A 144179-nucleotide genomic window follows, 5' to 3' on the forward strand; every position below is an offset into this window, starting at 1 on the left:
AATTTTCCATCGAAGAACAATTTGATCCATTATTTCCTAGGACACACCCGATGTGTCTCTGATCACAATGCGTATGCACATGAATCCTTGAAAGACAATTCATTTCCTAAGTGATGGCATCCCCTTCTCTACTTCACTAGTCCCTCAAGTGATCCATTTCTTCTCTCACGTGAGTACTCATCATCCAAGTTTAGGCATCCCCTTCTTTGTGTTGTTAGTACCTGCGCTGATCCATCCATTTACAAGGCTTTCTCACACAGGAAGGGTCTTCACAGCTAAGTAATCCCTCTAGATTTATTTAGTAACACAACATATTAGTCATGGCATACCTCATGGTGATAAGTACATATCAGACAATGGCTTATGGTTCTTGAAGTCTTCAACTCTATCATGCTACTATGCACTCTAATATCATTAAGTTTTTTTTTGTTCCTTACATATAACCTCATATACTTGTGCTACACAATTCATTGGTTCTATATCATAAACATATAAGTTTTATGAGATTCAGTATAAGAATTTTAAATCAATTCAAAACCTATTAATTCTCATCAGCATATTTATTTATGAGGCTAAAGACATAATTTTAAATAAATTCAAATCATTACTTTAATAAAGAAATTCTTGAATTGGTAATTAATACTTATCTTTAGTTACTCTTTTCTTCCTTGACTTTGCAATCACTAATTGTTGTATACACTCCATATTTCCACACATGATTTAGCTCTCTCTTTATCAAATGAGCTCCACACAATCCACTACTAAGCCTTACAAGAATCCAGAGCATGTCTCCACCTAATGTGCACTACTAGGATCTAGAGCACATCTCCACCTGTTGTGCACTAATGAGTCAAATTCTCCATGCAATATCTAGCCAACTTCATATTTAATTCCCACTCATAGGAATCCAGATCATGTCTCCACCTATTAATCACAACATGAATCCAGAGCATGTCTCTACATGTGGATATACTACATGCAGTATTTTCATACTACTCCCAACTCCCTCACACTCACATCTTAGTGAGCATGGGCATATTTCTTCTCCCAGACTCCCACCAGTTACTCACCTATCCAGGCCCAGGTAAGCCCTCATGTTGGGTAGTATACATATCCCAAGGCTTTCCTATATGGGCCAAAATTAGTTACTCACCTATTATTTCCTAGGTAACCACCAATACAGGAAGTCTACCTTTCCCAAGGCTTTCTTGCATGGTGTAGTCATTATATACATATAACCTAGTAGTCATCTAACATGCTCTAATGAATCATGTATGGAGTCTTATGGTGAAGTACCCAAGTGGAGTGCCCAAGTGCACTTCTAATGGAGTCTTATAGTCAAATAGAAGGTTATGAATTTCTCCCATGAGATAAACAAAGTGCCACAGGGCGTAATGCCTTCATGGAAATCTTGTTCATGAGCTCCCAACTCCATCATGCCATTTTTGTCATAAAATTTAATTTATTTCATGAGATGTACTCAAAATTTCAAACCAAAAATTTTAGTTTCCCAATCCTTACTTCCTCCAAAATCATGATCTCACAAATATGATACTTTTAGTCATGTTTTTTGTCTCCTTTGCATGTGTTGTTGATTTTTCATCGTAGCTTTGATCTCACACCATTCCAACACTTTTCCTGCAACCTGATATTGCAGTCATCAAACACTTTTCAGTTTATATATATATATATATATATATATATATATATATATATATATATATATATATATATATATATATATATATATATATATATATATATATATATCTGCAATCTCTTTTTTGCAAAAAATCACAACAACTTGAAGTGACTTCATAATTTTTGTACTCATAATAATTCTATCACTTCAACTAAATTCAAATACATTGAAATAACGTTGTTATTGCATTGCACATGTGCATCAAATTTATCCTAAGCATTTCATAATTGCATTAAACATTTACGCCAACAAAACAAGTCATAAATGAAAAATGAATTTCTATAAGTTCATTAACATTTTAATTCTTCAGTTCAATCAACCAACATTTGCAAAAATTATTGCAATACTTCATACTGAAGACTCCCAACCTTCACCATACCACTTCCTTGGCTATTATTAGCAGCAATTTCAGTTGAAGCCCTTTTATGCATCCATCTAGCTGATCACATTCTAGTTGTTGCATTGCTCACCAGATCCTGAAATGGTATTGGCATAAAAAATTAGTAATAATGTTGAGAAGTGTAGTAAGAAAGGCTCAATTTGACTTAGACTTGGTCAAATTGAGAAAATTCAAAATTTCCACATCAGTAGAGAACTTGGAGGTAGTTAACTAAGGTGACATGGCTCTTGTCACTCAATTAGCTCAGTAAATTCTAGTTAGATATCTTGGAGTTTATTTATGCATGTTTGATTGCTAATTTATAGCAATCTAGTTCAGTTATTTCCACTTGTACTCAGTTAAACTAGTTCTAATAGTTAACAAAACTAGTTGGAGGTCAGTTGTGCAATGGGATCGCAATCTAACTCATAGATCATCCAATTAACTGATCAATCAACCAAAAATAGCTCACACATGCAAGGAATTCAAATTTCTCAATTGTGGTGGAGATTCCAAGGCAGTGTAACATTAGTTGTAGACTAGTCTTGAGTGTACAGGTGTTGCATGTAATCAACGATCAATCCTTAGGAATTTCAAATTCATTTTGGAGGAAATTCCTAAAGAATAGGGGCCAATTTCATAAGGATTTGCGCAAGGAAATAGGAGCTTAGGTGGGGGTAGAAATTGACTAAGTTTGGGTCAGAGCTTCTCATTGAGCAAAGAGAACTCTTTTACAGGTTAAGCTCAGAGTCGGAGCTAGCAATTATAATAGATTCTCTATACATCTATGTACTTGTGTATGTGATTGATTCATGTTTGTAATTGTTGTTCTAAAATTGTGAATTAATTTCCACAGAGCAATAGAGTAGAATTGTGTCTCTTGATTTAGATTAAATTTATTGAGAAATTACAATTCTATCACCATATTTATACATGATATCATAGCAATATTCACATTATAACAATAATTTCAATGTTGTTCCTCAGGAGGTCTTAATTTGCAGCTTTAGTGTAGGAGGATTTCCTTAGAGTTGCGAGGATGGCCTTTAATGGACTGAGATTAGAGTATGCCTTGGAAGGGAAACCAAATTTCATTGCCTGGAAGGATCACACGGAGGAAGTTCTTGATGACAGTGGATTGCTAGAATGTATCAAGACATACAGTCCAAAACTAGGATCAGTTGATGCCCAAATGCTAGCCTAATGGAAGAAAGATGTAGCCAATGCGAGGAGAATAATCTTGGAGGGAGTGAGAGATGACATTGTCTCAAATCTCCATGGCAAGGAAACTCCTTTTGTAATGTGGAAGGAACTAACTGAGCTATTCTAAAACATCAGTGACCATAGAAAAATGGCCCTCGAAGACAAACTTTGAAACATTAAGATGTAGAAGAATTTTATTATTTCACAGTATCTCACTAGATTTACACAAGTTTGGGATGAGCTTGGAGGGATTGGTGTGAAGGTTACAGAAGATGACCTAGTGAGCCTAGTTCTTCTAGGCCTTCCAAAATCCTATCATAGCTATAAGGACTCTGTGAACAAAAGGGAAAAAATACCGAATTGGGAACACTTATGGTACGATTTGGTACAAGACGAAATCAGGCAAGAAATTCATCTAAGGGAGAGGATGAATTTTTTTTGTGTTGGTTGGAAAGGGAAAGAAGGGAAAAGGGAAGAAATATCAAACCAAATTAGAATCTAGCCAAGGGGGAAAGAAGAAATACTTTTTCAAAGTAAAATGCTTCAATTGTCGTGAATTCGGGCACTATGCTACAAAGTGTCCACACAAAAAGTATAGCAATAAGAATATAGGAGGAGCAGTGGGTGAAGCATTGGCTTCATAGTTTTAGTTAGACTTCATCCTGATTGCATGCATGGCTAGCACTATGATGGGGAGTGTGTGATATTTGGAATCAAGTGCCTCATTCGACATCATAGGGTGTATAGAGTCTTTCAATGACTTGGAGGAGAAATATCTCCAGATGCATATTGAGCTTGGGGACAACAAAAGGTAATATGCTATTGGGATTGGTATAGTAACCTTTAAGAGGGAGTTGGGATCCCCTCTTTCCCTCAAAGATGTCATGTTAGGACCAATCTTGAAGAAGAACCTAATCTTTGTAGAAATTTTGGAAGATCATGGCTATGATTTTATTTTCATTAAAGGGAAAGCCTTTCTAAGACACATAGCTACTTAGAAGGTGAAGCAAACCAAGGTTCGTGTGAAGAACCTATAACAACTTGACGTGGAAGATTTTGCTGCATTAAATAGTAAGGCAAAGAAAGTGTAGAGTTGATATGTTAGTGAATTATGGCACATAATACTTGGTCATTTGCACCATGGCACCCTCAAAATTATGCAAAAAATAACCACTATCCTCCCTAAAGGATCACTTGGGAAGCAGGATGTCTGCAAGGGTTGTACCTTGGGGAAGTGTGTAAAATCCACATTCCATGATCAAGACAATAAAGCAAATGTAGTCTTGGAGAGAGTCCACTATGATGTTTTTGGACCCTTCTCGATAGCCTCGACTTCCAAACATAAATAATATGTTATTTTTATTGATAATTTCTCAATAAAGTGTTGGACATTCTTCATGCAGAAGAAGGATGAGACATTCTCAAAATTTGTAAGATTTAAGGCATTAGTTGAGAAATAGACCGACAAGAAGGTGAAGGATCTCAGGAGAAATAATGGAGGTGAGTATGTTTCGAATGACTTCAAGGAATTTTATGCCAAACAAGGAATTCAAAGAGAAATTATAGCTCCCCACAACCCACAACAGATTGGGGTAGCTGAGAGAAATAAATAGATCATTGCGGGAGTTGTGAGAGCTATGCTACATGACCAAGGCCTACCACTACATTTGTGGACAGAGGCATGTAACACAATAGTCTAGTTGCAGAACTAGATTCCTCATCAGAATATAGGTGTGATTACACCAGAGGAGGTTTTTTTTGGGAGAAAGCCAAATGTGTCGCATTTCAAAAATTTTGGAGCCTCTGTTTACTGCCATGTCTCCAAAGATTTGAGGAAGAAACTTGAGCTGACAACAGAGTTGGGAGTTTTTGTGGGTTACACTGAAACTCCACATAATTACCAGGTGTACTTACCTTCCCTCATAATGACAGTTGTGCGAAGGGATGTAAAGTTTGATGAGGAGAAAGAAATGAGATGCTCTCTTGAGAGGGAGCTACAAATCCCACCAAAAGAGGAGCTTTTAGCTCCAAAGGAGGAGCCTTAGGAAGTTGTGGAGCAGCCAAAAATGGAGGAGCAGAGAGGAGGTAGACTGGAGATATCCACTCAAGTGGAACCATCCAGAGAAGGTAGAAAAATAACCAAGGAAGTTGAACGACTGGTATAGGATGCAAGGGAGAATGTGGGAGCTCCTTTGAATTTGCACAGGAAAAGGAGGTCAGCTAAGTGGTACACTGGTTACATGGCTCTAATGACCAAGCTTGTAGATACTAAGCCATCCTATTTTTAGGAAGAAGTTGAGAAACCTACTTGGGTTGACGCAATGGTGGAATAATATGAATCCATCATGAAGAACAATGTTTGGGAAGTGGTCCCAAGATCAGAAGATAAATCAATTATGGGTTCAAGATGGATCTTCAAGGTTAAGCATGCAGCAGACAAAAACACAAAGAAGTATAAGGAAAAATTTGTGGCCAAAGGATTCTCTCAAGTTGAGGTAATCGACTATGAGGAAACCTCTACTCCCATAGTAAGGTATTCATCCATTAAATCAATTCTTGTATTGGTTGCGTAGATGGGGTGGAAGATCCACCAGATGGGTGTAAAAACAACATTTCTCAGTGGTGTTATTAAGGATGAAGTGTACATAGAGAAACCATAAGGTTTTGAGACATTTGATCAGGATTCTCATGTGTGTAAAATCAGGGAGATACCAGAAGGTTTTGAGACAGTTGATCTGGATTCTCATGTGTGCAGACTTAGGCGAGCATTGTATGGTCTCAAACAGACACCTTGAGCTTGGTACACTCAGATTGATAGTTATCTCACTGGATTGGGCTTCACCAAAAGTGAAGCGTATGCAAACCTATATCATATTTTGGTAGAAGGTAAATCTCTTATCATTGTTTTATATGTTGATGATTTAATATTGATAGGTGATGAGAAGTTGATCAACCCTTACAAGGGAGTTTGAGATGAAATACATGGGTCTCATGCACTACTTCATCGGGCTGGAAGTATGGAAAGATGATGGGGAATTGTTTGTGTCTCAAGGAAAGTATGCCATCGAGATACTGTAGAGACTTCGCATGGAGAGTTGTAGGCCCGTGGAGACACCTCTAGCGACCAACTGGAGGAAGGAGAATGCCACCTTAGGTGAAGAGGCTAATGCTATCATTTTCCGACAGCAAGTGGGTTCACTGATGTATCTTGTGAACACACGAGTAGATATGTGCTATGCAGTCAACCAGATAATCCAAGCTAGGTTTAGGCCGACCAAATTGTATTGGAAGATAGCTAAGCATGTTTTGCGATACCTTAGAGGAACTACCCAGTATCAATTATGGTACAAACATACATAGGGAGTGAATTTGTGTGGCTTCAAAAATGCATATTGGGCAAGGAGTCCATATGACTGAAAGAGTACATCAAATGGAATTTTCAGTGTTGGGGTCGCACCAATTTTTTGGTACAATAGGAAGTAAAGGTTTGTGGTACTCAGCTCAGTAGAAGCTGAATACATGGCTACAATTCAAGCATCATTTGAGGTGATCTAGATGAGAAAGATACTTGTGGGATATTTTGTTAGGAGATGTATCCAACTGTGATCTATTGTGATAATCAAAGTTGCATTAAGCTTTCTATGAATCTGATATTTCATAATCAGTCTAAGAATATAGATATATGGTATCATTGTTTACATGACTATGTGCATGATATGGATTGGATAATTATATTTTTTTCATCCATCTCGATGAATTTATAGTGGAAAAAATGGAGGAGTCAACTCACAGGACTGTTTTTACCAGCGGGACCCAGTTTGGCAAAATGAGGTCTGAAACCTTCCAGGATCGTTTTGAGGCACCAAATGATATTTGCGAGTAAGACTTTTTTCATTAGAGAAACACCATTTCATGCTATTCTACATACAATTATATTTCCAATGGCTCAAGAAGTGCGTTAATCAAATTTTGTATGCAAAACTTATGCCACTCAAAAGTTGACGTTCATGTTTTCACACCTATAGTTCGGGAGGATGCCGCACCAACCCCCATTATTCATGGAAAATGGGCTAGCCACATGATTATGATGTAGAATTCTCTAGAAGACTCTATATTGTAACTCTAGTTAAGAGTTGATGTAGTCAAACTTAACCACTAGTAGGTTACAGGTTGTCTTATAACCAGGCCACTATGATAAAGAGGCATCCCATTCTTTCGAGAGAATTTTGTTCCATAGCTAAGAAAATGTAGCCAGGAGATATAGGAGGTAGAGAAAATAGAGAGGATCTATGAATTGGAGCAACCCACATGCCACGAGCATTACTTATTTGTACCTGCATCCATATTTCCAGGTAGAGAAAGAGATTGAAGCGACCTCACCTTCCAGCTGGGTTTTTTCTCGAAAGGGCTTCCTAGAGAGAATATATTGTTTCTTATGTATGTGTATGAGATTATTTTTCCATTCTCTACTTTTCTACATAATTTCCATTCACATGCATGCACTAATTATAGTTAAATCTATAGATCTTAAAGTTTAATAAAACTATAATAGTGTAGAAGCTTAGATTTTTAATATAATATTATCAGATTTGTTGCAATGAACTATCCAGTGGAATATCCATGGAAGTTTACAGATAATTTGGCTTCATAGTAGGTTTCTTTGGGCATTTTGTGGAGATTGCAGGGATCTAGATTGGCGGGGTTGGAAATCATAAAACCCTAATCATGGTCAGTGAATCTGTAAATGAACCTCGTCATCCTATAGAGGTCAGGTTTACACGATTGGAATAACAATTCGTAGATATCAACCACAATGTAATCCTCTTCATGGAACCCTTTAATAGAAATTTGGGGATATTTGGAGAAGATGTGGGTTTGAATGCAAAGGAAAAATTAGAATAGGGATCAGAAGGTTGGGAAGAAACAGAGAACCAGTCGAAGAAAGGACCCTAAAAAGATCAACCCAGTTCCAGTGTTGTGAACCAATCACAACCCCTATTTAAAATGGAAGAAAAATTTGATATCAAGTCATACCACAGAGTGATCAACGCTCTAAAGATGAATCACTCATTGCAGCAACTAGAATTTTATTTCAGTGTCCATTAGATCGAGGAAGGTAAAAATGTCTCATTTGCGTGACTGAAATTAGAGGGCCATGCACTGACTTGGTGGGAGAGCCACACAGAAACCCTGAGCTTGGAGGGAAAACCTCTAGTGACTAAGTGGGAGGATTTCAAAACCCTCTTTAAGTCACATTTTTATCCCATTAGGTACATGGAGGACCAGTGGATTTGGTGGCATTACTACAAGGAAAAGTTGGTCCAAAGCATGCAGGGGTACACCATGGAATTTAGAAAGATGGCTATAATGTTTGGTATCTCTCCAAAGAACCCAAATGTACTCCTCAAGTATTTACGGTGTCTACACTTCCATCATCACAAGCAAGTGATGTTGTTTAAGCCCAAATCGGTGGGCGAGGCTTGTGTACAAGCGCAATACTTGGAAAACATAGGCCTGAAAAGAGCGCAATCAAGTGGATTGAAGCAGAAGGAGCAACTGTAAGCTTCTAAGGAGAGGAAGAATAAGAAAAAAGGGGGAAAAGATAAAAATATGATAGCCACATCACACTAGTGTAAAAATTCTAGCAACCACCGCAACCACAACAATTGATGGCCATACAGAGAAGAAGTGTTGGAAGTTGCATCCAGAGCTAAACCCAAAGAACAAGAAGAAAGATAACAAGAAGAAGAATCTCATGGCCACGGATTAGAGAAACCAAGTTGAAAGAAGCTCAAACATGGATGAGAAGATCGTCTGTACATTAGTGCATAAGGAGGTGAATATGAGTAGCCTTCAGCAATAGGAAGAGAAAGAAATTACCAAACTCTTCCATATAAAGATACAGGTCAAGAAGACAAATATTGATGCTCTAGTTGACTTAGGATCACAAGAGAATCTCATTGCAGTGGAGTTGGTGAAGAAGTTGGGGCTAGAATTTTGTGATCATCCAAACCCATATCCATTGGGATGGGTAAATAAGGATGCGAAGTTAAAGGTAACAAAACAGTGTAAAATTGGATTTGCTACGATTGTTGATTTTATTGTTGAAGTAGACCTAGATGTGGTTCCCCTTGATGTATGTGTAGTTGTGTTTGGGAGTCCATACATGTACATGCGTGATGCAATATTCATGAGGAGAACTAACAAGTATCGACTCGTCAAGGATAGAAAATAATTCATCATCAATGCACACAAAGGCAAGTCAAAATTATTGCTCGTAATTGCTAACCAATCCAAGAAATTGATCAATTCCAACAAGAAGTATGTTTTGTTGTTTTTAAGAGAAAGTCAATGTCTAGAGGAGTCAATAAGAGGTAAGGAATCCCTAGAGGGTTGTACTAAGAAACATAAACAACAATTGGAGGAGTTTTTATAGGCATACAAGGATGTGTTCCGAGAGCCTAAAGGGTTACCACCTAAGAGAGAAGTGGAGCATGAGATCCAGCTTTTGCTAGTCTCCCCATTGCCAAATATTGGGTTGTATAGGAAGTCTGATATAGAAGCAAGTTTGGTGAAGAAACAAATGCAACAACTACTAGAACAAGATGCCATTCGACCGAGTATATCACCATGTGGGTCACCCATCATCATTGTGCTGAAGAAAGATGAGACTTGGCTGATGTGTCTAGATTGTAGGTCATTGAAAAAAATCACGCTCAATAACAGATGCCCCCTGCCCAAGATAATGATCTACTAGATCAGTTGTAGCAAGAAAAGTACTTCAAAAATTTGGACTTGAAGTATGGATATCACCAAGTTCAATTCAAAGAAGAAGATACATGGAAGACCACCTTCAAAACCAGGCAAGGTTTATATGAGTGGTTAGTCATGCCATTTGGCTTATGTAATGTACCAGCTACATTTATGAGATCAATGAATGATGTATTATGCCCTTTTATAGATTCATTTGTTATTGTCTATTTGGATGATATTGTTGAACCTCAGAATTACCCTCTCCTTGACATCTTTTCTCACCTTTTCCCCTTGATTTTCCATAGGATTACAGATCCCAATCAATGATAAATGATAAGTTTTGTCTTAAGGAAGGCATTAAATGATTGACATGTTATACTTTTATGTTTTTGCTATTTGAATAAATTTTTGCGAATTAGCTATAGAACACAACCTATTCTGCAGCTAACTGTGTATTTCGTAGCTACTTCCATGGTCTGGTAGGTTCTAGGTGTCAAATGAAGAATCCAGCCACATGGGCATCTCTAGAATCGTCTCCACATGGATTCTATTCTATTCACTCAGCCCAGATTGACAAGAAAGCAAGCTCAAGATCGTATTCAAAGGTGGAGTCAAACATATGATACCCAGAATCAATAGGAATCTTCATCTGCTCTTTCATGGTTAATCAATAAATCTAATAGTTCTGTTGCAAGCATTAACTCAGATTAGCCACCTATGTTAACAGTTCTCTTGCAAACATCTCGCTTGAATTTAAGCCACCTGTAGCTGATCAGACATTTACACAGTTCTGTTGTAATACGTATGAGCCACCTGTAGCTAGTTTTCTTCAAGATGGTTATGATTATTTCTTTTTAAATACTGGTTGTATAGAACCGAGTTGGGTTCGAAGAGTTTTATGTATTAAGTTCAAACTTTCAGCTCTGTATTTTGGACTTCATTCTTTTCTATAATATAAGTCGTGTGTTGACCAATGATCTTTTAAGAGAGAATTTTCAATTAGCTAGTAGCTCAACCAAGTCAGTTGCAGAGGGCCCCTGCACTGAAGGAGGTTTTATTTCCATTCGTTTTCTGTTTAGTTTTAATTTCATTACTTTGCTTTTAGCAGTTTTTCTAACTTAGGTTGATTTATTTTAGCTTTGATCAATCCCATAATGTTAAAACTCAATTGTGCAATCTTGTTCTTCCAACACATTTCATGAAAGGAAATGGTTTTGTTTCTAAACAGAGTAAGCTTAAAGTAATAAGAATGCACTGTTGTCTAGCTTACTCACTTTTTTATTATTTATTTCCTAAGACAAATTTGTCAATCCTCTGTGTTAATGAATGTTTTTGAACACCATTTCAAGTTGATACTCATCCTAAAATAAATGGTTAAACATTCACTTCACACAATGGTTGAAATCAATCAGTTACCTTCTGCATCTTTCATTGAGTTCTCTAGATCATAAAGTACAGAAAGTTGCTTGTATCCCATCTCAATAATGTTATCTTTCAAAATTGAAGGCTACAGTAACTAGAATTACTTTAGTTGATTTCATTCTCTGTATTTATTTCAACATGCATTACAACTTCACCCTTAATTTTAAGAAATAGATTCATGACTTAGGATTAATGATGAGATAGGATAGATGCTCTACTTTTCCTTTCTTTAAATTAGATTTTGACTAGCTTTAGCTCTTGGTTCACCTTTAGGAAGTTAGATTAACTTAGGAACATTTTTCCCTTAAAAAAATCCATTAGATTCACTTAAGTTTCTCATAGTTTAGATTGTACATCATTAGGAATCAAAGAATAGAAACCCCCAAAACAATATAAAATACAAAACAACGAAGTAAGAAAGGTTAACTAAGCACATATAGTGCACTACACTTCATCGGATTACAAACCTCAGTTGATAATTTATGCAAGCAATTTAGGACACTAAATTGAATAAACATTTTGGCGCCGTTGTCGAGGAAGTGTAAATTAGGTAACCACATCTCTTACATAAAAAAAAAAATGATATGCGTAGAGAAAGAGACTCTAGGGGTAGGTTTATAGCTAGAGGCAGGAATTCAATTCCTACAACACCACCTACTCCACCAAGACTAAGAAGAGATACACCTCCATCTCAATCTTGTACTCCTAACATAGACCTCCTGAAGTTTTAAGGTCAGAAATTCAATCAAGAGGATCTCCTACGTCATCTACTGAGGCAGTCTTAGAGGAGAAAAATCTTGGATCTCCAACAAAAGGACTAGCCTTTTTCACCTCCACAGGGGAACATATTTTAGTTGAAGAATTAAGAATACCTAGTGAGGAAGAAAAAGTAGAACCTCTCTCCCACATACCATTAATAGAAGAATCAGAGGAAGAACAATTAAAATTGCAGGTTGAATCTTATATTGACTCTGAAGAAACTATAATGGAAGAAGGAGAGGATGAAGAATTCACATTGTTTGGAGGAGGAGGTAGAGGAAATAATGGAGAAGGCAGAGGAAATAATGGAGGAGGTAGAGGAAATAGGGAAATTGATAATGCTTTTGGATTCCCTATAGTTGATGAAGGAACAAATGCCACAATGAAAAATATCTCACCTTCTGTCCTCCCAAATTTCAATGGCTTAAAAAGTGAAGATCCTAAAACATTTTTATTTGAATTTGAAGTCTTGTGTAGAGCTTATGATTATTTAGAAGACTCTCAAAAACTTAAGTTGTTCCCTTCAATGTTGAAAGGAGCTGCTTTAAAGTGGTTCGTGGGGTTGGTCACTCAGTCCATTAGAACATGGAATGACATGAAGAAAGTGTTTTTGGACATGTATTTGGATTATTGCATGCCCATCAATCACAAGGATGAAGTGCTCAAAATGATGCAAAGAGAGGATGAAAATTTAGAGGATTTAATTGAGAGATTCAACTATAACTTGAAAAGAGAAAAAATGGATAACTTAGATGAAGATACCTTAAAAATTTTTCTATTAAAAGCCATTAGAGATGAATGGATAGATATCATTAACATGATGGGGAAGGGAGATATCTCTCAAATCCCATTAAGTGATACAGGAGAATTATGTGCATCTCTCAAGAGGAAAATCCAAAACTGGGAAAGGTCCATGAGATCCTTCTCTTGTTAGAGTGAATAAATATGCAACTGGATCAATGAATAGGACAGAAATTGGGAATATTCTTGATGAATTCAAAACAGATATTCTAGGGAGCCTTAGTGAACAAATAGACACCCTTAAGTTACAAAACAAGTAGAAAATCGAGGCTGATGCTTTAGCTATTTTTTGTCCCGAATGCAGAAAAAACACGCTTTACGAGAATGCCCTTTGGATGCAAAAATAATAGAGACTTGTGTGATTTGTTCAGAAAACCATGAGACCAAGGGTTTTCCTTCAATTCCAGGTCTTAAGGTTGTTTTTCAAGAAGAAACAATTCCAAATCCAGCAAAATCTCTTTGCTTTGTCTGTAGAAGACCTTGGCATGGGCCACAAAATTAGGGATTTAACAATCAAATGTATATTTAGCCCCAACCAAATTGGAATTCTTGGCAGCAACCTTGGCCTCAACCTCAATCTCAATCTCAACCTTGGGCTCAAGGAATACAAAATCCTTATGGAAGATTCTCTCAATACTATCAATATCCTCCATCATCTCAGAATTATCCCCCCCCCACAAATTCTACAACAAAATCAGCAGCCACAACTTAAAAATTAGAATCCTCAACTTTCACTACCATTTCCATAACAAATTCCACAACAAAACTAGCAACCTCAACTAGAAAACCAAAATCCTCAACTCTTACTACCATTTCAGCAGAGACAAAATCAGCTACCTGCCCAACCATTACCAAACCCCAACAATAAAAATCCTTAGGATACTTACATGGTGGAAGGAAAACAATTTCCAACTTATATGATCACTCCTCTAGATCTCAATGATGTTCAACTAAGATCTGGTAGGATATTAGAAAAGGAAAAGCCTTCTATAGTTATTTAGGAACAAGACAATTCTGAGGAAGATTCTCTACAACCCAATAAAAGTTTTGAAAGAACAACTCTCCAAAACCAAAATACTAAAAATGAAAAACAGAAAGACCCAATGAACTCAACTCCTATCATTGAGCAACCAGTATCTACTTCTGCACCTCCTTTTCTTGAAATATTACAAGTTGATAGAGGGGTAGAAAAGCATACTATGTTGCCTAATTATGATTTTCTAGATGAATTGAAAAATGTTTGTATCAAAATCCCTTTGTTACAAGCCATTAAGGAGATTCCAATTCTAGCTAAAACAATAAAGGAGTTAAGCATAAAGAAACCAGGAAGAAAAACAAAAGAAACAAAAAGAATTCACCTGGTAGGAAACATAGCAGACATAATGATGGGAAAAATTTCCATATTGTAGATCCAGGAAGTCCAATTGTAAAAACACATATCAATGGAGTTGAAATTTTGAATACATTGATTGATTTAGGAGCAGTAATAAACATCATGAGCAAAGAAACCATGGAACAACTCAAGCTTCCTAATCTTCTTTACACACCTACATTACTGCAATTAGCAGATAGATTTGTAATCAAACCAGATGGTGTGTTAGAAGATATTTCAGTGTCCTTAGATTCTTGGGAATACCCTGTTGATTTTATGATCTTAACCCCCAAGAACAATCTAGGAGGACATCCACTTATATTAGGAAGACCTTGGCTGGCCACAACTGATGCTTTCATTAGCTGTAGATCTGGTGACATGTATATTTCTAATGGTAATTCAACTAAGAAATTCAATCTATATCCTCCAGAAAGAACAATCACAGAAATAGATGACAAAGAATGGATTGATGATGAAAATGGCATTCAGCCTCTCTTTACTATTTCAGATTTTAGTGAATATAGTCAAATCTTGAATACAATGGAAAATTTTGAATCATCTCCAATATGAACATGATCAATTTCAAGAAAAATCCAATATTGAATATTTTTCATCTAGGTAGATGTCTCTTTATTCTATGGAAGAATTTGGTAGCTCTACAATTGAAATCTTTCCAGGGAGAAATTTTAACATAAACGATAACTTGGATAAATTACAATGGGAAAATCTAATCAAAACATTACAACAACATTCTGTTGCATATGCATGGGAATATACTGACATGAAAGGAATTAGTCCTAAGACTTGTATACATCATATCTACATTGAGGAAAATTGTAAACCTATCAGACAATCTCAAAGAAAGATGAATCCAAATCTTAGGGAAATTGTGAAAAAAGAGCTGCAAAAACTTTTGAATGTAAACTTCATTTACCTAATTTCAGACAGCCATTGGGTTTCCCCTCTAGTGATTGTGCCTAAAAAGAATGGTAAATGGAGGGTATGCATTGATTGTCGAGAATTGAATAAAGCTACCCTTAAAGATCATTTTCCTTTGCCCTTTATAGATCAAGTGTTAGATACGTTAGCAGGTAAGATGTATTTCTCATTCTTGGATGGTTTTAGTGGTTATAATCAAATTCAAGTGGCACTTGAAAATCAAGATAAAACCACATTTACTTGTACATGAGGAACCTATGCCTACCGAGTACTTCCTTTTGGATTGTGTAATGCACCCGCAACATTCCAAAGAGCAGTACTAGGAATTTTTTCTGATCTAATACATGATTGCGTAGAGGTATATATGGATGACTTTACAGTCTAAGGGAATACATTTGAAGAAGCTTTATAAGATTTGGAAAATGTTCTTAAAAGATGTAAGGAAGAAAACCTTTCACTATGCCATGAAAAATGTTTTATGATGTTTATAGAAGGGATTGTTTTAGGACATCACATTTTAGGAGATGGAATTAGAGTTGACAAATCTAAAGTTGAAGTCATCTCTAAATTATCAATTCGAAATTGTCAAAAGGATGTTAGAATTTTTCTAGGATTTACAGGATACTATAAAATATTTATAAAAAATTTCACTAAAATAGCATCCCCTCTCTTCAAATTACTCGCCAAGGATTGTGAATTCAATTGGAATCCTGATTACCAGTTAGCATTTGAGACTTTAAAAGCAAAAATTTCTGAATCACCCATCTTGAGAGGTCCAAATTGGAAACTACCTTTTCACATTTCAATAGGTTAGAGCCTAGATTTGCCTCAGGCTGAAAAGGCAAGGTTCTAGGTCCACATCAAACCACGCTCAGCCTCGTAGCTAGCCCTACGAGGACAGGAGAGGGCTCTCTCCGGGTCAATCTCAGCGAAAAGTGTTTCAATGGGGCTTGAGATGACTTAAAATGGGAACTGATTTTAGGCTAGTAAATAAATATGAAAGAGGTAATTTATTGAATGACTAAATTTTCTGGGCTGTATGGGACAAAGGACAACATGAGCTGGGAAATTAAATCAAAGACATAGAGTATTTCATGAGGCAAGATAGGCAGGAGGTTTAGCAATCAAATTTAAATAATATGGAGTGGAAAGACTGTTGAGAGGTTGAAAAGGGCATAATAAATGAATCCTTTTCAAACAGAAGAAGAGACACAAAGCATGAATGCCTTCCCAAGGCAAAGTAGTAAACTGGATTCTACCTTTCTTACTTAAAAGCATTCAACTGGAAATGATTATGAATGAACTGTAAAACATAACAAGATACATATGAAATAGAAAGAAGAAACATATGCTAAACTCATACCACATGAATCTCATGAATCAGAGCTGCATCATTTCATTAATTTCCTTGCCAAACTGTACAGTGAAGCACTGAGTTTTTCTTCCACACCTTTCCCAGAACTCAGACCCTTACAAATGATTTTCAATACAATAAATAAACTCAACTATGGGAAAATAGATCGACCAAAAATAGGGGATTGTTTAATCATTACGAACAAAAGATGAAAAGCCAACCATCTGTAAAAGGAGCAGCATTACATTTTCTACTCAAATCTATTGATGACCAATGAAGAGGTGAAATCTGTAGGTGTAAATCCCTTTGAATCGCAACTGAAGACAAAAATAGGCCTTCAATCCTATTTCTCTGCTATGGTTGATATCTTCATTTTAAATTTAGGCTTTTGTCTTTGATTTTTATCCTTTTACATTTGTTGTTTGAATAAAAACTAGCTTTTAATAAAAATGGCGTTTAAATAAGATTTTGCCTTTAATGAAGGGAAAAAAAATGTATTGTCAATGAACGGGCCCAACTGCAATTTTGCTAATCTCACCAAAATCTCCTTCAATACCAGTGAACACATACCCATTTACTTAACAAGATCCACAATACTTTCCTTATCCTGGATGTCCAAGGTTGCAAAACTAACCAAGGAAAAGTCTTCATTCACCTCACACAATGCATTGGTGAGTTTTCTGTAAGAGGATCCTGATCTAGATATTGTTGTAAATATGACAGATCTTACACGAGCTCTCCATAACTATCAATAAGATCCATCTCAGACAATACGTTAATGTGTAGCAGCTTTAGATGCATCATGGTTGTCAAAGACAGCAACAAAACATTAGTATATTTCCCAGGTTCACTACAAAGATGAGAATCAAATAAGTGGACTGTTGCGAGTCTATAGTCCATCCTCTTCTCCAGTAGCAAGCTTAAATCCATCAGCACTAAATGCAACACACTTTTGATGTCCTATCTCTTGCATAGGAGACAAAACCATATCCAATATGTTCAATTTTGAATTTCCATCCAATTCGAAAAACCTGCTTGGAGCAGAAGAAATGAAATTGCTTTGATTTTTATTGAAGCTGTGATGAATTTTCGCCTTGGAGGCTCTGTGCGCCGCGTGCACACCCTGTGCGCTACGTCAGCTCTGTGCGTTGCACCAGAGCAAATTAACTCAGTCAGAATTAGCCCAATGCGCTGCATCTTGTGGATGCGCCGTGCCTTCCTCCAATGCGCCGCACACACTCTAAACGCAGTCTTGGCTTGAAAATTTACAAGTTTTTCCCTTCCACATCTTGAGTCAGCTTTCACATGAGCTCTTGAATGCAAATGACATTGATACGCATAGAAATATCTTCATAAAGACATGGCTTTGATTTTTGTTTCTCAAAAACCCATCTTTGTAATGTTTAGCATCGACACTTTTCACTTTTAATACAAACTCTGTTTTTGTTGTTTCCTTTGATTTTTTACTGAAATGATGGCTTTTCTTGATTGATTTTTGTAGGGATGGTGGCATGTCTTGACAAAGGAAGACCAGGGCTACGCCTGGAGAATTCAACAATGGAAAAACTTTTGAAAATTACATGGCAATTTATTACAAAACGAAATGACGAATTTTCTTCAAAACAGAGTTTTGAAGAAAAGTCATAGTCCAGCAATATGACGATGAAAATATTTGAAATGAAAAATTATTAAGAACCTCCCTCATGGGTCTGCTGGCATTGTTGGACATTGTTGAAGACCAAATCAACTAACCCTAAATCTAGTGACTGAAATGACTCTTTCTGATCAGGAGACTAAAATAGGACTGTAAGTGACTTTAAAACTTGATTTTGATGAACAGACCTGAGCCAGCAGGGCAAGGCATGAGGGGTAATGAATGACAAGACCCTTTTGTCAAATTATGGCATGCCCCTAGCGGAATGCAAATGAAAGAGCTGAATGAGACACCTAAAAATGAAATGCAATGAGAGAAATGATCTCTGATGGAGGGATGACCAGACCAACTCTAACATTGGCTCCAATGGGGATGGTAGCTCCTGGGAGGTGCCAAGAACTGAAAATCTTTGGGAGAGCAGATAATTCCTTCATCCATTGGGCAATAGAGTCCATTATTTTGACAAATTAACATAAGACTCTTGACTTATTTATTGACTGAAACTTGACTAAAACCAACTCAATTTTGAAACTAAAATGACTAAAAAAACCGACTCAATGCAAAAATAAATAACTCATGACTGACTTAACTAAAACAAGAACTAACAAAGCTTGTTTAATGGCAGCAGTCCATCAAGATTTCAAATCATGATGACAACCACCTGCATACTAATGAAATATGTACAATCATGTGTAGTGTGCCTTCCAATGTAACCAATCAAGCAGATGCCTCCTTGATTGATTCTCCTGATCAGATCTTCTGGTCAACAATAGATACTGGTAACTGGGCATCCAAAAACATAATTGACCATGATCTCCTTCATCACTGAATACTGCAATAATCACCTTCACTGCTGACTGCAACAGATTTTCCAGAGGATCTTGAAAAACATGAAGATTTACCTCCTGCTGAAGAAACAAGGTGTATTTTTCTTTTGATTCTAATCTTCCTTCATAATGTACTTTAGTAAAAGTATGTTCTTGGTCCTCAAATAATTCTGAACAAGTAGATGAGCAGATCTCCTCTTGGAAAAACATTTCAAAACATGAGACATATGAAGAAGAATCTGAAAGGCAGTCCTGAATGTTCTGATCTTTTGTAGTCTGAATATTATTTTAATCATCTTCATATGATATAACAGCCAGATTGTCATTTTTCTCATTACATTCATCAATCATAAGAAAAGAAACTTCAGATGATTCTTGATACTCAAATATGACATTTCTATCATCTACCAATGATTCATCCAAGGAAACTTTTCACTTACTTGAGCGAAGATCTCATCTTTTTTTTGATAGAGGGAACGAACTACCTCCTCGTGAAGATCTAGTTCCAGTGGGATGAGAGCATTTAGGTCTGTAACTCTGTTTTCTTCATTTGAGGCAGCCTCAACAATGCAACTCTCTTTTATGAGATCCAGAACAACATGTTTTTCCTCATCAAAATCTGTCTCTCGATCTGATTTATCATCATCATTATCTGAGATTGGAACATCATTTTCCTGCGTATCATCTTTTATTTCAACCAGATCGGAAATAAAACTTCTTCTCTCATCATTTTTAGCAATATGGAAATCTTCAACCTGCTGATCTTGATAAGTATCCTCTAAGATTTCTGTGTGCTACTGAAACAAAATTTCATACAATGCTTCCATGATTTCTCCGTCCATCAATTCATTATCTCCGTAAAAATTTCAAGATCTTCAATGAAACTACTAACGTGTTCACAACAATTCTGCACTAATATTAAGGATGGACAAGATTCTTTATACCTTTCAAAGAATATTGTATGAAAATCCTTTAGACAATAAATAGAAGCAGGTGGCAAACTTTCATACCAAGATCAGGCTTCATCTTCCAGAGTAGCCATAAACATTTTCATCAAACAATCTTAAGGAAAATTGATCTTTAATTTATGCACATGAATGTGAAATTTCACCAGATGAAGAGCAGTGTCATTACCTTCCACATTTCTGAACATAGGAAAATTCTGAAGCCAATCCACCTTGGGCATTTTATTCGGAAAACCTGGGATGTGATCTCGGCTCATAGGGGTGTATCTTCTTGCAACCTGTTCCATCTTGAAAATCTTAAAGCTACTAATCTTCCTGCAGTGGAGTCACCATGAAGCATTGATCTCTGGATTTTTCAGTGAATGAAGTCGCCAGGTGAATGATTTCAGCCTATCGAATTCTAGACTCATCACCCAAAGTCTAGAACGATCTGATGTACTGGGGGTAATTCACAAGTCAAGTGTCACGTTCACAAGCTAGACCGGAGATTGATTGAAGCAGCGTTTATCTACTTGCGCTAATGCAAAGCAAGAGCATTTCGAAGGCTACCTGGCATAACTTCAGGCTCCGTCTGTAGCTTATAAAACAAATAACACTAACAAGCAAACCATTTTTCGTCCCCAGTATGGTCGCCACTATGTTAGAGCCTAGATTTGCCTCAGGCTAAAAAGGCAAGGTTCTAGGTCCACATCAAACCATGCTCAGCCTCGTAGCTAGCCCTACGAGGATAGGAGAGGGCTCTCTCTGGGTCAATCTCAGCGAAAAGTGTTTCAATGGGGCTTGAGATGACTTAAAATGGGAACTGATTTTAGGCTAGTAAATAAATATGAAAGAGGTAATTTATTGAATGACTGAATTTTCTAGGCTGTATGGGACAAAGGACAGCATGAGCTGGGAAATTAAATCAAAGACACAGAGTATTTCATGAGGCAAGACAGGCATGAGGTTTTAGCAATCAAATTTAACTAATATGGAGTGGAAATACTATTGAGATGTTGAAAAGGGCATAATAAATGAATCCTTTTCAAACAGAAGAAGAGACACAAAGCATGAATTCCTTCCCAAGGCAAAGCAGTAAACTGGATTCTACCTTTCTTACTTAAAATCATTCAACTGGAAATGATTATGAATGAACTGTAAAACATAACAAGATACATATGAAATAGAAAGAAGAAACATATCCTAAACTCATACCACATGAATCTCATGAATCAGAGCTGCATCATTTCATTAATTTCCTTTCCAAACTGTACAGTGAAGCGCTGAGTTTTTCTTCCACACCTTTCCCAGAACTCAGACCCTTACAAATGATTTTCAATACAATAAATAAACTCAACTATGAGAAAATAGATCGACCAAAAATAGGGGATTGTTTAATCATTACTAACAAAAGATGAAAAGCCAACCATCTGTAAAAGGAGCAGCGTTACATTTTCTACTCGAATCTGTTGATGACCAATGAAGAGGTGAAATATGTAGGTGTAAATCCCTTTGAATCGCAACTGAAGACAAAAATAGGCCTCCAATCCTATTTCTCTGCTATGGTTGATATCTTCATTTTAAATTTAGGCTTCGGTCTTTGATTTTTATCCTTTTACATTTGCCGTTTGAATAAAAACTAGCTTTTAATAAAAATGGCATTTAAATAAGATTTCGCCTTTAATGAAGGGAAAAAAAATGTATTGTCAATGAACGGGCCCAACTACAATTTTGCTAATCTCACCAAAATCTCCTTCAATACCAGCGAACACATATCCATTTACTTAACAAGATCCGCAATACTTTCCTTATCCTGGATGTCCAGGTTGCAAAACTAACCAAGGAAAAGTCTTCATTCACCTCACACAATGCATTGGTGAGTTTTCTGTACGAGGATCCTGATCTAGATATTGTTGTAAATATGACAGATCTTGCACGAGCTCTCCATAACTCTCAAGAAGATCAATCTCAGAAAATATGTTAATGTGTAGCAGCTTTAGATGCGTCATGGTTGTCAAAGACAACAACAAAACATTAGTATATTTCGCAGGTTCACTACAAAGATGAGAATCAAATAAGTGGATTGCTGCGAGTCTATAGTCCATCCTCTTCTCCAGTAGCAAGATTAAATCCATCAGCACTAAATGCAAGGCACTTTTGAGGTCCTATCTCTTGCATAGGAGACAAAACCATATCCAATATGTTTAGTTTTGAATTTCCATCCAATTCGAAAAACCTGCTTGGAGAAGAAGAAATGAAATTGCTTTGATTTTTATTAAAGCTGTGATGAATTTTTGCCTTGGAGGCTCTGTGCGCCGCGCGCACACCCAGTGCACCGCGCTAGAGCAAATTAACTCAGTTAGAATCGGCCCAATGCGCCGCGTCTTGTGGATGCGCCGCGCCTTCCTCCAATGCGCCGCGCGCACTCTAAATGCAGTCTTGGCTTGAAAATTTACAAGTTTTTCCCTTCCACAGCTTGAGTCAGATTTCACATGAGCTCTTGAATGCAAATGACATTGATACGCATAGAAATATCTTCATAAAGACATGGCTTTGATTTTTGTTTCTCAAAAACCCATCTTTGTAATGTTTAGCATCGACACTTTTCACTTTTAATACAAACTCTGTTTTTGTTGTTTCCTTTGATTTTTGACTGAAATGATGGCTTTTCTCGGTTGATTTTTGTAGGGATGGTGGCATGTCTTGACAAAGGAAGTCCAGAGCTGTGCCTGGAGAATTCAACAACTGAAAAACTTTTGAAAATTACATGGCAATTTATTACAAAACGAAATGACGATTTTTCTTCAAAACAGAGTTTTGAAGAAAAGTCATAGTCCAGCAATATGAAGATGAAAATATTTGAAATGAAAACTTATTAAGAACCTCCCTCATGGGTCTACTGGAATTGTTGGACATTGTTGAAGACCAAATCAACTAACCCTAAACCTAGTGACTGAAATGACTCTTGTTGATCAGGAGACTAAAACAGGAATGTAAGTGACTTTAAAACTTGATTTTGATGAACAGACCTGAGCCAGCAGGGAAAGGCATGAGGGGTAATGAATGACAAGACCCTTCCGTTAGACTATGGCATGCCCCTAGCGGAATGCAAATGAAAGAGCTGAATGAGACACCTAAAAATGAAATGCAATGAGAGAAATGATCTCTGTCAGAGGGATGACTAGACCGACTCTAACACAAAAGATGCTTCAGATACAACTCTGGGAGTTGTATTAGGACAGAAAGATTTGATTCCCTATGCCATCTACTATACAGGTAAGAATTTGACTCCCATCGAGTTAAATTATATTGTAACTGAAAAGGAATTTTTAGTTGTTGTTCATGCTATCAATAAGTTCAGACATTATATAATAGGCTATGAAACCTTTTTTCATACAGACCACTCTGCAATTAGATAATTAATGAATAAACCTATTACTAATGGCAGGGTTACAAGATGGCTATTTCTCTTGCAAGAATTCAACATTACTGTGCTATATAGACTTGGAAAACAAAACACAGTCGCTGATTTCTTGTCCAGAATTCAAAATATCGGAGATGACACTCTGGTTGAAGATAAGTTTCCTGATGAATATCTTTTTGTAGTGACTACTCAGACCCCTTGGTTTGCAGATATTGCCAATTACTTAGTCACAGGGAAATTTCCTTCACATTTGTTTCCTAGAGAGAAAAGAAAAATCATTCAAATAAGTGCAAGATACTCATGGATCACTAATGAATTGTATAAAACAGGTCCAAATCTCATGATCAGAAGATGTGTTAGGGAAGATGAAATGCCTGAGATTCTTAAGGCATGTCATGATGAACCATGTGGTGGACACTTTTCTGACAAGAGGACAGCCTATAAAATCCTTTCTTTAGTATATTATTGGCCATCCATCTTCAGAGATGCCAAAGAATATGTGAAGAGGTGTGGCAGCTGCCAAAGGGTAGGAAAACCTGCTTCTTCAAATGAAATGCCACTACAAATTCAGGTACTCATTGAACCTTTTGAAAAATGGGCCTTGGATTTTTTTGGACCAATTAATCCCCCATCTAAGCAAAAGAAGTATATATTGGTATGCACTGATTATGTCACTAAATGGGTAGAGGCTAAAGCATTACCTTTTTCTAATGAAAAATCTATAGTTAATTTTCTTTCTGAGGACATCTTCACTCGTTTTGGTGTTCCAAGAGAAATTGTGACAGATCAGGGATCTCAATTTACATCTAAAATTGTGAAAAATCTTGTGGAAGATTACAAGATCAAACATAGGAAATCTACCCCCTATCATCCATAAGAAAATGGTCAAGTTGAATCTACCAATAAGGTGATTGAAGGAATTCTCACTAAGACTGTGTATCTACATAGAAGAGATTGGGTAGAAAGGCTTCCTGAAGCCTTATGGACCTATATACTACATGGAGGAACACGACGGGACATACACCCTATGAACTTGTCTATGGGAAACAAGTCATGTTCCCTATAGAGTTTCAAATCAAAACCTTCAAGATGGCAGTCCAATTGGGACTGGAGTTATCAAAGGCATAGAAACATAGATTGGAGCAATTCATTGAGCTTAATGAAATCAAGCAAGATGCAATTCAAAGAACCAGTATAGTCCAACAACAAAGGGCTAAATGGCATGATAAATACATCAAGGAGAAGAAGTTTCACGCAGGAGATTGGGCACTTTTGTTCGATTCAAAATTCAAAGATTTTCAAGGGAAGTTCCAGACTCATTGGCTTGGACCATATGATATTGAAGAAGTCTTTAATAATGGAGCAGTAAGGATAAGGAAAATAAATGAAAGAAAAATACCTCTTCTTGTGAATGGTCATCAATTGAAGATATATCAGAAGCCAAGTTCAAGAGAGGAGTTTATTAATATTTTCTAGAATAACTCTGAAATGAAGCTAGTGAAGAAGAATTCTTCTTCTTCACTAACTTGGCCTTTATTTTTCCTGAAAAATAATCATAAAAAATAATAATAATAAAAAAATATATAATAAATTATATAAGTTTGAAAACCAATAATTGATTGACATACTTATACAGAAAATACACGGCGAAAAACAAAGATTTCTGACATCCTATATTTTCCATTTCCTTTCTGTAATAAGTAGTGACAAAAAGCTACATTCATTTGTAGTTCAAAGTCTGCAAATTCATTGTCTCATTCCATGTCATTCTGTTTTCATTTTATTTTATAGTTCTATTTCATCTCACTACCATATTTCATTTACATTTTATTTTTACAGTTTTTCTCCATCTCACCCTATTTTCCATTTTTATTTTACATTTCATTCCATTTCACTATCATAACCCATTTCCATTTAATTTTTACACTCATATTCCATAGACATACTTCACTTTTCCTTCTTTTCATATTCTGCAACTGATTCCATTCCGCAACTAATTTGATTCTGCAGCTACAACTTATTTATCAGCTCTGGCACAATTGTACAACTCACAAATAAATCACGAATGCAGGAAATTGAAGAATCTAGTTTTGGAAACCAAACATACTAAAAGGTACCTATGGATCAACAATAAACAAAAAGGTAAAGTTCTAAAGCTAAAATGCAAAATTTATTTCAAACATCAAGTTAAAAACATAAGGCATGTATAATATGGATAATCGTATGTCTCCTTAACAAGTCATCATTTGATTTGACTGCCACTTCATCATACCACATCTCCGCCACATCCTCCATACTCTGTACCAAACAGTCCATAATAACTTCATCATACCACATCTCCACCACACTCTCCATACTCTGTACCTAAACGGTCCCTAATAACTCCATTTGTTAATGGCCATGGCTACGATGTGACCAACTTGTCCACATCTCTCTAAACCCTCACCATCTATTTATTCCACGTAAACCCATAGTTCTTTTTCACCATACTCGTAGTCAATCCATTTCATATACCAGGGAGTAATTCTGAAGGTTAAGAAATTTTGCGAAACAGAAGACGTCGAACTCATTGTCAGGACATAGCCAGTAGGAGCAAAATATATGGAAGGATACCCACAACTCAAGGAAATGCTGCAGAAGGATGGATGGCTCAACTTCATTGAAAACTTTGATGGTTTTCATAAAGATATCACAAAATCTTTTGCTAGATATTTTGATGGTACAAAAGTAGAAATTGGAGACATTAAGTTTGCAGTAACAAAATCCTTCATAACAAAGGCTATAAAAATCCCAAGACATGGTGAAAGATGGTTCAAAAACAAGGAATTCCACAGTGAATCATGGAAAGTAATCCTCAGGAACCCAGGTATGGATGTCTCTATGTTTAGAAAAGGAATTCCTATTTCAGCTCTTAAAAGTAAATGGAGAAGCATGCTTTTGATATTACATAAATTTATCACCTGCAAGGGGAGATTCAGGTGCATGTATGTCTACCATATACGTTTATTGATGAATTTTATAGAAAATGGAGAAATCAATCTTCCTTTCTTCCCGCTAAATAGTTTAAGAAGGATGGCTTCAAATGTGCAAAAGAAAATAGAATTCATAGACACAACCATGTACCATCATGGGTTGGTAAAGATACTGATTAAGTTTCATTTAAAAGCCATAGGAGATACCTGGGAGGATTTCCTCATTAGAAATCATTTTCAAGAAGCACCAGAGTTAGCCAAAGGAGATAATGTTAGGAAAAGAAGAAGGAAGAAGATTGGTATAGTCATTGAAGACAAACTTGAGTCTTCATCACAGAAATATGATGAAAAATTAATATTTGAAGAACTTACAGAAATCAAAAAACAAATCAGTGCAAGAGGAAAGGCAAGAAAAGAGAAAAAGATCACAGAGAAAGAGAATGTAAGTCATCCACTACCTAGAAGAAGCTCTAGACTCTGAGGGATGGTAAAGAAAATACTGTCAAAAGGGATAGAATTCATAAACTTAGAAGAGGAAACCCCAGAAATTTCTCCTGTTAACATCTCTTCTACACACAGTCCTCAAAACTCTCCTGACCATCATTTGAAGGTAGTCCAAGTAGAGGATCTCCAGGCAAAGACCTAGTACAACAACAAATATATGATTATATAGAATCAATGGAGAAGAAAAGTGCTTCAATGAATCCAGAATCCTCTGTCAATCCAGAACCCTCTGTCAATCCACAAGAACCTCTAATTGACTCTCTCAAATAGGAAATCTATGAATTAGAGATATTGAATAGACACATCAAGAAGGAAAATGAAACCTTGAGGGAACAAAGTAAATTTGACAAGGCTAATCGTGATAATACCATTCTGCATCTAGGACTATGGTATAAGAAGAATAGGAAGTTGAAGAGGAAGAATAGAAGCTTGAGCAGAATAGTCATCAACCTTAAATATAGGCTTCTTATGAAGAAACCCAGAATAGTAGTCACTTCAAAGAAGAGCAAAAGAAGAAAATTGGATGTACTAGCAGAAGTGTCTGAGCAAATGCAATAGGAAAGAAGAATTCACATTTTTGGCAAATTGCATGAGGACATGCAATGATTTTACAGTGGGGGTATTTTAAACCTCAGAATTACCCTCTCCTTGACAGCTTTTCTCACCTTTTTCCCTTGCTTTTCCATAGGGTTACAGATCCAAATCAATGGTAAATGATAAGTTTTGTCTTAAGGAATGGATTAAATGATTGACATGTTATATTTTTATGTTTTTTCTATTTGAATCATTTTTTGAAAATTATCTACATAACGTAGCCTATTCTGTAGCTAACTGTGTATTCCGTAGCTACTTCCATGGTTTGGCAGGTTCCAGGTGTCAAATGAAGAATCTGGTCACATGGGCATCTCTAGAATCATCTCCACATGGATCCTATCCTATTCACTCAGCCCAGATCGACAAGAAAGCAAGCTCAAGATCGTAGTCAAAGGTGGAGTCAAACATATGATACCCGAAAACAATAGGACTCTTCATTTGCTCTTTCGTGGTTAATCAATAAATCTAATAGTTCTGTTGCAAGCATTAAATCGGATCAGCCACCTGTATTAACGGTTCTGTTGCAAACATCTCGCTCGAATTTAAGCCACCTGTAGCTGATCAGACGTTTACATAGTTCTGTTATAATACATATGAGCCACCTGTAGCTAGTTTTCTTCAAAGATGGTTATGATTATTTCCTTTTAAATACTGGTTGTATAGAACCGAGTTGGGTTCGGAGAATTTTATGTATTAATTTTAGACTTTCAGCTCTGTATTTTGGACTTCGTTATTTTCTATAATATAAGTCATGTGTTGACCAATGATCATTTAAGAGAGCATTTTTAATTAGTTAGCAGCTCAAGCAAGTTAGTTCCAGAGGGCCCCTTGTTTCTGGGAAAACTAGTGTCTTTTTGATCGACTAGCCCTCTAGGTTTGGCAGCTACCCTAAAAACAACAGTTTAAAGCAATTCACGATTTCTTCTATGTATAATAGATAAGAGAAAGACAAAGGAACCAACATGGATCTTCCGCTTAACTCCTTGATATCTCTCCCCCTTGACAGAGCTTGCAACTCCTCTCCGTACTTATCCCGCTTGGAGAGTACCTGTAGAAACACAGTAACAAAGAACCGTCAAAGCATCTTGATCTATTATATCATACACATTACAGAATCAGAAATATAATGAACATACAATGGCATAATTCACAAATGATAACATTCACAATTGCACAGTTATATGGAAGAAAACTCGAAGAGCTTTATTATATGGAAGGGAGAATTACAACCCAGTTGTCTAATCCAGCATCATCCTCCCAGCATGAAGCCCTCTTCACCTCATGAAATATCAAGATCACACCAACAATACAATGCTCTTTCTCAAATACAAACTATCAACACTTCCTTGCAAATTACAATATTCCAGGCTTCTGATCTCTCAAATGAGGGATCCATTTATAGATGTGTGCAAGGGTGTGAGTCATCTCTAGGTTTTTGATTAGTGTCATTCCACTTGTTGTATTTGGTTCCAGTTGGAGATTTCTTGGATCTCTTACTCATCCCTGCACGAATTTAGAGAGGCAAGTGTCATAGGAGAAGTTTCTAGAAGATTCCCCAAGCATCCACTTAGCAAACTGTCTTGGACATTTGTCCATCCTCGCTCATCGGACCCTACAAAAGGCCTCATTAGTATGCATTGCACCTGGCTAGTGTAGAAGTCAGTATGCATCGCACCCAAATAGTGGAGCAGTAAGTATGGTCCAGTTTAGGCCAATTCTGGATGGTTTTTCAGGTGGAACTTTTGGGGAATGATGTAATTAGTTGACCATGTTCTTTTAGGGTATGAAACAACACTTTTAGGGGTTGAAGAGCCCTAGTTTATCGACATATAAGATTGGGGTTGAAGTGCCCAAATATGTCTATAACAATTTCCCCCTAAAGCATGAAGTCGTAAATCTTGATGTCGGGTGAAATGCTTTATCATGAGGATCCAAGGTTTCGAACTGGAAGGTGACCTATATAAGATACAATACAATACATCATCATAATATAATTTTCATGATCTAGCTGAGGCGGGCATTCCCATGCTCAACTTTATAAATTCATTTCATGTACATAGAACAGATAATCATCTGCAGTTGCAGACTGGTGATTCTTCATATGTAGAGTCATCATCCCTAGCTTGGATGACCATCTGTGCAGCTTCTGTGTACATTTTATGTCTTTATATCCCTGAATATATCGCAGCCCGGATGGATGAAACTAGATCCGGGGTCTTCAAACTCGTTCAATCTTCGCCCGATGTACAAGTCGATCCATGTGAAGAGATTTTCTGAAGTTGAACATGGAAAGACATCACCTGATTACCAGCCAATAATGTGAGCTGTTAACAGACACAAGAGGAATCACCAATAATGATAATGACCCTCAAGGTACTACAGTACAATTCACATGGTGTGAATATATGATCCGATGTCGAACACCACGCAAAATCTTTCAGTCGAAGGCCATTAATGTCAACCTATCGCCGGAAGTGAGAAACTTGCCATTGAGGCATGCAAGCTTCAAAGTACTGAAAGGGTTGTTTCGAAGTCAAATTCTTGGATAATGAGCTGATGTCGACAAGAAGTGCCCTGTCGTAAGATGGCCTTAATGTATCCCACATCTACGACACAAAACGAAGCAAATGATTTTCTGGAAGTGAAAAGGATCTGACGACACAAGGTTCAGGAATGGCAGTCATGAAAAATGGAGGGTGAGGGTATTGCAGTGGATGAGGCATTAATTGGATTGTGGTTTCTCAACTGAATGACTTCTCTTGAACATATCGACGACATTGAGATGGATTAGTAGCGTTAACCCCAACAGATGGATGGTGTGGAAGACCAATGGTGAAATGACTGGTGAATGGAATAACCCAACCCGACTCAATCATGGTGATGGAGTGAAAGTGTCATGTTCAAGAGCGACCTGCTACCATAAAATTCTTCAAGTTTTCTTCTCTTTTTCCCCAGTCATTGCTGACCAGTACCTCTTTATTTTTGTCAAGCTTGAGGAGGATAACATATGCTTGTTCTATAATTTTCCCTTCGGGAAAACCTGTCGCTATGTTTTAACAAGTCTAGCGACAATGAAACTCGTTCTTGTCTAGGTGGAAAAGCTTGTCACTATTGTTTTAACGAGTTTTATGACAAAGATAACTCGGTCTTTTTCATGTTTAGAGAGTTTGAAAAAGTACGAAAATAAACTCTGTCTCGTCTAGGACGAGTTTGTCGCTATTGTTTTAACGAGTTTAATGACAAGGATAACTCGGTCCTTTTCATGTTTAGAGATTTTGAAAAGGGACGAAAAGGAAACTTCAGAAGTTATTTTTCGTAGCATAATCCCTTAATTTCGAAAAAGGATAAAATAATACAAAAGGGATGACTTTTAGATCACTTTAATGAGCCGAAAAGACAAGCACTCGAACTTTTTCGTGAGATAATCCCTCAGGTTAGAAAAAGATTAAAATATACAGGAGGGATGGCACTTCCAATCACTTTAACGAGCTGGAAAGGCCAATTTCTCAATGATATTTTCATATTTAACGAGTCTGAAAAGAGTTTAAAGGAGACTCGTTTTTTAGGAACGAGTGGTGTTTAGGGTAGAAACTGGTTCCGGGTAAGCTTGGAACTTCTCAAAACATGGTGATGTGAAGAGGTTGGCTAACAAGACCACTCGTCGTAGCTGTTCCTCAAAAAAGGGTAAACAATCAAGTGGAAGCGTATGATCAGCCAAAAGAATGGAGGTGATGGGAGGAACAGAACCAAGGCTCAAAAGGCTGATAGCATGGCAATCACAAAGGTTATTTACCGAAGGTGGGTTCATTTTTTAACGAGCTTGAACCATGCAGGAACATATGCTCGGTGGTGGGTTAATTTTTTAATGAGCTTGAACCATGGGGGAAGATATGCTCGATTTTAGTTTTTCTCTTTTTTATGCAAGCTCGAAACGACAAAACTAAAATGCTAGAAAAACAAAACTAAAAAGCTAGAAAGCTAAAAAGCTAAAAAACTAGAAAATGAAAAAGGTTTGCATGCCCCCAGCATGATGAAAAGGAGAGTCTTCTGTAACCATATGGGAATTACTGTGGTTATGTAGGATGGTTTCATCCGCAGAATAGACAAAACACTTCCTTGGCTTCGTCCGCAGAATAGAAAAAGGTGAATGGTGTGTCAGACCAATCACATAACCAATAGGGAAACTCATATGGTAGGATGGTTTCGTCCGCAAAATAGACAAAACACTTCCTTGGCTTCGTTCGTAGAATAGACAAAGGTGAATGGTGTCTCAGACCAATCACATAACCTACAAGGAAACCTATCTTTTCAGCTGGGTTCATCTATTGAATAGACAAGGGTGCATGCCCCCTAATCTTCGTTACATTCACTGGACTACTCATGGTAATTAGGTGGATGGAATGAAGGTTGAAGAGATACCGCTGATGTACAAGGACCATTTTGGGATGATGATCGACTTGGAGCTATGCTTGAACCGGGAAATGAAAGCTGGTCAATAGTGACAATTTTGCCTTCATGCGGGAAACACATCACTCAAAAGAGTGTTGAAACATAGTCACGTCCAAGGAGTAGATTGTAATCTAACGGTCCTGGGACTATCATCACGTTCAGGTGAACGGTTTTCCATCCCAAATTTATTGGTAACTTAGGAAGGATCCCTAATAGTCGATTGGTTCCTTTGTTAAAGCCTGACAAATTCTGTGTAACAGGCATAAGCGATGGCGAACCAAGCACTTTCCAGGCAGTTGAGGAAAGGATACTCACTGATGCACCCTCATCTATGATAGTGCTTGACATGATCATTTGTAAACTTGTACTATGATCCAGAAAGGTACATAAGAAGGAAGGTGAGATCTTGCTAGTCAATTCCAATCAAAGAAAGTGACTAGACTACTTGGAGGGGGTACCAAATAAACGGGAGAAATAACCCTTTGAGTAGCGGGAACTAGGGGATTCTCTTCCTGTTGTGAAGGAACGGGTGGATTGCCCCCAAGTTCATCGAACTTTGAAGTAACAAAAAGAATTTGAACGGTATCGTTCTCATTCTCTTCAGGAAGGGTATGGTCTTCTGAAGGTAAAACTGGGTCAACTGTCACCTCGACCTATTGACATTTGTCGGGTATAGACTCAAAAGGTTCACTTTCAGTGATAGGTGTTTCGACCGACGGTTGAGTTAAGTCAGTTTTTCAACTAGTAAAGCACTTGGGGAGAGTTTCCTGTATCTAGATGGAAGTCGCTATGGTGAAGCAGGATAATTATCCAAGACTCCTTTGGCTTCATCCAAAAAAGGACAACGGTGAAGGGTATGGTTCCCTTCACATAATCTACATGGAACTTTGACCTTTCCTTTCTATCCATGAACTTCACTATTACTAGTTGATGGTGTGCTGTCAACATGATCACTAGAGGTTGATGACACCTGTCGGTGCGAATGGGGAGACCATTCTTTCAAGATCCGAGGAAGGCAGGGACAATCTCGATGAAAATGGTCTCCTCTACAAATTATGCAAGGATATTTGGGTTTAGGAGATTTAATGTGCGGATTTTCACTATATGATTCATGGTTTCCCCCTTGCTGAATCAGCTTCTTCTTCTTCTTCTCCTTCATTTTCTTCTTCTTCTCAGCCACCTGGTTACTAGCATCACTATTTTCACTAAGCGAAGAGGAAGAAGGGGAGGGAGAAACAAACGAAGAAGAAGGTGAAGGGTCAACATCTATATCAACTGGATGCTGATTCGATTGCGGAGGAATCACGGTATTTTGAACCTCAGAGGTTGAGAAAAGCCATACTGGCAGGCCAATTGTAATTCCCAGAAGGGACAATGTGGCCATATACGAAGCACCAATATTTCCCCAATAGGAAAAAGGACTAGGATTCCCCTCAAAAGGGATTCCTTGATTGGTGGATTCCATATTTGTCTCCATATATCTCAACCTAAGGTCAACTAAGGAACAAGGATGTTATTCCGAATTTAATAAATTTTAAAGACACTTTGACACAACTTTGCTTTTTCAATTTTTAAGAGTCGAGAAAAAGCTAAAGATGACTCTAGTCCTCTTTGATTTTTAATGAGCCTGAAGTGACAAATGCTCAGATGGACCTTTTCTTTTAAAGAGTCGAAAAGGAATGAAAGTGACTACTCTGGAAATCTAGATAGAGGGATTACCAAACCAATCACAAAACTGCAATATACACCTTGGTGATAAATAAAAGAGAAATTACCAAGGATTTATGTACGACAGTCAATCTTCCCGAATGTTGTGTTTAGTGCATTGCGATCGATAGGGCAATAGACACAGCTTCCTATGGATAAAGGATATAAGCCTATTGTGGTCTCCCAATATATACACGACGGTACGGGGAGCACAAGTCCGTGCTAGCACTTGTCGTATCAAAGAGGAGGAATCACCCAACCTTTGATGAAAACGATAGCTACTAGTTTTTACGACGCTGGAACACGTCTCTAGCCTAGACCTCTAGATGTGTTGCGTTAGGTTCCAAAGCATTGTTAGGTTCATTGAGATTTATTTTAGAGTTGATCTTGTTTAAAAGTTTTCCTTTTAATGGTTCACTGCGTGATGTTGATTTGAAACTCCTAAAAATGCAATCTACAATGATAAACAATCGTTGTTTATTTTGATCAATGAAAATCCTAGCTACTAGGGAAAGAAAAATTACAATTCTTTCAAACAAAAAGCAAAGAGCACACACTAGTGCATTTTCCTAAATCATTTTTCACACACAAACTAAATGCAAATGCAAATGCATGTATTTGTTTTTCCTTCCCCTTAATGTGAAAAATAGCAGAAAGGAAAACGAAGTATAGCAAAGATCTAAAATATTTTACTCAAAGCGACATTTCGACAATTTCTTTTTCAAAATAGAAAGGAAGACTGAACGACACTTTTAAATTTCGAATAGAAAATTATTTTGAAACTTCAAATAACAAAAAATCAAATCAAATACATGACAAAAAGTTCAATCGACTATTCAGGGAAGGAAGACTCCACGACACTTCTCTTTTTGACACAAAACGATAGTTACGATACTTTTTGTACCAAAACGACAGATCGATTTAAGCAACTTTTAGACAAAGGATTGTAAATGATGGAAAAATACATAAAAACATTTACTAATCCTAATCAATGTAGGTTGATCTATGTGATGCAAGAAGGCTTCAGTAATAAGACACTGTTCATAAGCAGCAAATCAACTAAACAGAACTGAAAACAAGGACAAAAACCCCAAATTTCAAGAATGGAAATAGGTTCAGTCAATCATCACACCTGGGCTTCACAGAAACAGGGATGCATCACACCTACTACACTCGGGAAGTGCAATGCATACTGGTTTACAGTGACAGACAGTGCAATGGGCCAGGGAGCACAACTGTAATGGGTTTTGGCTCAAATATGCAGCTGATTTCAGTGAGTTAAGCTAAGCTATGATGGACAGTAAAGAACAAAGTACAAAGGAATGATCTTGAGAGGTTATTGAGGTACCAAAAGGGTATTTAGAATGCTTGTAAGTCAAATGTTTAATTCATAAACTAAATTAGAGATTGACTAAAGCAGCATTCATCTACTATGCAATTGCAGAGCAAGAGCAGTTCGAAGGCTACCTAGCTAACTTTAGGCTCCGTCTATGGTTTATAAAACAGACAAACATCTATTCACTCCCCAGTGGAGTCGCCATTTTGTTTCTGGGAAAACTAGTGTCTTTTTGATCGACTAGCCCTCTAGGTTTGGCAACTACCCTAGAAACAATAGTTTAAAGCAATTCACGATTTCTTCGATGTATAATAGATAAGAGAAAGACAATGGAACCAACTTGGATCTTCCGCTTAACTCCTTGCTTGATCTCTCCCCCCCTTGACAGAGCTTGCAACTCCTCTCCGTACTTATCCCGCTTGGAGAGTACCTGTAGAAACACGGTAACAAAGAACCGTCAAAGCATCTTGATCTATTATATCATACACATTACAGAATCAGAAATATAATGAACATACAATGGCATTAACAAATGATAACATTCACAATTGCAAAGTTATATGGAAGAAAACTTGAAGAACTTTATTGTATAGAAGGGAGAATTACAACCCAGTTGTCTGATCCAGCATCATCCTCCCAGCATGAAGCCCTCTTCACCTCATGAAATAGCAAGATCACACCAACAATACAATGCTCTTTCTCAAATACAAACTATCAACACTTCCTTTAAAATTACAATATTCTAGCCTTCTAATCTCTCAGATGAGGGATCCATTTATAGATGTGTGCAAGGGTGTGAGTCATCTCTAGGTTTTTGATTAGTGTCATTCCACTTGTTGCATTTGGTTTCACTTGGAGATTTCTTGGATCTCTTACTCATCCTTGGGCGAATTCAGAGAGGCAAGTGTCATAGGAGAAGTTTCTAGAAGATTCCCTGAGCATCCACTTAGCAATCTGTCTCGGAAATTTGTCCATCCTCGCTCATCGCACCCTACAGAAGGCCTCATCAGTATGCATCACACCTGGCTAGTGTAGAAGTTATTATGAATCGCACCTTGACAGTGGAGCAGTCAGTATGGTCCAGTTTAGGCCAATTTTGGATGGTTTTTTAGGTGGAACTTTTGGGGAATGATGTAATCAGTTGACCATGTTCTTTTAGGGTATGAGAAAACATTTTTAGGGATTGAAGAGCCCTAGTTTATTGACATATACGATTGGGGTTGAAGTGCCCAAATATGTCTATAACACCCCTGCACTGAAGGAGGTTTTCTTTCCATTCGTTTTCTGTTTAGTTTTAATTTCATTACTTTTCTTTTAGCAATGTTTCTAACTTAGGTTGATTTATTTTAGTTTTGATAAATCGCATAATGTTAAAACTCAATTTTGCAGTCTTGTTCTTCCAACACATTTCATGAAAGGAAACAATTTTGTTTCTAAATAGAGTAAGGTTGAAGTAATGAGAATGCACTATTGTCTAGCTTACTTGTTGTTTTGTTATTTATTTCCCATGACAAATTTGTCAATCCTCTGTGTTAATGAATGTTTTTGAACACCATTTCAAGTTGATACGCATCCTAAACTAAATGGTTAAACATTCACTTCACACAATGGTTGAAATCAATCAGTTACCTTCTGCATGTTTCATTGAGTTCTCTATATCATAAAGTACAGAAAGTTGCTTGTATCCCATCTCAAGAAGGTTATCTTTCAAAATTGAAAGCTAGGGTAACTAGAAGTACTTTAGTTGATTTCATTCTTTGTATTTATTTCAACATGCATTACAACTTCACCCTTAATTTTGAAAAATAAATTCATGACATAGGATTAATGATGAGATAAGATAGATGCTCTATTTTTCCTTTCTTTAAATTAGATTTTGACTAGCTTCAGCTCTTGGTTCACCTTTAGGAAGTTAGATTAACTTAGGAACATTTTTCCCTTAAAAAAAAATCCATTAGACTCACTTAAGTTTCTCTTAGTTCAGATTGTACATCATTAGGAATCAAATAATAGAAAACTCCAAAACAATATAAAATACAAAACAACGAAGTAAGAAAGGTTAACTAAGCACATATAGTGCACTATACTTCATGAGCTTATGAACCTCAGTTGATAATTTATGCAAGACATTTAGGACACTGAATTGACCAAATAGATATACTGGTATGTAGCGCTACCTGGGAGGAGCATATGTCACATTGGACGTAGGTGTTGCAAACATTGAAGAAGTACTAGCTACTAGCAAATATCAAGAAGTGTGAGTTTGCATAGCAATCTTTGGTGTATTTGGGGTATGTGACCAGTGGAGGAGAACTGAATATATATCCTTCCAAGATGGAGACCATCATGAAATGAACGATTCCTACTAATGTTTATGAGGTTAGGAGTTTCATCAGGGCAACACAGTACCTGAGGAAGTTCATAGCCTCATTTTTAGCAGTAGCAACACCACTCCACGCCATAACAACAAGTGGAAAGAGTTTCCAGTGGGGAAAAGGTCAATAAAGGGATTTCAAAGAGCTAAAGAAGAAGATCAACCAACCACCATTTCTGCCATTAACAAACTTGTAATGACCCTTTGAAGTGGAGACAAATGCGAGTGGGTATGCTATGGGAGTTGTCTTGATGTGGGGAGGAAGGCTTGTATGATACCACTATAAAGTATTTCATGGGGCAGTCCTTAACTACCTTACCTAATTCAAGGAGATCTATGCCATGGTGCAAGATGTGAAGAAGTAATCCACACATATCACAAGTTGTTACAATACTTGCAGGTCCAGAGTAAGCTACAACAGATCAGGAATTACAATTGGATAGGGTTTTTCCAATAGTTTCATTTGGTGATCAAGTATAAGAAGGGGAGAAAAAACAAGTTGGATGACATGATTTCAAAGCCACCCATATCAAAGATCACAGCTTTGGGGACTCTTATGCACATGGAGCCAATTCACCCATGATGCATACAGAGAGGCCTATTCAGAAGATGAGGACTTTAAGGAGGTGTACCAGTAGTTGCAGAGTCATATTCATGTTCACAATGGCGATAACACGATTGACTACCATCTCCAGGATGGGTTTCTCTATAGGGTTGATAATCTATGTGTTCCTAGAGGTGAGAGATTGCAGCTGATCCAAGAGGTTCACGCCTCCAAGGTTGTAGGACGATTTAGTATAGGGAATATTGTCGCTAACTTGCAGAGGTATGTGTATTAGCCCAAGATGCAAGAGAAGGTAGCTAGGTTCATAAGAAGATGCATGCTTTGTTGTACCAGTAAGCCTAGAAACATGAAACAGGGTCTATATCATTTGTAGTATACCTAGGGGGCATATTATGGGGTACAAATGGAGGTACCCAAGGTAATAATGAGATGTAAGGATAATAAATAAATGGGCCATAGTTAATAAATAAAGTGGTTAACCCGCATCATGTAAGGGACGAAAAGTAGTTAGGAATAATGTGATAAGCCCATTGTATTAGATATATGGTATTGGGAGACCCATGGTATTGTATGTATGAAGCCTATATAGAGGCTAGAGATTCCCCATTGAGAGATGTCAAGGATTATTGTATTGACAAACATATGGCTTGTGGAGTGTTCTCCTTCCTTAAGGAGTGATTATATGGTATTACCCTAACTCAAGGGTTTGATATTAATAAAGAGAAGCATTTCTATATTTAAATCTTGTTATTTCAGGGCATATTTCTATTTTCATATATTTGCAGGTCAGATCTATTACAAGTGGTATCAGAGCACTTTCTCGGGCAAAGCGAAGAGATTTTTTTTTTTGTAGGAATTTTTGGGGTTGAGAGTTTGCAGATCAGATCTGAAACTTATGGTGAAAAATTGCAGAAAAAAACTGCAGATATATATTCTTTGTGAAAAAATACCCAAATTCATAAACAAAATCGGCTGAATCGGTGTCTGGATGAGGGAGATATCGCTGATTTAAAATTAGCTCTTTTTTCAGTAATTTTTTTACGATCGAATAGTTGCAGAGCGAATCTAAATTTCCAGAGTGCCTAGATAGAGATTTCCATCACATGGAAAGATGCAGAATGGTCATTCCATTTCCAAAAATAGGTTATAATAAGGATTCTGAGCCATATTGATCGAGTTGTGTCCATTTTAAATTTTCGCCAAAGTAAGTGATTTTTTCAAACCCTCTTCATGGCTTCTAGCAAGATGTTTTTTACAGGAAAAGATGATGGGCCAACTATTGAATTTTTTTTTCAATCACAGAAGTGTGACCACCCATGGTGTTGGAAGGACTCCATAGGGTATTATTTGAAAGGTGAGGCTGCGATATGGTGGAAATCACTTGAAAGTGAGATTCTGAAGTTACGTCATCCTAACGAAATTGAAAAACTCTTTTTATACAAATGGTCTCATACTAGAAAGAAAGAAAACAAGAATCCTAAAAGGTTATTTTCTACTGGTATCTCCTTATTAGAGGTTGATAAATGTATTCAAAAGGAGAAGATCATTGTGTCTATCAATCATAGTTGCAAGTATAATTTAATCAATGTTAATGTGGAAAAAATCTTACAAGTTTCAGCAAAACATATTGCAAAGTCACAGGTTGATAATGAGGATGTTCAAATTTATAAAGATTTGAATCTTTCTATGGATAAGTATGTGTTGCATTGTGCTTTTAATACTTTAGATATGGATAATATGGATGTTGTTTTGGGATATCCTTGGATGTAATCTGTGGGTATTGTCAATATTAATGTGCAGAAGAAATTCATGAAGCTTTGGTATAAAAAGAAGAAAATTACATTGCAAGATATTTCCATTAAGACTCAGGCAGAGACTATGGAGGCAGAAGCACAAAGCTCTAATGACACTGACACATCAGATGATGAGCCTATGATGGTCGAAAACTAAACACAAACATAAAAAATGTAGCAGAAAAAGAACCTGACACCACTTAGGCACCAATAATAGAGTAGTTAACAAAATATATTCCATCAGCTGAAGCTTCAACATATCACCACCCACATCACCCAGCGAGACAACAACCAACAAGGTGGCAACAAATTAGCAACAAGGACAACAATCCCAAGACAACTGATAGAGTGGTGCAACGATCCACCCACAACACATCAACACAGAGGAGCCGCTAGGTTCAACTTCCATCTAAAGCTAGTGAGACACCAGCTAGATCGAGGGTTCACCTTTCTCTTGGATGGATAGAAGCACATGCATGGTACCAATGGACTAATCTTTTTAGTAGATCTTACTATTTGTGTTCTTCTTATGTTTCAGGGACGAAACATGTTTAAGGGGGGTGGAATGTAGTATACCTAGGGGGGATATTATGGGGTACAAAGGGAGGTACCCAAGGTAATAATGAGATGTAAGGATAATAAATAAATGGGCCATAGTTAATAAATAAAGTGGTTAACCCGCGTCATGTAAGGGACCACAAGTAGTTAGGAATAATGTGCTAAGCCCATTGTATTAGATATATGGTATTGAGAGACCAATGGTACTGTATGTATGAAGAAGCCTCTATATAGGCTTCATACATACAATACCATGGGTCTCTCAATACCATATATCTAATACAATGGCCTTAGCACATTATTCCTAACTACTTGTGGTCCCTTACATGACGCGGGTTAACCACTTTATTTATTAACTATGGCCCATTTATTTATTATCCTTACATCTCATTATTACCTTGGGTACCTCCCTTTGTACCCCATAATATCCCCCCTATGTATACTACATGTGCAGAGTCCAGAGTGTGGAAGTGCAAGTGATGGTAAAGTTAAAAATTAATTAAAAATTAGAAATATAAGGCAATATAGGTTCAAATAACTACCAAATTTAGTTGAACAACATTGTTTTTTAAAATATTTAATGGGGAGGTGTGGAAGACACTTTCATTGTGCTCCTTCCGTAACTACGCAAAACTGCACCTCTCCACTCAAATCCACTTAATAGAGTTTTGAGAACCCCTGAAAGCAATTTCACTAGAGCTCTCATGTGGAGGAAGGAGAAAGAGTGTGTGGAGAAATTGTGTGTGGTGCTAAAAGAATACGCGGACAAAGATTTTATATATTAATCTAATAGGAAACTGCTAAAATTTTGTTATACAAAGAAAGAGTGTGCGGGAAGTGTGGGAGAAAGGGTGTGTAGAGAAATTGTGTGTCGGGTAGTTTGTTAAAGAGCGGGGACTATATCAAGTCAAACTTTTTTCCTTCACACTTGGTACAATATATATTTTAAAATTTTAATAAATTACTATTAAATTTAGTCGAACATCATTGTTTTTTAAAATAATTAATGCAAAGGTGCAAAATAAGCTTTCATTGTGCTCTTTTTGTACCTGTGCACAACCACACCTCCACACTCAGAGGCACCTAACATAGTTTTAAAAACCAGAAATCAGATGACCTACAAATCAATTTCGCCATAGCTCATTTGCATAACGATATCAAATAAAATGCGCCTACGTTGGTATAGTAGAGCGCACAGTTGATCACCCACCCTTCTTTCAGAGACTAGCATGTTGGATACGTTATCGTGAACTAATATAATTCCTAGATGCAATTTCTTGTTTTTTTTTTGGAGTTAACTTTTTGAAATTACAGCTTATGAGAGCTCAATCCCAACCCCCATTGGGGAGCATTTATGATTTAAGTATCAAGATTTTGGTAAGTTCTTTACCAAACAAAAATTATTCTTTGGACCATGACTATGTATTCAATCCTTGTTCTAATTCTAATTACTCTCTGTTCGAATTCTGAGTCTGCTTGCCAATTCTAAAAAGAATTTTGAGACATTATGAAAAAACATTAATCGAAAGTATATTTTCGAGAAATTTCTTTGAGATTTTATATATTACCTAGTGTTCGATAGACTCTAAATTACAGTAAGTGTGAGGAACCATTTCTATAAGTGTGTGGAGTGGAGAAAGTTTTTGTTACTTTCTCCGCACGCCCGTTTTCCCGCACAATGCTCCTTCATCATATACATTACAAAGAAATTCATTTAATATTGGATGATAACTATTTAATTGACAAATGTAAAATCACAAATTTATTTAATATTTATGAAGATCAAATTAAATCAACCCACATAGACATAGTAGTGGGGACAATTAATCGCCTACCCAAACTTTTCATGCCTCAAACTTTTGTATTTCTTTATACTACAAAGTTCCAAAGATTTATATGTTTTAATCATTCAAAGTTATGTGGAGTGTAGAGGTTCAGAAGAAGCTTTCATTGTGCTTCTCGATATCAAATAAAAGATGCCCACATTGACCAAGAAGTGCACACAGTTGATCACCCACCCTTATTTTAGAGGTACGAACATTGCTGATGAAGGTTTCTATTATTTTTTGCACACACCCGATTCTAAAATGTTTTTAAACATATTATTATTAGTATTATTATTATTATTATTCTTAATACTACTACTACTACTACTTAGTATCTAAAATATATCATGAAATTTTGAAAGGTAATATGAGGATTCTAACTACTAATTCTATTTATCCTCTCTGCAGGTGCATTGATAAGATGTTCAAAACATCATGAATAAAATATCATCTTCAGTTAGTATCTAATACATATGTTGAAATTTTAAAAGTTAATGTGACAATTGTAACCACTAGTTCTAGTTATGTTGTCCATAGGAGCATTGGCTAGGTGTTTATCATGTAATTTTTAACATACACATTTCTAACACATGTTCGATTAATTTTCAGGGGAGATGGTTACAAAAATATTTGTTCTATGGGTTGTATGGTGGTCATTCTGGTAGTTGCATGGCGTGAGGGATTTTATTTACAAGTTCATTTCGAACGTAAGTGCAAAACTTGAAGCATTTTTGTCAAGTAAGTTGTATTTTGTTCATTCAACATGCAAGTAATTAGAGTGTTTATACAATATGTGTTACAACCATGTATCAATAAGGTGCGTAGTTCAAAAAGTGGATAATATGGGAGTGCTAAAAACATTTATATAATATACGTTAGCATCATGTATTTATTCTGACTAAATTGTTTTCGTGCTATGAAATTAGAACCTATTTTCTTTATTATTTCTATATATGTCATCTAATTCATATCTTTGGACTAGGGTAGATGAAAACAATTAGAACATATAAAATTAAATATAGTGATAAATTTTATAAGAGGTGTGTTTTTGTTCTATTTATTGTCATTTGATTATTACATTATACATCTCTCTATTTTTTTGCTATATTTTTTATGTACTATAACTAAAAATGACGTTTTTTCAATTTTTAGGAAACATGTAACACTTAGAGATTCAGATCTAGGAGAACAACTACAAGAAAAAAGGTACTTTCAATATTTCTATAAAACATTTGTGCATTTATATATTTGTTGATTTTTCAGTTTAATATATGTAACAAGGAACTTCGAAACTAAAATATATTTAGTATTTTTTACTATACGCATATAAATTAGATTCTATCTAGTAACTATGAACCTGATATTAGAATATACATTAGTAATGAATTTGTGATATCATGTTCTGTCTTCATGAGAAAATTCTTGCTTAGTATCAATTATTATTTCCTTTTAAGTAGTGATTTAAGTGCAATATTTGTGAACAGGGAAAAAATATCAGATTCTGAACCAGTCTCAAATAAAGATATTTTTAATGATGCGACAATAGACATGGACGAAGAAGTAGATATGGAAATGAGAACAATTACAGACATATATATCACATGAGGCACACTGAAAGGTGCATAAAACAGACAAGAAACAAAGAGAAAAAGGTAGTTATGTCTAGGTTTATCAAACCGTAAAACATATTTCTTTCTTTTTTTCTTGAATTAATTTCAATTAAATTCCCATGACTATGAAATAAAAGATCATCTATGCCATTATTGATCGAATATATGAGTAACAACATAACATGAAGCATTTTCCATGGCATTGTGTTAGTTACATATTAAACTTTTTTGGACAAAGAAAATAAGACAAAACTAATACTCCATGTAGATTTGATAGATAAGAAAGCTGAAATGACAATAACATTACTTATGCAACATAGTTTATCAAACAACATGAGGAAAAACTTATTTCAAATGTTGGTGTTTCTATTGGATATTTTGAAATAATTTGAAAGCACAAATGTGATAGTGGTGACTGTGAGAAAACTATTGCACTAGATAACTTTAACATTGTAGAAAACATTTGTCTTGTTTCCAGAGAGTACCAATTTTCCCAAATATCATGATTGTAAATTTTTCCCATAGTCAAGATCTATTTTATGTTGGCACAATCAACACCATTACAATTTCAACAACACGGATAGGGATGTAATGTGTACTAGAAATAAAATATGGGAATGTAGATCAGGACAAGGAAATAATAAGCTTACATTTATTTGAATGTTTCAATGATAACAAGTTATTGTCCATCTATTATATGTTTTACACGTATTGTTTTACAAATATTGCATACGTGATAGGTTTAAGTACATGACAAAATTCTCCCAACATTATTGAGAAGTGTAGCAAGAAAGTCTCGATTTGACTTTGCCTTGGTTAAATTGAGAAAATTCGAATTTGCACATCAACAGACAACTTGGAGGTAGTTAACTTGTGTGACATGGCTTTTGTCACTCAGTTAGCTCAATAAATTCGAGTCAGAGGGCTTAGAGTTCAGTTAAGCATGTGTGATTGCAAAATTTTAGTAATCCAGTTTAGTTATATCCACTTGAGTACAATTACACTAGTTCTAACAATTAATGGAACTGGTGGAAGGTGAGTTGTGTAGTGGGACAATAGTCTAACTCAGTGATCATCCAGTCAACTGATCAATTATCTCAAAATAACTAGTACATGCAAGGAATTCAAGTTCCTCAGTTGTGATGGATATTCCAAGGAAGTGTAATAAGCATTTGTAAACTAGTTTGAGTGTACATGTGTTGCATGCAGTCAGATGATCAATCCTTTGGAATTGCAAAATAAATTGGGGGAAAAATCCTAAAAAATAGGGGCTAATTCCTTGGGATTTGCGCAAGGAAATAGGGACTCAAGTAGAGCCAGAAATTGACTAAGTCTAGGTCAAAGCTTTTCATTGAGTAGAGAAGTAGGTTATACACTTGCAGGTTGTGCTCAAAGCAAGTAAGCAATTGTAATACATTCATTATTCATCTGCTTAATGCAAAGAGGCTTGAAGGGTTTTTATTAGTTGGGTTCCCTTAGAAAAAACATTGTGCATGTGTGGTTTTTCTTATTGCATGTTTGCGAATGTTGTTTTAAATTATGAATTAAATTCCACAGATTGGTAGAGTAGAATTGTGTCTCCTTATTTAGATTAAAATTTCTTGAGCAATTGTAATTCTATCAGAATATTTATTCATGGTATCAAGGAAGGATTCACATTAGAATATGAATTTTGAGGTTTTTCCTCAGGAGGTTCGAATTTGCAGCTTTAGTGTAGTAGGATCTCTTTAGAGTTGGGAAAATTACCTTCAATGGGCTCAGATTAGAGTATGTCATGGAAGGCATCCCGAATTTTATTGCATGGAAGGATCACATGGAGGCGGTGCTTGATGAAAATGGATTGTTGGAATATGTCAATATAGACATCGTAAAAATAGGATCAGCTGATGCCCAGAACCTATCTCAATGGAAGAAAGATGTAGCCAAGGTGAGGAGAATAATATTGGAGGGAATGCGAGACCATATTGTCTCAAATATCCATGGGAAATAAACTCCTTTTTCTATGTGGAAGGTACTGGTAGAGCTATTTGAGAATAACACTGGCCATAGAAAATTGGCCCTCAAAGACAAACTTCGAAACATTAAGATGTAGAAGAATGACACTATTCCACAATATCTCACTAGATTTACACAAGTTTGGGATGAGCTTGAAGGGGTTGGTGTGAATGTTGCAGAAGATGACCTGGTGGGCCTAGATCTTCTAAGCCTTCCCAAAAGCTGACATAACTACTAGGACCGAGTGAACGAGAGGGAGAAACTATTGAATTAGGAACACTCGTGGTTCGATTTGGTACAAGAAGAGATCATGTGAAATACCAGAGATAGAACCTCATCCAAGGGAGGATGAAGAAAATTTTGCATTAGTTGGAAAGGGAAAGAAGGGAAAAGGGAAGAAATCTCAAACCAAACCAGAATCCAACGAAGCAGACAAGAAGAAGGACTTGTGCAAAATAAAATGCTTCAATTGTCATGAACTCAGGCACTATGCTACAAATTGTCCACACAAAAATTCTGGAAAGAATAACTAAGGAGGAGCAGCAGGAGAACATTTGGCCTCACAATTTGAGCTAGACTTCACCCTTATTTCATGCATGGGCAACACTATGATGGGGAGTGTGAGGTACTATGAATTAGGTGCCTCATTCCACATGGTAGGGTGTAGAGAGTTTTTCAATGACATAGAAGAGAAAGATCTCAGATGCATATTGAGCTTGGAGACGACAGAATGTATAATGCTATCAGGATTGGTATAATAACCTTTAAGAGGGATTCAAGATCCCCTCTTCACCTCAAATATTTCATGTTTTTACCAGGCCTAAAGAATAAACTCATCCCTGTAGCAGTTTCGGAATATTGTGGTTATGATGTGATCTTCAACAAGGGAAATCATTATTGAGACACATAGCTATTGGACTGGTGATGAATATCAGTGTTCGTGTGAAGAACCTGTATAAACTTGATGTGCGATATTGTGCTACATTAAGAAGTAAGGCAAAGAAAGTGTAGAGTCACGATGTCAGTGAGTTATAGCATAGGATATTGGGCCATTTGCATCATGGCACCTTGAAAATTATGCAGTAAATAACCACTGGCCTCCCTAACTGAGCACTTGAGTAGCAGGATGTCTGCAAGGGTTCTACCTTGTGGAAGTATGTAAAATCCACATTCCATGATCGAGACAAAAAAGCACACGTAGTCTTGGAAAGACTCATCTTTGATGTTTCTGGTCCTTTCTCGATAGCTTCCACTATCAAACATAAATATTTTGTTATTTTTATTGATGATTTCTCAAGGAAATGATGGATCTTCTTCATGCAGAAGAAGGATGAGACATTATCCAAGTTTGTAGATTCAAGGCACTAGTTGATAAAGAGACTGGCAAGAAGGTGAAAGCTCTCAAGAGTGACAATGGAGGTGAGAATGTTTCAAATGACTTCAAGGATTTTTGTGTGAAAGAAGACATTCAAAGAGAGTTGATGGCACTCCAAAACTCGTAACAAAATTGGGTAGATGAGAGAAATAATTGTAGCATTGTGGTAGTTGTGGGAGATATGCTACATGACTAAGGCCTTCCACTGCATTTGTTGGAAGAGGCATGTAATGCAACAATCTACTTAGAAAACCAAAGTCCTCATTGGATTATTGGTATGATTACACCAGAGGAGGATTTCTCGGCGAGAAAGATGGATGTGTCTGAATTAAGAATTTTTGGAGCCTTTGTTTATTGCCATGTCTCCTAAGATTCAAGGAAGAAGCTTGAGATGACAATAGAGTTGGGAGTTTTTTTGGGTTACACCAAAAAAACACACAATTACCGTGTGTACTTACCTTCTCTCAGAATGAAAGTTGTCTGAAGGGATGTAAAGTTTGATAAGGAGAAAAAGATTTGGTGCTCTCTTGAGAGGGAGCTTTAGATCCCACCAAAAGAGGATCTTTTAGCTCCAAAGCAGGCGACTCAAGAAGTTGTGGAGCAGCTAAAAATGAAGTAATAAAGGGGAGGTAGAGTGGACATATCCAATCAAGCGGAAACATCTATATTTGGTAGGAAAAGAACCAAGGAAGTTGATAGACGGGTGCAAGATGCGAGGGAGAATGCCAGAGCTCCTTAAAATTTTTGTAGGCAAAGGAGGTCACCTAAGAGGTATGCTAGCTACATGGCTCTAATGACTGAGATTGTAGAGACTGATCCATCCTCTTTTGAGGAAGCACTAGAGAAAACTATTTGGGTTGATGCAATGGTGGAAGAATACAAATCCATCATGAATAAAATTATTTGGGAAGTGGTTCCAAGACTGATAGATTAATCAATTGTGGGTTCAATATCGATATTCAAGGTTAATCATGTAGTAGATAGAAGCATAGAGAAGTATAAGGCCAAATTTGTGGCCAAAGGATTCTCTCAAGTTGAGGGAATTTATTATGAGGAAATATTTTCTCTTGTAGCAAGGTATTCATCCATTAGATAATTTCTTGACTGGCTGTCCAGATGAGGTGGAATATCCACCAGATGGATGTAAAAACAACATTTCTCAATGTTGTTATTGAGGAGGTAGTGTACATCGAGAAACCAGAAGGTTTTGAGACATTTTATTGGGAGTCTCATTTGTGTAGACTCAGGCGAGCATTGTAGAGTCTCAAAGAGGCACCCCGATCTTGGTACAGTAGGATCGATAGTTATCTCACGGTTTGGGATTCACCAAAAGTGAAGTGGATGTGAACCTATATCATATTTTGGTAGAAGGTAAATTTATTATCATTGTTTTATATGTTTATGATTTAATATTAACAGGTGATGAGCAGTTGATCAACTCTTGCAAGGAGGACTTTGCAAGGGAATTTTAGATGAAGGACATGGGTCTCATGCACTACTTACTTGGGTTGGAAGTATGGAAAAGCGATGAGGAATTGTTTGTGTCTCAAGGAAATTATGCCAACAAGATACTATAGAGATTTCACATGGATATTTGTAAAACCATGGAGACACCTATAGCAACCAATTCGAGGAAGGAGAATGCCACTTCAGGTCAAGAGGTTGATGCTAAAATTTACTGGTAGCTAGTGGGTTCACTAATGTATTTCATGAACACACAACTAGATATGTGCTATGCAGTCAACTAGCTAAGCCAAGATATGGTTAGGCCGACCAAACTGTATTGGAAGGAAGTTAAGCATTTTTTACGGTACCTCAGAGGAACTACCCAGTATGGATTATGATAATGATGGAGAAAGGGAGTGAGGTTGTGTGGCTTCACAAATGAAAATTGGGAAGGGAGTCCATCTGACTGAAATAGTACATCAGGTGGAATTTTCAGTGTTTGGTCCGCAGTGGTTTCCTGGTACACCAGGAAGCAGAGAAATATGGTGCTCATCTCAGCAGAAGCAAAATACATGGTTGTAAGTCAAGCAGCATGTGAGGAAATATGGATGAGAAAGATACTTGTGGGACTATTTGGTCAGATGATGGATCCAACTGTGATATATTTTGATAATAAGAGTTGCATTAAGATCTCTGTGAATCTGGTATTTAATGATTGATCCAAGCATATAGATATCTAGTATCATCATTTATAGGACTGTGCGCAAAAGTGGATAATGTTGCTAAAATACATTCCGATAGAGGAACAAGATGCTAACATATTAACAAAGTATTTGTCAAGAGCGAAGTTCAAATTCCATAGGTCCAGGATAGGGGTGGTTGATAATCCCTTGCTAAGAGGGATTGCTGAGAAGTGTAGCAAGAAAGTCTCAATTTGACTTTGCCTTGGTCAAATTGAGAAAATTCGAATTTCCACATCAAAAAAGAACTTGGAGGTAGTTAACTTATGTGACATGGATCTTGTCACTCAGTTACCTCAGTAAATTCGAGTTACAGGGCTTCGAGTTAATTTAAGCATGTGTGATTGCTAAATTTTAGTAATCTAGTTCAATTATATCTAGTTGTGCTCAATTAAACTAGTTTTGATAATTAATGGAACTAGTGGAAGGCCAGTTGTGAAGTGGGACAATAGTCTAACTCAGTGATCACCTAGTTAATCAATTAGCTCAAAGTAACTAGTGAATGTAAGGAATTCAAATTCCTCAGCTATGGTGGAAATTCCAAGACATTGTAACAAGTAGTGGTAAACTAGTTTGAGTGTACAAGTGTTGCATGTAGTCAGATGATCAATCCTTGGGAATTGCACAATCAATTGGAGGAAAATTCCTAAAATTCCTAAAAATAGGGGCTAATTCCTCAGGATTTGCGCAAGGAAATAGGGGCTCAAGTAGAGGCAAAAATTGACTAAGTCTGGGTTAGATCTTCTCATTGAGCAGAGAAGTAGGTTATTCACTTGCAGATTGTGCTTAGAGTGGGCAAGCAATTGTAATACATTCTCTATTCATCTAATTAATGCAAAGAGGCTTGAGAGGTTTCTCCCAGTTGGGTTCCCCTAGAAAAATTATTGTGCATGTGTGGTTTTTCTTATTGCATGTTTGCGAATGTTGTTCTAAATTATGAATTAATTTCCCTATATTAGTAGAGTAGAATTGTGTCTCTTGATTTATATTAAAATTTCTTGAGCAGTTGCAATTCTATCACCATATTTCTACAAACATATCTTTCAATCTAAAGACAATTGCAAGAAAACATTTTTCCACTCTCCTACTAAAAAATATAGTTAAAAAAAAATAATAAGTTTTCCGAACTTCACAATCCATGTTCATATATTCATTGAAAACATAAAAGAAAGTGGAAAGTCTGAGAAAACTGCTTTATTCGATGAGTGGAGTATGCATGGTATACTTTATTTCAAGTTCCTAAGTCTCAGTTTTCTATCTCAATTTTGCAGCACTTGCAAGGAATATTGATGATGGCTAGTGCATATGAATCCCTTTGAGACAGTATCTGCAAAATGTAGTAATCCAATTACAACTTCTAGAACTATGGGTGAAACTATGGTTTATTTTCACTTTATTGTACCATTTACAAGGAAAACCACCACTTTGTTTATTTCCATTGGTCAAACTACATCATACATGCAAAGAAAAGACTACAACATATTGTGTTCTAAGAGGTGTAGAACTAGAGAAAGTTTTGCCTAATCTGCAAAAATTTTCCTATCAGCAATATTTTGTAGACAAATCAACTATAATTGATTTGATGTCAAGTTTTGAGGTCCATGGCACATTTACAATAAACCATCAAAAAGTGATTTTGCGTATACTATGATGGTTGTATTTGTTTAGATTTCCAAGGAATCTAATGATGCTATGGTCCTCTTTTCTTGCATTGTCAAGTAATATACCGATGGTATTTTGGATATGGTATTATTGTTGAGTTGTCATAATAAAAAATTGTTCTATGGAAAGTACGGATATCCCTATTACTAGTAACTAGTAAGATTGAATCCTCATTGACTATTAGCAAGGGGTGGGGGGATGCCCGCATTTCCATGCCTCTACATATCCACAGTTCCAATCTTAATGCCACCTTCTACTTTCTACTTCAATAATTTAAGGATTGATAGAGAGTTTTTTCAATTTGTTGGATGGTTGGGATTTAATTTCACCTTGTGGTTACGTGATCCGTAGCTATTAACATTGTACAAAAAAATATTTTAATGAATTTGTTCGTTTAAGTTCCATGTTTTGTACTATAATATTTACTAACATTATATTTACTCTTACATTTGGCGTAATGTGTAGGTAGTTCATTATGTTATGTTATGTTTGCTTTTTTGCAATGTATTTTATTACATTGCTTTATTGATTTATCAAATTTGCAAATCCTATAAATGGTCAAAAAATATTAGAAAACGTGTTTACTTTGCACATACTTTATGTTTGCATAGACTTTTCCATCACACATGACTTTTTAAACAAATAAATAAGACAAGTTAATGCTACAATGTAATTTTTCTAAAGAAACAATATTCATATGTTTTTAATTGTTAGCATGTAAATTTTTTTAAAGGAGAGAAAAACATCTATCTATTTGGAATTGTACAATTTGATTAGATTAGAAAATCAAAGAAAACACTTTCACACATAACATTTACATTAGTTTGGTGATCCAATTTGGCATAATTCACAAAATTTATGCTCCATGAACATGATATGAGAATAGGTGATGCAACATTATTGGACTATTCAATGATATGCTTCGAAAAATTATTTGTTTTACCATGTCAAGGAAATTTTAATATAACCTTTAGCATATACTGAATTTCAAAATTGGTTGAGCAAGTACCAAAATGTTTCAACGATTTATTTATTAATCAACAATGGTTCCAAGAGGTTGATGCTTCTACTAATTATGTTGTGAGAATGGAGGTCTGATTGCTCCATTCATGTTTTGCAATAGATCTTCTAATAATTTTCTTATGGCATCTGGTTCATCTTGCACCCACCCAAGCATTTTTTGAAGTTCCAGTATGATATGAATTAGCGTTAAGATATCTTTGTTGAGCATTAACATATCTTGGTTGAATGCATATAACTCTTAATGTATGCTTCTGCCATTAATTTCTTTGGCCATTGTTCCCACTATTGGTATTGCAATAGTAACAACTAAACTGTAGTATTTTGAGTAGCAGAGAATTCCTCCCCCACCCACCTCTCCTCCTCCATTCGACTTACTAGTTCTCTGGAACTGCGATGATAGAGTTGTTGGGAAAAATACTAATGGTGGGGGGGGTGTGAATCAATATTTTAAACTCACTTCAAATTTTCAATTTCTTATTCTAGTTTATGTGTGCTATTCTCATTCAAGAAACTATTGTATGTATGTGACTGTGGTAGAAGAAAATCACGTATATCCAGATAACTAATTTATCATTTATTTCATTAACTGTTCATCCTTAACCAGTGCATCATTACTTCATTATTCATTCATTAAGAAGAAATCATGAGCAGTAAAGAGTGGATAGATCACCAACACACACGAAACATATCAACACACATGAACACCATGATTTTAGGTGGAAACCCAATGCGGGAGAAAACCATCATTGTCGTTGTCTCTGTCTTCTTCTTTTATTATTAAGAAAAATTCTTATAATATTGTATTGGCATAGACTCTTACCAGCACATAGAAAACCACTTGCATAAGGCTACAACCTTCTCTCGTTCTCCAACACACACTAGAAGGGAGCTCCAACCCCCTGATCTTGTTTACCGGTTGCTACCGAAAGGAAGCACCTACCCCCTACACAAATTTACCAGCTACTAATAGATGGAAGCTATCACTTCCTCACTGAAGGTTCCAACCCTCAACACCTCTTTTGGACCACGTTTCATAATATTTCATATTGGATCCACCTGGATCAAAACATCAAAACTTGTAGGCCACCTTTCATCATATTTTCAGACTAGACCCACACCCACCATTAAGCTCAATATCAAACTAAATACTGAATCTGGAAGATAATCACTAAACCAACTAAATCATTGTAATACCATCAAACGAATCACTGAATCTCAATCAACCAATGCAACTAGATCAAACCAATCCATAATAGATCATATCAATGCATAAGAACTCATCAATATACCAAGCCATACAATGTTAGTATCATAGAAACCAATTGTTGTCATTGCAAACCCTAATCAAACATACATCAAAATGTGTATGCTACTATTCTGAAGCCATTAGAGAAATTTTGAGGTCCAAAATGGGCCTCCTAAGAAAAATGTACAACGAAAATAAAATTTATAAGAACAAGTAGAATTCAAGATGATGATGTCAACCATGGGGGAAGATTCACCACTTTTGGAGTAAAAAAGTAAAAAGATTAGAAAATAATAAAATAATAAAACTACTTTTTCAACTTGTATTTTCAACTGATCTCCTTAAGGTTTTACACAAATTTCAAGCAGGAGTACTTCTTTGATGTAAAATTTAATTCCTCATCCAAGGAGTACTCATGTTGCATACTTTCGATGGACCTTGCCACACAAAAAATGAGAAATACATGCAAAAATGTGATTGCAATAACATTTTCCATGTATTTCTTATTTTTCGTATGGAAGAGTCCATCAAAAGTATGTAACATGGGTACTCCTTGGATGAGGAATTAAATTTTACATCCAACAAGTACTCCTGCTCAAAATTTGAGTAAAACCTTAAGGAGATAAGTTAAAAATACAAGTTGAAGTAGTTTTTTCTTTTTTTCCCTCTTAAATTTGATGATGTAATCTAATCTTATTTTATTATTTCCACTATTATTTATAATTTCCTTAGGAGGCCCATTTGAGATCTCAAAATTCTCTAATGACACCAACGTATATACGCGCTTCCTCTATATAAGACCTACGTATAGATCTCAAATCACTGGCAAGTGAATCTGCATTTGTGAATTACTGAAACAACCACTGAATCATGTACTAAATCAATTACAGATCACTGAGTCAATTACAGATCAACACATTGTAGCATCATCACTAATCAACATTCCATTCCATAAACAACTTAACTCAATGAATACTGTCAAACACAAATTATCATGATAGAGACATCATCGAAAGTTACCTACAAAGAGAAGAGAACTAATCAAATGTCATCAAGAAACCATAGTACAAAACCCTAGTATATATACGCGACTTCCACAAAACATGTCAGTGTATGTACATGTTAACCATACACAACACCCACGTATGGTTTTACACATAATCAAGAAAACCATCTTCTTTAAGGAAAGGAACTGGCACACTGCTTCGACCAATGCATTATGGGATGACCGTGTAACTCCTAAACCTTCCCTTAAGACCTCTCCATACTTTCTGGTTTATGTTAAAGAAGCTATATTTCTCCCGAACCTATATCTCCCAGCCTTGCAACTCTCCCAAGAGTCCCAAGGAAAAACTTTTCTTCTAATCCAGAGAAGGATACACTTTACTGAAACTTGAGGAACAAAGGCTCAAATCCGAAGATAGATTTTTCATTCACCAAAACTATCTTAAGCGTTGGTTTGACAAGAAGTCTATAGGGGAAAAGAGTTTCAATGTAGGTGACCTAGTACTGAAGTGGGATAAATCCCATGAAGAGAAACGAAAACACACAAAGTTACAACCATTGTGGGTCGGCCCCTTCACCATTGAAGCAAATCTCAGCCATAATGCATTCAAGCTAAAATCATTAGATGGAAGGATTGACCCCCTTCTCATAAATGGCCGAGATTTGAAGCATTATTTTAAATAGAAACTACAAGTTGCGCTTCTTGTATAGTGTGTTATTTTAGTTTTCTTTTCGTATGTGTCAGTCATATGTGTGTTATGTTATTCATGTCTTGTATTGTTGTGTTTTTTAGTTATTGTACATAAATAAGACCTTGTAGAAAAGTGCATGGCTCAAAAGGACTTTATGGTTGAATGAAAGAGGAAATGTGACAAACACAATGCTTGGCCTTATGTTTGTTCTCCTTATTTGTTTGGGAAAATTCCATAGGTTGAACTAAGTCTAAATGGAAAATAAAATGCATCCAAAAGGAGACCCTTGAGGGAACCCATTAGATTTGCACCTGTCATAGAATCCGACGATAGATGAGGTCTAGTGAGAGATTTTCCAAGAGTTTAAACTCCCTCAGACTAACTAGCAAGGGCTATCAAAAATGTGGGAAATTAAATACAGGGAAGGTGATACCACATGGGAGATGATGCAAATATTTAAGGATGTCATTGGCAAGATAACCTACCCTATTGACCCCAATCATCGATGTGATTGTTTTATCAAGATGCTATTTCCACTCACCCGCACACCATTGACTCAACAAAATATTGATACTTTGTAGGATGCCTTAGAACATGCGACATAATACCCACATGAACATCGAGTATGAATGGTCTCCCACAATCCCACCCTCATAGGACTGCAGCATCAGATTGTTGATCTGATAGAAAAGTTAAAGGACATGCAGTCGGTGCAATCATCATGACCACACATAATGTGTACCGACTGCCATGTCGAGGGGAATCATGCCATGGAGTGCCCACGACTGAGAGGCTCAAGCACTTCCTCTATATAGGCGGGGCCCTCCAAATATTTACCAATCGTCGAAGTTGTGCAGGTTGGTACACAAGGGTTATATGCAGGTCGAACGCAGTTACACACCTTTCCTAATTAGCAAGGGGCATCCCCAACCGAATATTGTGAAATTTGTAGGACCTATGGGAATCTCCCTTACCTCTGTCCACTTTTATAGAAGTATTCAAATGTCCCAAACAATTTTTTTTGTGAGTTATGTGGATTGTCTACTCACCACACTGATCAGTGTAGGGCATTGGATGCCTTAGCTATTTGAATGGACCGTTATGCTTAAAATATCAATGAAGCTCCTTGAGGGTGAGGAGATGGAGGAACAAGGGGGGAAGAATAGGAGGTAGAGGTTCGATTTGTTGTTATAATTGTGATCAAGAAGGGCATGTTGCAAGAGACCTGCCACTGCCCAGAAGATTCTAGTGCTTCCAGTGTAAGGTCAACACACATGCCACCAAAGACTATCTAGAGTTGATTTCTAGATGGGAAGAGCACAAGTGCCAAAGGGGAAATATAATTAATACCGAACCAAGGGAACCCAAGAAAACTTTCCTTTCAAACATTAATATAGTCACCTGAGGAGGGAAGAATATCAAAGTTGACTTGGGAGTCGTGGAATAGGTAACAATTATAAAGCCGACCTCACCAAAGCGCTTGTATGATTTCAGCCAGCAGAAGCAATATTACAAGGAGGTCATAAATATTTTTAACAAATTGACTCCAATTGTTGAGCTCTAAGGAGAACAAACATAACTTTAAAAATTCAAAAGTTTGAACCTCCTAAGACATAATTCCCAACCCATAGTTGAATGGTTCAGGTTGTTTCTAGTGTGAATGATGAGGAAATTCTTAGATAGTTGCTAGAAAATATTAAAAAAGTTTTCAAAGATGGGGAGACTAGAGAAGGGCTCATCTCCAGATCAATGCACCTATTGCAAGGTTCCAGATCAAAAATACAATGCTAAACTTGGGCTCAGATGTGAATATCCTACTCAGGAAAACCTGGGAAGCCTTGGGAAGGCCTAAGCTAGAATTCTCTCCAATCTAGTTACACATGGAAAACTAGTGTTATATCCTCCCCATGGGAAGTCTAGAGGATGTAGAGGTCGACATAACAGGGGTAAAAACTTACACTAGCTTTGAAGTAATAGATATTATGTAAGACAAAGGCCCCTATCCAGTATTTCTAGGAATAGAATGGGCCTTTGAAAATTATGCAGTAATTGATTTGAAGGAGGAGATGATGACCTTTGAAGTGGAGGTATTTAGGATTATCTAGCCCCTAGATCCATATCAAGGGTCGAGGTTCACAGAGCGAACATATGATAGAGAAGAAACTAAGTTGCTAGACCAGTTATACAGGTTGACAAAAGGAAGAAGGGAAGACTATATTAACCCCACAATAGGAGGATCTATCAACTAGAGGAGTGTTCAAAGCTCTGAAGTGGGATTTGAGGCTACATGGGATGACTGACAATAGGGAAGACATGAGATTAATGCTAGGCTTTGTTCTAATATCCATCGTATCAAATGGATTTGTATCGAGGTATGATAATTTTCTATTTTTAATGGCATGGGTTTTGTTATTGATTTTATTAATGAAGTTGATGAAACCATCTCCAAAATACAAAAGTAACCTTATTGGACGTCACCTTACAATTTAATCCAACAAGGTGGTGGGGATCTCACCACAATCATCTTAGAGAGTGGCAGGAGGTTAAGACAACATTGGTGGCTAGATTTGGGTATTCATAGAACTAGCCACCTAAATTTGTTAAGTATCGGGGGAGCATCGAACCTCAACAACATCTACATGACTGTAAGGCTAGATGGATCAGAGAAGGAATTCCTAAAAATTTGTGGGTGCATAGCTTTCTCCATACTTTGGGGACATTTTTGCAAGCATGGTACATGAAGGAAGAAATAAGAAGACATACCAGTGAATGGGACCATATGGCAGCTCAGTTTATCAACAATTTTTCCTTCACCAATGACGGCAAAAAAATAACAACTTCTCTGCAAGCTTTCAAAAGGGTCCTATTCTCAGTAGGACAACTAACTAAGGGATACCTAGATCATAACACCTTGGATCAAATATACAAGTTTGGATTCCATGAATTCATGGCCTCTGTAAAGATATACCAGGAGCTAGATGGAAACGATTTAGAGGAATTAAGGCATCTGACATTCAATGAATCTGAAGGGGAGCAGAGCGTTAAAGATATACATGTAAAAAATGGTCCGAAGCTACTACATTTGAAGTTGTGGAAACACAATATCGAAACCAATGAGAAGCCTAAATTAGTTTCAATTGGAGATTACTCGGATAAGAAAAGTACTAAGGAAATATTCAATCTTCTAAGAGAATACAAATACTTGTTCCCTTCGTCTGTTGTAGAGCTTAATGGGATTAAGGGGTGGCTAGGGGAGATGAATATTATGCTTAAAACTAATGAAAATCCAATGAAACATTGGTTTTATAGACTGAACCTAAGAGGTAAAGAGAATATGAAGGAGGAAATAGACAAAAATGTTCGTAGCAAAGCTTATCTTCCGGGTTGACGAGATTGAGTCGGTCAGTCCAATTGTTATGTAGAACAAGAACGACTCTGCTGAAATCCAGGTTTGTGTGGATTACAGGATTTTGAACAATGCTTGTGTTCATGACCCTTTTCCTACACCTTTTAACAATGAGGTTCTAAAAAATGTGGCAGGAAATGAAGCTTACTATTTTATAGACAGATTCTCTGGTTACCACCAAGTTCGTATTGCGGAAGAGGATAAGACTAAAACCACATTGACAACTAAATGGGGATCCTATGCTTACCATGTCATGCCTTTTGGAATCAAGAATGCACCAACAATGTTCTCGAGGATTGTGATCGCTGCCTTTTAGGATTATATTCATAGGTTTTTGGAGGTTTACATGGATGATTGGACTATCTATAGTTTGGTAAAAAGACATTATGATTTTCTACGAGTGATGTTTGACCATTGTATACAATTGCAGTTCTCTTTAAAATTGAAAAGTGCATATTCTCCATCCCTTTTGGAACACTTCTGAGCTATATAGTCTATAAAGAGGGAGTATGTGTTGATCATGCTAAAGTCGTAGTAATTCTGAATATGGCCCCACCAACGTGTTAAGTAGTTGAGATACAAGCTTGACCATATGGGATATTACCGCAAGTTCATCCGCAAATATGCATCAATCACTGCACCACTGGAGAAGCTATTGAAGAAATTTGAAATTTTTGCATGGTATGATGAATGTGAAACTTCTTTCAATGTTCTGAAGGAAAAACTGGCAAGTGCACCAATTCTTGTCTATCCTGATTGGAACAAGCAATTTCATGTCCATATCAACGCATCAAGAATCACCTTGGGAGTTGTTTTGGCTTAACATGAAGATGGAAACCTTGATCACCCGATATACTTTTCTAGCAAAAAATAGTCCACGATGGAGAGGAATTATACCACAACTGAGTGTGAAGCACTTGCGATGGTGTACTCACTACAAAATTTTTGTCACTATCCTCTAGGGGCTCGTTCAGGCTCTTTACTAGTCATTCCACCCTGAAGTATTTAGTGAACAAGCCTTGTACTTGAAGGAAGGATTTGCAGATGACTTTTATTGTTCTAAGAATTCACATTCGAAGTAATTATCAAGCTAGGAAGGCTAAACGTGGGACCTGATCATCTTCTTGGTCAGAGTCGGGTGAAGCTGGGGGATTAGTAGATGATCAATTGCCAGATGTTGACCTATTATGGTTTGATGCTATACCAAGCTACTTGGAGGACATCACATAATTCTTAGCCATAGGTGAATTCCCAAAGGAGTACACAACAATATAGCGAAGGCACATGATGGTTCCAGTTGTAGATTACCATTTGATTGCAGGGAAGTTGTACAAGATGGGCCTTGACCGTATATTACGAAGGTGTGTTTTGGATCATGAGAAATAGGATGTCTTATGGGAATGAAATTTGGGAGTTGAAGGAGGACATATGAGTGGGACGGACACCACAATGAAAGTGTTGCAGTTAGGACTTTGGTGGCCTACACTTTTCAAATATGAAAAGGAATAAGCTAGGAAACGTGATGTTTTCCAATGTATGGGAAAGTCATCACACCAGGATGAGCTTCCCTTTCAGCCGGTATGGGCACTGCAGGCATTTGAGAAGTGGGCAGCCGATTTTTTGGGGCCCGTTAATCCTATAGCACATCACTCCCATGCTAGGTACATTATCATTTCCATTAATTACCTTACCATATGGTCTAAAGTTGCAACAATTAAAGATTGCACCATAGACACTACTTCTAAATTTATCTTCGAAAATATTATTGCCTGATTTAGGTGCCCACGAAGCCTCGCAAGTGACTAGGGGACCCATTTAATGAATGATACAGTTGCTTCATAGCTGCATAATTTTATGATTCAACACCATAAGAGTAGCCCATACCATCCTTAAGCAAATGGTACTATGGAATCCTTTAACAAAATCTTAGAGAGGCGCCTCATCAAGATATGCTTTGTTAATAGGGATGATTGGGATGACTGAGTGTTTGCCACATTATGGGCATATCGTACAACCATCAAACACCTACATAAGTATACACCCTTCCAGCTTGTTTGCAAATGAGAAACCATAATACCTTCCAAGCTCATCATCCCCAACCTCTTAATTGCATGGGCTATACACATGAAAAATGATGAATCGGTTATGAAATTCTTAGACAAACTTTGGGAGTTGGATGAAGCCATATTTCTCATAGATTTCCACCAAACTGTCGAGAAGGAGAGGCAGAAAGCATGGCGTGACCCACACATAAAGAAAACATATTCTGCAGTTGGGGATCAAGTCCTCCTATACGATAGTAAGTTCTTAAAATATCTTAGAAAGTTGAGAATGCATTGGTTAGGACCATTCATTGTTGTGAAAGTGAAAGCATCTAGAGTTTTCAAGCTCTCACAACTAGATGGAGTCCTATTGCCTGGTTGGGTAAATGGTGCATACCTGAAGCCCTTCCACGACACAACCAGTTTTACATCAAAATGATTTAATCTCTAAATGGGGATCATAGGTAGGTCTAGGTAGAGCTAGTCAGTCCTTTTAGTATGTCAGTTGCATCAGTTAATTTAGTTTAGTTAGTTATTTTAGTCGAGTCAATCACGGATAAATTTCCATCATTTCTTTTAGTAGTGTCAATCGAGTGCATCCCCCCGCAACTGCTTATGGTTGGGGAGTCACATGTGTCAAACATCTTATCTATAATAATTAGTAATAATTCCATGTCTTGGTTTGAATTTGGGCTAAATATCTCCCGTAATATCCCTGACATGATCCGTTCATCAATTTCATGAACCTGCCATCATATCATCATAATTACCCATCACCTTCACCCTCCTTTTTAGTTTTCGCGTCATGTCCAGGTCATAGTCATAATTATTTCCATGATTTGAATCAAGTATGGAAGTTACCGTATTAATTAGTTAAGCGGTCTAATTAAAAACTCCATGTTGGGTCTTTATATTTAGTTTGAATGGCAATGATAAGTTCCTCAGAAGAAAGCATAGGTGGTAAAATTTCCCAGTATAGATTATGTGTCAAATTTTCCACACCCTCAGCCAAAATTCAAGCCCCCTGTATCTATTGTGTATAGTCCCCATACTGCAACCATGACTAAGACCATAATATTTGTTCCAACAATCGAACTAGACTCAAGAATCACCAAAAATGAGCATCTTTATGGAAAATATGACAAGGTTGTACTTGTGGATAATGATCTCTTAGACTCTTTCCATTTCCCAGCGCTCAAACGTGAGGTTTATATAGAAGCTATTTCCAAATCTGATAGAAGTCAGTCATTGAGATTTAAAGAATACTTTAGAGGACTACAAAGGTCAACACTACTAAATCTGAGGAGTCTCCTAGTGTTCGGCACTACAAGAACAACGATGCAATGTACCAAATTCCTCATCAATAGAATGGATGGAGGGTCTTTATGGATTAACAAGAAATACCCAATACATGCCATCGACATTCACATACTCACAGGGTTGTCTGCTGTAGGAGTTGTGGTGTCAACTTCATTTAAAAATACTTCCAGGCAGTGACAGAAGAAAGGTGACGACAATTACTACAATAGGTATGATACCCAGTGTGGTTGTAAGGGAGCGCTGATGAAACCGATTAACAAGGCTACCGTCAAGTTCACCTTCTATATAATTTCTGGAAATCTCATGTGCCATTTATCAAGAGGAAAATGTATCTTAGATATTGTCTCAGTCGCGAAACCCTGTGTACAAGGAACACAATTGAGTTGGTGCAATTTTATTTTGCATGAGCTCGTTGAAGCTTGTGAAGATATCTACAAGAGGGAAACTTATTTTATTTATGGATATCTTGTTTTTCCTTCATAATGTAGAAGTGGTGCCCACCATAAGGTAGAGAGATAACACTGGTTGTTGATGATCAGCCCCTCTCCCTCAAATATTCACCATGGCAGACCTATGGGGATCCTAGTAGTAAGGAAATTAATGAGGCTTCTTTTTCTGGATGGTACCATAAAATATTGGACGCCGCCGAAGCTAGGCCCAGGTTCCAACTGATGCTCCTAGATGAATATTCACAAGATATATGGTTTGGCATAATCCATGGAAACACTTGGGTTTAGCCTAAGTTCGTCAACCTAGACACGTTTCATATGCAAGCCAAGCCATTTGTTCTCACAGAGGAGGAATTCCATACCAAAGTCTCGTCGTGGCCTAAAGTTGTCGGAGAAATTCAGGAAGGGAAGATGACATATTTGTTTGAAGGATTGTTGCCTATGCCACGACTTGGAGAAACCCCTTTCATCTCCTGGAAGAGACTAGTCAAAGAAACACTCAATCAATTCATCAAGAAGATTGAGACAAAGATTCAGTCCTTCTGTAGCACTCTGGAGGATCTCATGGCATCAGTAAGTCACTTTCCTACCTTTTCCAAGTTTATCAGTTTTAGTCCCATTTATACTTTGACCTATAGCCTAGCCATCGCTTCAATTCCCCCAGTGGGCCCTCATTCGCATACCGAACCCACCATTTTCATACCGAACCCACCATCAGGAATACTCTTCTGCCTACTTCCAAACCACCATCCATTCCTAAGAAAGAACATAAGTTTACCTCTTCTCAAGTGGTTGATCTCACCGGCAAGAAACCATAGTCGCATACCAACACACTAGTCACCGAAGACAACCCACCACCTACATCCACTGCATCCCCAATGTCACGTGATCCATGACTTTGCACAACCTCCACCTCAACCATCATCTCAAACATTCCTCCATCCGAAACTCCACTGGTATCTGAAATGGAAATGGAGGTAGATTCTGTTATCCAACCCTTTACAGACAATACAAATGAGGCACTTGCAATTCACCCTTAAAATGAGGAGTCCATTACTATGTCTCTGTTAGCTTTAATACTGGAATTAGGCCTGCTAATGGTCACCAATCAGTCTATTAACTCTGAGACCATAGGCATAGAAATAATATGCACCTTGCCTCTAACCTCTAATCTCTTCCCTTTTCCACCACCGTAGTCCAGCCTAGCCCATATTAGCACTCAAACCGTTGAACCCTTGCAACAAGAGACCTCACGGTGTAGGTGGAGAAATCTGATGGTGTCCATGCATGTTTTGGCCTAGTGATCTAGTGGATATCATGGTAAAGCCTATTATTACATGTTTATGTTGTTGATCTAGTGATTTGGTGTGGATTTCAGTAAAGCCTAGGTTCTATTGATGAGAGTGAAGTGGTTTAACATCAGGATGACCTAGTTGGTTCTTTTGGTTTGAGTCCCACATTCATGCTTGGAATATGGAATGGGGGTGAATGAATGAAGAGAGAATTGGCTCAACCATTCTATGGTCAGGTGGAACATGGTAGTCCCATCACGGGTTGGATTTTTCATTCATTAATAAGAGGTTTTCTCCTTGATTTGTTATGTATAAATGTATTGGCTTATATGTGGATTTTATGGCTGATGTATCCTTGATATTTATGTTTTTATTATTCTGGTTATAAGCATGTATTATGATAGTGATGATGTATGGCTTCCCTCATGTTTTGATTTATAAATGAATGAATAATGTATCTATGAGCTAATAGATGATAAAGCAACTAATGATATAAGGTAACAATGCTTCTTAACGATTCTCAGATAAGTATGAGACCCCTATGCTCAAATCTGTTGTTTACTCCTGTACATTACATATTTTTTATATTTTTAACGAAATTCCTGTCATGGCTAGTAGGGGTCCAATATAGACCTTGTCATTGTTTTTGCAAATGTATCATGGTTATGTTGTGTAAATTCATTTCTAAAAGTGTCATTTAGTTCTATAAATTTTGGAGGTCGAGACCAACCATTACAAAGTCAGTACCCTAGACCCACCACTATCAGCCCTAATGACCTCCATAGTTGGTCATAACTAGTTACATGCCAAGCAGAGGTGTTGCACAACAATATGGCAACAGAACATGAGCAACATCAACAACAAATTCTCTCCATAGCAACAGAAAGGGACCAAATTATTCAGGAGAAGCAAGCACTATAGACATAGGTTGAGGAAGTTAGTTCAAAGCTGTAGGGTCTTTGGCCCTCAGTTGCTGAAATTATAATAGATGCACCAAAATATTTTTCAACATGCACCCTTTCTGAGTGTTGCAACCATATTAAAACTTCCTATTTTGATCTCATCTCGGTGAGCAAAGAGCTCAAGAGAACTATTGCCTCTGCTTGAAGGGCGCTACGATATCTAGAAACACAGTAAGACAGTGAGATCGACTAGAAAATTATGGAAGTATCTTGTCTAAAAGCCTCTATTATCCAAGATATGGAGGAAGCTCAAGGACTCTTAACGCAAGTTTGCAACTGGCCAGGATATCTGGCCATTAAAAATAAACCAGTTTACCCACTATGCCATCAATCTAATTACCTCTTAAACCAATCCATGGTTACCAAAGACAAAACCCAACAGAGGGAGCTCCTAGCATAGGTGGATGCCATCAAAAGCTAGATCCAACAAATTGAGGATGAATTGAGTAAGACTAAGAGTCTTCTCCTAGACCTTAAGCCACCAGCACAGGATCACTTTCAGACACTCCAACAGATCTATGAGGAGGAAGACACTCAATGGAATACCCTCTTAATGACATGCCTTGCCCAACCAATAGTTAAACTCACAATCCAGTGCATCGATTAAGCAAGCACTATCACATATCCATGGTAGGCGAAACTCAATGAGTACACACAATTTAAGAACACAACCATTCAGTATGTTCTAGAGTTGGGTCCTTCTTTTGAAGGAACAGGGAAAAAAGTAGAAGCACTTGTAGGGGCACCGCAATAGTAGGAAGCACTAGTAGCACTAGAAAATGATTGACTCAGGGATGAGTTAATGGACTATGGTCGGTCCTGTTGGTTCCTTCTTTTTAGAAACAAATTTTTTCCATATTTTGATAGTTGAACACATTTTGACCAAGTTGACCGGTTGGAAGTTGCGGAGAGGGTAGCCGAGGAAGGACAGATAATCCATAGAAGTCTGGTAGTTGTGGAAGATCAACCAGGGAAATTAGGGCACACGCAATCATAGTCGACCCATAATGATTGCTAACAACCGAGGAAGAAGGCATAACTAAGCAATAGAGGCAGATGAAAAGGAAATGGTGGAGCATCTGAGGGAGAAGCAGTAGTCCAAGTGAGTGAAGTGTTTAAAAGGGCAAAGGAAAAGATAGAATAGGGGAGGAAGTGAAGAGAGGACCGAATTGTTGTTGCAGAGCCTATTGAGCCTGCATGATTCTGTATAATTCTAGTTATGTATTGTCTTGTATTGCTAGTATCTGATCTATCAACGAGGCTTTGAGCCAAATATATTTATGTAATGCTGTCAAAACTAATGAAAGAGGAAGTTGCAAGGATATATGATAGTCTTCTTGTGTGTGACTTTATGTGCCTCTTTTAAAATTTTTGTTATGAATGTAGATGCATAGTACATGTTCCCCTTTGAATGCTTAAGTTGTTATGATTGTATCTTCGATGTCCTAGTTCTGAGTTTACTGAGTATTAATGCATGATTTCTCTTAATGATTGGTTCCAGCCCCTTACCTAAGTAAGGTCACGGTGCTCCTCGGGTGAGATGCCTTATTCTTTCTGAGTAAGTTGAAAATGTCGGCTATATGCTAGAGTACGAAAAAGCCTTTGTTGGCCCCTGTGCCTGAATGTAGGGTTTCAACCTGTTTATCATTTTTCTTCCAATAGTAACTTATAGGAGTGATGGACATATTCAACAATCAGAATGAATTCAACCCCTTCTAGGATGGTAATTTCTCACAATTGTTTCCCAATGAAGTTTCTCACAAATTGGGAATCATTTCCAAACATTTATGCTACTTTTAGACATGGTGGGCCATACATATTTTGTTTTGAAATTTGATGGACACAACCTTAGAGATGCCCATTTTAATAACCTTATTGACAATAGAATTATAATGATAATTTTGGAACATTAATTTCAATGAAACCAAAAACTAATATGTAGAGGTGCAAGTGATGGTATATATAAATGTTTTTATATATTAATCTGTGCAACGCTTTTGACAACAAACATTGATGTCCAATTCAAAAATTATGCATACAAAAATTCCCACTCCTTTTTGTTTTCGTTACATACCTTAGCTCAAATTATTACATAAAATCCATACCGGATGTTTTAGGTTAGCAGTGGTAAAATGGAGCAAGGTTTTGTTTTGATTGTTGTATGTGGAACGCAGAGGGCTTTTATTGTGCAAAGTTTTTTCTACACCTTCACATTCCGCACAATGAGAAAGCTTCTGCACAAGATAACGACATAATAGATATAGGGAAATATTCTTTATTAAAATAACATAAGCTATGAAAAACATAACTTTGAAAATCAAATTGTGAAAGTTTATCATTCTAAATGGATTAGACATTAGTAGTTTTTGAGATTGAACATTGCAATTATAATTTACATTGTAACTAGTGTGTGTTTCCTTGGAGAAAAGTAATGGAATCAATAATTCCCAGTCACCCGAAGGGTGTCAAAGAGATATCAATTTTCATTCAAGTTATATCAATTAAAAACATTTAAACCATACAAAAATAAATATTTTCACATTTAAACTCTATGAATTTAAGGATTTATGTATTTACACATTCAAATCATTTAATTAAAAGATTTGAGCATTTATTAAACCTAAAGTCTTTTACATATAAAATTTAAAATTTTGATTTACACATATAAATATTATCCAATATCTAAGTTTGAAGATTTTAGATTTTTAGTGTGCGATAGGTGTGCGGAGCAAGTAATAGAAATATTCCCCCCTTCCCACATAAATACCAGAGATTTTGGTGTACCAAGAAAGGTTGTGCGAAGCATGTGCAGAGGTGTTTATGTCCCTTGCTTTGCACACAGTTTTTTCTGCACTCCCACACACGGTTTTTGTTGCACTCCCGCACATAGTTTTTGCTTCACTCCCCGCGTAGCTTTTCTCCGCACACCAAAACATAGCTTATTATACTCATAACTTAGCATGTAAATGTACCTTGCTAGAAGTTCATATTCCACAAATATATCTCAACAACAAGATGGACCATTCGATCTTGCTAATGGAGAGGTCAAAGCATTGTGTAGGGAAATACATTGCATCTCGATCCAAGAATGATCAACAAGAGGTCAACTGCAAAATCAATATATACTATTATGGGAAATCAAAATTTTGATTTAGGTATGCTTACATACTCCATATTAACCATGAACGTAAATATTTAACATTTTGAATGTACGAGGATTCTAGGAAAGTAGGCATGTTGTATTACTCTAGCACAATAGGATAATTAAACTATTGAACCATCAACATAAGTCTCCCACACAAAGGAATGTATTGAATGTACCTTGAGTGAAATGCATTGAGCATTAAAATTAAGTTTTTGAGTTTTAAATATTTTCTAGAAAATGAATTAATCAATTAATAGGCGGTTTTGGCTTATTAATGCATGTGAGCAAGAAGTGTTGTGCTAAAAAAGGGGTGTGTGGAACAAGGAACATAAATGTTCTTTTGAATGTCCCATATATCCATATACAATTTTTCACATTACATATTAATCAATTAATTAGAATTTTGGGCATATCAAAGTTTGGATCATAAAAGTTTGGACTAAGTAAATAGCAAGTGCATTTCTGATTTCACATTCGTTAATTGAATAGTTATATTAAATAGAGTATCTTTCTAATGTGTATGAGGAAGAAGTATTATGTGGAAAAATGGGTATTTAGAGTAAGGAATAGAAAGTTTCTTTGGAAATGTTTTTTCCTCCACATACATTGCCACAAGCTACATATTAATGAATTAATTAGTGATTTTTGGCATAAACAGGGCATCGTTTGAATGCTTAATAGAATTTAATCTGAACAATTGTGTAATGTTCATTGATTCATCGAGATCCATAGCTAGTATATGATCTACCAAATTCAAACGATATGCATAGTAGGGATATGTACGGGAGAACCATTATTCACCCACATTTGCAGCTCTACACAGGCTCTCCCTCTACACACTTTTTATGGATGTTGTAAGATGTCAAATTTCATGGTATTTGACACACATATTTTCCTATTTTGTAGTAATGTTTCTACAAAATGTCACATAAGATCAGCCAACTTCCCATGCTCCAAACCTATTCCCCCTCCATACACTTCTTTCTACACACCGCAAATTGTCAAATTTTATGTTATTTGATACACATGTTTTTTCATTTTGCAACAATGATTCTATTGGTAAACCAAATATAGAAACTACTTTATCTTCATAGAATGCTTCTGTAATTATGCTCACATTATATTAATAATGAAGTGATTATGCTTCACATTGAAATTTACGAAATGCAGACATGCGAGTGTAGAGGAATTAGAACAAAATCTTCCTTTGAACTTTGAATATATTATTTAGATTTTTTGGTTTTTTCCCAAAATTTAATAATACAATTTATCAAACTATTTATTTGTTTAATTAAATAAATTGATTTAATATAGCGAAATAAACATGTTTTTAAAACTATTTCTCCATTAGTTTTTGAATTTTAGCATTCATTTCAATTCACCAAAACACAAGAATTTCTAGCTAAACCTCAGGACAACACTCTACATTTGATCATGGTGTTTTGTGATATGCTAAATAAAAATATTTTTAATGCATCCAAGCAATCACTAAAGATCAATAAAGCGTAAATCATAAGATATTAAATACTAAAAATGAATTCCAACACATAGGGCCTGAATACCTCTTCCTAAAGAAACAATAATATCATCAAATTTTAAATAAAAAGAAATGAAAATAAATAAAAAAGAATATGTGGATGACTTAGCAGGAAAAAGGAAAACTCAAACACTTGAAAACATTAGAAGAATTTGTAAATGAAACTAAGTATTAGTTTATGAAAAAAAAATATTACATTGTTGAGAACAACTTGACAAAATATTACAGGCCTCACTCTTACCATATTTATTGCCCAATAGCTAATTAGCATAAAAGCATTACAAATTGTGAAAATTTGTTTGCCAAAAAAGGAAAATAAACATAGATCCAGAAAATTTCTAAGATCTGTACACAAAGAAGGCTATTAACTATGAGGGGTATTTATCAAACAAAATCCTCTAGTCCTAAACTTGGTCATGATAGAAGTTCAAGCTCAGAGTGTACATGTTTCTCCATCTGAGCCAATCTTCCTTCAAGGTGATCTAGTTTTTCCTATAGATGCTCCTGACCCCTTTTCATATTTGTTAATGTGTCCTGAATCCACCAATGGTTGCATTAGATATCATTCATGAATGAGATGACCGTATTATTCTCATCATGTCTATCTCTTATGAATTGTTCCATAAGAATCTTGAGATATGCAAGATCATTACCAAATTTTTGTTGATCAGATGTAGGGTCATTAAAATCATATCTATTGATAGGGCCAGGATCTATATTCTCCCCCTGACCAATTCTCTCTAGGTGATGTTGGCTTGACTCTCCTCATTCACCAACTCCACACCTTACTATACCTTGTTCACGTGGCATCTTATATTTCACCAGAAAACAAAAAAGGCAAATACAATCATGTTATGAACATGCTAAACTAACAAAACCTTTTACGTTAAACATAACAACAACTTAGCTAAGAACAACAACCATCCACCTAGACTTGCACTGTAATGAACCAGGAAATAGTCCTAAAATAAACTATCTAAATGAATAGTCACACAACGCAAAATAAAATTTAGAGAACTCCCAAGAAGCCACTCAAAACAAAGATAAAAAAAATCCAAAGAATAAAAGAAATACATAAATTGTTATACCACCCAATAAATAATAGAAAATAGTAAAATGACCAAAAAAAAGACAAAAAAAGAAAAAAATTACAACAATAGTGATCAAATGAAACAATATCATAGAATTGTTCCACCTTACCTCGTTATTGAGTTGGGAAACAAAAAATAACATATTATCGGACTTTTCGAATAAATAATTTTTAATTCCCATGGGTAACATGTATATATATACCTCTATTTAATTCATTGGATATACCCTATGTCAATGTAGATTTCCACTTTATTCGCTTCCCTTCTCCAGGTGTAAAATGATATTTTCCCCATATTTTCATAAACCAAAAAAATAATTCCCTAATTTTAAAATATTTCCCTAATTTAATTTGTGTATTTCTCTATTTCCCTTGTTGTTAACCTAACCATTTACTTTGTGAGTCGACGCGTAATCATGAGATCGTTTCAATGCTTAATAACATTTACTCTAATGCATTCTGTAATGATTTTTTTTTTTTAATGAATCAAGATTTATTCAGCGAATGCACACATAAGTTTGGATCTACAACCATTATCCATTTTAGCATAATAGAAGGATGTGTGGAAGAATGATATGTGCATAAAAACCTTTGATCCTTCTTTTTTACACCTCCATATGTTAGCTCTCTGCACATATCAACTTTTTGCAATGTGGTTTAACATATATTAAAAAATTAATTAAGGGTTAATCCTATGATTAACAAATATCTCTTTAGATATTAATGGCTAATAATGAAATGGTTATGCATCGCATTGCAATTTGCAGAGTGCAAAAATATGAGATTAATTGGTTAAGGCAATGTAGGGTCTGCGTTTTGTTTTTATTTGAGAATGTTTCGTTTCGGAAATTGTTTCCACCATCTGTTGTTATTTCCACCTTCACATCTCCATATTGTGCACAATGAAAGGCACCTCCACGCCTCTGCACTTTGCACATGGGGCCACGCAATAATATGTCTTAGAATTATAACAAAATATTAAGATTTTCATACTATCTCTTGTCATGGCTACCATTGATACATTGTGCGAAGTGCAAAGGTGAAAATTCGTACATATTCGGAGTCCATTAATTCATATTGAGAAAATACTGAGAAATATTATATATTAGTTTCTTTTTTACCTCCACACTTGCGCATGTCTGTACTCTACATAATAAAAACTTTGTGTCCACAATGAAATCTTCATACGCACAATCAAAGCTTCTTTCACATATCTGTACTCTACTCAATGAATGATTTTGTGTATTTCTCTATTTCTTACCTGTTTTTTGCTCCTCTAACTATGTCTCATGCATTATATGATTCTTTAACTATGGTCACATTATTTTAATAATGAAATGGTTATGTGTCACATTACAATTTAGAGACTGTGGAGTGACTCACATATCATTTAGAAGTTTTGGGTTTTTCCGCAGAGTTTAATAATACAATTTATCAAACTATTTATTTATTTAATTAAATAAATAGATTTAAGATACTGAAATAAGGATGTTTTTAAAACTATTTATGTATTCATTTGCGCATTTCAACATTCATTTCAATTCACCATAAGACAATAACATAACTAAACTTGTTTTATCATTTTTCTATTTCTATGGTCGAATATGTATGATAAATATACATGCCCCGCTAGTTTCATTTATTTCAATAGTTATGGAAACAATTGCAATGGAAAGAGCACAATTAATTCATAGTTATTATATTTCTATAATCATTGCAAATTTCAATATTGACACAAATATATATAGAAAAATTAGTAAGAAATAACTAGAATACATGCAATCAGAATAAAGCCCATAATTCATACAATTTGGACAAATATCTGCTGATGCTTTATTATATTCAATGTGATTATGTCTAAGTAGTCAATGTAGAAAATAGAGATATACCCACATGGCTTCTAAGGCGGTATTGTTGAAGTGATTATCATGGTTATGTTGCTTCAAAAATCTCTCTTGATATGTACATAACCTAACTAAAAAAAAAATCTCACATTGAGTCTTTTACACATACTACATATTTTTCACAAAAATTCCTAGAGAAGTTGTCACCGCATTCTCTAAGATCTTACCTTTAATGGCTATTATCTTGGAGCATTGAAAAATCTACAATTAGAAACAATTGCCTCTTTTTATATTACATTACAGAGGCCTCTCAATTTCTTCAACATTCTTGTTCACAACAACATGATAACTGAGAAGAAAAGATAAACAATATTGTAAATGCTCTTACCATAAGTAGTGCATCTATAATCTATGAGTTTCTCAGAGATGTCAATTGGACTTTCTGCTTCATTACTTCTTGTTTACAAAAGTTTAGCCCTTGATATCGTAAATATTATGGGTTTGTTGAGTGATGTATATTGTGCCATGATTCTTTCTGCAACACTAAAACAAAAATACTTAAACTTTTTCCTCCATTTCATTTTTAGATTCTAAACAAGGGTTCATGTTTCATTCATCTGCGTTCCCTTGTTCATTCTGACCTAGACAATATTTGGATGAGAGGAACCTGTTACAATTTCTTCTTACTGTAAACAACATAAAAAATTGACAACTACGTAGCATTAATAAATAAGAACCACTAGCAAAATTCAATAGGTTTGAATTCGCATAAGCTCTAAATATATAATGATTTTAGGATTACTCTGCTATGAATGCTTATGATTTCAATAGTACTTTCCATTAATATCTAAAAGGATACATGTTAATCGTAGGATTAAGCCTTAATTAAGTTTTTAATATCTTGTAATCCATGTTGTAGGAATTTTATATGTACGGACATGTAAAAAAAGAGGTAACAAAAGTTATGTCACACATATCATTCTTCCACACATCCTTCTAGTCTATTAGAACAGATATTGGTTACAGAGCAATATTTATGCATGGGTTTGTTGAATAAATGCCAAAAATACTAGTTTATAAGATCAATGGATAAAATCGTCTTGCTTTGTTAATAAGCACTAATAATTAGATAATGTGTTTGAGTAAATTTTATTAAGCATTGGAACAATGTCCTAATTGCACATTGATTCACCGAATAAAGGCTTATGTTAGTCGAGAAGGGACCTTTGGTTCATCGTAGGATTAATTCTTAATTATTATTTTAATATGCTATTAAGAAATCAAAGGATGTCTGGATTACATGTTGATTATCCTTTTATATTTATTTATCCATTTTGTGGGAGGTTGATATAATCTATGTAAGATTTTGCTAAAACAATACCAGAAAATGAGGAAATGTGTGCAAGAAATGTGCGAAGCATATTGTTTCAATATTCTATATTATATACTAGCTATGGAGCCCTCTGCATCTTATTAACTTGTTTACAAGCAATAAATTCTACTAAGAACTCGAACTATGTGCTTATTATGCATTGACTCATTGAATAAATGTCAAAAATACTATTTTATACTATCGATAAATACAATCTTGTTGATATGTTTACAGCAAATAATAATTACACAATGCATCAGATTATATTCTATTAAGTAGACGAATGATGTAAGTTCTCTGTGTGGAGTGCGAAGGTGTAGAGGAAGCTTCCATTGTGTGGAAGAAATGTGTGAATTGAAAGAAGTGTGCGAAGGAGAATCACACATTGTTTCAATTTTCTATGATGGATATTGGCTTTAGAGATCTATGCATATTCTTCAATTGTTTACAAATAGTAAATTGTATTAAGCACTTGAACAATGTGTTGATTATGCATTGATTGGCCGAATAAATCCTAAAATGGATATTTTATAATATCAATATATATTATTTTATTGATATGTTTACAATCAATAATCATTACATAATCCATCATGGTAAATTCTATTAAGCACTCGAGTGATGCCCTGATTGTGCATCGATTAAATGAACATATATTAATAGTAATGTTAATCCTTCATTAAAATTTCAATGCTAGAGTGGATTCATCTGCACTGTAGTCAGTATCCGTCATTGCAGGTTTTAGCATCTTCGCATACATTTAAGTCTCGACAGGATTTTCCCATACATGGATTCCCTACACACTTGTCCTTTCTTACATGTTCTGGTACTAAATTCTTTCAATAGTTTGCACGCCACCTGTTATCATTGCATATATTACATGATATAATATGTTATAAACACTAATTTTTATAGATAATCCTTGGTTCTATTGGTATATGGTTTGACATGTACAAATTATATGGATACCATGATTGTGTTTGATCCTTGTAATAGCAGCATGTGTTAATTGAATAATCATTTGCACTAATTCTCTAGTTAACTAAAAAAATTCGGTTTACAAATTCCATTAGGCATTGTTTTCAGCAATATGCCATTGTGTGGAATGTGGAAGTATAGAAAAAACTTTGACTTTCCTTCTTATGCACTTTGCATAACCTTAATCAACTAATTAGTAGTAGGGGTAGGGACTATGCTATATTACAACTATTAATGTTGTTAATATAATGGTTAATAAATTCTTGAAGTGTAAGGATACTTGTTGCTTGACCTTCTTCCCTCTTTCTATGTAAATTTTAAAAGATCTGCAATTAATATCATTCCATAATTTATCTTCTACATAATTTGTATTACATATTTTAAAATTGTTTTTAAAACATAAATATCTATTTTTACAAAAAAACAATAATTCATATTAAATAAAACAAATAAATTATAATAATAAATTAAACATTTAATTATAACTAGTGCAACCATTTAATATTAGAGATACATAGCTCTTTCATATTTCTCCTTGAGGCATTAGATCCTCCTCAATATACTATGACTAGTGAACTAGAACTAAACATTCCCCAAACAAGCCCAAAAACAAAGGTACCCATACCCAACTTTGTGTTAGATTTGTCATAAAAAATATACCAAACATGAAATCCACAAATGATATACAGATAAAAAAATACCTAACACATATATCATAAAACAGATCATACATATTTTCCATAGGCAACTCGTTACCAACAATATTAAGACTAGAATGTTTAAGATAACATTTAACAAGACGAGAATTAAATTAAAGAAAACATTAGAACTCTGCATACTGGATTGAAAACCACAAAAAATTCTAGCCAACTACAATGACACCCTACTTAATCATTGGTCATTGTCTGAAGAATAATTTTTTGCAAGAACCCTCATAATTGAGCCCGGAGGATCCATTAGGTCCCCACTATTCAATTCGCAAGGAAAATGACCTTCCACGTGTATGAAGTGAGAGTAAATCCCAACCAAATAGAAGCATTGGTTTCTAAGGATGCTCTTGATGTCTTCGAGGGTGGAAAAGAAATTATATCATTCCATTTTTATTTTCTTTGAGAACTAGACCCAACAAGGTCTTCATTTTCTAATGTAGAGCCACTGAATTCAAAATTCCTTCTCCCTATCTCTAGTGTGCCAGGGTCATTAACCCATACCGACATGTCCTCCTGTTGTGCTATACAACAACTCCCCATTTCATAAAATTTTATTTTCAAAACTATAATATGAAATGGGTCCCTGTTAGATTAAATTGGTATCAACTTATCATTCCTCAAAAGGTCCGAAAAGAAATAAAACATTATAAAACCTTTTGAGACAATATATAATCGGTCTTATAATAAAAAATGAATAATTCTTTATTATTGCGATAAAGCGATCGCAATAACAAAGGATGCATAACAAAAGACCCATTGGTTTTCCCTGATGCGACAAGCGCGAATAACTATCGGATATCGGGAAGGTAAGCAATCATAACAAAAGGCCCCTCTCTTTGCTCCGATGCGATATCGCTATCGGCGATTGGGGAATGTAACACGCATGCAACTAAAAGCCCTCTTCTAAAAACTGCTGATGCGAATTGGCGATATCGTTGTCGACGATCGGGGATCCCGTAATAACACCAATATAACAACTTAAGCATTCCTCCGATCCCCGATTGCGATAAAGCTAAGCACGACTTTCAAAAAGGATTGATAAGGCTTGGGTATATTATGTTTAATTATTATTAAAAGCCTTTCTCTTCCCGATAGTGATTCACTTACACCCAACCGCCAAAAAATCAAAGCCACGCTTAAATGAATTATTGGGCCAATAAACGATATGATGAGCATTTAAATGATTGACAGGTTTAAACAGCCAATTAATGGAGCAGTAATGCCAAAATCTCTTCAGAGATTGTATCCGCGGCCACCTTATGTTAATCCTCCATTATTCATTGATTGATATGACTCTTTCATATTTGGTTTGCGCCACCTATTCTCTGTATTACATTCATTTTATCTCCTGTGCAGAGCTCCTCCGAAGTAGCAAATTTAGGCCAAATGGGTAAGAAGTCTAAGAAATCTGGAACAGCTCCAGCTTTCGCAGTAACAGGACAACGCACTGCCGATCCGGGACCAAGTAAAAAAGGATTGATCTCAGACACCACATGTCTTGGTCTCGGTAATACTACTTGGCAGAGCATCTATAATCTGGTTGAGGCCGAAGAGCCTCAGGAAACATCAGTACAAGCTACAGCAGACTCGACCCGGAAGTCTGAGGCAACCCTAAAGGATTTGGCCGATTCTTACCTACACTGGATAGCGGCTCGAGAGAAAATTCTTCCATACACAGATGTGGTAAGATGGGCAGTTGAGGAAATTCCAATTACAAATAGAACATTTTGCACTATCGACGGGAGAGTATTTGGTTCATTTCAACCCGATGATTTGAGACAAATGTACCATTTGCCCGAACCAGAGAAGAAGTATAACAAAGCGTTTCTGGAGAAATTCAGAGATGAAAATGAGATTGAGTCAACACCTATATGGGAATGGAGACAAAACCCAGCGAAACACAAGCATGAGTCCTCGGGTAAGTACTCTGTCGATTCCTTGTGTTCTCCTTATTGTTATGCTGGAGCGATGATGTGTAGAATTTGGGGGTTGCATGATTCCTCAAACTTCACCATAGAGATGGTACCTTTAATGGAAGCAGCATGCAATAGCAAAATAATGGATTGGGGGAATATATTATCTGATAATTTAGCAACAGCTATTCTTGAGTTCAGAAACAAATCCTGCGTTACTGAAAGGTTCATTCCTCCATTTTACTTTAGTGCCTACATCTTAGATACTCTCTGTTTTAACTCTGAATTTCCTGTGCTGGGGTGGACATGGACTCCACAGGACCCCATGCCCATTCATATCTATCACCAGAAGTTGTGGAAAGCCCATTATAAACACCACCTATATCAAATTTGCAATGGATTCATGTTACCCATTTACTATGCAATTTTTGACAAACCTACTCCTAAGATTTCCTCACAAGCACAGATTGACTTGACAGCCTTAGGAAAATGGTTCGGAGAAGAAAAATTTACATATGTAAGAGTTTTCGGCAGTCATGCCAGACCTCATGTCCTCCCCTTGTATATACCTGACAAACTATTGGCTCGAGAGATAGCATATCAGCTTACATCCGAAGGAGTTACACAGACTCTGAGGAATAAAAAGAAGCAAATCTGGCCTCCTTTTCCTCTAAGGTGTGGCGTTTACGCTCTGCATGACTACAAACATGCAGAGAAAGAAGCAGAAAAGATAAATACACTAAATCTCGCCACTCTTCCTAACAGACGATTTGATCCAAACAAAGTCGTCTATAATGCACTTGAACAGGAAAAACTCACTAAATTTGAACATAAAACAGATGAGTTTGATGACCTATTCTCCTTGGCCGAGTCATTATTTTAGGTTCAAGAGCTAGCTAAAATGAGATATCACGACGAAGGGTTAGTCGAATTTAACAAACTTAGAGAGCAGAGGTTGCAAACTCTGCCTCTAGATTTGTTAGCCACTGCCCCGATGACATAGTCAAGTGAGCCTGAACAACGACTTACCAACGAACCTCCTGCTAAATCAGAAATTTTTGAAGAAGTCCAAAGAAGAGAGCAAGAGGAACTCCAAAGGAAAGAACAAGAAGAAGCGCAGAGGAAAGAAAAAGAGGAAGTGTAGAGGAAAGAATAAGAGGGAATATGTGAAGAGGAGCAGAAAAGGCAGTAGGAGCAGAGCAGCAAGGATGTGAATGTCGATACCCAGATTGACCCAAGGTTGCTCCAGGAATGGCAGCAATTCGATTCAATCATAAGCAATCTAGAAAGCTCAAGAGAAGCCGATACATCCAAAGCGGCTGATACACAGGATACAGCATCAAAAGAGGTTCCAAGCAAAGGAACCAATGGTCTACCCCCTACTACAGACATAGAAATAATTCCCAAAGATCCTTCGGATCAAATCATTTTGCAAGTGGAGGATATACCTCCATTGGATGTCTTTTACAGCCCAAAGCACAGGGTCATAGTAAAGCGACAACGGAAAAGGAGAAGGATTGATCAACCTTCCTTGTTCCCTGAACAAATAGTGACAGCAACGTAGTTTGGAAGGAGGAGTTTGATCCTTCTGATGACCTAACAAAATTGTCCCAATATGCTAGAGCCTATTCAGCGGCCACTATGGACAAGGCATCGAAAGTGAGTAATTTGTTAAAAGAAAAAGACCAGGCAATCGCTTCGTTACAAGCACAGCTATCAGAGGCATAGCAGAAAGCAGAACAATTAGAACAGCAATTGTCCACGCAGCAACAGATAAATAATCAATTGAACAAGGAGTTGCATGAAGAGAAACAGAGGGTAGATTCAAGTGCGATTCAAAAGCAGAAAGAACTATCGGAGGCATTAGCAAAATTGAAAGCAATGAATGAACAGATGGTAAAGACAAAAGATGAGAAAATTGCTCAATTATCGGGTCAAATAGAGAAGTTCAAGAGTCTTCCGCAGCCTGCCGATTTTAGAGCAGAAGCACTACAGATTAATAAGGCACTGATAACACAAATAAGATTATTATGTCATAAAATTGCTCAAGTTGAACCCCTGTGTGACATAACAACATCAATAATCAATAAATCAGTTGATGCTAGACAAGACTTTGAGTGGGCCGATGAGACCTTAACAAATTTTCTTGATTGGCAGGGCACTACTGAGGGACAGGCAACAAATTTGCCTAAAATCCTAGAATCCCATAAAGAAATTTTATTTATGGAGTGGCAGTCTCAATTGATGAAGGAAGAGAGAGCAGTTTCTAGATGCAAATTATCCACAAGTAATTTGATTGAATTAATTAACGGTACTCTCTATTTATCTAATATGATCTCTCAGTGTACACCAGGTAAATTACTATTGGCCAAAACATTGGAGCAATCATGTTATCAAGAGCTGGAAAAGAATGGAGATTGATCACAGGTATTAAAAGTTTAACTTGGGACACCTATTGGTTGTTCCTAGTAAAACCATACAGCCAGAGAGCCGCCCTCAAGTGCCTCACAGATGCAATCGGGTGTATCATTCCTGATATACACGATGCCACCTATGCTGCGCAACTCAATTCTCGTCTCAACCACCCTCAAGAAGTGGAACCGATGCTAGCAATATGCCAACTCAGGTCGAAAGGAAAACAGCCAGAGTGATGAATCATGCTACCGACTACCACATTGCTTTGGGGGGAGATATTCAAGATCAAGTTGTACCAATTTAGTAGCACTTTAATTCTGTAGTTAGTTAGTTTAATTAAGTATTTATAGACCCTTTCATGTATTTTTAAAGGGTCATAAGTTTTTGTATATGACTTAAACCTGAAGTTGCACTACTGTACTTCAGGTATATTTTTTATAAAGACTGGGCCAATTATTCCAATTTTGATAATGAAGCTTTTATGTGGATGTGCACTACTGCTTTTATTTAAAAGTATTTCTGAGTCAGAAGAAGGAATTCGAATTGCGATTGATGTTGGGAATGATTTGCAGCTCATATGGTACTACTATCTATGTCTGAATCCATTCTTTTTATGTGAATTGTTATTTGATCATTCTTGCTATTATTGAATATATGCATGTGTTTTAACAGCATTCTTTATAATTTCCACTATTGGACGTTTACAGCGTGCTTTTCTTCTAATCATACATGTATCAGTAATATAAAAAGATAAGTGTAACAATGTTTTATTAATTACTTTGTTCAACTATTTGAACAAAGCAATTATTATATGAATGAATGTCTATGTTTATTGAATAGAGTCATCTATATGCCTATTGATGAACAGAGATTATCAAACGTTGCACTTAAGAATAGAAGCTTCCCGGGATAGAATAGTCATTTGTATTCTCACTTTTAGATTAAGTCATCCATTCATTATCACTTATTAGAAAACCAATCACACATCCATCCCTTTTTATTCATTACTGGGAAACTGGTCCCATTATATCCAGTCGGAGCCACCATCCCAAATGGAAAAGGAGCTGTATTAAGGTCCGGACCGGGTGGTTATCCCCCGATGTTGATGCAACGATTTTCGAGGCATCAACACTTTTGGCGCTAGAAGGAGGGCCGAACTGTGAATGGCGAGCAAACCCAAATCTACAGTCTATTCTGAGAGTAAAACTCCCTCCACATCACCTCGTACTTCCCAATTGCATGCTGGTTCTCCAGCATCCAAGCGAGAAGAAGAGGAATCAACTACCACTGCTCAAACCCACAATACTCCAGAAAGATTAAGTCCTGAGTCTCCTGAAGTTCAGTCTTTCATCCATAAACTTCAAGGCTTCTCGATGTCACCACAAAAATCTGAGGTATCTCAAGGCAGTGAGACTTCGCAATTCAATCTACCTCATCCTCTCACCAGACTTCAGAGCGGAAAGCTCAGTATCGAACCTACTGAGTTGCCCTTACCTAAAAGGAAAAGGGCAAAGAAGAACACTGAAGGATCTGATAGTGAAGCATTTTCATCCACATCCTCCATTTCATCTTCCCCAGTGCGAAGTCAGCCATCCACTCCCTCGTTACATATTGTTGTTCATCAGGGATTTGGAACTTCAACATCCCAACCTGCTCAATCCTCAATTTCAGCTCCTTCCCAAACATCTGGAATTTCATCAGCAATATCATCTGCTATTATCACTACGATGGCTCAGAATCCATGGAGTAGTCCTGGGGCGGTTAATATGCCTGCACCATTACATGCATTGCCTGATGCTTTTGAAAAATGGCTACCCAAGTTTAATCCAGATGCTGGGACACAAGCCGAAGAACATATTAATAACTTCATGTTATCAGTTAATTTGAAAGGAGTAACAGAGGAATATGTTGTTGTTAGGCTTTTCCCTTATACATTGCAAGGATCAGCGGGATCTTGGTATTTTTCCTTGCCCTCTGGATCCATTACCAGTTGGAACATTTGCCAAGAACAGTTTCTTACTAAGTATGGCGATGATAGATCTTTAGCCACATTAATCAACGATCTCTCCAATCTTAGGATAGAGCATAAGGAACCGATTAAAGAATTCAACTCGCGATTCAATAAACTTTTGAATAAGATTCCAACGGCCTCCAAACCAAGTGAGCAAATTAGAAGTGAATGGTATATAACTTCCCTACCCACCGATATAGCTATCTTTGTAGATAGGGCTGCAAAACCAACTTTAGCTGAAAACATGAAAGAAGCACTTGCTGTGGAGAAACGTATTAATGCTCTAGAAAAGAAGGCTACTCTTGAAGATAGAAAATCCAAAAAAGTTTCTTTTAAAGACGATTCAAAGAAGAAAACCCCTAAAGATCCATATGATATGGAGGGACTACAAAAGGTCCTCAAGACTATGTCAAATGAAATGGTTGAAATCAAAAAACAAGTAGCTGAAACCTCAACAAAAAGGCCATTTAGGAATTTCAAGAAAACTGAATCAAAACCACCAAATGTTATATCTAATGCAGATTCAAATCCTGAAGAGGAAGAAGAATATGAAACAATTCCACCATCCGATGAATTCGAAGAAGAGGAAGTTGTTGAATGCCATGGAATGTGGGACTTCATATTACCTAACTCCGATACAGAAAATGAAAAAGAAGCTTTTCCTGTGACTACTAGGAGTAAAGGTGCCCCTGAACCTATCCAGGCAAGTTCAAAGAAAAGGAGTGCAGGTACTACTACTACAAAGGAAAAGGTATCCACAAAGAAGCCGGCTGCAACAGTACCTCAAAACCAACCATCATCCTCAAATTTACCCTCAACATCTAAAACGTTGGTAGTATCGGATTCAATGGATTACAATATTGTTGATGACATGAAGAAGACTAAGGCAAACATCACCATGTTTGAACTTAGCAAATTAAAACATCAGCAGAAATTGCTTCTTAAGGAACTGAATGCAGTTCCTTCTTCGTCTCTTCCTAGTTCTAAAGCTGCAAATGATTCAGGTCAACCACCTTCTGGTAAGGTTGAAGCTACTGATACGATTCTAATTGGAGACAGATCAACTTCCCATACTCCTCCTTTCCTCTTAACCTACGAAATCTATAATCGAAATCTACACAATTGTTTGATTGACTCAGGGGCATCCTCTAATATAATGCCAGCTTCAGTTTGTTCCAAACTGAACATTGAGCCCCAAAAGTCCTCAATTCACATTGTGCAGTTAGATAGAACCAAAGTCCAGGTTTTAGGGGAGATCAACTCTGTGACTATCAGGTTATCGGCTGATCCATGAGTAGTTCAAAGAATTGATATCTTGATCGCTGATATACCTGAATTCTATGGGTCGATTTTAAGTAGAGATTGGTCTGAAAAGCTCCACGGTTATATTTCCACCGATTGGTCTCATATGTGGCTGCCCTACAAGGGAAAGCCAAATCAAATAAAGATAAATCGGGAGAAACATATGACCCATACTGTCACAGAATTTGAACAGGAGAATCAACCAATAGCATTTAATAACAATATCTTGGGGAATTATTCATCCGAATCATTCTTTGGCAACTTCACTGCCCAATCATCTCCTTTCCCAGTTAACAATTTCACATCTCAGATCGAAAATTTTTGACAAACAGATAGGTCAAGATGTTTTAATGTTACTGAGGAAACTGTAAATAAAATTGTTGATAATTCTTTATTTTGGTCATTATATTTTGATGGATCTAAGTCTAGTGAAGGCGCAGGAGCAGGATGTATTTTGGTTAGCCCTCAGGGAGAAAAAACGATGCTGTCTTGTAGACTGGAATTTGAATGCATGAATAATACGGCTGAATATGAGGCCCTAGTCTAGGGACTCTACAAAGCGATTGGCCTTAATGTTCAATATTTGAAAGTGTTTGGTGATTCAAAGATTATCATAAAACAGGTTAGAAACACAATTCATTGTCTTTCTAGTCATCTCAAACACTATCAGTCTCTGGTACAAGAACTCATCGCTCAATTTTTAGCATTTAATATTTCTCCCATCCCTAGGTCCCAGAATGCAGCAGCAGACTTGTTAGCTAATGTTGCTTCCAAACTCCTACCTTCTGAAGATTATAGCCCAGATAGATTTTTAGTAGAATTACTTTTTAGACCATCGATTCCTGACAATGTCACCAATTGGTGAGTGTTCAATCACGATGAAGACATCTTACATTTTTTTACTTCCGACAAGTCCTACGATGATCAGATCATTAAGGAAAGCGATCATGATCTTCAGATGAAAGAAAAACACGAGGACAACTCAATACCAAAACCTGTAGTTAAACTTGAGGATCTCTACGATATTAAAGACAGATTTAAACAGGTGACCAATGCAAAGCTCCAAAGTTCCACCTTAAGATTTGAATTGATAAACCTTGGTACTAAGCAGAACCCTCAAAACATTAATTTGGGATTAGGACTTTCTATGGAAGAAAGGATAGCATTCATTAGATTATTAAGAAAAAATAAGCATGTCTTCGCTTGGAAATATGATGATTTAAAAACATACGATACATCCATCATCTAGCATACCATTCCAATGCTTTCTGAACAAAAACCAATTCAAAAAAAGTTGAGGAAGATACATCCGAACTTAGAGAGTCAAATAAAATCAGAACTCAATAAACTCTTGAAAGCTAAGATTATTTTTCCTGTTCGGCACTCAAACTGGGTCTCCAATATGGTGCCTGTTAGGAAGAAAAATGGCGATATCAGGATTTGTATAGATTTCAGAAATCTGAATAAGGCAAGCCAAAAAGATAATTTCCCATTACCTACCATGGAGCAGATACTCCATTCAGTAGCAGGTTCTGAGTTAATGTCCTTTTTAGATGGTTTTTCAGGATATAACCAAATTTTGGTCCATCCTGATGACAGACTCAAAACTACCTTCAGAACAAAATGGGGAACTTACGCTTATCATAAAATGCCTTTTGGAATTATTAACGCAGGAGCTACATTCCAAAGAGCAATGGATATAGCCTTCAAAGGATTGATCAACAAAACAGTATTTGTCTATTTAGATGATATTACTGTATTTTCCAAGAAGAGATCCAATCATTTATATGATTTGAATCAAATCTTTGAACGCTGCAGAAGGTATGGTATTTCACTCAATCCCAAAAAATCCTTCTTTGCTCTTAATCAAGGAAAGCTCTTGGGCTTTATCGTTTCCAAAGATGGTATTTATATTGATCCGGATAGGATTAAAGAGATTTCTGAAATTCCACTTCCTCATAACAAAAAATCCATGCAGTCATTTTTAGGTCAAATTAACTTTGTCAAGAGATTTGTTCCCAATTTTTCCCACATCATTTTACCATTACAAACTATGATTAAGAAGAATTCAGTGTTTAGATGGGGATCTGCAGAAAAGGAAGCATTTGATTCAATCAAACAATCAATAATCAATGCCCCCGCTTTAAACACTCCTAATTTTTCTAATCATTTCATATTGTACACTATCGTGTCCGATTCATCTTATGCAGCAGTACTCACTCATATTAATGACCACAACTTGGAAGCACCGATTTCATTTTATAGTTCAAATCTGCAGGGTGTTGAACTAAATTATTCCAAAGTTGAAAAACAAGCCTTTGCCGTGTATAAAGCTGTCAAAAATTACAGACCCTTCCTTTTAAAAGCCCATACAAAAGTCATAGTTCCTTTTCCTGCAGTAAGACAATTACTAATCCAAAGGGAATTAGGTGAAAAAAGGGCAAACTGGGTTACAACACTTCAAGAATATGACTTGGAAATCAAGCCAGCAAAGATTGTTAGAGGCCAAGGTTTTTGCAGGTTATTAGCAGGAGCATCCAACATTCAAGAACCAGGTGATACAGAACATATTGAAGAAATCAACCAGATAAGTATTACTGATTCTGAATCGCAATATGCAGACTTGATCTTTTATTTGAAAAATGGATATGCATCTCCTAACCTGTCTTATTAAAACAAATGGGCCATTAGATTAAAAGCAAAAAACTTCATAATCATTGATGATGTACTTTTTAGGCAAAATTATGATTCAATTTTATTAAGATGCCTAGAAAAACCTGAAGCACAAAAGGTTTTGCAGGAACTACATGATGGACCAGCAGGAGGACATTTTGGAGCTGACACAACAGCCCACAAAATCATTCATGCTGGATATTATTGGCCCACCCTATTCAGAGATACTCATGAATATGTAAGGAAATGCCGAAGTTGTCAAATCTCCAGTGGAAGACAAAGAAAACCAGCTTTCCCTTTGCAACCAGTCAACATTGATCAACCTTTCGAGCAATGGGGATTAGATATCATTGGGGAAATAACTCTACAGTCCTCCAAACAACATAAGTATATCCTTACTGCTACTGATTACTTTACTAAGTGGGTTGAAGCAATTCCTTTAAAGACAAGAAAATCTGAAGTAATTATCGAGTTTATAGATCAATTCATCATTACCAGGTTTGGTGTCCCAAATGCTCTTGTTTTCGATAATGCATCTTATTTTCTCTGGAAATGCTATGTTTGAGTTCGCTATTAAAAGAGGGTTTAAATTAAAATATTCTGCAAATTACTATCCCCAGGGTAATGGTTTAGCAGAGTCTACCAATAAAAATCTAGTTAAAATTATTAAGCGAACTATTGAACAGAATCATAAAAACTGGCACAAATCTTTAATATTCGCACTATGGGCTGATAGAATAACGCAGAAGGCTTCCATAGGTACTTCTCCATTCAACCTTGTATATGGGAAAGAGGCAGTGCTACCAACCAATTTAGTGCTTCCTTCTCTAGCCCTAGTTCAGTTTATTGAAGAAATCCCCTCTTCTTCTATTCAACTTAGACATGATCAAATCTTAAAATTAGAAGAAGAAAGAGAAAAGGCCAAAATTACTCATGCAAAACATCAGCAAATTATCAAGTCATCTTTTGATTCAACTTCATCAAGTTCAAAACAGTTACAGGTTGGTGATCTAGTTCTAAAATGGGACAAAGCCCATGAGGATAAAGGAAAACACACCAAGTTCCAGAAGATGTGGCTTGGACCATTTCAGATCTACTAGAAGATAGGCCATTCGACATTCATATTACAAGATTTATCAGGAAAGAGAGATTCTCTTCCTGTTAATGGACTCATCTTAAAGAAATTCTTCAATTGAGGAGGTAACCCCTTCTCCCTTTTTTAAGTTTAGTAGAATTTGTAGTTTTTAGGACCATTAGGAAATAAAGTGGTAAGATATCTTCCATTGGCCTTTGCTATATTGAAAAGTTGTTCAAAAGAAGTAGCTTTGATATTTACTTTTAAAATAGAAGCCTTAAACAAAAGGACAAGTTCTAGGAAATTAGGTATATTCACATTCTGAAACCCCATTTCATTTTTGTGAAATCTTGTCAAGATTTAGAAGTACTGTAAATCATTTTATGGTTTTCAAACTGGCAACAAAAAGGTTATCAATATCAAAACAGAAACTAATTCAATCTTAGCATCTTCAACTCTTACCCTGTCATCCATTCTCTCTTAAGGAGAAAATTGTCCATCCCATTCATCCAAGTTTATGATTACTCAGAGTGTAATTCTAAAATATTTGATATAAAAGATAAGGGGTCTTATTACAAGCCTGCTTACCATGATCATTGGGAAATAGTTTAACCGACATTACCAACACTGCATACCAAAACAGGGTAATGGCTTATAATCATAAGACAAGGGGTCTCATCACGATCCAGCTTGCTCGGTTAGATTACAACCAGTGAATGGCATTGTCAAACAGCTGGCCACCAAACCAGGACAATGGCTTTTTATCTTACAAAATAATAGAAAAGGAAAAAAGAAATACAAAATATGAAAGCATATTTTGAATTCATTCTTTTAATCATACTCTGAAATGGATGGAATAATGGACAGTCAAATGGTTAAAAGGTATCCCTGTCAAAACTATGAATGTTTGTTGGCAGCAGAGGCTCTACCTATGACAAAGGAGTCAATTAAAAAGGCTAAGTTGGAAAGGTTTTTGTTTTATCATTATCAACCAATAGAGGCCAATTTAAAACTTAGAATGTATCTAATTTTAATGAGAGAAGAAATTAGCAAAAATAGCTCTTATTATATTCAGAATGTATGTATACCTAGTTATATTAGAATTTTCCTCTTTGATAAGATTTCTATATAAAGAAAGTCTAAGTATTTCAATATTTCTCAGAGATAATTGTTTCTTCCAGCGAATCGCCAATTGTTGTGCTGTACAACAACCCCCCATTTCATAAAATTTTACTTTCAAAACTATAATATGAAATGGGTCCCTTTTAGATTAAATTGGTATCAACTTATCATTCCTCAAAAGGTCCGAAAAGAAATAAAACATTATAAAACCTTTTGAGACAATATATAATTGGTCTTATAATAAAAAATGAATAATTCTTTATTATTGCGATAAAATGATCGCAAGATCGCATATCGCAATAACAAAGGATGCATAAGAAAAGACCCATTGGTTTTCCCTGATGCGACAAGCACGAATAACTATCGGATATCGGGAAGGTAAGCAATCATAACAAAAGGCCTCTCTCTTTGCTCCGATGCGATATCGCTATCGGCGATCGGGGAATGTAACATGCATGCAACTAAAAAGCCCTCTTCTAAAAAATCCCGATGCAAATTGGTGATATCGCTATCGGTGATCGGGGATCCCGTAATAACACCAATATAACAACTTAAGCATTCCTCCAATCCCCGATTGCGATAAAGCTAAGCGCGACTTTCAAAAAGGATTGGTAAGGCTTGGGTATATTATGTTTAATTATTATTAAAATCCTTTCTCTTCCCGATAGTGATACACTTACGCCCAACCGCAAAAACATCAAAGCCATGCTTAAATGAATTATTCGGCCAATAAACGATATGATGAGCATTTAAATGATTAACAGGTTTAAACGGCAAATTAATGGAGCAGTAATGCCAAAATCTCTTCAGAGATTGTATCTGTAGCCACCTTATGTTAATCCTCCATTATTCATTGATTGATATGACTCTTTCATATTTGGTTTGTGCCACCTATTATCTGTATTACGTTCATTTTATCTCCTGCGCAGAGCTCCTCCGAAGCAGCAAGTTTAGGCCAAATGGGGAAGAAGTCTAAGAAATCTAGAACAGCTTCAGCTTCCGCAGTAACAGGACAACACACTGCCGATCCGGGACCAAGTAAAAAAGGATTGATCTCAGACACCACATGTCTTGGTCTCGGTAATACTACTTGGCAGAGCATCTATAATCTAGTTGAGGCCGAAGAGCCTCAGGAAACATCAGTACAAGCTACAGCAGACTCGACCCGGAAGTCCGAGGCAACCCTAAAGGATTTGGCCGATTCTTACCTACACCGGATAGCAGCTCGAGAGAAAATTCTTCCATACACAGATGTGGTAAGATGGGTAGTTGAGGAAATTCCAATTACAAACAGAACATTTTGCACTATCGACGGGAGAGTATTTGGTTCATTTCAACCCGATGATTTGAGACGAATGTACCATTTGCCCGAACCAGAGAAGAAGTATAACAAAGCGTTTCTGGAGAAATTCAGAGATGAAAATGAGATTGAGTCAGCACCTATACGGGAATGGAGACAAAACCCAGCGAAACACAAGCATGAGTCCTCGGGTAAGTACTCTATCGATTCCTTGTGTTCTCCTTATTGTTATGCTGGAGCGATGATGTGTATAATTTTGGGGTTGCATGATTCCTCAAACTTCACCATAGAGATGGTACCTTTAATGGAAGCAGCATGCAATAGCAAAATAATGGATTGGGGGAATATATTATCTGATAAGTTAGCAACAGCTATTCTTGAGTTCAGAAACAAATCCCGCATTACTGAAAGGTTCATTCCTCCATTTTACTTTAGTGCCTACATCTTAGATACTCTCTGTTTTAACTCCGAATTTCCTGTGCTGGGGTGGATATGGACTCCACAGGACCCCATGCCCATTCATATCTATCACCAGAAGTTGTGGAAAGCCCATTATAAACACCACCTATATCAAATTTGCAATGGATTCATGTTACCCATTTACTATGCAATTTTTGACAAACCTGCTCCTAAGATTTCCTCACAAGCATAGATTGACTTGACAGCCTTAGGAAAATGGTTCAGAGAAGAAAAATTTACATATGTAAGAGTTTTCTGTAGTCATGCCAGGCCTCATGTCCTCCCCTTGTATATACCCGACAAACTATTGGCTCGAGAGATAGCATATCAGCTTACATTCGAAGGAGTTACACAGACTCTGAGGAATAAAAAGAAGCAAGTCTGGCCTCCTTTTCCTCTAAGGTGTGGCATTTATGCTCTGCATGACTACAAACATGCAGAGAAAGAAGCAGAAAAGATAAATACACTGAATCTCGCCACTCTTCGTAACAGACAATTTGATCCAAACAAAGTCGTCTATAATGCACTTGAACAGGAAAAACTCACTAAATTTGAACATAAAACAGATGAGTTTGATGACCTATTCTCCTCGGCTGAGTCATTATTTCAGGTTCAAGTGCTAGCTAAAATGAGATATCACGATGAAGGGTTAGTCGAATTTAACAAAATTAGAGAGCAGAGGTTGCAAACTCTGCCTCTAGATTTGTTAGCCACTGCCCCGATGACACAGTCAAGCAAGCTTGAACAGCGACTTACCAACGAACCTCCTACTACATCAGAAATTTTTGAAGAAGTCTAAAGAAGAGAGCAGGAGGAACTCCAGAGGAAATAACAAGAGGAAGTGCAGAGGAAAGAACAAGAGGAAGTGCAGAGGAAAGAACAAGAGGGAATATGTGAAGAGGAGCAGAAAAGGCAGCAGGAGCAGAGCAGCAAGGATGTGAATGTCGATACCCAGATTGACCCAAGGTTACTCGAGGAATGGCAGCAATTCGATTCAATCATAAGCAATCTAGAAAGCTCAAGAGAAGCCTCCATCCAAAGCGGCTGATACACGGGATACAACATCAAAAGAGGTTCCAAGCAAAGGAACCAGCGGTCTACCCCCTACTACAGACATAGAAATAATTCCCAAAGATCCTTCGGATCAAATCATTTTGCAAGTGGAGGATATACCTCCATTGGATGTCTTTTACAGCCCAAAGCACAGGGCCGTAGTAAAGCGACAATGGAAAAGGAGAAGGATTGATCAATCTTCCCTGTTCCCTGAACAAATAGTGACAGCCAATGTAGTTTGGAAGGAGGAGTTTGATCCTTCTGATGACCTAACAAAATTGTCCCAATATGCTAGAGCCTATTCAGCGGCCACTATGGACAAGGCATCGGAAGTGAGTAATTTGTTAAAAGAAAAAGACCAGGCAATCGCTTCATTACAAGCAAAGCTATCAGAGGCACAGTAGAAAGCAGAACAATTAGAACAACAATTGTACACGCAGCAACAGATAAATAATCAGTTGAACAAGCAGTTGCATGAAGAGAAATAGAGGGTAGATTCAAGTGCGATTCAAAAGCAGAAAGAACTATCTGAGGCATTAGAAAAATTGAAAGCAATGAAAGAACAGATGGTAAAGACAAAATATGAGAAAATTGCTCAATTATCGAGTCAAATAGAGAAGTTCAAGAGTCTTCCACAGCCTGCCGATTTCAGAGCAGAAGCACTACAGATTAATAAGGCACTGATAACACAAATAAGATTATTATGTCATAAAATTGCTCAAGTTGAACCCCTGTGTGACATAACAGCATCAATAATCGATAAATCAGTCGATGCTAGACAAGACTTTGAGCAGGCTGATGAGACCTTAACAAATTTTCTTGATTGGCAGGACACTAATGAGGGACAGGCAGCAAATTTGCCTAAAATCCTAGAATCCCATAAAGAAATTTTATTTATGGAGTGGCAGTCCCAATTGATGAAGGCAGAGAGAGCAGTTTCTAGATGCAAATTATCCACAAGTAATTTGATTGAATTAATTAACGATACTCTCTATTTATCTAATATGATCTCTCAGTGTACACCAGGTAAATTACTATCGGCCAAAACATTGGAGCAATCATGTTATCAAGAGCTGGAAAAGAATGGGAGATTGATCACAGGTATTAAAAGTTTAACTTGGGACACCTATTGGTTGTTCCTAGTAAAACCATACAGCCAGAGAGCCGCCCTCAAGTGCCTCACAGATGCAATCGGGTGTATCATTCCTGATATACACGATGCCACCTATGCTGCTCAACTCAATTCTCGTCTCAGCCACCCTCAAGAAGTGGAACCGATGCTAGCAATATGCCAACTCAGGTCAAAAGGCAAACAGCCAGAGTGATGAATCATGTTGCAGACTACCAGATTGCTTTGGGGGGAGATATTCAAGATCAAGTTGTACCAATTTAGTAGCACTTTAATTCTATAGTTAGTTAGTTTAATTAAGTATTTATAGACCCTTTCATGTATTTAGAAAGGGTCGTAAGTTTTTGTATATGACTTAAACCTGAAGTTGCACTACTGTACTTCAGGTATATTTTTTATAAAGACTGGGCCAATTATTCCAATTTTGATAACGAAGCTTTTATGTGGATGTGCACTACTGCTTTTATTTAAAAGTATTTCTGAGTCGGAAGAAGGAATTTGAATTGCGATTGATGTTGGGAATGATTTGCAGCTCATATGGTACTACTATCTATGTCTGAATCCATTCTTTTTATGTGAATTGTTATTTGATCATTCTTGCTATTATTGAATATATGCATGTGTTTTAACAACATTCTTTATAATTTCCACTATTGGACGTTTACAGCGTGCTTTTCTTCTAATCATACATGTATCAGTAATATAAAAAGATAAGTGTAACAATGTTTTATTAATTACTTTGTTCAACTATTTGAACAAAGCAATTATTATATGAATGAATTTCTATGTTTATTGAATAGAGTCATCTATATGCCTATTGATGAACAAAGATCATCAAACGTTGCACTTAAGAATAGAAGCTTCCCAGGATAGAATAGTCATTTGTATTCTCGCTTTTAGATTAAGTCATCCATTCATTATCACTTATTAGAAAACCAATCACACATCCATCCCTTTTTATTCATTACTGGGAAACTGGTCCCATTATATCCAGTCGGAGCCACCATCCCAAATGGAAAAGGAGGTGTATTAAGGTCCGGACCGGGTGGTTATCCCCCGATGTTGATGCAACGATTTTTGAGGCATCAACACCTCCATAACTTGAAATTGTAAATCATATTATATTTGAACCCCCACTTGAGTCTCAAGCTTATGAATTTCCTTCCTTGTATCTGGTGGAATAATAATGAATTAAGTGACAACCAAATCATGAGAAAAGATTCTCACTCCTCTCTAACCGTGTGGAGCACTACCACCTGCCTCCTGTCTACACCACATTCTCTGTCTCAATGGAATACCTAGCACCTTGAGGGGCACACCTAGAAAAAATGTTTTGAATACCTCTACCTACAAGGAAACACGTAAAAATACTAGACCCACCTTTTAACAGATTAGGGTACCAACCCACAATATCGTCACTGAAAGTCCAAACACAAAACTTGAGCTCAATAAAATCCCCCGCAAGAGAGACAAAGGGCATGCTAGCCTAAACCAAACACTCACTCTCTGATAAAATGAGAAAAAGAACATACACCAATAAAAATTGAGACCACAGACACCTATGGGATGCGACCAACCACTGTATTCAACTCACAGGGGTTTTTTTGGCCACAAAAAAGGTCTCAAACACCAACACCCAAAGAACTTAAACCAAAAAAAACCTGCCTAAAAAACGTTAAAACAATTCAATAAGCCCCAAATTAATAACAATAGAATAGATGGTAAACCATATGAATCCCAAACGACATACTGAGATTGAAATTCAAAACACAACAACATAAACCCTAACACCTAAAACCTAGACACAATGATACAATGAAAGAAAGAAACTAGACACAATGAGAGAGAAACCTAGACCATTTGCACTACAAGAAGAAATTGACGCCCTCACCAACCCACTAGAGTTTTGAATTCCAAGTGACCATGCATGGACCAAGGTGACCAAAAAACCTTGTTGTTTCATCCACCTCTTACGTAGGCCAACACAAACCTTGCTCAACACCTTAATTACGGAAACAAAACTCAACATAATGCTCCTCATAAATACGACTTGATCAAAGTGCATGCAGTGAGAGGCCAAGGAAAAACCCTCTCCTCCACTCAAACCCTAACTAGTTGGACCCCATATTGCAACAGAGATTCTAGTTGACATTAATGTATGATAGTCTTAATGAAAGTATGACAATGATGTATGGTAGTTGTTTGCATTGATGATGTTGTTGTTAGTTGCAGTGATTGATGGTCCGTATTGATGTTAACTCAGGCATGTATTACGGATGATTTTGTTGCAACTTGGTTTGTGTATTGTTATGAAATATGAGTGAGTGCTTGGCTTATGTGTAGGTGTTATGATTTTTTTTCTTGGAATATTAGTTGCAAGGTGCTTTGACAGATGTGCATATGTTGGGATAGTTGTGGAGTAGGTTGGAAGAGGTTTGAGCTAATAAGTTTTCTTTTCCCTATACTCAGCCACAACCACATGGAGTCAGTCTTATGCATGCAGTTGTAGGCTCTTGACCACATTGATGCAGTCTTATGGGTGTGGTTTTAGTTGAGTTTTCCATGTTTTATGCGTGTGATTATAGGTTCAATTACGAGTAAGATATTACCTTGGTTTTGAGCATGCGTAAAATAATACCTTGTTATTTGTCCTTGGTATTTGATTTGAGAGCATGTATAATACCATGGTACAAGTGTTCTTAGTATTTTCATTAACATGGTATTGGTATGTGTGTGGAGTATATTTTCTCGTTGTGTTGGTCTAGAGATTACCAAGGTACAATTGTCCTGGGTATTGACATAACCATGGTATTTGTCCGAGGCATTGATTTGGAGATTGTTGGGAATAATTTGGCATATACTTTTGTGAGAGTATTGAGTTATTTTTTTGGAGGTGTGAGAGGATTGATGGTGTGTGTGAGTGTGCTATAGTTATGGGTATGTCATATTGTATATATGTAGTAGGTTTGTGTAAATTTTTTAATCAGATTACTTTTCAGATCAGACCAGAGATATGTTATTAGGTTGCTCATGTTGAATAGGTTTGAAAGCCCAGTTTAAAAGTGCATGAAACTTGGTTTGCATGAAGGTGTTGATGCTTCATAACAGGAAATAGACAATGTGGGGTCCTTCTAGAAGATAGATCAGTATAGAAAGAAACTTCTCCATATTATAGTAGAATTGGGAGAGGCTTGTTGGTTGTGGTGGTTTCCAGCGAATGGTTTTTCATAGAGTCCTGAGAGAAAAATATTTCCAAATGATGTTGCTAGCAGACTATCTTAGTAGTCAAGTCTTCTGGCTACTTGGTTGTTTCTCCTCTATGTAAAAAAAAAATCAGCATAATAGAATATTTGACCAGCAAGTGGTTTTTTTCCCTGGAGAGGGTTTGCCACCATAAAACTTTTGTGTTCTCTTGTGTGCATGATTGATATGTGCATGATTGATATTGTTAATGGTTCTTTAATATGTTGATTTTATGTTGATTTATTATGTTAGCTTATGGGTTACTGATTCTAGGTTGTTCTGATAAAAATATTTAAAATTTAATAAATCGTCACACCACTGATTCAATACCCCCCTTAGTAGTGAGCTCAATTACAAAAATTGGTATTAGAGCCCAGACCCAGGTTTGATTCCCCCGAGCTACGTCTAGCGGGGTGTTGGAAGAATCACCGCACCACTATGGAATCTATAATTACCACTTGTGGGATCCTAGTTACTCATTTCAAAAGTTCACTAATACCCGCAGGTTTTGTTGTAATGGAAAACCTTTTCATCATATCAGAGCAATCGATAAAAAGATCTGTCAGTGTGTGGTCAAGAAATATTGGTGCAATTTGGTGTGATCGAGTGGTGAAATTAATATGTATGAAGCATACTTGTATGGGAAAATTGGAAAGAAGCCATGGAACTATTCTTAGAAGAGATGTAGATAATGTAGCCATCTATTAAGTTACAACGCTCTCATGCACGCTAATTAAAAATAAAATAAAAACTTAGCATGAAATAAGATGCCTGAATATCCTCTGGAGTAGGCGTAGATCTAAAATAAAGAATCGTGATGATGTGTATTCATCAAGAAATATGGAAAAGCACTTGGAGAAATTCTATTAGAAGAGATAGTGCGTTGCATGCAGAATGTTGAGACAAGAAATATAAAAATAATTTGTCCTGATCTTTTCAAACTTAGAGTTCACATAGAGTCGGAGCTTTGAAAATGGATGAAATATTTTATCTCGCTAGTATAGAGAAGCTAGAGGTGTTGAAAAGATTCAAGAAAGTTCAGTCATGGAAGAAATTGATGCATTATTTTGTGCTTTGTAGCATCCTTGTGATTATTCTATTTCCTTTATTTGATTTTGAAATCAGTTTTGCTTTATATACATGTCGTTTGTCTAGTGAAGATACTAGCAATTTGGAAATTTTGTTCAAATCAACGATTTTTGTTCCTGTTGAGCAATGTTATCGAAATGAGTATAGCAGCCAACTCTAGAATCCTAAACCCTTCTAACAGAGGTGTGGATTTATGTAGAGAACTTGTTGCTACTTAGGATATATGCTTGTGACATGGATATACATTGAGAATTGTTTAGTTGTATTATGCTTGCTAGTGGCACGACCTCACTGTAATAGATGAAGGAACACTTGTAGAAATATTTGATAATTTAGTCAGTGTATGAAAAAATGTTATTTGTTAAGGGAAATGTGATGGACACATTTGATACAATTCTCATTTATTCACAATTGATATATTGATCCAATCATTTTTAATTATGTGTGTTGCAAATTATAATAGCCTTATAGCATTTTCAATAAATGCGACAAGCTTATTTGATGTTTGGGACCCATCAGTGAATGAATAAAGGGTCATCGTTGTTTTTATTGAAGGAATATAGGGGAAAACCCACATGAAACAATGTTTCCCATGAAAGACGACAATAATCTAAATCTTAGTCCATTAAGGAGAACTATTCATGGTGAAGTTTATTTTAATAGGTAAAGAAATTTGCAATGAAAGGATAACATTAGCACTATTTGTGGGAACCAAAATCATGAAGAAAAAATTTTGAAATTGATAAACCTGGTCCATATCTTGGCTAGATGTTCAATGAAAAAGAAGATAACTCAATTTCATGGAGATTTGATATCTGATCTCATGATCAATGAGGATATCCTTAACATTATAAAAGAGCAAAATTTAAATTCCAAGAATTCTTTTAATTTTTGGAAGAAATGGAGGTTTGTAGCTGAGAATTAACAACAAATTTAAGTAGTTGTAGCACATGTGTCACTTATCACATCATAGAGTTTTTATTACAAAATTATACGCATAAAGGAAGAGCTTTGTTAGTGCTTTTCATAGATTGTTGTTATGATATTAAAAAATGTGTGCATATGTAGTATGGAGACTCTAGTATGATGGCATTTATTTGACATAACATAGAAATTATTGGAATAGAAGGTTGTTGATGTTAGATGGCATATCCAGTTGTGAAGAAGGTCCTGATAAAAGAATTCTTGGTGCCTTCACATATATACTGCTGCTAATAGTACATATATTATTGAACATGTTTGTTATACTACGGCTTATGTAGCCTTCCTTATGACAAACTTGATGCTTCTCAGTGATTATAATCAAAGATGTTAAATAAGCTCACATGTAATGATGTCATGACATGCATATGGATTGATTTATCTCTATTAGAAGTTTGGTTGTTAGTTGTAAGTTGAAAGGTTGTTACTACAACCTTGCATCTCATGTTTAGTCTCTACATTAGTGGTCTTGGTGTCTAATATACATTTTTGAGAGTTATTTTTGTCCATGATGTCACACAAAAGCTATGTACTCTCAACATCATATTTATATATTGCACCTATGAGGCCATGTAATGTTGTAAGCACATATTAGTGCATATTAGGTCCATAGAGTCTTTGGTAAAATGTTTGTAAAGCCCTGTAATTCTGGTCAAGTCTCTCTATCAAGAACTAGTCTTATAGTCCATGAGGTGTAGTCTTCAATGAGAAGACATTGATTTTAGGTTAATGATGATGAATTCAGTCTGAGTACGTGCTCAGGGGAGCATTTTTTTTCATGTTCTTATTGATTAGATTCATATTGTTGTGTTGGTGCTAATGGATAGTGTATGTTGTTGTTGTTTGGTTCGGCTGACAGTGTTGTTGATGGAGTTGTTGGTTGAGCTTGTTGCTATTACTACTATGTGTTGAGGATCTCTTTTGCTACCATGAAATAAAGAGTATGATGCTTGTTGTTGGTGATTATGATGTTGATGTAGTTAAAGTTGTTGATTGGATTTGTTGTTTCCATATTACATCCTTTTTTATTGTTGCTTCAGATGAGAGTTGAGTATGTTGTTGCTACTTCAAGATAGAGTGATTTATGGTTGTTGCTTCTTGTTGACACCCAACTAATGTTTAGGGGGAGTTATTGATGATCAGTAGAATGATGATGTTATTGATGAGTCTTAACCCTTTTCCATTTATTTCAAAGGGGGAGTGCATGAGGAGATCATTTTTCAGAGGCCAGTGTCAGTTATATAGTTTAGCTGGGGTTGTAATCAATGCCAAAGGGGAATATTTTTGGCATTGATGATGTTGTTGTTAGTTGTAGTGATTGATGGTTAGAATCGATGTCAACCTAGGCATGTATTCTAGATGATTGTGTTGTATCTTGGCTCATGTGTGATTATGACAGATGAGTGAGTGACTCACTTATGTGCATGTGTAATGATTTTGTTGCTTGGTATATTAGTTGCAAGGTGCTTTGATATTTGTGCAAATGTTGGGATATTTATGGAGTAGGTTGGAAGAGGTTTGAGTTGAGAAGTTTTTGTTTTTTCCCTATACTCCAAAAATGCACGGAGTCAGTCTTATGTGTGCAGTTGTAGGCTCTTGACCGCACTAATGTAGTCTTATGGGTGTGGTTGCAGTTGAGTTTTCCATGTTTTATGCGTACAATTTCACATTCAATTATGAGTAAGACATTACCTTGGTTTTGAGCATGGGTACAAGAATACCGTGGAATTTGTCCTTGGTATTTTATTTTAGGGAGTGTATAATACCATTGTATGAGTATTCTTGGTATTATCATTACCATAGTATTGGTAAGGATGTGGAGCATATTTTCCCATGGTATTGGTTTATATATTACCATGGTATAGGTGTCCTAGGTATTGGCATAACCATGGTATTTGTTTGAGGTATTGATTTGGAGATTGATCAGAACAATTTGACATATATTTTTGTGAGAGTATTGAGTTATTTTTTTGGAGGTGTGTGAGGATTGATGGTGTGTGTGAGTGTGCTATAGTTATAGGTATAGTATATTGTATATTTGTAGCAGGTTTGTGCATAGTTTTTTATGATATTAATTTTCAGATCATCTCAGAGATAGGTTGTTGGGTTTCTCATGTTGACCAGGTTTGAGAGCCTAGTTTGAAAATGCATGAAACATGGTTCACATGTGTTGAAGGCATTGAGGTTGCATAATAGGAAATAAATAAGGTGGGGCTCTTCTAACAGACAAATCAGTAGAGAAAGCAATTTCTCTAGAGTCCAATAGAATTGGGGGAGGCTCATTGGTTGTGAAGGATTCTAGCGAATGGTTGTTCAGAGAGTCATGAGAGAAGAGTCTTTCCAGTTGATGTTGCTAGAAGAATGTCTTAGTAGTTGAGTTTTCTAGCTATTGGGTGGTAGTTTCTCTATGCTAAAATTTGTTCAGCATAATATAAGATTTGAGCAACAATAGCAACAGGTGGTTTTTTCCCCTAGAGAGGATTTTCCACCATAAATATTTTGTTTTCTCTTGTGTGCATGATTGATATTGTTTATGGTGATTTCATATGTTAATGGATTGATTTCTAATTCTTGGTTGTTTTGATAAAAATATTTAAAAAGTTAATAAACCCTCACACTGTTGATTCACGCCCCCCCCCGCCACCCCAGTAGTGAGCTCAATTCCAACAATGTTGTCCTTATGAATGCTACTTGAGACAATGATCTATGCTTCATACAGTGATTTGGAGGTAGACCTATTAGAGGTCTTGAGAATGCCTCTTTGAGGATCATGTATGATGTCAGGTTAGCCCTATGAATCCTAACGTGATTAATGATGAAATAAGTATGTCTCATTCTTATTATACTTTGTATTAAATGAACATTTGATGAATATCTAATAGAAGAAGAAGAATAATTGATTATGGGTTTCCCCCTTATTGAGTTTTTCCCTAATCTCTGATCAAAACCCTGGTGTCTCTATTGTGTATGATTTTCTTCTATTAATCCTTATTTTTCTATTGCGATTAATGTTCTTGTTCTCTCTATATAGTTGCTAATGTTGATTGGGGTGAATGTAATGTGAAAATTGTTGAAAAAGTTTAAAAATGCAATTATATACAACATTAAGAAATCTAGCCCTAAAATCAACAAAATGTTATTGATCGAGCATAGATTGATGTTGATGTGTCTAGGATTAGAACGATAGAGCTCATGAAATTGCATCAAGCTACTAATTACATGCTTGCAGAGTCTATTAGCCAATGATAAGTAGAAAATATGAAATTGAAGGCAAGAATAAAAGAGCTAGAAAAATATTTAAACCTGGGCCCTTTGTTTATGAATCCATTGGAAATACGTGCACTACCATTGGCAATTTCTACCTCTGGAACATCCCATAGATTTGATAAACTAGCCAACCTCCTTAATGTAGGTGAATCATATGTTATTGCTAATATATCTGAAATATTGTGAATTATTGAATATGCATGGAAAGAAACTTTCCATCTGTGATATTTATTGCATAGAATTAAGTCATCTATCGAGTGGGTCAAAAGTGAGCTTGTGGGAGACAGGGAATTCTTAGACAATGACTTATTAAATTTAGTCATAAGCTTGATTTACTGTCTGATCTAGAAAAAGAGAAACAAGGACTTACGAATGTTGATCGAAGGAAGCAAACGAAAGTTGTATGGTCTGAGAGAATCAAAACATTAGAGGACATTATTTATGAATGTGGAAGCATAGAAAGTAGAAGAGATAATGTGTATGTCAAGGCTGTATAAATTGTTCTAGATTTAAATGGTCCAAGAATTACATATGAGCCTAGATTAATTTCAAAGGACACACTGATGGCTGAATTGGAGATGCTAAAATAATCAAAGGCAATAGAGTTCGATGATATAACTGATTTTACTACAGAGGAAATTAACAAATGGATAATTATTTTTGTTAGTGTTAACGAAGATTACTTCGCCTTGGCTTTGCAAATTCAAGAAGAATCTAGTTATATTGAGGAAGAGATACTCATTGAATGAGTGAAACAGTATGTTACTGCCGCTCGAATGAAATATTTCATTAATGATGAAGTAAAGGAATTCCTTGGAGAAATCATGATTTTGAAAGGTAACTGGGAGTTAAACAATGTCAGATTATGTTGTTGCATATTGTAAGTGTTTTAAAATTTTGGAACATTCATTTTTCTGTTTATAGTGTTTTGTTATTCAATTTTCTTGGGTACGTTATCATGAAATAATCTAATTATTGGATGAAAATTCTTGTTTTTTGTTGCAAGTTCCATTCCAACATTACGGTTCACGAGATCCTAATCCCAGTCCCCATTGGGATGAATTCATTTACTTTGGCGATGTAAGTATCCCGATTTTGATAAGTTCTTTACACAACAAAGACTATTGTATGGACCATGACTATATAGTCAATCCTTGTTTCAATTATGATTGTTTTGTGTTCTAATTCTCAATATGTTTACAAATTGTGTAAATAATTCCTAGATAATGTTTTGCATGAGATGTTGTATATATCTAAATTTTGTGACATTGTGCAAAAAAAACTAATTGAACATATGTTCTCCAGTATTTAATTTGAGCTTTTATATATTAGCTAATTGTCGGCTGGATAAGTCGTTCTTGCGGACAAGACTGACCTCCCTAGTATCTAATGATATCTAGCGACAAGCAAACCAAACAAATTCTATCTTTCTCTAAATATGCAATTTATAAATAAAGGCAAACAGGTGTTTTAGGCCTACCTCGGGTCCAGTGCTAGTTTGTGGAAGCCACGCTCCATTGATCCAAATGAGCTCCCTTGTAAAGAATCTGCAAACACAAACAAGCACACACATTAAATAGCACCTAAAAAGCCAATATAATAAAGCATATTTATCATGATGATCAAGGAATTCATGAAACAAACCATATAAGACAATTTATTGAGAAAAATGAATCTGATTGTATTAACTTTAATCAAAGAAGAACTTTACAACCTTGGTGCCTTGATGCTGTACAAGCTCCTCCCAGGGTCCAACAAGAATCTCCTCTACTTTGACAAGTTTCACTCTCTTCCCAATGAAGCCAAAAGGTATGTAATCTCTCCTCTCAAGCTTAACTAGGAAGTCTCAATTCCAACAACATTTACCCTCAAAAATTTTCAGCTTCTAACCTCCCTAACAACTAGCCCAATGCCTCAATTTATAGTGCAATGGAGGGAAGTTACTAGGTCCACCTTCAAAGGGATAAAGCCCTCCTTCAAAGGGATAAGCTCCTCTCATCAAGGGATTAGCTCCTTTAGTTTTGGGATGCATGAACCACCTAGGAGCGAACCATCCACATCAAGATTCCTTCTAGAATCATCCAGAATTAACCACAAGTGAGTTTTTAAGAATAAACTTGCACCTTTTTTACTTTCACAGGGGTCCACACCCACTCCTTTAGAGACAGAGCGGGCAGGTCCGCAGGTAACATGACCATGGGGTGCGGGACCGCAGGTAACAATAAGAGAAAGTGTGAACCAGAGCTTTATTGATTTTTAAGGACTTTCTCTCATTTTTAAAGCTTGACATGAAGAGCTGAGGTTTGAGACTTGCTAAGGAGGACAATATGAATGATGATAGACCCATACTGACTGCAAATAGTCATGGTGACAATATTTTGTGTAACAGATTGCCCCCTAAAGTGCGAAGTCTGTAGTAGATGAGGATTTCATTTATCATCTAAGAAGAGTGAAGTACTTTATCATTTCGAGGATCATCTTATGGAGAGCCTAGTTGGAACCTGTAAAAACATTCAATGCAAAATATATATATGAGATCATATCATCGCTGAGGTAGGCATTCCCATACTCAGATCAAAACTAACTAGAAAACTAACTACTACTCTAATATAGGAATGATCTTGTAATACATCACAAGTATAGACACATGTAGACACAGTATGGACATAGCCATCTGTTTATGAATAGTCTACTGTATAATGAATACAAAATTCCTCACAGCCTGGATGGTGGAAACTAGATCCAGGGTCTTGATTTCTACTTCCCAAAATAGTACGATTCTATCCATGTGAATGAATGTGTCGAAGTCGAACATGGTAGAAACCACTTGATTACAAGTCAATGATGTAAACTGTTAACAAGTGTGAGAGAAACCACCAGTAATGTCAATGGCTCTCAAAGTACTCAGTACAATCCATGAGATGTGAATAGATGTGTTGATGTCGAACATGTCATGGAATCCTTTGATCGAAGGTCAATGATGCAACCTATCATCGAAGGCGAGAAACCTGCCATTGAGGCATGTAGATCCCAAGGTACTAATGATTTCTAGATCATCTTCCTAGATAATGAGCTGAAGTCAATAGAAAGTGATCCGTCGTAGGCAAGCCCACAACACGAAATCATAGATCAAGTTTGAAGAAATATAGTTGCAAGGACTGACTCAGGGATGGTCAAGATGGATGACAGATATTTTGCAAATGAATGGTTTATTTGCACTGACCTCTTGAACACATAACGACACAGTAGATGGTTTGGTGACAATTGACCCAAAGTTAATACCCAGAAACTGGCTAAAGACTTTTAATATGGTTTGATCAACTGTTAGGCAAAGGATTTCCCAACCCAGGTGAATAAAAAGTGTCGTGTTCAAGAGTGGTTAAATGTTTTCTGAGACACAAAGTATGACAAATAGGTTCATTTTTCTCTCTTTTCCCCCACCATTTCTGGCAAGTACCTCTTTATTTTTAACAAGCTTGAGGAGGATAACATTTGCTTGATTATAAGCTCACCCTTCGGATGAGTCCAACTTAGTTTAAATTCGAACCCTAAGGAGTGGTTCGTTCCTGTTTTTAATTGAACAGGTCCTTTACTGTTAAATTTTAACGAGTCCAGTATAGGAGAAACTTGGCGCTTTTCAATTTTAGGGAGTCTGAAAAAACTTAAGAAAACTCCATGGTTGTCCTTTTTCGTAAATCTGCGTCTCCCAAGCCCGAAAAAGTATAAAATAATACTTGAGAGAACCGCTTGATCATTACGACCAAGGAGTACTTTTCATAATTAGTGCCTCTGATCCGAAAAAGTAAAAAAGCGATCAATGACATGTCGTTTTATAACCAATAGCAAATTTGAAACGACAAAAATCCGGCAATCTTTTCATGTTTTTACGGTCAGAAAAGGGTTGTAAGTGGACTGTCTTTTTAGTTCCGTTTTAACGAGCTTAAAAAGAAAAACTCGGCAATCTTTTCATATTTTAGGAGTTAGAAAAGAGCTTAAAGGTGACTCTAATGTTTTTTGTCGAAAATGACCAATTTTGCCTGAACAATCTGTTATCCTGCACAAAAACTCAAACATTACTCATACCTGTTTAAAATAGATAAAAATGCTTCAAAAGTTACCTCTTTAAAGTAAAAAATAAACAAATTAAAAACTCATTTATTCAAAAAAGCTTATAAAAAGGGCTTTTGTAAATTCATTTTTACTGTTTGACTTTAGAGTGAGAAAAGAGAGCTTTTGGTCTGAAACCTCCCGTGAAGATTGCGGAAAATCCGTCTGTTGGAATCGAACGCCGTCTCCTCCAAGTAATCCACATCATCTTACTCTTTCATTTCATCCGTTTGAAAGTTGTTTTTAGGGCTTTATTTTGTTTTTAGGAAATTTCTAGGTTAAAAACCCGCGTGCGGGGGTCCGCAAGCATAGCATAGGAAACCTGCGGACCCCGACTTTTTCGTAAAAGGAAAAAAGTCAGGGGTCCGCACCTGCCGTGAAGGCAGAGTGTGGACCTACGCACTGTCTCTAACAGAGAGGGTGCGGTCCCCGCAGCAAAGGTTTTCAAACTTAAATTTTTCACATTTCACCCAAAAATTTTGATTTTAAATATTCTAATCCGCCTTTTTATTGAATGTAGGGTATAAATCATGCTTGATTGGGGGGAACGGGAGCACGAGGATGTGGATCTCGCCGCGATTAATAATCAACCTTTGATTGATGCATTGAAGGCATGCAGTTTATACAAATTCTGGGCCATACCTGACATGAGGGCCCAGGTGGACTTTTTGCAGTGGCTGGTAGACAGGTGGAATATACAGGACTAGTGTTTCTTTATTGGTGGCCACCAGCTCGAAATGGATCTGGAAGACATTTACTTTCTGACTGGTTTGCCTAAGAGAGGTGAACATTTGACTCTATTTGGGACTAAGCCAGGTGGCCAGGCTGTCGATAGCCTCCGGCTAGAGTTTTGTAACGACCAAACTAGAGACAAAGGGATTGATATCAAAACCATGTCCCGTCCTGAGCTCAAAGTGATTGCGCTTACTGTTACTAGGATCTGCGGAAGCGCAGCACTACATGTGGCCACTGGATCCCAAATGCGGATGGCAGTAGACTGCTTTCGAGGCACCATCTTCAACTGGTGCGAGGCTGTGTTGGCTAATATAAAAGGCCAACTGATTAGAGCAAAGAACGGACAACTGAAGACCTTTGGATATGGTGCTTTAGTTGTGAGCTTTGGTCTAGAGAGGGTCCCAATGTTGGTCCCACAGCATCTTACCGTTGGAGCTGGACTTCCCCGAGAGCCCAAACTGATGCGTTGGGTTGCAGTTATGGCACGTCATCCTGAGGAGGGAACAGAAGTCGTTCAATTCACTCCTAAGTATTTTCATTGGTTGGAGAACCAAGTATTTGCTATTCAGGATTTTCCTTATGCTGGGATAGATTATCGTGGTGACCCAGACATGGCTCTTCCACCAGGAGAGCAATCAGATGACTCAGGTAAAATCATTTTCAACATTTTCTAATTAATTTTTTTTTTTTTTTTTTATTTCGTCCCAAAATTGATAGTAAAAAGTTTCAAATGTAGATGTAGGTTCACATCGACCAACCACTCTCCGGCCCTATGAGAGGAAATAGCCAGCTGCAACAGCACCAGCCCCACAGGACGAATCTACAGAGACCTTGGCCGAATTGGAGAGCCATCTAGAGCGTTTGACAACAAACATTCTAGAGACCAGCATAGATGACATTCCTCTTAGGTTACAGCGCTATGTGATTGGGGTCCCAGGACCTTTCAGGAGGTTCCTTTGTAGGGTGGCCCGTACATTGGTTTCTTATCGTGATCATCACCAGTGATAGGATGATCGCCTGTTGTTGACTCATATGACATTTTTTGCTTTTTGTACTATCATGTTTTTCGATCATAAGGTGTTTTTCAACCTATGATCGAAGACGATATATATTTGACACACTTATATGCTATATTATCTCACTATTACCGGCTTATCTTGTAAAACATGTTATGGAATGTTTTTAAATTTACTTGTTTGATTATTGCAAATGTTTACTTAACATTCGAGAAGCAATTGCATTTGCTAATGTATTTAAATATCTTGGAATATGCTGATATTCAATATAGTCAAATTCACGTTCCAAGAGACGAACTCTCAAAAATAATCTCGATAACACTGGATTTCTAATGGCATACACTATATTAAGCTGTAATACAACGAGTTCAGAATCTAACCTCACAATCAAACTCTGAATCCCAAATGAGATGGATTCAGATAATAACTCAATCACTGCACTATACTCTACAATGTTGTTTGTTGTTTGACCGAGGCTTACCCCATGCATAGATACCAACTCGTCAGAGGGCAAATAGATGACCCAGGCTGCGGAAGAAATGTTCTGTGTATTACGACAAGCACCATTAGCGAAACCAATGTATGTTTGGAGAGACGTCGACATCTGCAATATCAAGAGTAAAATAAAGATAAGCAGGAATAATGACAAAAAACACTCTCTAAGCTAAGCACACTTTTTAATCTAAAACACACCAGCTAGAAAGAAAACTAACCTAACCAAAAATCTCCACACCCAGATTTAAGCATAATATCTCTTCAGGTAAAGACCATTTCTGGGTTTACCTAAAGAGACCCCATCAAAGTCTACCAATTCATAGGCCCCTTTTGCCAGTTTTCGCTTAACAACATAAGGACCATGCCACATGGGTACGAATTTCCCAGCGCCTAATTTATCATTTGCTTGATCGTACAGTAAGACTAGGTCCCCTTCCGAAAAATTACGAGGTGTAACATTTCGATCATACTGAGCTTTAATACGTTTGGCATGAGTTTCGATTTCTAATGCAGCATCACGTCGATTCTCATCTAGCTGAGCCAAGTACAAAAAACGTTTTTCCTCTTCGGAAGTGGCTGGAAGTAATTCTATGGCCATTTGCAATGACGGGATTTTGCATTCAATGGGTAACACAGCTTCCAAACCATAAACTGGTTGGAAAGGAGTGAAATCGGTTGACATTTTTACTGAGGTTCGATACGCCCAAAGCGCTGAAAATAGCATGTTATGCCAATTCGACCTATGAATCCCAATGATTCGTCGGATCATGATGACTAGAACTTTGTTGATGGCTTCAACCAGACCATTAGCCTGTGGATAATATGGAGTTGAACTATTGTGACGCAAGCCAAGTTGGTCTGTAAGTTCAGTCATCATAATATTTCGAAAATGACGCCCATGATCAGTGATAATCTCTTGTGGAACACCAAACCTAGCAATTATATGATTGAACACAAAAATTGCAATAGTTTTGCCATCTGCCTCAAATGTAGGCATCGCCTCGGCCCACTTGGTAAAATAATCTACCGCAAGGATGATATACACATGCCCCCCGGCCGAGTGAGGGTTACATGTAATAAAATCGATACCCCATTTCGCAAAAGGACCGACGGCAATTATAGGGTGGAGAGGAGCAGGTGGAGCACGCATCTTTCAATAAAAAATTTGGCAGTTGTGGCATTTTCGGACCACGTTAATACAGTCTTTAAACAAAGACGGCCAGAAATAGCCAGCGCGCAATATCTTTTGGGCTGTGGCAAACCTAGACATATGACCGCCACACGCTCCAGAGTGACAGTCATTTAGAACCCTTTCAGCTTCCTCATGAGTTAAACAATGTCGGAAAACAGAGTCTGCCCCACGACGATAAAGTGTATCTCCAATAATTTTGAATTGTTGGGATTGGAATCGTATTTTTCGACGCTTTGATCTTGGAATTTCTGGCTGAAAGGATTGGGTTTGGAGATAAATTATGATATCCCCATACCATGGATCTAAAGTGTTGATTAGAAACAAGGATTCGTCCGCAATGGGCTCCTCCGCCATAGTTTCTGTGTCAGCATGTGGGAAGTCACACATCAACTCCGCAAAAACTAAAGATTTCTTTGACTTAGACTTTTCAAATTCTAAGTCAAACTCCTACAGGATCACAATCCATTTGGAGTACTTGCCCCCTAGCAATTGTTTGGTCAAAATATGGAGCATAGGGTTGCAATCGGAAATTACTATAGTTTTGCGTAGTAAAATGTAATGACGAAAATGTTGGACATCTTGAACAACTGCCAATGCCAATTTCTCCACATGTGAATATTTTAGCTCAGTTGGATTTAAGGTTCGACTAAGGTAATATATCACATGTTCACTACTGAATTCATCTTCCTGAACTAACACCATTCCAATGGTGGAATTTGAGGCAGCAAGATATAAGAAGTAGTCCTGGTTGTAGTTGGGAGGATGCAATAACGGTGCATGGGTCAACGCGTGTTTTAGTGCATCAAAAGATTTGTCAGCTATCTCATCCCAAAAGAATGGAGTATTCTGCTTCAACAATTGGGTAAAACCCTTTGTGATCTCGGCGTAGCTAGGAATGAATCGACGTAAAAGGTTGCTTTCCCTTGCAAACTTTGGAGTTGGCGAAGACTCGAAGGAGGAGGCAATTTGACAATAGCTTCAACCTTCGAGGGATCGACACGAATGCCAGCTTTTGAAACAACAAACCCCAGTAACCGACCCGTTTCTATACAGAAAACACACTTGTGTGGATTCAACCTAATTCGATAATGCCTACACCTCATAAAGATTGCTCGTAAGTGGATGAGATGATCAGCTCGATGTAATGAATTAGCAGGTAAATCATCGAGATAGGGTTGCACAATGTGCTTGATGTCATGAAACGCGTAAGACATGGCTCTTTGAAAAGTTGCCCCGGCGTTCTTGAGCCCAAAAGGTAATTTGCAATAAGCAAATGTCCCCCATGGACAAATGAAAGCCGTTTTTGGTTGATCAGCAGGTAGAATATTTATTTGATTGTATCCGGAAAAACCATCCATGAAGGAGAATATTTCACTGCCAACACAATCATCAATGATTTGATCGATATAGGGAGTTGGGTAATTGTCTTTTGGACAGGCTCGATTAATATCCCTATAATCGATACATATTCTTATTGTTCCTTGCTTTTTTTTAACAGGAACAATATTCAATACCCAATCCGTTAATGGAATTGAATAAATGAAACCTGCTTTAAGTAATTTTTCAACTTCTGCCTTAATAGCAGTAGCTTTTCGCAGGTGGATTTGACGCAAACGTTGCCGGACAGGTTTAACGTCCAGGTAAGTTTTGATTTCATGAACAACAATTGCTGGGTCAATTCCTGGCATTTCCTCATATGACCAGGCAAACACATCGCGGAATTCTTGAAATAGGGCCTTATATGTTTGAATTTCATCTTCCGTACAAGAGGCACCTATATGAATGTTTTCAACAATTCCGGGCTTAATCGAAATGTCAATAGGAATAGTTCGAGAAATGTTTCCCAAATTTAACTCAGAATCAGGATTTTTCATTGGATTCTGAGGTTCCTTGACATAATCAGTCGTAAAAATAGATGAAAAATCATTTTCAAAGCGATCAATCTCAGGTAAAAACGAAGATCTATGATGAAGATCTTCCCATGGTAAATCATCAACACACAGGATTTCACGAATTTGCTCATCAGTGTGAACAAGTTCGGAAAACGTTGTTGAATCTGAGTTTGATGTTGAAAGTGATTCTTCATGGACCACATTCATTAAGTCAATTTCGGTTGAAGAAGGGTCGGAAAATGACTGCACGGCCTGATACGCAATTTCATATGGACTCAAAGGCATAGCATCACCAAATGAATCTATCTCAGATTCGGAAGGTACGATCCAAGGATCATCATAAACAATAGTGTCTGATGAAATCATATGAATGGTTGCAGTAGAAGACGATGCGTTTGGAGGAGGAAAGGAAAAATTTCCTAGTAAACCAGAATCTTTAACTAATCCTACTCCAACATCCTTATAAGGGATAGTTGTTTTGTTGACATGCTGAATACTTTCAGAAGAGGCTGGGTCGGATGAAAAGTAAGTTAGCTGGTCTATAGTTATGATCTTTCCATTATCAGGGAACTTTATAAGCCGAAAGACCGATGAAATAACAGCTGTCATAGCGTAATACCAACTATGACCCAAGAGAAGGTTGTAATCTAGAGGGGCATCAACCACCTCCACATCTAGATTAACAGTTTTACCTTCAACCCCTATAGGTAAATCCTGTAGAATGCCAAAATGATGGAACCCACGGCCATCAAAGGCCTTTAGAATCGTCGGGGATTGATTAAGTGTGGGAGAACCAAGCGATCTCCAACACTGGATCGACATAATACACGTTGAGGCTCCCTCATCAATCACAGTCCTATAACAAGGTCTGTTTTTTACTAACACTGGAATCTGGAAAGCCATTTGATGAGGTAAGCGAGGTGTACTATTTTCTAGATAAAAAATTATAAGGTTCGAGTCCTGAATGTCAACAGCTCCTATAGCCGACAATAGCAATTTACGCTGTGCTGGACATGATTGCAGCACTTCCAAAGCTGACATTGCTGAAGGTGAAATAGCCAAATCTTCAACAATGTTATAGTTCTGAGCTGCTCTCGCATGTGGATTGAAAGCTGACTTTCGAAGTATACCCTTGGCGGGCGGTTTGATTACTAAGTCTGGGTTAGGTTTCTCGATCTGTAGTGGATCGAAACCGGGAGTTGAAGTTGATGGGTTCGAATTAGAAGATTCTGCTTCCTTACCACCAACAGGACTTTTACTTCCATAATCTTGTGATCGTGTTGCAATCTTAACATGGGACATCATCATTATGGGTTCTTATGAGGCATTTGAGGAATAACCTATCATCTTACTGTCTTGACTAGGAAAAGGATCCTTCAAAACAGCAGGCGTTTGGGAACCTTTGATGATTTTCGCAACCTCAGCGCGATGAGGGCAGTCTCTTGTAAAATGTTCTTTGTCACAATTGAGACAAGGATAACGAGGTTTGCGTTTCTCATCAGTAGATTCCGTTTTTTCTGGTTTCTCTTTCGAATTTTTATCTGATTTATTTTTCTTCTTCCCTTTCTTTTTACCGCCGGATTTTGATTTGGCTGTAGATGACTCTACAACATGAATATCGGCAGAAATTTCCATGGAAGAATCTCCTGTCGGGGAATCTGGTAAAGTTATGATAGGAGAAGAATTCTTGGAAGATTTCTTGTTACTTTTGGTATTAACCATACCAATCATACCATCAGCGGCATGTGACCTTGAAGGAGCTACAGTTATTTGATTTTGTTTAGGAAGGTCGGGGATTTTTTTGTGTAACGTACCTGACTGCGTATAAACTAGGTCAAGGTACTGAGCTTGAGCAATTACTTGCTCTTCAGTAACGAATCCTGCCTTAGCTACATCCTCAGTCATTTTCGGTAATAAAGATTTGACAAACCATTCTGCTAAGATCTGATCCGGAATAAAAACTTTCACTAAACGCCGTCGACGTCTCCATTCATGAATGTGATCTGAAATGTAAGTGGAAATTGACTGTTTTAATGAAGTTAATAATTCCGTGCCATTATCATATCTGACTGGCAACTAAAAATGAGTTAAAAACGAAGTAGCTAACTGACTAAAGTTATAAAAAGTGGCTCACGGTAACTCAATGTACCACTTGGCCGCAAGACTAATTAGAGTGCGTTGAAAAAGCCTTAAATGGATTTAATCATCTGAAATGGAGTTAGACGCACACCAGAGGTGATAAGTCATCACATGGTTCGACGGGTCCTCTCCTAATTTGCCTTCAAACTTAGGAATATCACTAGGCAACTTATTCGGCATTGGCGGCCAAAACAGAAGATAATTGATTGGATGGTTCGTAAGGTGCAACAAGTCAGGCATGTCCAAAGTTGCAATGAACGGTAACTGACGATTAGGGTCCCTGAAACCCTGGGTCATGAGACCAGCCCCAGGAGGAGGATATCCAGGATAACTAGGAATTGGAATTGCATTTGGGATATTATATCCTCCCGGAAAACCAGGATTAACCAGACCGTACTGGGGTTGTTGAGGTTGTTGATATGTATATCCAGGGTACGGTTGATACTGATAGACTGGCTGCTGCACAACAGGACCGAATTGGTACTGTCCCTGGTACGGTTGATAAGTAAATTGAGGTTGACTTGTGACAACCGTACTTGGACCAGGTTGTCCTACAGGCATTTGAACCGAAGTCTGAATTGTGGGTCCAGACTGAGGTAAATATGCTTGAGGAGTTGATACAGGAACAGTAGAAACCGGAGCTGTCAATACTCCGGAAGTAGGTGGGGTAGATTGAACAGATGTTGCAGCAGTTGCAGCAGTCGTTTGAGGTAGAGTTCGAGGTGAACTAGGCCCAGGATGAGAAACTACAGAAGGTGCAGAAGTTTGAATAGTAGACTGGACAGGTTGCTGGGTTGAACCAGAAACCAAGGGTTTTCCAGATTGAGATGACAACTGCACATTCGGTTGCAAGATCTGTTGAGATTGAGATGGATCCCACACTAAGTTCATTCCGGGGTATGGACCCATAGAAGGTTGAGCATATTGAGGACCATAACCGGGTTGAGGGTAGGGTTGATAATTCAAAGGTACATTTCCAGTTCCTTGGACAAATGATTGACCGGAAGGTGGTTGGAAACCTTGGGTTGGGTACTGACCTTGAGGTTGATAACCTTGAGGCACATACTGATACTGGGGTTGACCTTGAGGTACATATTGATACTGGGGTTGACCTTGAGGTACATACTGAGTCTGGGGTTGACCTTGAGGAATGTACTGTCCTGTAGGTATGTACTGTCCTTGAGGTTGCCCCCCAGGCGGTAACTGGCCACCTTGAGGTTGCGGATTTGGAATGGTACCTGACATCATAAGAATATCTTCTACACTCAATGGCTTAGTTCTGTTATTACCAGTTAATAACCCTTGTTCAATAGGTTGAGGAGATGCTCCCGAAAAAGTACCAGTAAGTGACTGATACCCAGAGGGAACAGAAGGACCGCCATATAAAAAGGTTTCTAGAGATTGAGAAAACATGGACGACTCTCTCGTCATATTTGATGGAGGATAATAACCCCTAGGTGTTGGATGAAAAGGAATGCGAGGTGGTGAAAAACTTAGTCCCGGTTTTCTAAAAAATTGGTCAATGAAAGATACCAAGCGTCCCTCCTAGGTGGACTGTAAAAGATCGATTCACACTCCCTAAGTTCTATAGCTGGTTGATTTTCAGGGATAGGTATACCTTCTTCTGGAGTAACAAGTTCTTCAATAGCAATAAGTCCAGAAGGAAGATTTTGGGTAATGACTCTTTCTACCCTGGGTGAACCAGGACCACTGGAAGTTGGAGAGGCAAATCCTGATGTTGGAGTAGCAGCAGGTTCAGTTTCAGGTTCAGATATTTCAGGTTCCTCAGCTAAATCACTAGTAGAAGAAAAACTACCAGTAACTTCGGAAAAAGAAACAGGTTCTAAAATATACTCTAGTGCTTGAACTTGGTAATTAGGATGTAGAACCAAAGAAGACTCTCCTTCTTTAGGTGACCCAACTCTACTGTCACTAGGAGTTACAAGGGCTCGAAGCCCTTCAAGCTGGCTCGGTGAAAACTCAGGAGGTTGGCCCCGAAGTCTACGAGACTTCCTCGGTAATTCAGCCACGATTAAATATTTTAACTACTTCACACGCAAACAAAGAAAAATCTCAATGAAAACCACCTAAAGTCTCTAAAGAACCAAACAATTTTGAATCACACGCCTAAAGAATCTAAGAGATCAAACCACACACAAACAGTAACTTTCCGTACCGAAAACACTAGTTGGTGATGAAATCCAACGTCGCAGAATTCAATACAGAAATGGCGGTTGGAACAGTTACCCCGACAACCTGCTTAATGAATAGGCTGGCACAAGTTTCTCCACTAAACCGTCTCGAGTGAAGATAACCCCCCAGAAAATCCAAGTGAGTCTAGCCGACGTCTGCTCCAGGTACAGTGGGATCTTCCCTCCACCATCACCTTAGGAAATAATCCTATAGAATATGGTCACTATGGTTACCAACGCAAACAAATATACCTGGGGGAACAGTCTGTGATCCGATACACACACAAGGGCAGAGTAGCAAGCTCAATCCCCTTGAAGGCTCCTTGACATAATCCAAGGTTTACCAACAAGTGACCCCAGGCTCCTCGACAATGGTTAATCCGAGGTTTATTGTTTTTAATACGTGGATATCTAGTATCGTTCCCAATGAGGAAGGATTGATTACCCCACTGGTTCGAACACGATCTCGTGCTTGACTCCTATAAGAGGAGCTTCCCAGAGCATAGATGTAACAATTGGAATTTATCTCCTACCGCAAGATACAACTACTTGTTTGTTTTACTATCTTGGAGAGTTAATTACTCCCTACTCCAAGATACTAGCCTAAGCTATGTTGGTGATAAAGAGCCCTAGAAATAAAAAGATTACTAGATAGATTTTACTTTAAGCGTTATTTTTATTGGTTTTTTCTTAAGTCAAAAGGTGCGGAGATGAAACTTATGGTGTGAAGACTCGACTCCAAATCACTAAAAATGCACTTAAGATGAAAAACAATCCTTTTTCTTCAATGAATTTCTAGCTAGAGAAAGAGTTGAGAATGCAAATGCTTGTAAAAACAAATATTTCCTTAACAAACAAATTAAAAGAAGAGCTTTTTGTCTTTTTCAATACACTCAAAAACGAGACAACTAGTTATGCTCACGAAAATCTCCCTTTTTCTTTTCAAACACTCAAATACTACAAAAACAAACTTTTTCAAAAGAGTTTTTTTTTTAATTTTATAAAATACTCAAAACTATTGAAAAAATCTAATCTTGAGATCTATAAATTCTAAAAAACTATTTGAAGTAAAAGCTTACAAGATTTCTTTTCAAGGATTTTTTACTTAGTTATGAGCAAACTAAGAACTAATTTGTCCAGAATCACAAATGAGTCAAAAAACAACCAGCTTTTGTTTTCTTTTCTAAAAATGAAATCCAAAACTTTCAACACAAGTTCTTTCGAAGTTTTGCAAGGAGAAAAACAAGATGGATTCCTCAACAAAGGCAGATTTTGCAAAATGGTCAAACTCATAAGAAGGCCAACAAAAACCAAGGTGATCTGAGGTTTCTAAGGCTTCTAATCTCTGAGTTACTACAAGACCAAACAAAAATCAAGCCTGACACACAAAACTCCTAGGAATTTCACCTAAAACCCTAATGCCAATGGAATTAACCTAAGAAAAGTTCCTGACAAGTCACGTGCAGATCTGGGCAGAGGCTAAAAACTCATAAACAAATCCTAAGCTGACTGAAAGAGAAAATTTCAAGTTTTTCAAACTTTTGACAGGGTCCGTAGGCCCCCAGTATACCCAGGTGTGGTACCGCTCTGTGTGTAAAACAAAAGTGTGGGGATGTCCACACTGTGTTACACACAGAGGGTGCGGTCCTCTCCCAAAAGTACAAAAAACAAAAAATAATTCAAGATCTGCTGAACCTACCCAATCCCACACACATCAAGCCAAAAACCAGAAATAAAGACACAGTTTCTCAAGTCAAAGTAAAAGAAAAGGAAAAAATAAAAAATTCAAGTCCCCAGCGGAGTCGCCATTTTGTCGGCCAGATAAGTTGTTCTTGCGGACAAGACCAACCTCCCTAGTATCTAATGATATCTAGCGACAAGCAAACCAAACAAATTCTATCTTTCTCTAAATATGCAATTTATAAATAAAGGCAAACAGGTGTTTTAGGCCTACCTTGGGTCCAGTGCTAGTTTGTGGAAGCCACGCTCTGTTGATCCAAATGAGCTCCCTTGTAAAGAATCTGCAAACACAAACAAGCACACACATTAAATAGCACCTGAAAACCAATATAGTAAAGCATATTTATCAAGATGATCAAGGAATTCATGAAACAAACCATATAAGACAATTTATTGAGAAAAATGAATCTGATTGTATTAAATTTAATCAAAGAAGAACTTTACAACCTTGGTTCCTTGATGCTGTACAAGCTCCTCCCAGGGTCCAACAAGAATCTCCTCTACTTTGACAAGTTTCACTCTCTTCCCAATGAAGCCAAAAGGTATGTAATGTCTCCTCTCAAGCTTAACTAGGAAGTCTCAATTCCAACAACATTTACCCTCAATAATGTTCAGCTTCTAACCTCCCTAGCAACCAACCCAATGCCTCAATTTATAGTGCAATGGAGGGAAATTACTAGGTCCACCTTCAAAGGGATAAATCCCTCCTTCAAAGGGATAATCTCCTCTCATCAAGGGATTAGCTCCTTTAGTTTTGGGATGCATGAACCACCTAGGAGCGAACCATCCACATCAAGATTCCTTCTAGAATCATCCAGAATTAACCACAAGTGAGTTTTTAAGAATAAACTTGCGCCTTTGACTTTCACAGGGGTCCGCACCCACTCCTTTAGAGACAGAGCGAGCAGGTCTGCAAGTAACATGACCATGGGGTGCGGGACCGCAAGTAATAGTAAGAGAAAGTGCGGAACCAAAGCTTTATTGATTTTTAAGGACTTTCTCTCATTTTTAAAGCCTGACATGAAGAGCTGAGGTTTGAGACTTGCTAAGGAGGATAGTATGAATGATGATAGACCCATACTGACTGCAAATAGTCATGGTGACAATATTTTGTGTAACACTAATGTTTTATGATTGATGATAATCAAAATGAATTTATGATTACTTTGTTCTAATACCAAGACTGTTTACCAATTTTGTCAAGAATTATTAGATAATGTTTTGCATATAAACTTGTATAATTGTGGATTATGTAGCATTCTTCAAGAACATTGATTAAACATATGTATATGAACATATTCTTGTGAAATTTTATATTATATTTAACGACTTGTAATTGATGACAATGAAAATGAATGTTTAGCAAGAGTTTTGATTCTCAGATTTCTATCCCATCTATAAAAAAAAAAATTAATAATAGCTATGGTGATTGGAAATTGAATTTGAATATAACTGTTGTTATTACAACTTTTTGGTTATTGTTGACGGCTTTGAAAATCACAAATACTGATTACTCTGTTCTAGTTCTGCGTCTATTCACCAATTTTGTGTAGATTCATTCTAAGATAATGTTTTTTTCATAAATTCACAAGGATATGCTTTGAACTTTTATATGATATGTAGCGTTGTTTTTATATCTGAATTTACTAGTTTTTTTTATATGTTTTTTTGCATGCATCAATTACATGTAAGGCTAAGTTACTCTATGCTTCTACAATTGTGCAAGGAATCAATTGATAATTATTCCTTTAATTTGACAGATTCTTTACTTGTGTACATTATTTATCTTTGCACGGACTTTAGCTTGTCACTTGTATGTACATACTCGCTACTGCATATCCAAACATATTTTTCTCTTTGTAGACCTTTTGGGAGCACCTATATGCATTGAAATCAAATCTAATCACACTTCTTTATGTTTTTCTATACATGTCTTGAAAGTTTTAATTCCCATGGAATTTGACATATGTGAATTGTCACATACACTTAATCAATCTTTTGTTGTGGGAACTATCGTTTATTTTAAAATTAATTTAGGTTTATTCTAGGTGTAATCAGGATGTTGTTCAAGTGCTTAATAACATTTGTTCTGACACATTGTGTAATGATCATTGTGCAGTGTCCGGAAATACAAAAAAAAAATCATTTTGTGGACAAAGATTTCATTGTGTGGAGTGAGAAAGAAGCTCATATATAACCTTCATAACTATGTGGAGTGTGAAAGTTTGGAGGAAGAAATGAAGGGGTGGGAGATGAATGGAGTGTGGAGGAAGAATCTTGATAATGTTGATACAATTATGGAGATTCTAGAAGAAGCTTTCTTCTTCCACATCTCCACACTCATTTCATAATTCGATCATGATTCAAGACACAACCAAGCTATCCACATATAGCTTATTGTTATAATTGGTATTGTGTGCAATGGAATTGGGGCTAGATTTTGTTATGATAATTTTTGTATGCTTTTTGAATATTCTCGTTAACAAATTCAACTCATTAATAAATAATTTTGATTTTATTTTTTCGAAATGAGATTTTGGTGATAGGGCACTTATGAATATCACTAACCATGACTAGAATGATTTTTGAGAAGAGAATCATTAAATAAAATTAATATTTGGTTCTATAGAATATTTTCAAACAAAAATAAAATGAAATATGCTTGAATCATTTGTTTTGGCTTCTACAAATCATGAATATTAATTTTGATTGACCATATAAATGCATCCACGTATATAAAGAATTTTACACAATCTTTTTCACTGTGGGGAGTGTGAAAGTGAAAAAGAAACTATATACAATGAAACTCTTCATCTTCTGCATGCTAAATTACCTCGATTCCATTTAGTCTAGTTGCTTGATATGAATTTAATTACGTGGAAAAAAATGCAGATCGATGTAAAGAAACTATAGTATTGACCAGCGAGTAATCTTTACAGAGAGCCAAATAGGTCTAGGATTGAATGACGTTCGAATCTATGGATACTAATAATAGTGAGATGTATTTAGCATTAGAAAAAATGTAGAACAATTCAAAGAGTTTTTCAGTGCTAAAATCTCTAATTGCAATTCTTATTGATTTCTTGAGCTTCGTCTCTATTTTTAATTATTCAAATTGTTAAAGCTCGTGCTCACAAATTTAAGTCCCCCAAAAAATAATACATCAATTTCACTATGACTTATAAAATAAAATTTCATTATGCAAGGTGCAGAGATGCAGATGTACAGAAGAAACACAATCAAAGCTTGTTCCACATCTTCGCACTTGAAAGAAATATATTTTGTATTGTTTGTGATATATATTTTATAGAATCTTGATCCTTCAGGCAACAGAAGTCAAGCGTTGGCTCAACCATATTGTTTCTTCTTAGTGTAGAAGTATCCCTGGCTTGGATTGTAGGGAACGGGGAGGTGTCTTCACACTGCACACTTTATTTTTTCCACACCCACATAATGAAAGCGAAAAATTTATTACACTGACTAAATTTCAAATTATGGTAATAGGATTATACCATTATGGCAGCATGGGAGAGTGGGTGTGCGGAGCAAGGAATAGGGGCAATTGTGCATAGTTATGGAAGAAGAAAAATGGAATTTATTTCTTCACATCCATACTCCACACAACTTCCTTTGCTTCTTCGCATTCTACACGGTAACTTTTCATTGGTGCATTGTGCAAAATGATTATTATTAAGTGGCTTTGATCATTTAAAAACTAGTATTGTGTGGAAGGAAGGTGTGTAGGAGAACTGTGTGGAGGGAGAAGGGACATGGAAGAGAAAAAATTTATGGTAGAAATCTTATGTTTGTTATTGCGCACACTTTTTCTCCGATGCAAATCAAAAATTAACAAATATCATAAATATTATACGAATCACTAAATCCATGTTATATTGTTTTTATAACTAGTTCTTCATCATTGGGATCCTTATCATCATTGCTTTCTATATGTGTTTCACATGCACATGCATCTTTGTTTTGATCAAAGACCACAAGCTTTTTCGATAATTCAATTTTATTTGAAATAAATCTTACCATCTGGAAATTTCATTAATTAAATTAACATTGCTTTGAATTTCCCATTATAGTTTATGCATAGTCATGATAAAACTTGTACTTTCAATTCGAAATGCATCATATAAAATTTTCACAGATTTGTTAAATAAACCTAATGTTTCAAGTTTTCCAATCTTAACTTTTAACAACATCCACTTGATATGAAATTCAATAATATTGAATGCATACGAAAATACAAAACATTGGGCAAAAAAAAGCATTTTTTCTTTCCTCCGCACACCCATTCTCATGCACAACACTTATTTATCACATGCATTAAAAAGAAACTTAATTGAATATTCAATAATAAGTATTTAATTCACAAATGTAGTATCACAAATGCATATAGTATTTGGAAGCATCTAACAAAACGGGTGAGTAGAAGAAATTTGTCAACGGGAAATTTATGCCGAGGAAAAAATCATTGTGTATGAAAGTTTATGTCACATTACGAATTAAAGTTTTTGTTACTTGATCCACACATCCATTTTATTTTACATTAAAAAAACACTTCATTTAATATTGGATACTAAGTTTTGGCTTAAAGTTTTAATAATTTCATGTATACTGAATAAAGTTCCTCTGCAACATTGTCCCACATTATTAATTGATTAATAATACATACTTTCGTGTGGGAGATACGTGTGTGGAAGGAGGACTGAAACAATGTGGAAGAAAGTCTATGTTCCTTTCTCTACACCTCCACATTCCACTCATGTGGTAGATAAACAATATGTCTTGGAATTTGATACATTGTTTGAAGTATAGAGGTGAAGATTCATGCATTTTGTAAAGTCCAAAAATTCATATTAAGAAAATATTGAGAAATATTGTATATTAGTTTATTTTTGCGGAAGAGAATACTAAGAACAACACATAATGGAAAAACAAGAGTCCTTGTAATGTGTGTGGAAGAAGCACAATGCAAATGGAAAAAGCACAAAATTATAAATTAGTGTCATGCAAAACTAATTTTTTTTCATTATGTAGAGTATTTTTTCCACATTTTCATTTTCCACATAATGACATTAATTCAATACTAAGGAATTTTGGCATTCTTTCAAAAAATCAATGAATTTCCATGTAATCCGAAACAGTAAGTGTTGTCGTGTACAAAAAGTTGTTTATATCAAACTGAGTCAACTAGAATCAACATAGTAGTGGGTGCCAACTAAACTATGAACACGTTTCATAATAGAGATACCAAGTTTCTACACAATATTTCTTTGTAGTTGTCCTTTCATACCTTTTGACTTAGAGTTATTAGTTAAAGCCTATAGGCTAGTTATCACTATCACAAATAATTCACACTTAATTTCGGTCATAAACTTCTAACACTTAGGATACGTATATTGATGATATTAAAGCAGTAACAAAGTGTGAAGTAAATGGAGTAGATGGTTTTGGAATTTCGAAGATATATTTCCTTTACTTCATGTATATGTTGGTGTTTCTATCTTGAATTATTATTTATTGACAGTGTCTTGTAAAATAGATTTCACATCAAAAATAGTAACAAATGGTGATTATTTAGTGCATTGAGAAATCTATACATAAATGGCATTGAAAATATTACTAATTGAGAGAATATTTTGAAAGTACAAAGTAGAAATGGCTAGCAGAGGAAGGAAGGAAGTTATTTGCACTGATACGATAAACTCACTCTTCTTGATGAGAGATTTTAGTGGTCAGTTGTGTATCATTGATATGTTAATATATCAATATAAGAGAATAATAGTGATAAAAATTCGTCTAGTAGATTAGTGAATGTTGCATGCGTTCCATAAGTGTTTGATTTCAAAGAAATCATTTATTTTTGCAAAAATAATTTTGATATAAACACAAGAAAAGTTATGCTAACAGCAACAAACAGTCTTATTCCTTTGACTCGAAAGGCATTCAAATTCATATTCAAGCTAACGAAACCGGATATATGCTTAAAAATATTGGAAGCAAATAGTTTTCTAAAGTCACAAGTAGGGCGCATGAACTTGATTCAAGAAATCAGTCTATGAACTTCTAAGATTCCTTCTGGTCTTTCCATTCTAGATATTTCTTTGTTTAGACAGTCATTTAGAGACTTATGTTGGCTATGGGCACATATGATGGGCTAAGAAACTACAGCCAATGTCCCAAGGCCCATTTTTTATCTGCTCTATTATTCATATAAAAAAAGTTGTTTATTCAACTAGGTTGGTCTTATTTTAAATGAATTAGCTTGCCAGTTAGTGAATTTTTCCAAAAGCAATAGATTCTTCTTGATTGTGTAACTTATAACAACCCTCATCTTGAATCATGTCTTTCATGACTTACCCCATAAACCTAAAGTCAATTCTAGCAAAAAATCAATGCATTTTTGGTATCCCATACTGTAGAAGTAGGCAATTGCTTTAAATTTTTGTCTAAGCCAAGATGTATTTGTAAAGAAGATCATTTACACGATAACTAGACAATAACCTCATTGAATATCTTCACAAGCCCAAGTTTTCTTGTGGATCAAATGGGTACACAAAGAAAGACAAAATAATACAGTTATTCAAATTTATCGGTTTAAATGTAAACCACTATTGCTTCCAAGAGTTGTTATAGATAGGTATTTTGTTGCCAAAGTTTTCAAACAATACCATGATTGACTAGTTATATTTGATCAAAAAAAAACCAATTTATTTCTTTGCCATTTATTGTTTGACAAGTCAAAGTGAAGAATGTAGGTCATGTTGCAGAGCTTGCAATGTCTTTGCATTATTTTAATCTAAAGGAAGTTGAAGCCCAACAAGGCTTTGATCAAGAAGGCCTATTTGTTACACACCTTGGTGTTTTTAAATATAAGAACTTGTTTACAAGAGTTTTAGAGAAAATAGAAGAGAGTCATAGTGCTCGAAGCAACAATCAAAAAACAATAATGAGTACTAGAGAAACTCTTGAATAAGCGAGGGTTGGGTCAGGAAAAAGGTATGTTTTCTCTTCGTAAATTGCTTTATTTAACATTCATCCTTATATGATTATCTCTGTTTATGGATTAAAATAAGGAAAATATCGGCTAAAGTTGGATGAAAGCATTTGGTGACAAAATAGGAAAATCTAGCACAAGAAACTAATTTCTTACTATCCTTGTGTGCAAAAGATGCAAACTGGGTGAAATCCGTTCAGTTGATAGAGCAACACGAGGCCATAAAAGGGAAAATACAACATCTTTGGAAGACAAGGCAGTGGGAGATCAACCTGAATGATGCTATTTTATGACACAATCAGATTATGTATTGTGAAATCCTCAGGATCCCTTGATCTTGAGGATTCGCTTTTATCTAGTTACTCTTTTATGTTATATATAGGGCCAAAAGGCAAATGGAAAGAGTTAAGACTTTGATAATTTGTAATTATTCTTTTTGAAGACATATAACACTGTTATCTCAGTGATGTTGTAAGCTTGTTACTTGCATTAATGAAAGAAGGTTGCGTTTGATACATATTTATATTCTGAGTTTACATTAAGCAGAGACTTCTGGCGACTCTTGGCCCGATCACGAGAGTTCTACTACTTCCTTGTGTTATAATCTTTCTATTTGGTCTTTGCTATTTGATTAATGTTCAATCATTGGTTATTCCATTTATCGTAAATATTTGTGATATTGATTATACTGTTGTTCAATAAGATTCAGAGTGAAGTCATGCGACATAGTTAAGCAATGCTTTGATTGGAATGAGTGAATTAGTGCCAATAGATTGTTGTTCATTTTGAGTGATGTTATCATAAATTCTAGAGATAATCCTAATTAATTTCCACAAGTTACAATATAGATCATTTGCTATTCAGAAATCCTTTATTATTGTATGCATGCTTATTGTTCAATTACCATTTGTCATTCAATTACTATTTTCTATTCAATTACAATTTGTCATTCAATCATTGTTTGTTGTTCAATTACCATTTGTCATTCAATTACTGTTTGTTGTTCAATTGAGATTGATGTTTAATTTCAATTTCTATAGATCAAAAATGATGTTCAATAATTATAGTTCCCTTCCTTGATTGAGTGAGTTAGCCTTAAGTCTATTTCAACATTCCCAAGTGTGATTGTTATTTTCATTCAGTTCCATTTGATTTCGGAACAAGTTGAATAGAATTGCAGAGTGTGTTAAGAGTATTTCTTCCATAGTTAGTTCTTTCAAGAATTGTGTGGATTGAATTGAAGAATTAGTTATTAGGGATTGCAACGATCCATCATTATTTAACCTCTAGATTCATTGCATATACTATGCTGACACTCTTGAGATAAAAATATTTATCTTGGGTTGAAAACTAATGTAGGAATTGAGATTGCCTGTAAAAAGACATCTTAATGCACCAACAATGAGCATCAACATGGAGACAAAGTACAGGAAAAGGGGTGCAAACCATCCCAAATAATCTTCACCTTACACATCTAGTACTTATACGACTTCATATTCTAGTGAGAGAAAGAGAAAGGATACTACAACTGCAAAATTTATTTGCGATCAGCGATGTGCTGGAAGAGATGATGAAGATCCTCCTCAGAAATTCATTCCATAAAAAACACACATCGTTGAATCATCCAAATCCAAAAGTCCTTCAAAAATAAGAAGTATTGAACAAGATATGAACGTGGAAATTGAAAGTGTTATGCTACTTAATTGGGTCAATACTTATTTAACATAAAATCGGAAAATAATGGAGAAAATTGCCAAAGAAGCTACCAGTTCGATGATTGCTTTATCACTTTGCAAGATGCAAACTATGACAAGGACAATAAAAAAATGAAAATTGAAAAATTAAAGGTCCATAATAAAAAGGTTATTGATAAAGTGGAAATGAATATTGATGTTTCTAGAATTGCAGCGAGCAGAATCATGAGATTGCATCAAGCTACTAGTAATGCATTTGCAGTTTCTATTGCTCAACAGGAAGCAGAGAACTGATACTAAAAGAATGAATAAAAGTGTTAGAAGATGCTCTAAATCTAGGTCCTTTGTTATTGAATCCACTGGAAATACAGACACTACCATATGCAATTTCTACTCCCAACACATCCCATGGAACTAATAAAGCTCTAAAACTCCTTAATGCAGTCAAATCTCATATTATCACTAATATATGCCAAAGATTAGAAATCATGAACATGCATGGAAAATACCTTAGGATCTGCTATGTTTAGCATAGACAATTAGCTGATTTTCTGATTTTGTTAAAAGTAATGTTAATGAAGAAAAGCATTTTGTTAAGAATGACTTACTTACTTTTAGTCAAAAGGCTTGGTTTGTTGTCTAATCTAGACAAAAAAAAAACAACGAACTCATGAATGCTAATTTAATGAAGCAGATCAAAGTTGGATGGTATAAAAGAATCGACACACTAGAAACATTATTTCTAAATGTGAAATCATAAAGAATAGAATATGTGATGCATTTTTGAAGGCAATGCAAATTTTTCAATATATAAACAATCCATGCATCATTTGTGATTCTGAATTAGTCATAAAAGATACGCTAATAGCTAAATTGGAAAGGCTACAAGGGTCAATGGCAATAGAGTTTGAGGATATAACTAATTTTACTACAGAAGAAATTAGATAATGGATAATTACTTTTGTTAGTATTAATAAGGAGAACTATGTCTTTGTTGCTCAATTAGAAAAAGAGGTTATGGAGATCGAGAAGCAAATATTAAATCAACATGTTATGCTACATATTACAATTGGTCCAATGAAATATTTCATTAAATCTACGTTGGAGAGATTCATTCAAGCCATCATGGATCGGAAAGACAATTGATAGCCAAACAATTACCATATATTCTTTCACATATTGTGTCCTTAAATATCAACATATTCATTTTCTGTTTACTAGTATGTAATTATTGAGATTTGTTAATTATGTTAATGTCATGTAAACTATTTCTCGATGCAATTCTTTTTTTCTTTTGCAATTTCATTTTTCCATGTTATGGTTCACCAGAGCCCAATCCCAATCCCTTTTGGGATGAACTCATTTACTTTTATGATTAGGTAGCAGGATTTGGATGACTACTTTAGACATCAAACATAAATGTAGGTTCAGTTATATAATCTCTTCCATCTGCACATGCTTTCCTCTTACTAGAAATATTTGTTTCAGAGTTAAATTATAATTTATTTTGTTTACTCATTTTCCCTAGAATGTAGGAGTGGATAGTTAAAGAGAAGATGCTAGAATATCATAGTGAATGAGTTAATGAGATGAGTTATTGGGAATTTCCATTGCCGATATAAGCGAATTCCACTAAAAATCAGAGTTCTTACTGTTTTGCATAAGATATTATATGGATATGAATTGAGATACATTTCTAAAAAAAATAATAGAACATAAGTTTTTGAGGATATGCTTTTAACTTTTATATTATATCTAATGTTTTGTTATTGATCACAATGAAAATGAATAGTCGAGAACAATTTTAGATTTTAGATATATGTTCTGTGTATAGTATTTATTTTAATCATAGATATGATGATTGGAATTTGAATCTCGATACAGTTCTTGTTACTATAATTTTATTGCTTGATGTTCGAGACTTATGCTTTGAGCTCCTATATTATATCATACATACATCTGGAAAGAATACATAATAGAAATGTAGTTAAGATTTTTTTAATTTTAGTAGTTCTATTTGCTATGAAGTTTGAATAATGTTGAATGTTTTAATATTTTAAATTTGTGTAGAGTGCAGTGATACGAGAAATTATTTCATTGTGCTTCCCCCGTATCTCCCTATTCTGCATAATGAATTTTTACTAATGTAATTGATGTTGTAAATGTAATAATGATGTGGATAAGTTACCTAGGGGCAGATTCATCAGGTAAAAGTTATCATCAGGACAAATGAATCAGTTTCAATGTAATTAGGGAGGAGTTACTTAGAGCTCCCTACACTCTAGGTATCAGTTCAGATTTTTGTGGATCTCTTCCTCAACTCAGGGATTGGATCCCTAAGGATGAGAGAAGGTGTTTTTTATGTCTATATCGTCCCTTTCTTCACTCTTTTCAGAGGTTGGACTCACTTGGATGTTGTAGTATTGATCAAAGACATTATTGTATCAGAATTTGGCCAGTTTTAATAGATGAGTTGCAACTATTTCTTTGGGATACATGTGATGTGAATGTTTAGCATTTTTTCTTCTCTGTTATCATTTTTATGCAAGTTTTGTAAGTTCATAAACCATTTCATGTCTATTATATGATCATTTTCAAGTTGATAGGCAGAATACATGTTTTCTCATGCTCTGTTTTGGGAAAGTTATCATAATTTATCCATTTTTTCTTCAGTTTAGGAAGAATACATCTCCTATGCTCTTCCTAACTCCTCATCAGTATTAAACCATCTCACCAAATCACCTTTTAAGTGTTAATCCTTCTACCTACCCTTCCCCTTTTAATGTTTGCAATCATATCTTCTTTTCCCTGACCTAGCCTCTTTGACCTAATATCCTCATCGAGTAACCCCATCAAATCAAATCAAAACAACCATTGCACTTTATACCTAGCCTAAAACCCTAATCCATCCCCCTCTTGTCTATGATTCTTTAGAGAGAGCCTTCTCTGGGCTAGTAGGGCTAACTACCAAGTCAAAAGATTGGTCTATGGTTACCTCAGTTGGACTCTTCCTCAGCCTTGGAGATCCGTAGGAGTGATAACAATGCGGGTCACTTGTGATTGATTAAAGTGTAAGGAAATTTGCAAAGGCAATGAAAAAGTCTTTGGAAAGGAAAAATGGCATTCTGACACATTTATTTGTGAAAATAATGGAAATTAGGAGAAAAGGAAGGTGAAAGGTTATAGGTTGCATGTGAGGAGGAAATTGAAGGAAAATAATGGAAATTGAATAAAATAGAGGCCTCAGTAATAAAAAGGATTCTGAGGATCAATATACAGAATTTTGTCAGTTCAGTTTTGGAGCTCTCTCTATATTCTCTCTCTCTCATATTGTTAAACACTTAGAGTTTTCTTGGAGCACTATTGGAGAGTGTGGCATAATTGGAGTTTTGGAGTTTTCCTTCTTTCTCCAAAACTCCAAGTATGCCACACTCTCCAACAGTGCTCCCAGAAAACTCTAAGTGTTTAAGAGTATGAGAGACAGAGAATATAGAGAAAGCTCCAAAATTGAACTGACAAAATTCTATATATTGATCCTCAGAATCCTTTTTATTACTGAGGCCTCTATTTTATTCAATTTTCATTATTTTCCTTCAATTTCCTCCTCACATGCAACCTATAACCTTTCACCTTCCTTTTCTCCTAATTTCCTTTATTTTCACAAATAAATGTGCCAAAATTCCATTTTTCCTTTCCAAAGACTTTTTCATTGCCTTTTCAAATTTCCTTATCCATTAATCAATCACAACCGACCTGCATTGTTATCACTCCTACAGATCTCCAAGGCTGAGGAAGAGTCCAACTGAGGTAACCATAGACCAATCTTTTGACTTGGTAGTTAGCCCTACTAGCCCAGAGAGGGATCTCTCCAAAGAATCATAGACAAGAGGGGGATGGATTAGGGTTTTAGGCTAGGTATAAAGAGCAATGGTTGTTTTGATTTGGTTTGATGGGGTTACTCGATGAGGATATTAGGTCAAAGAGGCTAGGTCAGGGAAAATAAGATATGATTGCAAACATTAAAAGGGACAAGGTAGGTAGAAGGATTAACACTTAAAAGGTGATTTGGTGAGATGGTTTAATACTGATGAGGAGTTAGGAAGAGCATAGGAGATGTATTCTTCCTAAACTGAAGAAAAAATGGATAAATTATGATAACTTTCCCAAAACAGAGCATGAGAAAACATGTATTCTACTTATCAACTTGAAAATTATCATATAATAGACATGAAATGGTTTATGAACTTACAAAACTTGCATAAAAATGATAACAGAGAAGAAAAAATGCTAAACATTCACACCACATGTATCCCAAAGAAATAGTTGCAACTCATCTATTAAAACTGGCCAAATTCTGATACAATAATGTCTTTGATCAATGCTACAACATCCAACTGAGTCCAACCTTTGAAAAGAGTGAATAAAGGGAATATATAGACATCAAAAACACCTTCTCTCATCCTTAGGGGTCCAATCCCTGAGTTGAGGAAGAGATCCACAAAAAACTGAACTGATACCTAGAGTGTAGAGAGCTCTAAGTGACTCCTCCCTAATTGCGTTGAAACTTATTCATTTGACCTGATGATAACTTTTACCCGATGAATCTACCCCTAGGTAACTTATCCACGTCATTATTACATTTACAACATCAATTACATTAGTAAGTTGGATTTTCAGGTATAGAGTTGCCTGATATAAAATTCTTTAACCTTAAGTAGAATGAGAACTTCTCGTAAACAAAACATTATCATTCAAAAAGAAAAATAGCATTCTGGCACATTTATTTGTGAAAATAATGGAAATTAGGAGAAAAGGAAGGTGAAAGGTTATAGGTTTCATGTGAGGAGGAAATTAAAGGAAAATAATGGAAATTGAATAAAATATAGTCCTCAGTAATAAATAGGATTCTGAGGATCAATATACAGAATTTTGTTAGTTCAGTTTTGGAGCTCTCTCTATATTCTCTCTCTCATAATGTTAAACACTTAGAGTTTTCTAGGAGCACTGTTGGAGAGTGTGGCATACTTGGAGTTTTGGAGTTTTCCTTCTTTCTCCAAAACTCCAAGTATGCCACACTCTCCAACAGTGCTCCCAGAAAACTCTAAGTGTTTAAGAGTATGAGAGAGAGAGAATATAGAGAGAGCTCCAAAATTGAGCTGACAAAATTCTATATATTGATCCTTAGAATCCTTTTTATTACTGAGGCCTCTATTTTATTCAATTTTCATTATTTTCGTTCAATTTCCTCCTCACATGCAACCTATAACCTTTCACCTTCCTTTTCTCCTAATTTCCATTATTTTCACAAATAAATGTGCCAGAATGCCATTTTTCCTTTCCAAAGACTTTTTCATTGCCTTTGCAAATTTCCTTAGCCATTAATCAATCACAAGTGACCCACATTGTTATCACTCCTAAGGATCTCCAAGGCTGAGGAAGAGTCTAACTAAGGTAACCATAGACTAATCTTTTGACTTGGTAGTTAGCCCTACTAGCCCAGAGAGGGCTCTATCCAAAGAATCATAGACAAGAGGGGGATGGATTAGGGTTTTAGGCTAGGTATAAAGTAAAATGGTTGTTTTGATTTGATTTGATGGGGTTACTCGATGAGATATTAGGTCAAAGAGGCTAGGTCAGGGAAATAAGATATGATTGCAAACATTAAAAGGGGCAAGGTAGATAGAAGGATTAGCACTTAAAAGGTGATTTGGTGAGATGGTTTAATACTAATGAGGAGTTAGGAAAAGCATAGGAGATGTATTCTTCCTAAACTAAATAAAAAATGGATAAATTATGATAACTTTCCCAAAACAGAGCATGAGAAAACATGTATTCTGCCTATCAACTTGAAAATTATCATATAATAGACATGAAATGGTTTATGAACTTAAAAAATTGCATAAAAATGACAACAGAGAAGAAAAAATGCTAAAAATTCACACCACATGTATCCCAAAGAAATAGTTGCAACTCATCTATTAAAACTGGCCAAATTCTGATACAATAATGTCTTTGATCAATACTACAACATCCAACTGAGTCCAACCTCTGAAAAGAGTGAAGAAAGGGAAGATATAGACATCAAAAACACCTTCTCTCATCCTTAGGGGTCCAATCCCTGAGTTGAGGAAGAGATCCACAAAAAACTGAACTGATACCTGGAGTGTAGGGAGCTCTAAATGACTTCTCCCTAATTACATTGAAACTTATTCATTTGACCTGATGATAACTTTTACCTGATGAATATACCGCTAGGTAACTTATCCACACAATGATTACATTTACAACATCAATTACATTAGTAAGTTGGATTTTCAGGTATAGAGTTGCCCGATATAAAATTCTTTAACCTTAAGCAGAATGAGAACTTCTCGTAAACAAAACATTATCATTCAAAAAGAAAAATGGCATTCTGGCACATTTATTTGTGAAAATAATGGAAATTATTAGAAAAGGAAGGTGAAAGGTTATAGGTTGCATGTGAGGAGGAAATTAAAGGAAAATAATGGAAATTGAATAAAATAGAGGCCTCAGTAATAAAAGGATTCTGAGGATCAATATACATAATTTTTTCAGTTCAGTTTTGGAGCTCTCTCTATATTCTCTCTCTCTCATACTGTTAAACACTTAGAGTTTTCTGGGAGCACTGTTGGAGAGTGTGGCATACTTGGAGTTTTGGAGTTTTCCTTCTTTCTCCAAAACTCCAAGTATGCCACACTCTCCAACAGTGCTCCCAGAAAACTCTAAGTGTTTAAGAGTATGAGAGAGAGAGAATATAGAAAGAGCTCCAAAATTGAACTGACAAAATTCTGTATATTGATCCTCAGAATCCTTTTTATTACTGAGGCCTCTATTTTATTCAGTTTCCATTATTTTCCTTCAATTTCCTCCTCACAGGAAACCTATAACCTTTCACCTTCCTTTTCTCCTAATTTCCATTATTTTTCACAAATAAATGTGCTAGAATGCCATTTTTCCTTGAATTTTTCATTGCCTTTGCAAATTTCCTTAGCCATTAATCAATCACAAGTGACCCCCATTGTTATCACTCCTACAGATCTCCAAGGTTGAGGAAGAGTCTAGTTGAGATAACCACAGACCAATCTTTTGACTTGGTAGCTAGCACTACTAGGTCGGAGAGGGCTCTCTCTAAAGAATCATAGCCAAGAGGGGGATGGATTAGGGTTTTAGGCTAGGTATAAAGTGCAGAGGTTGTTTTGATTTGATTTGATGGGGTTACTCGATGAGGATATTAGGTTGAAGAGGCTAGGTCTGGGAAAATAAGATATGGTTGCAGACATTCAAAGGGGCAAGGTAGGTAGAAGGCTTAACACTTAAAAGGTGATTTGGTGAGATGGTTTAAGACTGATGAGGAGTTAGGAAGAGCATAGGAGATGTATTCTTCCTAAACTGAAGAGAAAATGGATAAATTATGATAAATTTCCCAAAATAGAGCATGAGAAAACACGTATTCGACCTATCAACTTGAAAATTATCATATAATAGACATGAAATGGTTTATTAACTTACAAAACTTGCATACAAATGATAATAGAGAAGAAACAATGCTAAACATTCATACCACATGTATCCCAAAGAAATAGTTGCAACTCATCAATTAAAAGTGGCCAAATTCTGATACAATAGTGTCTTTGATCAATACTACAACATCCAACTGGTCCAACCTTGAAAAGAGTGAAGAAAGGGAAGATATAGATATCAAAGCAACCTTCTCTCATCCTTAGGGGTGCAATCCCTAAGTTGAGGAAGAGATCCACAAAAAACTGAACTGATACCTAGAGTGTAGGGAGCTCTAAGTGACTCCTCCCTAATTACATTGAAACTTATTCATTTGACCTGATGATAACTTTTACCTGATGAATCTACCCCTAGGTAACTTATCCACATCATTATTACATTTACAACATCAATTACATTAGTAAGTTGGATTTTCAGGTATAGAGTTGCCTGATATAAAATTCTTTAACCTTAAGCAGAATGAGAACTTCTCGTAAACAAAAGATTATCATTCAAAAAGAAATATATTGCTTAGTGTTTTTCTTATTTATATTATTTAAATTGATTTAATATAATGAAATAAACTATTTATGCATTCGTTCACATATTTTGAAAAATGTAGGAAGTTTTATTCTTTTTAATTTGTGTGAAATGTCGAAGTGCGAGAAAGTATTTCATTATTCACTGCCCCTCCACACAATGAAAACATTGGTTCCCCTCCACACAATGCACCTTGCGCACACCCTATGTCCTTCCTCTGCATATTTGTTTATCCCCACCATGTGTTTTGAGCATTTCTATCTATCTTATTTAAAGAATCCATATATCTGTGCACCAGATATCTCTTGGGCAACAAGTTTTTAAACAAAGCAATGATCTAGCTATTGTAGACTCACCTATTGAATTAGATTATTTTTCTTGAACATAATTCAATTGAAAAATAGAATAAAAATGATAACTGCAATAAGATATAATTGTTCGTGCCATATAATCATTGCCTAAGTTAAATGGGTATGTGTGAATATAAGGAACTGTGCAAAATTAAAACATTCATTGCCCCTTTGCACTTTGCATAATACAAATGTTCATTGCCCCTCGAAAAACCACACAATGAAGATGTTCACTAACCCTCCACACTCTGCATAATGAAAATGTTCATTGCCCCTCCACACTCTACACTTTTTGAACACCCTTTCTCCTTCCTCCACATTGTGCCTCTCCCATATCTGTGTATTTCACATAATTAAAGCTTCTTATACACTTTTGTAAAGGGATAATCACATAACATACAAACTATGGGAAAATTAGCTGATATATAATATTTGTAAACACACTCCCTTACCCTTGGGAGTATTCTCACTATGCTAACCCAAATTCCATGGTACAGGTAGAGAAATGGGGTAATTTTTTTTCTTTCTTTCGAGCTTCCAAAACTCAATTTGGATGTCCTTATCATATTTTTCCTAGCAAAAAACTATTCTAGTGATATAAATTTTGTCTAATTTGGACTCTAGGATTACAAATTAAAGTCTCATTAAATTCAAAGGTGCTACCTTTTTTTTCCTACCACGTAGCACTGACGTGGAATGTCTTAGTCCCTTATTCTCTATTATACTCTCCACCATCACCTGTGGGTGTACCATCTGTTAATTATGAATATATAATAAGCGACACCCCAATGTAAAACATTACACACACACACAAATATCTATATATATGGCCCTCTTCCATCAAACGACCCAAATTAAACCATTCAATTGATGGTGGGATTAAATATTCCACCCCGTCTTCCCCTTGCTGAAATTATAGGGGGAGGGGGGTGTTGCATTGCTTGGTTTCATGCACAGTTCTAGGTTGATCATCCAAGTGTTCACACATGGCTTGACTCATCTGATGGTTAGTAGGACCTCAACCTCCCCTAGTTGTTGTCAAAGGGGGAATTTCATATCAATTATCTGTTCCTTGACATCCCACAACATAATCAACGATTGTAATGGATGCGAGACTCCCCCTCTCCTTGTTAACGTCATAGGGGAGAGGCCCTGCTAGCTTCCTAGCCATTGATTTTGCAAAAGGATCTCCCTTTTCCATTTGATCTGACGCCTCTAGACTTGGTTGTGATACACGATGTTATGGTCTAAAGGCTCGACCCTTAGGGCTAAGCCACCCCCATTTGGTGTATATGAGCCCTAACCTCAATTCCTAGTGCTCCATAACAATTTAGTCACAATACATACATACATACATACATACATACATACATACAAATATATATCTATATCTATATCTATATATATATATATATATATATATATATATATATATATATATATATATATATACACACACATACATACATGGATACATCTGTATGTGGGCCGAGACCTCTTGGCACAAGACTATGGGTTGATGCAACCTTACAAGGCCATTTCAATTGCAGTGCTTTGACTATATGCCATCAACATAACATACTTATTATGCATATAACTATGGTTAAACAAATTGAGCATTAAGTCCAGAATCTCAATGCTTAAATTATCAATGTTTAAGCATACATATATATTTCTATAAGTTATATCTATTCTCCTTACCACATAAAACCACTGGTATGAAAAAACCATACTCTCTTACATTCATTTTAGTGAGGTTTATGCACCTCATTATACTAATTGTACCAATGATTTTACTCGTGCTATGAGGATGACACATGTTTCCTTGTACTAGCCCATTATGGTTTTGAGCCACCATTGTTTCATCTCATTGGTCAAAATCAAGGTTTGATGGAATTAAAACAAATTAGTATACCTGTGCCTAGTGTTTACCCACACCAATAACACATGTCTAACCATTCTAATCATACAACACTAATATATATATATATATATATATATATATATATATATATATATATATATATATATATATATCCCCTACATGAAGAACATTAATGTAGAATCATAGCCTCAAGGAACATTTATCAAAACCTCATTCCTTTAACCGCTAGAAAACCATGCACCTTTCATGAAAACAATACAAAATCAACTTAACAATATAAACATAAATTTCATGACACATGTTACATATGAAGAAACATATCTTGAATTAAAATTGAAGTTGGGAAAATGAGTCTAGGATAAAAACTCTCCACCCAACCATAGACAAGTTGCAGCCAATCCTCACTTACAATTGTCACCTCGGAGCTAGATGCCAGAGATTGACGTGGTTTTTTCTCCATGCATTAGCTTCCAACTGCTATTTGAAACAAGGATTCTAAAGGTTCCCCCACATTCATCCACAACCTATTTAGCAATTAACAATTACATAGGGACTATAGAGTCTTATTACCTCCACTCTTGACCCAACACCAGGGAGTCCATATGTTTCACCTCCACCTTGAAATCATGTAACACAGTGGTTTCACCCAATGAACACAAAAACTCACTTCCAAAAATTATATGAAAAAGTAAATGAGAATTAATAACTTCCCAGGTTAGGAGTCCAAGGCTCAATTCTCCACCCCCACTTTAAAGGGAATCCAGAGAAGACCATCCCTGCCCTCCAATCCCAGGGAATCTAGATACTTATCCTCACTTGAAGGGAATTCCTTTCTATTCTCTTATATCTCAACGGAGTTATATAACTTATTTGAGTGTTGTAGATGTGCGGGACTCCTCCCTCCCTATAGATTTCTTCAATTTTCTCTACACCATGATTATGCATAGGTTTCCTCTATTATTGACCCTTCAGAGATCCTCCTTTTTTTTAAGGAAGAACATAGATACCCCTCTCCTTTTCCAATCCATAAGCTATGCATGAAATTTCCCAACCATCACCAAAATCCAAAAAAGGTTATCCTCTATTTCTCATAGACCCGCTATTCAAATGTGCTTACCAACTTGTTAAGATCCTTGCCCCTCTTTTCCCTTCCTTCTCTTCCAACCTTGTTATGTTCTGCATTGTTAAATTCCATTGTTCCTACTACCAAAATAACCCATTCTTCATGACTTTGCATCCTTTTTTTCTTGTCCATTTGTCCAAGGAAAACATGGATTCTCATCCTTCTTCTTCAGCTCGATTAATTTATAAAATTATTCCATTTAAGGCACACTAACTAGCCTTCAATGGTTGTCATAAAACAATTCAGATTTCCTTCTGTAAGGAAGCCTTAACTATCCCAAGAAAGTAACCTCCTTAACTCTGGAATCTGTGTCCCTTGACTTTGCCCATTTTTTTTCAATATTTTCATTGCATACATGAGTGGGAAATAACCAGGGTTGTCACAACCCCTCCCATTTTGGTGAACACTTCCCTCAATGTGCTTTGTCCATATACAACACAAAATACATGCTTAAAAAAACATATTGTTTTATGGGGCTTTATATATACAACTCTATACAATATTTACAAATTTACATGCATTTTTTTCAACCAACAAAAAAAGGATATGATTCCCACATAGAATAAACAATTTCCCAAGTGGCTTCCTTGGGTGCAAACTATCTCCACTGCACTTTGACATGCTCTATTGCTTAGTTTTGAAGTGTGAGGTTCATCCAGCCTAGGATGTATAATATCCCTGGTTGGAACTCTCCCTATAGTTCAACCTATAACACAGACCAATCAATAACATGATTAGAGTCTTGTACATATCTTTTAAGCAAAGGAACATGGAAAACATCATGAACTTTCATCGATGGAGGTAAGGCCAACCTATAGGCCACTGGCCTTATTCTTTCAAGTATTTAAAAAGGCCCATAAAATTGTGGTGTTAACTTGGCACATGACCCAATCTTTAAGTAAATTTTCTTGGGTCTAAATCTCAAGTAAAAATGTTACCCAGCTTGGAACTCCTTATGCACCCTATGTTGATCCGCATAGATTTTCTGCCTATCTTATACTACCTTTATTTTTTTCCTGATGATCTGCATTTTCTGCTCCATCTCTTTCAGCATATTAGGTCCAATAAGGACTTTGTTAATTAGATTTCTCTAGCTGATAGGAGTATTGAAACTCCTTCAATAAAGTGCCTTGAATTGGCTCATCTTTAGAGATTCTTGGTACCCATTTTTGTATGCAAACTGTACAAGTGGAAGATACTCCTCCTACTTCTTTGGCTAGTGCATCACATACATCCTCAACATGTCTTCGAGGATCCTATTTGTCAGATCGATTTTCCCATCTATCTATTGATGATAGATTGTATTGAAGGCCAATTTTTTCCCGAGGCCTACAAATAGTTTCTTCCAAAATCTTGAAGTGAACTTGGCATCTCTAGCTAAAATTATTTTCTTGGGAACTCCGTGCAACCTCACAATATCCTTTATGAAAATTTAGCCACCTCGCTAGCTAAATTGGTGGATTTGACTACCATAAAATGAGATTTCTTTTCATCTTGTCAATGACCACAACAATTTCATCATGTTGTCTAGATGCTCTTGGCAAACTGGTATTGGAATCCATGGATACCACTTCCCATATCCATTTCAAAATGGAATGGGTTGTAATAAAGACGTTGAGTGTTCACATTTAGCCTTCACTTGTTTCCACTCCATCCATTTAGCAACATAATCAACAACTTCCTTTTTCAAATTAGGCTAATAATAAAACCTTTTTATGGCCATAGAGTCTTTTGGTATCCTAGGTGGCCGGAATATGGCCTAGCATGGGACTCTCTCATTATGAGCCTCTTCAAATCATCATTGTTTGTCACATAGATTTTGTTCTTGAATCTAATTAGACCATCATTTGTGAGATGATATTACTCATCCACACAATATTGTTGTAGATTTTCCTTTATCTACTGATTTTTCTCATCATGCTTCCCTACATTTTTGATCCATTCTCCCGGGTCCAATCCATAAGAAATTATGGTTGCCAAGTGATTTAATTGAATCCTTCTACTAATTGCATCGAAAACCATATTTTCATTTCCCTTGATGTACTTTATTTCTAAGTCAAACTAGCTAAGTATGGCCAACCATCTAGCTTGTCCTGCGTTCAACATAGGTTGATCAAAAAAATATTTGAGTCCTCCATGATCTATCATAAGCGTAGAAATTTGTCGAGGAGGTAATGCCTCCACATTCTCAATGCATGGATGATGGTAGCTAAGACCAAATCATGAGTTACATAGTTTTCCTCATGTTCATTTAACTTCTGTGAATCATAGAAAACTAGCTATCCTTCATACACTAAGACTCCACCTAGCCCCTCCTTGTAGGCATCTGTAAAAAACAAAAAATATTATTTTGAATCTACAATTATTAACATTGGTGCATTAGTGAGCAATTTTTTCAACTATTCAAAGCTTGTTGCACATTCAATTGTCCGCTCAAATTTATTTCCTTTCTTCTACAAAGAAATGACTGAGTGGCCTATCTTGGAGAAATTTTTTATAAACCTTTTGTAGTAGCCTGCCAACCCCATGAATGATCTAATCTCATTCACATTCCTTAGTTATAGCAACTCCATTATGGCCTTGATCTTCTCCAGATCAACTTATATCCCCTCCTTGGAGAAGATGTGTCCCAAATAATGTATTTGTGATTGCAAGAACTCACACTTACTAATCATTGCATAAATCTTATGTTCCCTTAGCAACTATAGCATTGTGGCTAGGTGTTGTTTATGTTCTTAAATTTTTGAATATATCAATATATCATTGACGAAGACAATCAAAAAATTTTGCAATTAAGAATGCAACACATTGTTCATAAAAAACATGAAGGTGCTAGGGGCATTAGTAATCCAAAAGGGTACCTCTATGAACTTGTAATTCCCATAACTCATTCAAAAGGATGTCTTGTGGATATATTTTGCCTTGATGCACAATTGATGATACGTTGACCTCAAATCAATCTTTGAAAATATTGTTTCTCCCATTAATTGATTGAACAGGTCATCAATCATTGGAAAATCGTACCTATTCTTGATGGTCACCTTGTTTAGTTTCATGTAGTTGTTACACAACCTGAGTGTGCCATCCTTTTCCTTCATAAATATCATTAGCTCTCCCAAGAGAGACATACTCGGCCTTATGTATGGTGTCTTTGAGCTATAGCTTCAACTCAACCAACTCTGGAATGCTCATCTAATATGGTGTCTTTGATGTTGGATATTCTACTAGTATCAATTCTATGGATAAATACACCTCTCCATGAGGATGTAATCCAGGAATATCTTCAGGGAAAACATCTTAGAATTACTTCAGGATAGGATATATGGCTAAGATGTCATTGTCATTACTCTCATTTTTGTTGTTGGATTCAACACTACTAAAAATGTTCACAACAAATAATATGCATCCTTTCCTGTTACTTCTCTTGGCTTGCATGGTTGAAATTAGTGTCACAGATATGGGATTCTAATTTCCCTGCAATACCCTTCCTTCTCCATGTTCATCTAAGAATTCAATTTTATTTTTAAAACAATCCACATTGGTGTGGTGCTTGTACAAATAATCCATTCCCCACATTATGTTATATTCTCCTAGTGGCAACACATTGAGTTCTGCCACAGTGGGAATTCCATTTAATTAAATTGGGCAATCCTTCACCCAACACTCAACCCTGTTTTTTTCTCATGTCTCATTGACTAGCCAGGATTCCTCATGTTCTTCTTGGTTCAATTGGCGTCATTCTACAAGCATTGGGCATATGTAGCTATAATTAGAACCAGGGTCAATTAAAATAGAAATAATTTGATCACAAACACTACCTTCCATCTCGATTATGGAAGCCTGATTGTATGCCTATCGTTTGTCCATGGTTTCATATATTATGGGCATGCTCTGCACTATATCTCCAATAGTATGAGCCTATTGTGCATTATATATTCGTGTTCCCGTGTCTTTATGATTTGGGAAATATTTCTCATAATGATTTTCTCTAGAAGTCGAACATTGCAGGGGCTCCTTGGTCTCAACACCACACCACTCTCCCATAGGCTGGTGTGCACGGACTTTGTTAGTTGATTTTTTTTTATTATTATTGACTTGCATTGGTTATGTGCATACCTTCTTTTCTATCTGCAATTTTATTTTGTCATTTCTTTTTATATTCCATGTTGTTCTTTGCTTTCCAATCACCCTTGAACTATGGCCTGCGTTTGATTATTCATAACAGTGCTTCAGCTTTTTCATAGCATCATATATTGTTTTAGGTTCATGATATTCAACTCAATCTATAAATGATAGGGGCATCCATTGATGAACCTTTGAAATTTTTTCTTCTCATCCTTAAGATATGGTACATATCTCAGCAGCTCTAGAAACTTGGTGATGTATTCTTCATCCAACATATGTCCCATTTTGAGCTCATAAAATTATTTTTCTTTCCTATCATAGTATCTGTCTGATAGATATTTATTTCTCAAGAGTCTTTCAAATTCACTCTAAGTCAACTCCTCTTCAATTATTCCTTTAACATTCTTCAAATCTTCCCATCATATGTTTGTTTTTCCCTTCAAACTATAGGTGGCTATCGTTGCTTTAATTTTCTAAAAGTAATTGTGGATTCTAAAGGACTTGTTAATTCCAAGCAACCAAGCTTATGCATATTCATATTTCTTCATTTTCAATCAAATATTGGTGGATTGGCCTTCTTCAATTCCTTTGGTATATAGTCCTTTTCTCTCTCTCTGATGATGATGATTATGATAATGATGCTTCCTAGTAGTAGAACTAGAATGTCTACCAGAGTGATGCCCATAAGTTGTATTTCTTCTCTCTTAGGTACTAAATGGTGTATTCTCTCTCATGATGTCTTCACTTTCTGATATGTGCCTCTTCCTAGACTTGTTACCATATTCCCCATTTGTTATCTCTTCTAGTTATAAATGGATTTATTTGTCTCTATGACTAACCCCCAGCTCATAATTCCTTTGTCTCTATAAGTCTGAGTGGCTTTGTAGTATGACTACATTTACCTCAACTTCCCTCTCCTCAGCCCTTACCAACCTTTCATTATTTTCCTTACAACTCGTAATATTGACCCTTAGTATCCTCAAGGTATCCATCCAGTTGGGAGAGTTTTCTCCTCCCCTATTCTCCACTAAAGCTTCTTCATACCCATGTTGTAACCTGTCAGGACTATATTGAACCATCTTGATACCCGTTCCTTTATTTATCATTATCCTTTGTTTCTTGTGATGTGTTTCCATTCAAACACAATTATTAGATACTTTATAGTATAAATAAATGAAAAAATTATGCCCTTGAACTTGATTTTTTGGATTTTCTATGGTAGGGCTAGTTGAAACAAAACAATTCATCTTAGTACTTCAATATCAACGAATCATCAAATCTTTAGCATTACTACATATGCATGCATAGTCAACAAAATATATCAATCAACACAAATTGTTAGCTCAAACAATGATCAATAACATAATGAATTTTAACATCTAAGCATTTGTTTTATCAATTTTATAAAATTCGATATGAAACCCCTTTGCTCAGTTAACTTTGTAACAGAGTACCAACTTATTCTCAAGGGCTTGGAAATAATATTTCTATTATCTTTCCCATGATATAGCCCATCCAGTCCTAGTGTTGAACTTGGATGCTCTGATACCACCTATGAACTCACATCCTTACCCTTGGGAGTGTGATTACTATGTTAACCAAAATTTCCTGGTGTTAGTGTTAGTCTTTGCATCCAGTCACCAATGCTCAAATGGGCTCTTTTCATGTCTTGTTAGGGTCCCACAATGGAATTCTTGTCATTCCATTAGGTCATCATGCAAAAATTTGGTCACTGGATGTAGTCTCAGGTTTGTCTCCAATCCTTTTAAAGAATTTTTATTCCTTGCTAGCTCATATCACCTTTGTGCTGAGTGTACTTCAGTCATGAGTTGTCTTCATCATCATATTCATTTTTATCATGATTTCATTCAGCCAAGGTTCCCATTAGGTTTTAGGGTTTCCAAGGTCTCCATTAGGTTTTAGGGTTCCCAAATCATCATTTCAGAAGCTTTCATCATCAACTTCAGGTTGCATTACATCAAATCCAAGTAAGTGGCCTTGTGTTTACCATATTTGTCTCTCAGTTTTGCTTGGAAAGCTCATTTCCCTCTCCTAGGGTTTTGAGGGAATTTTTCTTGGTTTCATGACCTCCATGGTAAAAATATCAACAAAACTTGTATCCTGATGCTCATACACCTTCCCCTATCCTTAATATACCTTCCTAAACACTTCCGATCACTCCTATCCCTCAAAATCACCATTTTCCCACAAACCCTAGCCTATTGCTACAATTTTACACTTTTCTAGGCTAGGCCTGTGTTTTACCCTTTTGGACCCCTTCCCCTCACTCAATCCTTGAAATTCCACTTTCCCCTACTTCCTAACATCCCTCCCTACCTCCCAAAATTTTCCTAAGAATTTAGAAGCCCCCTATCCCCTTTATTTCCCTTCATTCTTATAAATTTCCCAAATCCCTTGTTTTGCCTACACTAAACCTTAAAATTCTCTCAAATTGAGCTAGGGTTTGCTATGAAATCAGAGACATCTTAGCAGAGGAGGCATAAGGGAGGTCATATCAGCAAGTATGAGGCCATTTCAGCTCATAAAAATCATTTCTCCATCATTTTTCAAGAAGTCATTCCAAGGGACAAATCATTTGCCACACATAGGGCTAGTTTTTCTTCAAAGGATGGTTCTGATCAAATGGAGATGAATGTCACAAAAGTGAAAGTGGTTTTTGTCAATAATATACCAAGGGACAAAAAATTATTTCCCTTTCTACACAAATATCATATATTGGGAGATATGCAACTTTCTTCGAGACCTATGTCATAAAATAAAATAAAAAATTCAAGTTAATTTCTTGTTTTAGTAATGATTTTGTGGCATGGATTAAGCGTAAATGAAAATTAATTTCCAGAAAATGAGAGAGATTTTCCTTCCCAACATCCTTATCGACAAAATCCTCTCTCAGTTTTCCAAAAATCCTTATGGTTAGAGATCTATCGCTTCCTTGTAGAGTCCTATGTTCGCAGAAAAACCTAGAATTTTGACCCAGCTATAAGCGCAGCGCCTTGGCGCTACGCTTTCATGTCAGAGCTACAAATGAAAAAAAATTTATATCCATGGATATATATTTCCCTAAGGATCCCAGATATCTACTTTTTGAAGCATGTCAAGAAACAGATTAGGAGAAAAAGCCAAAAAACAAGTGAAAAAGTCACTTTTTGCCGCTGTTATGAAGCAAGCGCTGCGCTTATAGAGTCACCTCGAGAGAATCAATTTTTGAAGGCCTTCCCATGGTCAATTTCCAAAAATTAAAATTTTTTATGGAAACTAAACAGAAAATTCCATAAGGCTTCCAAAATTTGCTTGCAAGGTGGCGCTACGCTTATACCTGTAGCTGTCTTTTTCACTTCATTTTCGCCAGATATTGGTTTTATGATGTAATTTGGATATTTTAAAGACTTGATGATGTAATTATTGAGTTAATTAGCATGATAGGTTGTTTTTATGCTTAATTAAGCCTCATAAAGGTAGAAAAACTCAAATCAAAGTCTAAAAGAGGAGTTTGTGTTTGACCTTCTTACTCTCTCTTGTTGGTTGAGAGATTCTTGGTAACTATTACACCACTTAGGGATTCGACCCCTGAAGGTGGGGAAATGGTTGTTTTGAGTCTATATGTATGATTTCTCATTCAGTGAGAAGGGTTGGACTTTTGTGGAGAGACTTGTACCTTATGTTTTCATACAGCTAATCAAGGAGCAGTTGCAGCTATTTTTCAGGAATACTTGTTCAGTGAGTCTGTGGTGTTGTTTTCCTTTCATATCAGTTTCTTATTGATGAATTCATCTCTCTTAACATGATTTTCTTTCTTCTTATTGTTTTCCTTACAGTCATATCGGAAAAATTCTTAGATTCAAATCTCTGTTTATGTCGAAAATCATGTTTATGTATCTCTTCTTATAGATTAATGAATTCATGCTAATACATGCTCATTATGATTTCTTAAAATTTCAGACCTAGACTACATTGACTAAATCTTAAGTTCACCAAAACACATTGTTATCTAGCTCCTCTTTATGCCTATTACTGAACACTTGATACCTGGACCTAATTGTTTTCTCTCATCCCTGTTCCAACAACTTAAAAACCTTAAATTTTGAGAGACTCAAACAAGACTTATACATCTAGCCTAAAATCCATTTCTTTTCTAGTTATTCATTGACAAATCCTTAGATAGATACCTCTCTGGTTCAGTAGGGCTAGTTGTTGAACTAAAAGTGGTTCGAGGTTACCTCTTTCG

This window comes from Pinus tabuliformis, chromosome 3_2 (assembly GCF_031772625.1).
Source record: "Pinus tabuliformis cultivar Carrire ecotype Pingquan chromosome 3_2, CPIR1, whole genome shotgun sequence".
NCBI lineage: Eukaryota > Viridiplantae > Streptophyta > Pinopsida > Pinales > Pinaceae > Pinus > Pinus tabuliformis.